Source organism: Aplidium turbinatum, chromosome 17 (assembly GCF_918807975.1).
Source record: "Aplidium turbinatum chromosome 17, kaAplTurb1.1, whole genome shotgun sequence".
Lineage (NCBI taxonomy): Eukaryota > Metazoa > Chordata > Ascidiacea > Aplousobranchia > Polyclinidae > Aplidium > Aplidium turbinatum.
The window spans coordinates 8786909-8931087 of NC_137488.1; the positions used below are offsets into that span (position 1 = coordinate 8786909).

Genomic DNA, 144179 nt, shown 5'->3' on the forward strand with positions numbered 1-144179 from the left:
GAAAAAATAATGTACAACAGAGTGTATAATTTTCTTGAAAACCATAACTTTTTTTACCCCCATCAATTTGGGTTCAGAGAAAATCATTCAACTAACCTCGCAGTTTTGCATCTTGTTAGTAAAATTTCAAATGCATTTGAAAAGAAAGAAGCCACGCTTGGTATATTTTTAGACCTGTCCAAAGCATTTGACACTATTGATCACCAAATTTTGTTAAACAAGCTTTACTATTATGGTATCAGGGGTGCAGCCCATGACTGGTTCCGCAGTTACCTACTAAACCGATTTCAAGTAGTAGAAATATCTCAATCAATGTCTACTAAACGCAAAGTATGTTTCGGAGTCCCGCAGGGTTCAATACTAGGACCTTTACTGTTTTTGATATATATAAATGATTTCTGTAACAGCTTACAACACTCTGAATCTGTAGGCTACTGTTTGCTGATGACTCCAATTTGTTTTTATGTGGTAACAATATTAGTGAGCTTTGTAGACTTGCCATTATGGAAATGTTAAAGGTAACCAACTGGCTGGCAGCAAATAGGCTGTCGTTAAATGTAAATAAATCTAAGCACATTTTATTTAGCAATAATAATAATACAAAGTGCTTTAAAGTGCCTCTGACAGGAAAATAAATTCGCTAAATTTACCTAAGATACCAAAAAGATTACACCAACAAACTTTTCTGACCAGCAAATCGTAAAAAATATCAACAGGCTACTAAGTTACACGCTTGCAAACTTTCGTTGACATCGGCGAATCTGGCACTCATTTAATTGCGAAAATAAAAACGGCAACACCGCTGTGACGTCACAGTAAGCGGGAAGGATACATTCTTTCTCTGTGATGACTTGGTAAAGTATGGTACGGCTACTGCAAAACGTGAATGTGTGGGGCTCTGTTGATCTAAAGCATGCGCAAATTAAGAATTACCGAAATGAAAAAGTGAACTTATTATTACTATCAGGTTTCGATCAAATAGGTTGAGTTTACTTTTATCAAACAGCATCTCAGTTCAATTGAAATTGCGGTTTCATAGAGCTACAATTTTCATACTTTTTTATTTGTCCTAATCTGGCTATAGCCATTTGCAGTGTAACAACAGTATTTCACAAACAGCACCTTTGATTTATGGTTGAGGCAATGCCTACAAATTGCTGTTTATGTGACATTGTCAGTGACAAAGACCGTGTGCTTTCTTTTCCCACTTTCCCACAAAACAAGGTACTGAGAAGAAAATGATCAAAGTTTTCTTCAAGTGTTCGAAAGTGGGATGGGCCGTACAAAACTAGTCGTATATGTTCACTTCACTGAAGATGATTTTGTTAATACCACCAAAGTAAAAATGCCTACAGGCATGTGTTGGAGTGTATACTACAAGGTGATGCTCTCGGAAGCAACAATCGAATTGTGATGCCGTCATGCATTGTTTGGCGAATCCGAAACAATTTTCCAGATCCAGATGGCCGTTACACAGGATTTCAATGGCCAACTGAAGGCACATTATGAGAGAGAGAGAGAGAACTTTTATTTATTTTTGAATAGTGATGATGAATTAAATATGAATGATGATTCGTACGATTTCTTCATTTTTCACTTAAAGTATATTTTAGGTTCTGTAGGAACGTATCCAGTACAGTTTTATTAAACTGCAAAAAACAATAAATCTTCGAAAAAAGCAACCGCTTGTACCAATTCCGACCAAACTGTGATCCACCAATTACATCTAGGAAGCGTTTGTTTCATCTGTTGCTAACGACGTCCACTTAGGATGACGTAATACCACCAAAGTCGTCCCAGAGCAGTGAAATATGGAGTTTCGCCTGTGGTGGCGCTGCGGAGCAGTCGTTTGATTAAATTACGCCCTAACCAGTCGAGCTACGAGGTTAAGATTAAAAAGTTCGCTAAGTGTAATTCTGCGCTAGGAAATGCTTTAAAAAGTTACTATACTTGGATCCCACCTGTCAGGGGCACTTTAACTTCACCCATACAGTATCTGTTTATAATCAACCCATTAAACGTCTTAACACTGTTAGTTTTCTAGGTATTTTACTGAATGAAAATTTGTCATGGAAATCTCATATGATTCACTTGCTACAAAACTTTCGACGAAATTTCGGAATAATCTGCAAGATTAAACCTTACTTAAACACCACGAACTTGATTTCTCTCTATCATTCACTTATTGAAAGCAATCTAAGATATTGCATTAGTGCTTGGAAACATGGTCATGTTACCATTGTAAATAAACTGCAAAAAATTTGCAACAAATTCATAAAAATGATCACCAAGCATGAACCTCAATACAATGTTGACAGTTTTTTCACAATTGATAACCTTTACACCATCGAAACTGGCAAATTCATGTTTAAACTGAAACATAATCAACTGCCAAAAAACTTTAACTCATTATTTCAACTTAACAGCAACTTGCATCACATATCAACCAGAAACAGCAATCGATTTTTTCTTCCCTATTACTCCAAAAAGTTAACCCAACAATCCATCCAATTCAGTGGAGTTAAAGTCTGGAACGATCTCCCCAAAAACATTACTGAAATCGAAACCTTTTTATTATTCTGCAGCAAACTGAAAGCCCATCTGCGAACTGAAATTCAAGCTGATTAGCATGCGTCAACTTTTGTATATTTAATCTTTCAAGTACTACTGTTTGACACCAAGTATCTGCTTAGCTTATTACAACAGTCACTGTCTTGCGTCTGCCACCACCACCTAAAATTATTCAATTTCAATAGGCTGCTATTAGATGCTAATATGTTACCAGTGGTCCGCAATACGCCTTTAGCCCTTAAATTAGCCGAACTACGTATGTTGTACTTGTTCAAAGAACCTTTTGACTCTCGTTACTTTGTTGTATAGATTTGTTTGTAAAGAATACGGTACTACAACCATGAAGCTGCATCACTCTCCAGCCGTTTGGTTGGAAATTCATTTGAAAAACGCCAAGAAACTCCATCCCTCTCCGATACCGAAGTCACCCACATGCCATCAAGATCATTTTCATTGATCATCACTATAATATAATGTTTAAATAATAATTAGTGTATATTCCTGAACGCATCAGTTATTGATTCCTGTTTTAAAACTACACCACTGTCGTTGCTGCGAACAGTTCATTTTATTTGCAAACGAAACACTGTAGCCTATATAGTTTTTTGCAGTGGCGGCTGGTGAGTCCTAAAAATGGGGGTGCTGCCGAAGGTAAATACAACAGTGGGAGGGGGGGTCTCCTTCAGAAAATTACATTTGATTTGGTGCATTCTGAGCATATTTTAGCTCTAAATTGTGATAAAAGTTTAATGTAAAACTTGGCTTATAAGTTTTGCAAATGTGTAATATTTTGAAGGGGACGATCAACAAACATAGGCTATGTGAATAACACGTTCTTAATGATTAAAAGAGAAAACGCTTGTTTTTTTATTAGGCTACCTACTCGACAAAAATTCTCCCGTGGCCTATGTCACTTTTCATTTTGGATGTAGCCTAGATACGTTGCTTGTTGTAAGACATATTAAACTTAAGCAGTTTTTCCAAGGATAGGAAGTAGACCTATCCTAAAAAGTATTAGTTTTTCTAGTGCCTCCGTATTTGGGTTCTTTAACTAAAGCTACCCTAATAATACTAATCAGCAAAAATGTAAACTACTAATTGGTTTATTGCGTAATATTTAACAATGCGTAATTTCACAGCGCAAAGGTGGATTTACACTGGTGTCGCTAATGCGTCTTAAACTACTTTTGACGTCACCACGAAGCCAGACACAGTGCATCGACTTTTCACTCTGTGCTTTTTTTTCCTTTTTTCTCGTTTTGCCGGTGTGCTGCTGCGAAGACAGCACATACCTTTGCTATTCGCTTGTACAGGCAATTCAATGAAACACGCGGCTCTACGACGTCACGATCGACGCCTCTACGACGTTCTGCTTGTGTGCTGTTTCAAAACAGCACACATTTCCTGGCACGCACAGTTTCCAAATGTAATTTACACATATAACAGTCAGCAATTCTGTGAACAGAGAACATAAAATACATTTTGGGCCGAAGAAAAGCTAAGATATTTGAGAAACTTTTTGCGAAAACTTTCATGGGAGTGCTGCAGCACCGCAGCACACACTAGCGAGCCGCCCCTGGTTTTTTGTATAATAGGCTCACCGTAGGCTACGTTTATTAAATGCTCGTGTTTGTGTTTTTCTTTTTTTGTATTGGTTGTGAGATTCAGTCGTCCCCGCATGGCTACATCAACTGTCACACCTCCAGTTGCTTTAGGTATGTGCAGAGATGTACGTATACGCCGCATACTTGCGGCGTAGACTTTTTGTTTACGCTAACGCTTGCGGCCACATTTTTTTGGATAGTTTGCGCTTGAGGCTACGCCATAAAGTTTTCGCGTTTTTTAGCGCATAGCGTCAACGCATACTTTTTAATGTATTTTTTTCGCTACAACACGCCAATACCTTCCAGCGCTGCAGTTGAAAGAATGTTTTCAATGGGCTAAGACATATTGGAACCAAAACACAACAAAATGTCAGATGAATGCTTTCAGATGCTTGTGTTTCTTCGTGGAATATCAAAATAAAACTTATTTGTTTCGAGTGGTTTATACCGTGTGAATGTTTGGCATCTAGCAAACAAAATTAGTTTACGCTAGTGTATGCGCTGACGCTGACGCCGCCAACTTTTTTTACAAGTTGCGTTGACGCATACGGCGTATGGTGTTTCGAACGTTTGCGTTAACGCTGACGGCGTCAATATTTTTTGTATGCGCGTACATCACTGGGTATGTGGAACCAACTGATTCTTTCAACTAATTCATTTATTTTAAACTGTTTGGTTTGGTGGCCGTGCTTAACTTTACTTTCATCGACGAATGCTTTAAATTTACGTCGCATGCACGTTTTAAACTTCTGTGGTTTTGCCGCCGTTTCCTTTTGTTGGTTTGTTTCCGTAAACTACTAGTAACTTTATCATTGCTGTTTTTTTTCCGACAAAGAAAAAAAAATTGAAAAAAAAAATTCTTAAATCTCACCTTTTTGCAATTTCCACATTAACACAAAAACCTAGTCCATCCATTAGATTCATCTATTTTAAACTGTTTGGTTTGGTGGCCGTGCTTAACTTTACTTTCATCGACGAATGCTTTAAATTTACATCGCATGCACGTTTTAAACTTCTGTGGTTTTGCCGCCGTTTCCTTTTGTTGGTTTGTTTCCGTAAACTATTAGTAACTTTATCATTGCTGTTTTTTTTCCGACAAAGAAAAAAAAAAAATGGAAAAAAAAAAATTCTTAAATCTCACCTTTTTGCAATTTCAACATTAACACAAAAACCTAGTTTATATTTTACGATTGGAAACGCTATTCTTGAAATGGGCATTGGATAGGGTTGCCAGATTGGGCGCTTTTACGCCCAATTGGGCTACTTTTGATTTCTCCAGGCGCCAAAAATTCGCGTTGGGCGCGCTTTTTTGGTTGGCGCCCAATTGGGCTACTTTTTTTACAAATATAATATAACTTTTTATGTAAAAATTGTATCATGTTTAAAATTTTTACCTAATTCATAATTATTTCATTGAGGAGTAGCGTTTTTGGAGGCCTCGGTCAGGCAGGGTTACCAATTTGGTACGTATAAAAATGCTAATTTTCAAAAATGTGCATGTTTAGGCTTTAATATCTGGCAATCCTGGCAACTTAAGTGATCCAGGTTTTCATGAAAATGCAGTGGACATCAGTTCAGCTTGTTTTTATTTTTGACGATCACAACGAAAAACAATATATTTCAAACATAGCAAGGGTCTAGAAAAAGGTAGAAGCAACAAAACACGGACGCTATAACGTGCATGACGCCAAAGCAGGACAATCAGTTATGGCATGGTCGCAACACCTTAATAAAGTTTTTACAAATGTAGAAAGATGAGAAAAGAAAGGCTAGTGAAATTTTTTTTAACAATTTATATGAGTAAAAAAAAGATAGTTTCTACGTTAATCGACCAAGGTGGGTTATCAAAACTGTTGATGGTCTTGAGGGGAACACTCTTGATGCGTTAGCTCATCACGAAAAGCAATTAAATCATTTTTTGTGTTGCTTGGTGTGGAACCGGTACTTGTTTGTAGTTATTTTAACAAACAGTTGAGTGAATGCATGGTTGCCAATCTGTCTGAAAGATGTGAAGAACTGGAAAAACACTTATAATTTGGGACTGATGATCAAGCGCTCTTGAAGAATTTTGTATAATAGCCTATTTCTTTACTTGGGCTCCAATTTGGGCTCTATTTTAGAACCCCAAAAAAAATTGGGCTACTTTTGGGCTACTTTTTGCATAAGCTTGGGCTCTTTTTTATATTAACCTCTGGCAACCCTAGCATTGGACATTTTGTGGTTTTGCTTTTGGACTTTGTCAATAGAGAATGGAATTTGGAGCGATGAATCGCTGTTTCTGTTCATCTTTCCAAGAGATAGATATAGACCCTTAATTTTGATGCTTATACAGACAGGACAATCAGGAATTTGAGAGATTGTTTTGCAGAGCTTCAAGTACATTAGAAAGTTGATGTGGTGACCTCATAAGGTTTTTCGTTCTCATCTCAGTTGGGCTACTGTACCAGTGATTGATGAAACTTTGAGAAAAATAAACCGGTAATTGATTAACATCATGTTATCATCCAGAATAACTGCATAGGCCTAAAATTTCAAATATTACATGTGTAGGTATTTACAACCACACTAAATACCGGTAGTACTGTACTGTGATGGTACAGGAACAAGCGACTTTAAATCGTATTATATAGAAAGATTAAGATACTCCAGGTCAAAATCACTAAAAAGTACTTAGATCTCTTTATTGCAGACCCTCAGAAACTGCTGTACAGGCCTTATCAGTCTGCAAACCTTATCGTAGTTTAGGAACCACTGCATTAATCTATTCATGGGTAATTGGGTACCGTATATACATCAAGGATGAGTTTTGATGCTATAGAACTTTTGTTTCTTGTTGATCAAACAGGCAATTCACAGATCATAGGCTAGCTAAAGAAAAAGACAACTTTAGAAGCATTATGCTTGAATGACTCAGGAAACATTGGTTCCAGGCATGGTTCCAGGCTATGATTTACTCGTATGGCAACTAAAGCCACTACTAAAGTTTCATGTAGCTCTGAAGTCCAATGTGATTTTATCTATTTCTACAGATGTTTCGTAAATGCGACACATTATTTTTGTTGTTTTAGATGCTGTTATTAATTACAAAGTATCTATTGAAACTAATAATACACAATGGGAAAAAAGAAGGACAAGAAAAAGCCGTAAGTGAAATAATGTCCTATTACTATGAGGTACCATATTCACTATTCAGGATGAATACTGTCGTTTAAAAAACTAACAGCACAAAACAAAGTTTAAATCTTTCTGATACATAGGCTAGGCCGCCAGTCCATGTGTGAACATTCAGACTTTTTTTCAAGGACCTAGACCTGAGAATCGTATTTGTAGCATGCAGCTTGAACATATAGGGTCTTTTTTAGGTGCTGGTGAAGCATCGGCCGCCTTGGTCAGTGACGTCATGAAAATGTGTGACGTCATGCAAAAAAACGCAACTACTTTTAGAAAGGGTGCAAAAACGCGGAATAAAAGAAAAAGCGGAATGGCTATTGATTTTTAAATACTTGTAGGGAATAGTGCCTCCAGCTTTCTCATTTCTGCTTAGATCGTTGGAAAGCACGATGCTTCATCTACCCGAATGAATTAATTGCCAAGGCGATTCGATCATTGTTCATCATAAGCCGCCATCCGTTTTCTGTGATCGATGAATACTGCCTCCACCAAATATGCTGTAGCCCTCTCATTTCTGCTCGGATTTTAACAATTTTCCTATCGTTGGAAAGCATGATGCCTCATCTACCCGAATGGATTAATTGCCGGTCTAAAGTATGCATTACATTTATGTAGCGCTAACTTAAACTTTACTATTTTGTACCAATTCTTAGCAATTCAATTTTTAAAATAAAAATACCAAACCAACACAAATTAAAAGAGTACCGTATGTCTTGCTTTATTAACCTAATAACTTTCACGTTTATATGTTATCTACAAAACGAGAAATCGTTGTTCAAACGTAACCGCTCGACGAAGCTTTTTACCAAAACAATGCAAACACAAAGCGATCAATTTCGAGTGTTCATTATACACCCACAGTTTGATGTGATCAGTGAATACTGCCTCCACCAAGTATGCTGTAGCTTTCTCATTTCTGCGCGGATTCTAACAATTTTACTATCGTTGGATGGCATTATGCTTCATCTACCCGAATGGACAGGCCTCGAAATTTGTACTTTTTTCCGGCGGTGAAGCATGTCCTACCAGACTGGCCCTTTCAGCGGACATTTAATATCTCAACCGGACATATTTTTTGCATGTAAATTTTGCACAAAATCACACCACAGTAGTCGTGTTTGTAGAAGAAGATTTTCTACAACAGAATAACTCTGCAATGGTTGATGGCTTAATTAACCGACCCTGAAGTATACTGGAGCAGATTGCTTGCAAATAAATCAGTGCGTTAATGACAGTCGTGTAATGACGCAATAAACACAATTGAAATCAGCGTAAATAAGGTCGCCACATTCGCCTAAGCACGTGCGGAACCCGGCTGAGACTTGCTTCTCTGTGACGTATCGTTTTAACAAACGATCAATGTAACGCCATAATCCGCATTGTTAAAATTAGAATACAATATATCCTGCCGAAAAGTTCAGACAACTTTATTTCAAGGCAACATTGCAAGGCATTGAAATGATGTAAAAATGGCTACTTTTGATTGATTGATTGAATCTTTATCCTCGGACTGGGAAAGCTTCTTGCAGAGCTTAATCCTGGCAGTTTCGCATACTTGTAGAGGCTTTGGATCACTGACGCAGGCCCGGTCACCGAGATTGACAGAGTAAAGTTTCCGATTGTTGAAGTCTTGTTGCCGGGGAACTATTCCATCCATTAGATGCCGCTGAATGGAGAGCAGTCCTTAACGTGCGTTGCTCAAGCGCACACCCCGAGAGTCGAACCAGCGCCGCTTGATCTTGAAGTTTCTTCGTTCCAGAAGTGACGCGCTAACCAATTGAGCTATCGGGGCGGATAGCTCAATGACATCAGCTCGTTAACCAGGCCACTTTAATGTGATCTTTAAAGCAATTGCCTGTACTATTATTTAAGGATGTGCCGATTAATCGAAAACGGCAGGTATCGGCAATTTTTGGAGAATCGGCATCGGAAAAAATTGCCAATTCTTTATCAAAGTTTCCTAATCAAAAGTAGCGCGAGCGCGTGGAAATACCGATCAAAGAACGGCTTCTTTGAACAACCGCATCAGCGTCAACTAGCATTCGGAGAGCGGTAGTCTAAAACTCTAAATTATGACGATTGTCCGCCATTTTGTAAACTCTTGTTTAGTAGGCACGAGATCAAAATACTTTCTTTCTTTGAAATGACAAAAAACGTTCAAAGAGAAAGTCAGACCAGATAAAATATAAAAGTTAAATGATTACACAACGGTTAGAAGTTAAAGGAGAAATGGATTATTACGTAATAGTAATTAGCTTGCAGTATGCGAGGTGCTAAAAGCAAGTTAAGAGAAAAAGCGAGGGGGTATAAACTGCAAAGAAAATGAGAACAACTGTCTGAAAGATTCAAAACGCTTTTAGAAAAAAAACAAAGGGCGTCAATGAAAAACAACGTGTGAAGTTGCAAGTTATCTCTTTTCAGACGCTGAATTGCAGTGAATTAATCTTGTCACTTAGTAAACACGTGAAAAAAGATTACCTCGTTTGCGCAATAATCACTTGATTGTTTGTTCAACCCATGAAACGGACTATGTTACAGCCAAATGCTGTCCCAGCTCTAGTCGGCATTCGGCAAAATTAGGGAGTTTTCTTTGATCTGTAGAATATACCTTAATGCAGACATTTTTAGCGCAGCAAGAAGAGAAATGATTTGGTGGAAACCAAATAATACTATGTTTCTTGAGCTGAGCAAAATTGCAAATAAATTGCTTTCGTCACCACCATCGTCGATCGAAAGCGAACAAATTTTTAGCACAGGTGGCAATATTTTTACGCCTCAACGGAACAGACTTACTCCAGCAACTGGAGAAAAGTTGATGATATTGCATTTTAACTTACGTGCCTTTAATTTTAAATATTAAAAAGCGGAAATGTTCTTTGTAATTATTGTTTAATCGTTGTAAAATTCGTAGTCACTGAAAGTTGCTTAATGTTAATTTACTAAGCAGAGAGAAGTAACTTCCAAGTATTGGCCTATTACGCTTAATGCGTTCAACAAACGATCGTGTGATTGCGCAAACGTAATCAAACCAGCTACCCGGTAATCTTCACGTGTTTGCTAAGCAACAAGATTGGCTGCAACTCTGCGTTCGAAAACAATACTAATTTCTTCACAAGATGTTTTTCTTTTTCGCCTATTGATGCACTTTGAATGCAAGGCTGGTGTGTTACTTTTTTAAAGGTTTTTGTATATTCAATACCGCTGCGTTCATTTTCTTTTACACTCTAGTCTTTTTATTTGTTTCAGGCACCTTCTTGAATTCTGCGAGAAAAATACTGCAAACCGCACAAGATAATATTTTGCACACTGCATTAAGCTACGTTTATTTTGCACTCTGTGAGCAATGGCGATTTTTCTCTTTTCACTGATTTCCGCAACAAATAAAACGCGTGTCTATCACCACTTTGTAGCGCGCAAGAAGCGAAGAACTACCGTAAAAAATCACACTGTCTAGAGTAGGCGACAAAGTGAACGCTTTTAGACATTTCAAAGGCAGCAACTTGTAACAAAATCGCAACCACTTGTAGAGCGCCAACTAAAAGCAGCTTTAATCATTTAACCAAAGAATCGGAATCGGCAAATATTTAAGAATCGGCATCGGCAAAAATTCTGTAATCGGCACATCCCTACTATTATTGCTTCAGCTCCGTATTTGTTCGCGTTAAACAAACAATTGTTACAATTCAAATTTAAAATATATTTTTGCTGCATTAGCTCTATTTTTGTCAAGAATTTTGCGGCGGTCATTTATGACCGACCAATGAGCCGGCTTCGGCAGACATTCGAGTTCATTCCGGAGGTCATGTCCGCCATGACCGCCGCATATTTCGAGGCCTGCGAATAGATTAATTGCCAATCCAAAGTATGTGACTTTGGCTACTTTTGTATGATGTTATTCCACTTTTTATCGTTTATTACAGGATATTAGTTGTGTTAGTGATCCATTTTCTTCAATTTTTGCTTGATGGAGTGCAGATTAATATTTCAAAAATTGACATGCCTATAGGAAATACAAACGGAAACCAGGTGCCAGGCCATATATTAGTGGTACATTTTCGTTCGATTAACTTGATATTTGATACATAATCACGAGTGCTGATTGTTGAAAGTATTTTAAAAACTCTAAAAGGGGCCAGTGACACCCGTTTTTGGGGTTGGCAATGAGTATGTCTTGAAAAAAGATTACTGCTTATAGTTTTTTTTAAAACACTGCAGTGAAAACCACTTATAGTTTTTTTTTTTTTTGATACTCTACGCATGGACCAAATGACTTCAAACTTGGTAATATGTAAGGGCTCTTGATAGCCCTCAATATCGGTCATAATTAAAGTTTTCTCCCAGAACCATTGTAAAATTAAAGTAAGAGGTGTCTCATAATTGGACCAAAGTCACCCCATTTTACTTCTCGTATTAAAATAGGCGATGTTAAACTGCTTCAAGACGTAAAATTTGATGCTGTTAAGACTACTGATTTCTGCATCATTAAAGGGTTTCTATTGTTTAATCTTGAAAACTGGTGTTGCTGCGTTTGGCTAAATGTGTAGCCTACTATTTTTGCTTGACCAACTGAATCTTGACTTCAAAAACTGCGTAGGCCAAGCACATTGATCCAACATGTCTGGAATAATTAAAAATGTTCAAGCAAGATTCAATTAAAGGGAATTAGTAAACACTTTTTGCCTATTGTCTGCTTATGGATATCATTGCTTAAGTCTGTTTGGAGTTCATGGTGTTGTCCAAATGTCATATCACTTTCGGAGTAATTGATGTTATAATAGTGAAGTTTAAGTTAGCACATAAATATACTGTATACCTTGGACATGCAACCAATTGATTCGGGTAGATGCAGTATCGTGCATTCCAACGTCAGTAAAATTGTCAAAAAAGCTTCATCGAGCGGTTACGTTTGAACAACGATTGCTCGTTTTGTGGATTAGATATAAACGTGAAAGTTGACAGATGAATAAAAGAAGACATTTGTGTTGGTTTGGTATTTTTATTGTAAAAAATGAATTGCTGAGAATTGGTACAAAATAGTAAAGTTTAAATTAGTGCTGCATAAATATAATGCCTACTTTAGACTGGCAATTAATCCATTCGGGTAGGTGAGGCATCATGCTTTCCAACGATAGGAATATTGTTAAACTCCGAGCAGAAATGAGAAAGCTACAGCATATTTGGTGGAGGCAGTATTCATCGATCACAGCAAACTGTGGACGGCTTATACTGAACCACGATCGAATCGCCTTGAAAATGCATTGGAAAAATCTTCGTCGAGCGGTTACGTTTGAACAACGATTGTTCGTTTTGTGGATTAGATATAAATGTGAAAGTTAACATATGAATAAACCAAGACATACTCTTTTAATTTGTGTTGGTTTGGTATTTTTATTGTAAAAATGAATTGCTGAGAATTGGTACAAAATAGTAAAGTTTAAGTTAGCGCTGCATAAATATAATGCCTACTTTAGACTGGCAATTAATCCATTCGGGTAGGTGAGGCATCATGCTTTCCAACGATAGGAATATTGCTAAACTCCGAGCAGAAATGAGAAAGCTACAGCATATTTGGTGGAGGCAGTTTGCAGTATTCATCGATCACAGCACACTGTGGGCGGCGTATACTGAACCACGATCGAATCGCCTTGAAAAATGCATTGGAAAAAAGCTTCGTCGAGCGGTTACGTTTGAACAACGATTGCTCGTTTTGTGGATTAGATATAAATTTAAAAGTTAACATATGAATAAACCAAGACATACTCTTTTAATTTGTGTTGGTTTGGTATTTTTATTGTAAAAATTGAATTGCTGAGAATTGGTACAAAATAGTAAAGTTTAAATTAGCGCTAGATCAATATAATGCATACTTTAAACTTGCAACCAATGAATTCGGATAGATGCAGTATCGTGCTTTCCAACGATGGTAAAATTTCTCAATTCCGCGCAGAAATGAGAAAGCTACAGCATATTTGGTGGAGGCAGTATTCACTGATCACATCAAACTGTGGGCGGCGTATAATGAACACTCGAAATTGATCGCTTTGTGTTTGCATTGTTTTGGTAAAAAGCTTCGTCGAGCGGTTACGTTTGAACAACGATTTCTCGTTTTGTGGATAACATATAAACGTGAAAGTTGTTAGGTTAATAAAGCAAGACATACTCTTTTAATTTGTGTTGGTTTGGTATTTTTATTTTAAAAATTGAATTGCTAAGAATTGGTACAAAATAGTAAAGTTCAAGTTAACGCTACATAAATATAATGCATACTTTAGATTGGCAATTAATCCATTCGGGTAGATGAAGCATAATGCCATCCAACGATAGTAAAATTGTTAGAATCCGAGCAGAAATGAGAAAGCTACAGCATACTTGGTGGAGGCAGTATTCACCGATCACAGCAAACTGTGGACGGCTTATACTGAACCACGATCGAATCGCCTTGAAAAATGCATTGGAAAAAAGCTTCGTCGAGCGGTTACGTTTGAACAACGATTGCTCGTTTTGTGGATTAGATATAAATGTAAAAGTTAACATATGAATAAACCAAGACATACTCTTTTAATTTGTGTTGGTTTGGTATTTTTATTGTAAAAATTGAATTGCTGAGAATTGGTACAAAATAGTAAAGTTTAAATTAGCGCTAGATCAATATAATGCATACTTTAAACTTGCAACCAATGAATTCGGATAGATGCAGTATCGTGCTTTCCAACGATGGTAAAATTTCTCAAATCCGCGCAGAAATGAGAAAGCTACAGCATATTTGGTGGAGGCAGTATTCACTGATCACATCAAACTGTGGGCGGCGTATAATGAACACTCGAAATTGATCGCTTTGTGTTTGCATTGTTTTGGTAAAAAGCTTCGTCGAGCGGTTACGTTTGAACAACGATTTCTCGTTTTGTAGATAACATATAAACGTGAAAGTTGTTAGGTTCACAAAGCAAGACATACTCTTTTAATTTGTGTTGGTTTGGTATTTTTATTTTAAAAATTGAATTGCTAAGAATTGGTACAAAATAGTAAAGTTTAAGTTAGCGCTACATAAATGTAATGCATACTTTAGACCGGCAATTAATCCATTCGGGTAGATGAGGCATCATGCTTTCCAACGATAGGAAAATTGTTAAAATCCGAGCAGAAATGAGAAAGCTACAGCATATTTGGTGGAGGCACTATCCACCGATCACAGAAAACGGGTGGCGGCTTATGATGAACAATGATCGAATCGCCTTGGCAATTAATTCATTCGGGTAGATGAAGCATCGTGCTTTCCAACGATCTAAGCAGAAATGAGAAAGCTGGAGGCACTATTCCCTACAAATATTGAAAAATCAATAGCCATTCCACTTTTTCTTCTAATCCGCGTTTTTGCACCCTTCCTAAAAGTAGTTGCGTTTTTTTGCATGACGTCACACATTTTCATGACGTCACTGACTAAGGCGGCCGATGCTTAACCAGCACCCTTTTTTATTAGAAAGATGTTTCCATACTCTAAAGCAGTGGTTCTCAACGGGGGCGGTACCGCCCCCCAAGGGTCGTTTTGATTTTTCAGGGGGGCGGTATGATTACCTCGGATTAAGGGGGATGTTTTGATTATTAGGGGGCATTCTGGTTTAACCTATCTACCGCACAGCGTAACGACTTTGTCAAAGAGCTCGTATCTTCGTGGTAGCATTTCCTACCTCATACCTGGTGGAAAAGGGATTCAGCTGTGTTGTTCTGCTATATACCAACCATAAGAGGTGATCTTCGAATGTTTCCCACTGGCTTTACACCAAATGTGAAGAAACTGGCACTTTCTCACCAAGCCCAAGGTTCACACTGAATCAGTAGGCCTATACTGTTTTCATGCTCGCAAATATATATTTGCTTTTCATCAAATATAGTTACTAGTCTCCAAAGCCCTTACAGCCTGTTTTGCCATAACAGGGGGATCATCATAATTAAGGTCCTTATATTCTAATAGAAATATAATTCTATTTGAATAAGGACCTTCTGATGATCCACCTTTTAGGGTAAAACAGGCTGTGAGGGTTTTAGAGACTGGTAATAGCCTATATTTGATGTAATTCGCTCTGCTTGGCATTGAGCACTTTTTGTAGTATTAATAGTACGGTATTTATTGTTTTATATTTGCTTTTCGTAATTAATCGTTATTGTTGGGGGGCGGTAAAATTTTTCCAGCACATAAAGGGGGCGTTGGGCCAAAAAAGGTTGAGAAACACTGCTCTAAAGTATGTAATGTGGTAGTATTGTTATGTGTCGGAATGGCCCGTTTCGGTGAGTCCGATTCGGTGAGTCCGATCCCTTAACGGGAATTTTTTCAATTTTTTTTTTAAATTATCGGGTACCATAGCATAATTATCATTGCCGTGTTAGGGTTAGAGGTTAGGAACTCACCGAATCGGACTTACCGAATCGGACTCACCGAATAGTAGCAGACCCGTTATGTGTAATAAAATCACAATTAGTCCTAGCCTATATTTTGTGATTATTATTTGAAGTCCAACTTCATGCAAATGGTTAAACTCGGACCGCAAAACAATAATGGAATTGTTATTTCTACTTTTTGCTTGTCAAAAATCAAAAAGTTCTCTTATTTAAATAATTTTTTCACTACAGACGAAATCCGTTAATTGAATCACCTATTTGCCAGATGTTTTAATACGATTATACGATTGATTCGTTTAACCAATTTACTAAAAAAAAAGGTTTATTGTGAATGGGCGACTGGGCGTAATTGTTGAGAAGACGTCTATGCTGACTAAGCTGCAATGAACATTACAACTGATACTTCTTACAACTGTTTACAATTTTGGTTAAACCTTAAAGAGTACTAGTTGTGTGTTACAGAACACAATGCTGTATATTCCAGCCAGCAAAACTGGTCCTTTTTACATTGATTTATTGTCTGCAGACGTTGAATCAATGTAAAAAAGACCAGCTTTGCTGACTGGGAGAGCATTGTACATTTGCACAATCAAAGCATTTTTCTGCAAACTGTGGCAATCGGACTTCTTTTAATCTCACCGATTTTTGTGACGTCACAACGCAAACTTTGACGTTGACGTTTTTGATTCAAGCGTGCTATTTTTAGCTCCGTACCAGCTGTGTAGTTTTGAGTATGGAACGTCGCCTACGAAAATAGTGGTACCGTATGATAGAAAAACACGGCTCACACTCATTGTTTTGAAATCGCAAAGGTTTTTTTTAAGTCTTCCGTGCTGTCTGTAAAATAATTAATTTGCAATGTTCTTTAACTCAACGTTACGGCACAAATGAAATTACGCACTGCATTTCACAACAATGAGCTACTTTTTTTCAGCAATTTAAAAAAAAATTCTCCAAAGTTTTCTGGTTTAAACTTTTGAACATGCTTTCCAACACTTCCCTCTCAAGCCAAAATAATTTGTCCGTGTACATTCCTTGGAAGGCCAGTCGCCGACGGATGACATCAAAAGCATTTAAACTTCTTTATTGGGAGGTGTGACTAACTGACTATTCCTTTTGTGTGCTCTTCTGTTTTAATGAAGCCCAGCTGTGCGAAAATTGGTTCTTTGTTGTGCGATGTCTAGCACATAAGATTATGGCCTGGGATTACAGACACTTGTCTTTGTTTTGATTACATGCGTCTGTCTCACCTTTGCTTCATTTCGCCTTTGTAGGCGAGTAAGAATTGACATAAAAATAGCCGGACCCGGACATTTTTGATAACAACCATTTTTTTTCATAAAAAGATAGGTTACCTGTTTGAGACTCCAAATCTAAAATTCGGCAAAATTCGGACATAAGGAAAGGCCTTTTTGAGGGGAGCAATTATTGAACGGCGCGCCGTCTAGCGGAAGAAAAACATAAGTATTTTCCGTCGTGCTAATTCGCGAATTTCAAGTGAAACAAGGATGATTAACATAGTGTCTAGAATTACCCTTCAGCAGAATTTGCTATTTTACGTTGATTCAACGTCTGGCGACGTTGAATCGACGTAAAATAACATATTTTGTTTACTGAGTGCCTCATGTAACAGAAACTAGGCTGCAATGATAGTGCAGTGGTTGTAAAATTATGCAAAATAGGACTAATTAACTAAGGTTGATTTCGGAAAACGTAGTTTCGTTTGTTACAACGTATTTGAAGAACATGAAAACTACGGGCACATAAAATTTGGTAATGATTTATACCTTGAACTTTTACAAAGAAAAGATAACAGAAAATGCTCCGAACAAATGTTCTTGCATAATTAAGGAGTTGGATAACAACTATAACATCAGACCAGCCAAGTCATTAAATCAATAACATCATTGCCAAAGCAACACAAAAGTGGTTATCTGAAAAAATAGATCGTTACATAGGTAGCCATTCTTACTTCGATGCAACGTCGCCAAACGTTAAGTTTAGGTAAAATGGAGCAATTTTCTCAGCAGGTTGTCAACTTGATTTCATATTGACACGTGGCCGGAGCTATGGGACAGTAAGTTACATGACCAATTCTTCAGTTCTAACTTCTAATACGCGTGCAAGCAAGTAGTTTAAAACGTTGAGTTTTTGAGCCAATATGGAAAGCAATGTATGTAAAATCTGCAAAATTTGTCAGAAAGTGGTTGTTTGTGGAAAAAATGGCAGAACGCTGGGTTCAAAAGCAGTATCAACACTAACCCAGTGGTCTGTTAAGTATCGTGATCAAATAAATGAGAATATTGGCGACCAACGGAAAATTGCAGTCCATAATATTTGCTACAGAAATTATACGAATCGAAAGCTTTCGCTCGAAACCAAGCAGATGCACACAAACCGCAATCTACAGCTTCGCGATTAAGGAGAACTACATTCGACTATAAAACCCATTGTTTGATTTGCGGTGAAGAAATAGATCTTGAAAAACTCAAACAGAATCCAAAGCAATTTTCCTCGATAGGAAATGTGGAAATTGTTGACAAAAAAAAAAAGAGAAGTTTGCTACAGGATACATTAATAGCGGAATGTGAAAAGAGAACAGATGACATTTCAATTCAAATTAAATCTAGGATACTTTGTGCAGGAGATAGACGAGCTGTAGAAGCTACATATCACAGAGATTGTCTTCAGCGATTTCTCAGTAGCTGTACTATAAAATCTGATCAGGTTGGTGGAAGCATGCTCAACTTCCGCAACTCAGATTTGTTGAAGGAAGAAGCATTCAAAAAACTCTGTTTGTGAATGAATGATATTAATCGAGTAGGTAGGCAATATACATTGCAAGAGCGATGCGATGTTATCTAGCGATGCGATGTTATCTAGCGATGTTCAAACTTACAGTAGCAAACATCTAAAATGGCGTTTGCTGGAGCACTTTGATGAGCAACTGAGCATCACTGAGCAGCAAGCTGGAAGTGTTATAAAGAAAGAAATTAAAAAAATTGATAAAGCTCAAACATCTTATCCTGTTCCTGAAGACATTAATCTGGAGTATCTTGCTTCCAAAATACCGAAGTCGCTTAAAGTCTTGAATGTCTGAAATAATGCCTCGATCGCGGAGTGAATCAGAAGAAGCTTCTACAAATCGGTGTCCCATGTATTTCTGCAGTCAGCAAGCAGGCTATTTTACATTTCCCCTCTTTTATTGTCAATTGGCATTTTATACATCAGGTCACAAGATCGCGTATTCTCTTGAATGTACTATCATCCCTTGGTTTTTGTGTAAGTTATGGTCAAGTAATAGCGTTTCAACGATCAGCTAGGCTACTGTAAGCCAAGCGAATAGCGATAATACGGATGAGACAATAGACTCTACAAGTCATCCCCGGTTCTTTCTGTCAGTGGGTAGCAGATAACTTCGATTTTAACAAAGATACTCTGACAGGTCATGAATCATGATACAACGCATGTGATGGGCATTATAAACTGTCAAACACCAAAAATGGCAACTCGGCCACTAGTTATTGAAAAACGACACGTCAGTGCAACTGAACTACTGGAATTAGGTAATTTTGGCAGTTTAGTCAAACCGTATACTGCTGCAAAGATGGGTAGCTTACTTGGAAAGCGTACGAATCAAGCAGCTGAATGCCTCTGCTGTGTTATTTGCGCACTATGAATTGCTTGACACTCTGTGGCTGTGTTCAAATATATTCAATTCTAAGCCAGTAAAATGGCAAGGGTTCATGGCCAATGTAGTTAAAGGTGAGTTTCAAGTTTCGTCAGTATCATTTAATCCTATGATACCGCTTAATCCCGCAACAGATGAAGCTGTTCACAGTACAATGATATTCCTTTAAGACCAAGCGAGGAAAATGAGCATATGTTGTGCACCACTAACGTTTGACCAACCCCTCTACTTCAGAGCATTCAAAATTAAACAGGACGATTTTCGCATTTTCAAAAATGTTTGCTTACGACTTGGTGGTTTTCATCAACTGATGTTTTTTCTCGGAGCAGCTTGCTTGCAGCAGCTTGCTCTCCGAGAAAATATGTGCCGAACGTTGCTATTTTGCCACGCGTTCTCTGGCTGCGATACAACATCCTGCTTTTACAGAATAGAAAAAGTAAAAGTTTTTAAAATCTTAAAAGGTCTGAACAAAGTGCAACGTAAATGTGCCGCCTTCGGAAACAAGGAAGCTTTAAAAGAAGACATTTCCAGAATTGAAAAAGAATTTGCCCAAAATTCTGTACAAGCAAGGGTTTTCCATGGATACTTTGAGTTTATTGCGCTACAATTACGCTTTTTCCCCAAATATATATCAGTTGAAAGAATGCCTCCAGCAAGTAGAGCATGCTACTTTCACAGCCTTCGTGTGCATCATCAAGTGTCAACATGGCGTCATTCAAAAACTGTGCTGAATCCTACTTTCTATGGATACAAGGAAACAACTTCTGGTCTGGTCCCAATAATGACAGATAATGAATGTGCACCCAAAACCTTTCTGAAAGAAATTAGGTGTAATTGCAGGAGCGCTAAACGTTTATGCACATCTTGTGGTTACTTTAATAAAAATAGTTGTATCTCTAGAACGGGAACTCAAATTGTTACTGTGGTAGTTTTTGCAAGTAAAATATTTTTTGCAATGAATGATTTGTTAATGAAAGTGAACGCATATATTAAATATTGCCTTTTCTCTTGAAGCATTAATCGCTCAAATTGCTAATGTTCATCGTTTTATTAGCCTATTATACGTTGATTCTACATCTTCCAACGTTGTATCACCATTTGTTTCAGTTGCTAATGTTGTTGCTGTGTCATATAGCCTACATTACAATCTAACGTAGGCGATTATAATTGCGTGAAAATCATTAAACTGTAATAAATGACCAAATACGTCACAAACATGGGTGTCGGCATAAAAAAATGCAGGGGTGGGGGAGAGGCGGGGGTTGCAAAGACACAATTTTTGAAGCCAAATTCGTCTTGTAAGCTGCAACATAGATAAGAAAAGTTCTCAATTTAAAGTAATATTTGAGTGTTGAGGTGCAAGAATTGTGAAAAAAAATACTGTTAACGTCTGGTGTAAGTGGTTGTTGAGCCTACGACGGAAAATTTTTTAGAGAAATCAAAAAAATAAAATAAGGTTGGTTGAAAACCTGATGGGAAAGTATTTGCCTGGAAGGCGAATCCGATTTTGGAAAATTGCACTCTTGCAAGCAAATTACTTGTAAAATCATAATCCGGGTGAGGGTTTAGTGCTCCTTTACTGTGACACCTATGATCACAACCTTTTTAAATAGTTTTAATACACTTATCTTTTTGTGATTGTTAATTACGTGAATATATGCGTCATATGTTGCATTTTATTTAGAGCAGATATTTACAACCGCTAGATGGCGCGCTATGCAAATTTAAAATGGGGTTTGGGGCAGTTCCTTAGGTCCGATTTTTGCCGAATTTTAGAATCGTCGGTTTGACAACCAGACAAGCCTCCTGTAACTAAAAAATGGTTGTTATCAAAAATGTCCGGGTCCAATGTCACTTCTTACTCGCCTATTGAACATTGCAGACAATTATGCGAAGCAAAAAAGAGACATTCTCTTTTTGCTAAGGAGTACAATTCAGGGTTGTCGGTATTTTACCCGACCCAAAAAAAAACAAAAAAACCCATAAAAAAACCCAGAGCATCATATTTGTCCAATTTTTATCAGAAAATTGAAAAATGAAAAAAAGTACTACAAGGTACTTAAAAAAACAAACTTCAAATTAGTGATTGTGAAGGAAATTTCCAAGGATAAATTAAAAACACAGTGGATATTTCTGTACACAAAAATCAAGTAATGCCACTTTGTACTACACTAAAACTCATTTACGCAAGAAGGCCTCATAGTTAAACAGCCCTAGTGCATTACTTTATTGAGTTATGCCAGCATGTACTGTGAGTGAGAGTCACTTCATTGGTAAAAAGTAGTATATTTGAGGTGAAATAAGCATGAATCTACCTTTTTTGCATCTTTTTTAAATAAAACCCAAAAAACCCGTTTTTTTTTAAAACCCATGCGGTTGGGCTTTTTTAAATAAACCCGGGTTTTTCTCAACACTGGTACAATTATACGATTAAATGAATGAAGTATAACTGTATACAAACTATAAGCAAATCCTGATGCTTTTATCCGACTTATTCTTTTAAGCGGTATACGCCCAACCGATGTTTTACTTAACATTAGATTGGATTTGGTTTGAGATTTCAGGTTTTGATTCAAATAAACGATTGATACGTTTAAGCAGTATGCATACTGGGTAAAAACAAATGAAATCAACACAGCACCAAAACCCGAATCTCTCAGATTTTAATAATAATAATAATAATGCTAGTTTTTATATAGCGCTGTATCCATCGCAGAATGCGTTGCTCTACAGCGCTTTACAAAGCAGACAGTGTCAATGCAGCCGTATAGAGGCGCAACTGAGTACATTATTACCCGAATCCACTTCATTGCTCGGTGCCAAGCAGAAATTAGATTCAGCACCATTTTTAAAAAGTCTTTGGTATGACCCGACAAGGTATCGAACCCATGCCTACCGCTTCAGAGGCGAGCGCACTAACCACTAAGCCACCGAGCCGGTAAGCCATTTTAATGAAAATTACATGATTTGAAGCCCTGTAACAAAAAATCATTTTCCCAAAATTTCGTCTTTCTACGTCGAGTACTTTTCGAGATAGAGTGATTTGAAATTTTAGTCATTTTCACCACTTGATGGCGCCATTTTTCACATTTTTACTCATATCTCGGCCAATTTTCATCGCAGACACACGGTTGATAGCTCATTTGAAAGATAATTTTAAGCTCTATCAATCTATTTAAAAATTATGAAACTTTTTTTAATAATGAAATAGGAATGTTGTGTTCTTGGTTGTAAACTTCCGACGAGCATAGCAAAAATATATATTTTCAAAATCAAATTTTTTTTTATTTTTTTTAAAATTTGATTCTTCTTCTACAGTAGGGTGTTGCAGGCGCCCCATGAAATTTAAATCTTAGTTTCACCATGCTTACCTTTTTTGTGGTACTGTGTTTAGATCAGTAGACCACAAATATGAAGTTTCATAAATTTTCATCGACGTTTACCTCCACCGCCGAGGCCATTTTGAGGCCCACTTTTTGAATTTTTTCAAGTTTTTTGCCACTAGAGGGTAGTATATAAGTTTTGCAATATTGAGGGTATATTTAAAAGATGCACTATGATGTTCTGAATTGTTAAAAAAAAATTGGAGAAATGGGATAAGTATATCCAAAAATATTCAAGTTTTGTCACCAATTTTTTGCACAATACTGCCCCTAGTGGTGAAAAGAAAAATTAAAATATCTTAAAAACTACTCATCATATTGTTATGGAACTTGCATGTACCCCCCCATTTTCGTGGGTAAGGAATTTGATTTTAGCAATATTTTTGCAAAGTATTACCACTAGAGGGCGGTAATTGTAATTTTGAACTATTTTTCTGTAAAAAGGCGATATTGTTGCATTTCTTGAGCTATGCTATCTGAAGAATACAATTTCATGGCTTATGCACAACAAAATTTATTCAATTGTAAAGAAACTGCATGCATGCATGTACTATATCAATACATCTAAACAGGCCATGTGAGTCTTAGTTTACACAATTTACGCAAAGGCAGTTGTAGTGTTGTACGTCTTCACTGTGTTGATAAATGACGTTTTCTAAGATTTGGTATCTTTCTTCGATCTTCCTCCACTGCTTGAATATAGTTGAATATACCCCTCTCTCTGCTGAATCATTGCAGACTCTGAGTGCACTTATGATACCATTAGCAGAAGCGGGTCTGCTACTATTCGGTGAGTCCGATTCGGTGAGTTTCTATGCTCTAACCCTAACCCTAAAACGGCAATGATAATTAGGCTACGGTACCCGATTTTAAAAAAAATGAAAAAATCCCCCGTTAAGGGATCGAATTCACCGAATCGGACTCACCGAAACGGGCCATTCCGAGCAGAAGCATAGCCATCACCTACTGTATTTCCCACTCTTTCGGGTGTTTGGCAAGAAAAGTTGTTTAAGTTTGCAAAAGTTCAAAAAACATTTTGCTGCTGGCATTTGCATAGGAGCACAATGACAATGAGTTATCATTAACAATGTCTGGCAGCTCTGGCTTTACCGTATCCATTACCAAACCTGTTTGTAACCTGGTCATGGAAACTTGCATTTAAATGCAGCAGAGTTCTAGCCAAAGCTTCCTTTTCATCCATAGTGACTTGTTCGTCCCATAGAGCTAAGCGGATCAGCTCCCCAGTTACATACCATGTGTGCCTATCTAAAGCTTTTAATTTTGTCTACTGCATCATAGCTTTAGATGTCACTTACCAGTTGCAAATCTTCTTGGGGTGCTGATGCAGCAATTGGACAGTTGAACCACCATCCATTAAATAAAAAAGTCAACAAATCGCTCTAATTTTTGTATTTGTGACTTGGAAATGATTCCTTGTGGTAGAAAGTCTTGCAGCATTACTATCTTATAGCAATAGAGCTGCTTTCCCATCCACCTTGCTCGATGGACTGCACCGCAGTTCATGAAGTTGTACTGTTCACTGTTGATTCCAATGTACATTGTACACCGCCATCAGGTCTAAAAGTTCTTAGTAGTCACCCCTCTGATAATTTTGCATATCTCTCAAAATTTATAAGTGCTTTCACTTTTCTGCTTTGGGTTGTTAGAAATTCTCCAAACTCTTGAGGATCTTTGGCATGCAGTACAGCTGCAGCATGTGGGGTTGCATTGAATCCTTTGTTCCGGAATCTTTTGAATAGTTCAATCCCTGGAGATCTTGACGTTTCGACTTTCAGGGCTTCCCACACATGAGAAAGTATAACTTCTCCAGTACGTTTTCTGCATGCTAGGCAGAGAAGTGGTTTGTCTAGCTTTATTTGAAGAAAAATGCATGCAGCAGAGAGATGGCTTGAAAAATGTTTTGGGTATTGTTTTAATTTTTTTTCTTTCTGGCCATCACTATGCTGCATGCACTTCTCTTCAAATAAAGCTAGACAAACCACTTCTCTGCCTAGCATGCAGAAAACATATTGGAAAATGTGGTGCAGTCCATCGAGCAAGGTGGGTGGGAAAGCAGCTCTATTGCTATAAGATAATAATGCTGCAAGACTTTCTACCACAAGGAATCATTTCCAAGTCACAAATACAAAAAATAGAGTGATTTGTTGACTTTTGCACTTTTGTATTAATTTAATGGATGGTGGTTTAACTGTCCAATTGCTGCATCAGCACCCCGAGAAGATTTGCAACTGGTAAGTGACATCAAAAGCTATGATGCAGTAGACAAAATTATCAGTGTTGCTGCTTTAAAAGCTTTAGGTAGGCACACATGGTATGTAACTGGGGAGCTGATCCCCTTAGTTCTATGGGACAAAAAAGTCACTATGGATGAAAACGAAGCTTTGGCTAGAACTCTGCTGCGTTTAAATGCAAGTTTCTATGACCAGGTTACAAACAGGTTTGGTAATGGATATGGTAAGTCAGAGCTGCCAGACATTGTTAATGATAACTCATTGTGCTCCTATGCAAATGCCAGCAGCAAAATGTTTTTTGAACTTTTGCACATTTCAACAACTTTTCTTGCCAAACACCCGAAAGAGTGGGAAATAGATGATGGCTATGCTTCTGCTAATGGTATCATAAGTGCACTCAGAGTCTGCAATGATTCAGCAGAGAGAGGGGTAAAACTAGTATCCGACTTTCTTCATCTAGCAAAGCAAGAAAAAAATCTGCAAAACCATATTCAAGTGGTGGAGGAAGATCGAAGAAAAATACCAAATCTTAGAAAACGTCATTTATCAACACAGTGAAGATGTACAACTGCCTTTGCGTAAATTGTGTTAACTAAGACTCACATGGCCTGTTTGGATGTATTGATATAGTACATGCATGCAGTTTCTTTACAATTGAATAAATTTTGTTGTGCATAAGGCATGAAATTGTATTCTTCAGATAGCATAGCTCAAGAAATGCAACAATATCGCCTTTTTACAGAAAAATAGTTCAAAATTAGAACTACCGCCCTCTAGTGGTAATATTTTGCAAAAATATTGCTAAAATCAAATTCCTTACCCACGAAAATGGGGGGGTGCATGCAAGTTCCATTACAATATGATGAGTAGTTTTTAAGATATTTTAATTTTTCTTTTCACCACTAGGGGCAGTATTGTGCAAAAAATTGGTGACAAAACTTGAATATTTTTGGATATGCTTATCCCATTTCTCCAATTTTTTTTAAACATTATTCAGAACATCATAGAGCATCTTTTAAATATACCCTCAATATTGCAAAACTTATACACTGCCCTCTAGTGGCAAAAAACATGAAAAAATTCAAAAAGTGGGCCTCAAAATGGCCTCGGCGGTGGAGGTAAACGTCGATGAAAATTTATGAAACTTCATATTTGTGGTCTACTGATCTAAACACAGTACCACAAAAAAGGTAAGCAAAATCCGAGAGGGTCGGGGCGCCTGCAACACCCTATTCTACAGCCATGCAAAATATTGTGTTGTGTTTTGACCATTCTGTGTGTTTTTTAATCAATTCATTTTCCTTGCTCTAACAATTCACCATAGTTGCTTTGCATGACATTGTAGCCTATTAGGATGCATTGTATAGCCTATCTTGTTTGTACTGTAGCTATCTTGAAAGGACACTAGGCTAGGTGCATGCATGGTATGTTGATTTCAGGTTGTCATATACAATGCAGTGTGCCTTCTAGAATCTTGATCTACTGAAACAATGTTTGCTTTCTACTACAAAACTATCAGTCAGATGTAAAAATATATTACCTATTGGCTATTGCATATTTTGCGCTGGTTAAGCCAGCATAAAATCGATAGCCATGATGTTTGGCAGCACATTAATACGGTTGTGTTCTTTCCATCGTGCAAACAATGCTTCAAAAGTTAATTTGAATCATTTCTTTACAATAGTTAGCTACAAACACCTACTTGCTGGCTTAGCTTGCAACCCTGCTCAGTGCTCAACCAAAATGTTTTCTTGAACTAGCCTATGCGATAAATGTAGTCATATCAATGACCTAAAACGTATGATCACGGAAATATTTGAAGAAAACCTGCTCGTTGATTCAATCACATACAAAGCATAGGTGTCTGTTGAAATAAATAAAAACAACTGAACTATTGACCGCACACATTTGGAAACCTTAATAGACCCCTAGACAAATTTGTAGAGAGCCTGTTGGAAAAACTATTGATCCTTCAAAGACATGATTTTATAGTTAAGCAACAATCTGCAAGTTTGAATCGAATCAAACAACAAATTGATGGCTCTGTTATAATTTTGGGTTTTTTTGCTGAAAATTACTCTTTTTTGTGCAAGATGCTGCTCAAAGTTATCATTGGACATGGACAAATATGCAGGCTACCATTCACCCATTGTAATTTACCACAATTTCCCTACTGCTGAAGATCCATCTACTTTTCTGAAACACATTTGTTTGGCCATAATTTCTGATACTCTTCAACACAATACTGTAACTATTCACACCTTTCAACGTCATCTATTCAAATATTTGCAATCTTTTAAGTTTCTTGTAAAAAGGCAATCTACTGTATTTTACCATCACATAGAAAAGGCCGCTGTGATGGAGTAGGAGGTACCATAAAACACTTGGCTGCCAAAGCCAGCTTACAAAGAGTGTCTGATGACCATATTCAAACACCAACGCAACTTTTTGTTTGGGCAGAAAAGAGCTTAACAATAAGTGAAATGTTTGTATAGTAATAATTTAAATCATCTGCCTCTGTATCACTCCCGGTCTCTTCTTGCTTAATTATATTAAAGACACACTGTATGAAGACCTCCTCTTTATCGAAGCTGTACTTATTTATAATTAAGTTATCTCAGCATTTAGCTTGTTACTAATTCCCATGTAAGCTATCCTGCAGATACGTATAAAAAATTTAGTAAGGATCAACAGAAAAAAAAAATTGACTAAGGAAAATAAAATTATTAAAAAACACACAGAATGGTCAAAACACAACACAATATTTTGCATGACTGTAGAAGAAGAATCAAATTAAAAAAAAAATAAAAAAAATTTTGATTTTGAAAATATATATTTTTACTATGCTCGTCGGAAGTTTACAACCAAGAACACAACATTCCTCTTTCATTATTTAATAAAGTTTCATTATTTTTAAATAGATTGATAGAGCTTAAAATTACCTTTCAAATGAGCTATCAACCGTGTGTCTGCGATGAAAATTGGCTGAGATATGGGTAAAAATGTGAAAAATGGCGCCATCAAGTGGTGAAAATGACTAAAATTTCAAATCACTCTATCTCGAAAAGTACTCAACGTAGAAAAACAAAATTTTGGGAAAATGATTTTTTCATACATTTTTACTAATGATGTGATTTTCATCACAATCGATGTCGTCGAGGTTTTAAAATGCAAAATTTTGTGTTGATTTCATTTGTTTTCACCCTACTATTAACCGATTTCGTCTGTATATGAAAATCAGAAAGTCTTTTTTTTTATAAAAAACATAGTTTTTCCTAAAAGTGATTTCAAAAGCAAAAACTTTTCAATTTTATCAATTGCAAAATATTGTAAATTTGTGAGGCGATCTGAATTTCCACCGGTTAGAATTTCACATAATAATGGACCTCGCATTGTTTCTCCCATTGAAATATAGATTACATCAGATGAAAACAATAACAACTGTATAATAATTGTTGGCCTTTTCATTGTCTAAATGATGTTGTTCAACCTGATAACTTTGCTGAACAATTATAATGTGTTTACGGGACAGTAGTGTTTTTTTCTTCTAAAGTTATATCCCTTGCCAAAGTATTGTCAGTGAACATAGAAAAATTTGTAATCTCCCAGATTTTCTGAAGTTTCCCATGAGGAATTGAATGAAGATGCTGATGAGTTTCAAGTCCCAGCTGATGCTGATCATGCTGCTTCAAAACAACAATCCAAGAAAGGGAATAAGAAGAAAGTTATAGACGATTGGTGTGTATGCATGAACTTATGTTGTGAGTTTATCTTAAATTAACTATTGAAGGTGTGCTGTGGCATTGTTATGGTGTCGGCAAACAGCTTGTACAATAGGGTGGGCCGTTTTTGACTTTTTATCGAAATTCAAAACGGCTAGTCATAAAAAGTGGCACATGCATGAAAAAATTACGTGTGCAAAATTTCATCAGTTTGTAGGTGCATCTTCTGCCCCCGCAGGGGGGTCAAACTTTCAATTTTTTGAAAAAAAATGGGAAATTTCACTTTCCGTTTTAACATAACTTTTTTTTATAATTTTTCTACTGGCTAGTTATAAATTGTAAGTGGGATGTACCCAGAACTTTCCTATGTAAAGGCATGTTTGAAGCTTAAGGTTTACTGCCCCTGCATCGACGACCAAAATGCTGCATTTTCGCCAATTTGAGATGCTATTTTGTCATTGCTCAATAAACAAACTTGTCGCAAAAGGGCGAGATAGTGTTAACGCTGTACGCTCATTTATGTTCTGTCCACTAACTTTGCAGGATGATACAAACTGACAAACTAATGTAGCAATGTAATGCAATGTAAATGTAATGTAAGCAAGACGTAGTCTTGCTTAAACTAAAAGCAATAGTAGCCTACGTTTGATCAGTTGCAGCTATAAAACGCAACCTATAATTTACTTCAGAATAGCCTAAAAGCAATATGATCTGCAGGTTCCATAAATGGAATGTACTGTACAGTTTCACGTGAATTGTTATCATGATTTTGTTTACACAAATTTGTCATTTACAAACATTTACAAATGTTTTCAGAATGGGCATAAAACGCATTCCTCTATATTACTTTGTTGAGGATATTGGGGGTTTATTCGATAGCTTCTGAGCAGAGTGTAGAATTTTAAAGAAATGTTTTTGGCCATTAGTGAAATTGCTTTCCTTTATAATGGCAAACCATACTGAAATATAAACATTCATAATATAGTCCACACGTTCCACCAATACAACTGACGCGTTAGATGCAACATATATACGTAGAATTCTATTGGCTGTGTTCAACCATCTTGAGTGGTTCATCATACCTGGACTCCAAGATGCGAATTGAATTGATATATCTCCAATTTTCACTGCTCTGTGCATGTGTAGAAGATATTTTTGGTCAGTGCTGAGGTCATTTTCATCAATTTCAATCTCTGGTGCAGGAACTGCTTTATATTTTACAACATCCAGTTGTGTGACGGTGGCTAGCTGCTTTATACGGGGCCCAGTGAAGCTATCAGGTCTGCTAGTATTGCCATATCTTTTATAAGATGCCAAAGAGGCAATTTATTACTATGGAGTAGGCATATTAACCATTGAAGTGGCTTTTGGAAATGATCTTCCAGGAGCTTTATCACGCCGCCTTTCGACCTATGTCTATTGCGGTTCCATCGCATCCAATTGCCATTACATTATCGCAGCTAATTTTATTGGATCCAAGATATTCAAGAATCCCGGTAGCTATTGACACATTAGATCAGTTGGCTGCAGTAAAATGACCAATGAAATGATAACTTGGCTCCTCAAGTAAAGTAATGTGTTGTTCAACTGCGAAATGTTTTCGAAGTCGTTCAGCAATTTCATTTTGTTTGATGGTTTAATCTTTTCGGCCATCAAAATATATGCTTTGCAAATTTATGCACATGATAGGCCTACTTTCCATTGGAGTTGTAAACCTCATTTTTTTTCTCGCTCTTCTCACTTTGCTTTTATCTATGACTGATTGAGATTCGCTTTCCGTTACAACTCCCGCATCTTGTAGAAATAATGAAGCAATAAGTGCTGCAGATCTATCTGAAATACCAGTACGATCGCATGATTCAGCAAATACTACTAAACTGGAAGTAACCTTGCTTTTTCTGGGGTTTTCCGAGGCAAAACTGGGTTGATAATCAAAATCTTCGCAGCTTTCTTCATTGGATGACAAAGTTTCTGAGCTTGAATAAGTTAAAGGTGTTTTAACCAAAGCGCTACTTGTGCCTGCTCCTGGGTCTTCACGTAAAGAACGGAATTGTTCTGATCTTGCGACTCTCCTCGGAAAACATTTAAAATTAGATTTTGTGGCCGATTTATCATGTTTATCAATCACCATTATGCGAGTTGTTCTTTGATCAAGAAGGAACTGTTGTTCTGTAACAGGGACACGATTTTCCTGCGGGCAAGTACATTGCAGAAAATTGCTACAACAACCGATTTCAAATATTTTTACTTTGCAGATTCTTTCATTTGGTCCGAATTTTACTGAAATTTAGGCCCACCTCTAGAATTTGATTTCATAAGGTTATTCATTTTTTTTGTAACTCTTTATCATAAATATGTACTGATGTTCGATTGTTCGTACCTCATTCGTATCATCCTGCAAAGTTAATGGACAGAACATAAATGAGCGTACAGCGTTAACACCATCTCGCCCTTTTGCGACAAGTTTGTTTATTGAGCAATGACAAAATAGCATCTCAAATTGGTGAAAATGCAGCATTTTGGTCGTCGATGCGGGGGCAGTAAACCTTAAGCTTCGAACATGCCTTTACATAGGAAAGTTCTGGGTACATCCCACTTACAATTTATAACTAGCCAGTAGAAAAATTATAAAAAAAAATTATGTTAAACGGAAAGTGAAATTTCCCATTTTTTTTCAAAAAATTGAAAGTTTGACCCCCTGCGGGGGCAGAAGATGCACCCCCAAACTGATGAAATTTTGCACACGTAACTTTTTCATGCATGTGCCACTTTTTATGACTAGCCGTTTTTGAATTTCGAAAAAAAGTCAAAAACGGCCCACCCTATTGTACAAACCCACAGCATAAAGTAGCCTCTATGTTAGAACTGTGATTTTCAGATAATTTTTTCACAAAAGTTTTCTTTATATATGACGAAAAGCTATTTAAGATTGTTACTTTGGCAGTTTACTTTCTTGAGTTTGTTAACAATAATGGGTTTGTTATCTTTTGCTGTGAATAAGAAACATGATGCCAACAAGAACCAATTAGAAAAAAATGACTGCCAATGTGCATCAATTCAACCAATGAAGGTTGAAATATGTTGAAACTGATGTTTAATTCTAAGACATCAAATCGGTATCAGTCAAGATTTGCCTAAACCCCCATGTAAACTCATGTCCATTCAGGGAGGACGAAATGGCTGCATTGAGTATCACTGATGAATCCAACCAGGCAGCTGGAGGGGCAGATGCAGATTCGAATATGTCACAGAAATCTAAAGGAAAAAAGGGAAAGAAGAAAAAAGAAGTCGACAACTGGTACTGAAACACAATATGTAAAAGATTTTACTATGTCATATACATTACACCAAGACTAATTGCTTAAATTAAAATTACATTCTTCTGTAAATAAGCTTGAAGAAATGCAAGGTTTGATATGTTAACGTTTTCTTCATTTTTTTGCTCATTTTTTTATGCAGTGTCATCTTGTCATAGTACAGTAAAACAAAGATTTTTATAACAATTATCTGATGGTTAATGTTGTTTTAGAAGCCGCTTTTCTTGGTTGTTAAGACATATAACCCATGAGTTAATGTAAGTTAATAATTAACATGTAGCACTGTAGCAGTTCACCTGTTGAAGTAAATTATATATCTTCAATTGCTCAACAAAATTGCAGAATACAGACATTAGTATTGGTAAAATTGCTTTGTAAAAGAAATGTTGTTATTTTTATCCATCACTTCATCATAATTCTGTTCACTGTTCAGGGAAGACGACGTTCAGGCAGAGCTTGATGCCCTGTCTGGTGGGGTGGAGACAAACGAAACTAATGACCAAAACACCACAAGTCAGGTCAATGCTCCTCAAACTGGCAAAACCAAAGGCAAAAAAGGAAAGAAAAAAAGAGATGATGACAATTGGTATTTTGCTATTTTATCTCTCTAAAAGCAATAAGGTTTTTATTTTATCATGTCAAACACTACGCCCCCAAATTGTAATGAGTGGAGACTGAGTATGTGGCTTGCCGGACCCCGTCCTACCTCAACTTCGAGAAATGAGATGTAAAACAGGAAGAAGATTTCTTTTTTCTTGGCATCAAAGTTTTTCTTTATCATGAGAGAATAAAAGAAGATGTTTACACTCTGTAAAATCTGCATACTATTTACTTTTTTATTGACCAGTTTGCCCCTTGTAGCTAAAGTACTAACGAGACATAATTACCGGTATGTATGTTGTCGCTCAAAGAAGGAATTTTTTGCTTTGTTTAGCTTTCTTCAGATGTTACTGGAGTATTAGCAGACAATATTGTGGTTAATTTGTATTTACAAAAAAGAATATTTTCAAGTTTTCCAATTTGAGTTCAGATTTTGTTAGCTCACTGGTAGGCGTTGTATTCACGCATGAAATGATGGTGTGTTGAAAATGTCGATATCTTATCTCTTCTCAGTGTTCTCAAGTGCAATCTTCATTTTCTTGAGCAGGGAAGATGACATCCAGAATGAGATTTCCATGCTGGAATCGGGAGAAACCAAACCCGAAAGCGAGTCAAAAGTTGACAGTGACAAACCAAGCAATGCTCCTCAGCAGAAAGTCAAGCCACAAACAAAAAAAGGAAAAAAGAAAAAGGAGTTGGATAACTGGTATGGACTTGAATCAGGGAGCGTGATCTAATCATTTTAACCAGGGCTGTGGAGTGTGGAGACTCTGGAGGCGAAAAATATACGACTCCGACTCCTCGGTTTATAACTGGCCAACTCCGGACACGCTAAAATCCCTCCGACTCCACAGCCCTGATAGAATTGTGGAGATTATGAAAATCACGTTTTCACTCAGAGTCAGACTGAATTTTCTAAATTTCTGATTTTCAACTGCATTTTTGATTAGGTTGTTATTTTTGAGTTAACTTTCTAACATTCTAGGTGTGGTTTCAATCATAAAAATTCACAGGGAGGACGACATACAAAATGAAATCTCCATGTTGGAGTCTAGCGGAAGTGCTGATCAACCTAAAGAAGAAGAAGAAGACGGAAAGAAGGCGAATCAACAGAAGCCAAAAGGAAAGAAGGGAAAGAAGAAAAACAAAGATGATAACTGGTGTGTGTAGTATAAGAAAAGGATAAATAAACTTATTTCAGTGTTATATTTTCTGTATTCCTATCTTTCCAACGGTCATAAACAAAATCTCTTGTTAAAGTTGTTGCAGGGATAAATCACTTGGAAAGCACCAACTTAGCCTTCTCGACAAGGTGGCTTTAAAGTCACCAACTTAGCCTGTACTATAATGAAAAGATAACGACACTCTGAAGAATTTGTTTGAGGTTCTACCTGTTTAGACTTGTCATCTCATATCACTTTCAAGCTATTTTTGTCAATTGGGATTGTACGCACAAGAACAATAACTGAAAGAATGAATTTTCTGTTCAAGGACTGCTTATCTGGTGGTTTATTGTGCAGGGAAGATGAAGTACAAAATGAAATTTCCAAGTTGGATGTTGGTGAAGGAGAGACCAGCAAGCCTGACATTGAAGCACCCAGCCAGCAACCCGTCCAACAAAAGTCAAAAGCGAAGAAAGGCAAAAAGAAAAAAGAGGCTGACAACTGGTATGACTCAAATTAAATCTCATATCAACGGGTTTGCAGTTGCTTGTTAGTTACAGTAGTTCAAACGTGTCTATGGTTCAAGTTTGTTTAGTGTGTTCAAAGATAGAAAAGATAATCAATTTTTCTTTTTCTTTACACTGCTTTTTACCTGCTGCATTCACTCAATTTGTTTCATGCCATGGTAGAGAGTGATGATTTTTCACCCAGACTTTCCTTACTCTGACGTCACGTAAGATTTCATAGCGAGATTGGGGGTTGGTGTGCCACGTAGCAATTGCGTAAATGGAATTTAGTGTCGTGTTGTTTAGAAGACCTTTGTTGTGCAGGGAAGATGATGTCTTGGACGAAATATCGAAGATTGAAAGTGGGGATGTCGATCTGAAAGGTGGTTGATGACATTGGCAGTATTTTATTTTGTTACGATTTGGTTTTACATCTATTTCTATACTCGTAGGTGTTGATAGGGAGGTGTTAGTGTGCTCCTTTTAATTTAGCTTTGCGGCTGCAATGTGCTGATATGTAACGTGTTGCAGTTACTACCTTCTTTTTTTTCTGAGTACGTCAAGACTAGCATGGAAAATAAATTTGACAACTAGCGTTTTTTGTTGCAGCTGAAGAAAAAGAGAAAGATAACGAAAAGAAACCGAAAAAGAAGAAAACTGCCCCGAAAAAAGAAGAAAAAGTTACCGAACCGAAACCTGCGAGTTCCACAAAACAGGAATCCACCGAAAAGCCATCTGATGATAAACCATCAGGTTAACCCCGCTCAATAAAATATACTTTTTAACCTTACCTGGTATTGTAAGCAAGTTATTTTTTCATGAATTGCCTTGTACTTTTGCATGACCATGATTACAATCATTGTTAACCAATTATACAGTAGCCCTATTCCTTGTCAATACACCCAGACAGCAAAGCAATCGGTTTTTACATTGATTCAAGGAGACGTTGAATCAATGTAAAAAATGTTTGCTTTGCTGTCTGGGCATCCTCCATCTTATACTTCAATTGCTCTTCCAGAAACTGACAAACCAGAAGTCACAACTAGTAAGAAGAAAAAAGGGAAGAAGAAAAATGAAGCTGACGAAGAAAAGGCCAAAAAGAAACCAAACAAAGCAATCAAGGTCAACTTGATTTGATTGAATTGGTTCAGTATTAAATCTGTTACACATAAGCTGTATGTACTCGCACACTTTACGATTAAACAGAAATGTGAATGCTTTTTTTTGCATAGTACATATATGGGCTTATTGTTTATCTCAATCAACAAACGTATCTGAAAAGTGATACTTTTTAAATGTGAAAGCTGTGTTTTAAAAAATTATTTAAAATTCCCTTTTCTACGTCACTCGTTCCGCTTTATTGGTTACGTTTTTTATATTTTTAGTAAGCAAGCTTTCAAAAAAAATTTTCATGTATCTTTTGCACGCTTGGAATTTTAAGGTTAACTTGATTCGGATTTTAGGCGATGCAAGAAGCTCTGCGAAAGAGGAAAGAAGAGGAAGAAAGGCTCCAGAAGGAAGAAGATGAGCGCATAAGAAAAGAGGAAGAAGCTTACCAAAGAAAACTGCAAGAAATTGAAGATGCAAGGCTCAGAAAGGAAAAGAAGAAACAAGATAAAAAAGACAAAATTCAGCGACAAAAGAAAGAAGGTTCTTTGAGTTGATTGTTTGTTCTTTATAAAGACTTTTTCCACTACAACTTGTATGAATTCTCTCTGAAATGTGTTGACCAAAACCTAGAGTTGTGCTAAGTTTTTTTTTCTTTTAAATCTCTTTAACGCTAAAAGTAGCATCTCAAGTAATTTCCGAATTAAATCGTTCCATTTACCAGATGAAACAAACTGTAAAACAATGATGTTTTCCATTTTATCATTTTTCATAAATTATTAGTTACCTCGTAGAGGAAGGCCTTCGCTCAGCAGTGGGCTACCACAGGCTGAAAATGACGATTAGTTACCTCCACAGTTCCTTTACCTTGAAAGACAAAGCACAGAGCGGTTATTCTTGGCAAAGACGCACTTTTCTTTGCGAATTTCATGTCACCGGTTTTGTAAATGTGTTATGTAAAGGTGAAAAGCAGTGCAGCATTTCTAACACGGTCTTGTCGTAGGAACTTACTTAACGCCGAAGCAAAAGGAGGAGATGAGAAAAAATGAAGCTTTTATCAAGAGCTTGAAAGAACAAGGAATTGAAATCCCACCCAGGGGAGAAGGCACTAAAAGGCCCAAGTAAGTGCACGTCCAACGTTAAACCCAGTTTCAGATCCTCTTGATGAAGTGTTTTTTGTTCTTAATGATTTTAATATGAGTTTAATGACTTTAATATGAGCTTGATTTTCCTGAAACAGTCTTTTTACATCACCTGTTACAACACTTGCCTAAATGCCTAAGTTAACGACTGGGTATTTTTGATTAATGGAAGGAAGAGAATTGCCGTGTCAAAGCTTACTCCCGGCAGTTGAGCAATGTCTTCGGCTGCATAGCCGAGTTGCGAGAGCCCTGGTACGACGCTCAAATGAGCGCCGGTGCGACACCGCTCAAGAGCATGCGGCTGTGTTTTAGACAGGACACTTGAAGACAGACCTCATGGCATACACGAAGATTGGCTTCCTTGCCTTGCCATCCACTTCATATAAATGATCTACTAAACGTCAAGTAATAAAATCATCACCAATAACAGAAGTTTCTGTATTAGATATGAACACAAAAAAAAGCAGCCTCCTCGACAACAAAAGCAAGAGAAGGTGGCGTCCTCCATTTCTCCTCCTCCTGCTGATGAAAAGCCGAAGAAACCAAAAGTAAAAGTGGAAGTAAAAGCTAAAAAGGTGCTCCATTTTCAAAATATAGTGTTGAGCACTAAAGCAACGTAATTCGTTTGTCAAAAAATAGTTGATTAACTTGATCAAGTGAATTGCTACGTTTTTATCGTGTATGTTCAATTCTCAAAGGAGTCAAGTGATGCAGATGATGATTGGGAGCAAATGGCGGATGAAGAGCATCCACGAAAAACAGCCAAGCAAGTCCAGGAGCGACCTTCCTCAGGTGATGACAGTTTTCACACTTGGCACATGAAGACATTCTGTGGCGTCCCGCTTGAATTAACATGTCATCTTATACCGACACCTGGTTATCATGTCTTTGGTATAGCCAGCATTCGGAGAGCGACTTGTTCGATTCTCGAGCGAGTCACTTACAAAGCCAGGTTTTACTTTCTGGGATTACTCACTTTGGCTTAGTTGCTACCACATCTCTGAAAAATCTGTACTAATATATTGTAGCTGCATGTACTTGAATTTATAGCATATTGTGTAAGAGTGGAAATGGAAGGAAGGTTTGCATATCGTCGATGTATCATTTCATATTGACTTTTTTTTGCGCAGAATCTTCTGAGAAGAAAGAGGTCGAGGTGGAAGAGTCATCAAGTTCCGAAGAAGAGGAGAGCGAAGATGAAGATTTGTCTCCACGCGAACAGATTCTAAGAAGGATGGAGGTTTGTGTGTTCAGTTCAAGATACGTTTTGTTGGTTATGTTATCATCATCATCATGTTCCTTCCTCCTTTTAACGGTTAAATACAATGCGCTATTGTTCTCGACCATGAGCTGTTCGTACTGCACTTTCAGAACTTAATTGTGTCCATTTAATGACGTTTGTTGTCCAATGGTGAAATAGGGGTTGTATATGGGGGTTTGTGTGAAAGGTAGCTCCTCTATTTCTCAATTTCCTCATATGAAGGTAATGGTAACATTGATCCTTCATATAAACCCCAAGTCTCATTTATGGCTCCACAAAGTTGGTAATGCACACCAACGGCCACACCATGGTAACGGCATAATGCTGGCTAAACTAAATGAGGAGCATGTTAGAACAGCTTTAACATGGTAGGAAAGTCAATCCCTTTAAGTGCACAAAGTCTAGAATGGCTGAAAAGGCAGAAGAACCATAAATAGTAGGATGTTTCATTTTTTCACGATTTTTGAAATTGAAAATGCTTGGGGTCTAATCAGATCGGATTTTGGCCACATACAGCCGATCCAAAATATTTTTTCGATCGGACGACTTTTAGAGGGTGCGCGACCCCCCCAAAGTTTGAAAATTTGAAGCGTGGGAAAATTTGCAGGAAGTATGCGATATCTCGGTAACGGAAGGAGATAGGAAGACGGGCAAGGTGTCAACTTGTTCGGAATGGCCAACTTCCTATCTGCGCTTAATACATTTTACTACCCTATCTACAACAGAAAAAAAGTTAATTGCGAAAAACTGTTTTTTTCATATTTTTGATGTTTTCTTCCCAGTTCTACAGAAGCAAAACCCTTCCAGTAACTGCAGTGATGACAAATGACATTTTTTACGAACAAAAGGTTTTGTTAAATGCACTTTGATCTAACAATGCAGGTGGACGACTTGTAGAATATTATACTGTGCTTTTTAAGTTTTCAGAACTACATTCTTGTTCGAGTTTGTAGTAAGAAGATTTGTTAGTTATAATGTATCTAGGGTTGTTTTGAGAAGCTCCCGTTGCAGATTGAGTCGATGTCATTCGCCATCTGCTGGTATAATTTACCATGGATTGTCATTGCAGGTGTTAAGATTTAAGTATTGGCTATTTGTACCCAGAAGTAGTTAGTTCAATTGCTATTATGCCAGAAACAAGACTTGACGCCAGTGAGACATTGCAGAAATTTGAAAAGTTGCCAGGGAATGTACTACCCACAAACATAAGCGTTCTTCACCCCTACATTTTTTTATGCAAGCAATGCAGTGAAACGAATCCCAAGTTCTTTAAGAAGCCTCCATGTTTTGCTGATGTCAAGGGACAGTTGATAAATGATATAGTTCATGTTTGGGTTAGTGCCAGCCTTCCGGTGATAAGCATCATTCGAGTAGAGACCAGGTTAAAACTGCTCATAAACAAATTTAAGGCAATCAAGAAAAGAAAACAGCCACAGACGGGAGCGACAGAAGGTATATTCCATGAGCTGTTTGATATCTGCAAGTGTAAATGTGCCATTCCATCACAGGTGAAGTTTTACAACGGCAGACTTTCTTGTAGCTGTCAATGGATGCACCGTATCCCAGAAGAGGAGGTTGAGTTTTTGCAAGATCAAAGTTCTGCTAGAAAGATGTTTATTACTGCATCTCGCGACAGATCTTTTACTTTAAGGGTAAAAAAATAGATTGAGTCATCAGAGTTCTTACCAGCAAAAGTTACCAAGTGAAGATGAACCATCTTGCTCTTATTCAACCAGCTCAGAAACTTCCAGCCTGGTAGCACAGGAGAGGCTAAGGCGAAGACCTGCATATATGATTACACCTGATATAACCGTTTCCAGCAGTGAGTCTTCGAAAGATGAGACACGAGGCTTAATTCTTGATCCTGATTTCGCCAAGACAGCAGTAACAGGTCGCAAGATGTACACAAAAAAAACGAAAAATTGCCGTAAGTTCTTTAAGCTGTATGTTAGCTGACCGGCGAAACACTTCTACTCGCCAACAATCTGACCAGTTGCTTGCATGTGCTGGTGACGATATTGCTGCCTCACCGACTACCATGTATAGATGTAGGGAGAAAACAAGAAAGCTGTGTTTAGAAAAATGTGATGATGACATCTCTGCTTCCGATTTCCTGCAGCTTCATTATGGTATGGATCGTTATGTGTTTTTGGTTCAAACGCATGATCGAGCAAAGAACAAAACTATGGAAAGAGTTATCGGAGTAAAGTCTTTTCTCAAGGAAATTTCTGTTAATAGTGAAGCTGTCTTTAATGCGATTATTGGTGCATGTGGTGCATTTAAGCAATGCTGAAGAATAATCATTAAGTGTTACATGCCGGCAGTAATTTTTATTCTTGGGTAACATGCCCGAATTTTTGTTCTACATGATGTTGCTTATTTGTTTTGCTTTCACTGGTCATGACTGGGGGATCCCTGTTCCTGCGTTTGAGTACCTCTAGTCCGCAAGTATTGTACATACTGTTGAATTTATGATTTTCTTCGCGTTCACATGGTGTATGACTCTTGATTTGCACAGCCACGTCGATGTCAACTGTTTTGTTTAATTACTCTGTGTTGGTAGCTTATGCTGAAACGTTTACATGTGAGAGACACTGTGCGATAGGAGATGACGGTATTCTAAGCCAATCGTAAAAGGAAGTCCATTGTTGTGTAACATTCGATGCACACTTATACCCTATGCCATAGCACATGTTTGTTGCTCTCTATAACTTGTAATCACTGTAGTTACTGGTTCCAATTCCAAGGGTTTTGCTTCTGTAGAACAAAACATCGAAAATATGAAAAAAACAGTTTTTTGCAATTAACTTTTATTTCGTTGCAGATAGGGTAGCAAAATGTATTAAACGCAGATAGGAAGTTGGCCATTCCGCACAAGTTGACACCTTACACGTCTTCCTATCACTTTCCGTTACCGAGATATCGCATATTTCCTGCAAATTTTCCCACGCTTCAAATTTTCAAACTTTGGGGGGGCCGCGCACCCTCTAAAAGTCGTCCGATCGAAAAAATATTTTGGATCGGTTGTTTGTGGCCAAAATCCGATCTGATTAGACCCCAAGCATTTTTGATTTCAAAAATCGTAAAAAAATGAAACATCCTAATAAATAGTCAATGGCTTGGAAGGCATGATAGCAAAACGATGTGACCCGTTCAGTCACACTTTTGACGGTTAGAGTACAGTGGCTGGTCACCTTGGAAAAAATTGGAGACTTACCAAGTATATATTCCGTAGTAAACAATGCTAGTTATTGATACGTTATGTTATATTGGTTGGTTTTACTAACAAGTATTAAACAGATTAGACAAAAGTAGTTTTATCCTTTTGCGTTTCCAAATTAATCCACACTTCTATTTTGAATATCATTTCTCTTTCTATGACGGCTTATGAAGCGACTGAATCTATCTAACTATCAAAAAATATTCATCTGTTTAATACTTCGTGACGACCTTCTAACATCAATGGTTTGTCACAGCAAACAAAGGCTGCCCACTTTACATCACTTCACCGGCGCCAGACGTTGAAATGATGCCAAATGGCAGCCTTTGTTAGTCGGGATATTCTTGTGTAGAAACTGCGTGAAAAGAACGAACGGGGACGTTCCACAGATCACCTTCGCTCCCCTGTCATCTGCGTGATGGGCCACGTCGACACAGGCAAGACGAAGATACTCGACAAGGTGGCTTGAATAAGATAGCTATTTGACAGAAATTTTCCTGAATCATTCAATGAAATTGTAGTCGTGCAAGATGTCCATTACATGGCACAAAATAATTTCTTATGATATCTGTTTGCTTGAAGGTTTTTAAATAAATCGTCAAACAACGCTTATCATATCACTCATAAGTCATAACATATTAGTGGAGGATTTTCCTGAAACTTTTTTAATGGCCATGACGCAAACCCAGACAGTAAATCTGGCGTTTTTTACATTTCTAATGTAGAAAATGACTGATTTGCTGGGATTGATTTCTGAGAACGTACAGAGATCAGGAAAAAGCGTTTTGGTTTCTGTAGATCCGACATAGCAACGTGCAAGACGGGGAAGCGGGAGGCATCACCCAGCAGATCGGTGCCACCAATATCCCAGTGTCTGTCATTCAGGAACAGACGAAAATGGTCAAAAATGTGAGTCCAGTGTGAGCTTTGATCCTTGTTTTGGTTCCGCAAAAAATCCTTTTAACAAAATTTTAATGAATGATTACCCAGACAACAAATTAACCGTTTTTTTTACATTGATTCGACGTCTGCAAACTTTGGATCAAAGTGATTTGCTGTCTGAAAATGCATTTATTTACCCTGCTTTCAGTAGACGTTTAAAGAACGTTAATGGACTTTTAAACAACCCAAATTTCAGGTACCAGAAGTTAGAGTTCCGGGTCTGCTGGTCATTGACACCCCGGGTCACGAATCGTTCAGTAACTTACGTTCCCGGGGTTCCTCCAACTGCGACATGGCCATCCTGGTGGTGGACATTATGCACGGGCTCGAACCGCAGACCATTGAGTCCATCAACATGTTGCGAAAGAAGAAAACACCTTATGTCGTTGCACTTAATAAAGTAAGTCCATGTCTTATTCTTTCCATGTAATGTTTTTGGAGTTCTTGTTTCATTTAACTTCTATAATATATAGAATCTATATCAAGGCCAGAATTTTTATCCTTGTAACCTGCTATGTCTGGATAGCTTCAGCTCAATGCAGTCTCTTTTCAAAGCTGGTACGACATCGTGTTATTGCATCCACTGTGGTTTGCTTTTCTGTAGCATCAAAACCTGGGGGGTTTTTTTCGGTCATTTATCGGTCATTGACCGATTTTTTAGCAAAATGTTCGAAAAAAATATAGTCAATTCGGTCAAAATGTACGAAAAAATATATAGTCAATGCGGTCAAAATGACACGACAACGCTGTTTCAAAGTTTCGCCGAGAAACACTGTATCAGCTACTTGAAAGGAAATATTTTCATCAGAAAAAATGACCGAAATAAATAAAGAATGACCGAATTTTTTCAAGTCAATTCGGACAAATGACCGAAAAGTCTCAGCGAAAATAAAAAACCCAGAATTTCAAAACTACTTTGTGTGGTGGGATGAAAGCTTACTAGGCTTACCTTGTCGGGAAAAGTTGCCGTTTTTTTTACATTATTCAACGTTGAAACGATACAAAAAGGGTAACTTTTCTTGACGTGGAAAGAGGTTAGAGATTAGCTGTAGTAGTGGTTTTCGTTTTGAAGACAAAAGCATTATTCAAAGTGGTTTTGTGTTGCAGATAGATCGTTTGTATGAATGGAAATCAAGTCCGAAAACCGACGTAATAACAACGATAAAAAATCAAAAACAATTCACCAAAGACGAGTTCCGAGAAAGGGTCAACGAAACCATTGTGCAAGTACGTCTGCCGAGTATCCATCCCAGACAGCAAAGTCCGTCATTTTTGCATTGTAATGTAAAAATGACGTTTTTTTTTGTCTGGGATGTGGTCGTTCAATCGCATTGAACATCACACTCGCAATTGCAGTTCACTGACAATGTGCACCATGCACATACGCGCAATCTCATAAGAATTTCTAGCTTTGAAGTGTCATGATTTTCTTTGAGTGGTATGAACCCATCAACAGTTTGTTGCACTCGAAATTGCATCTGTTCTTCTAGCTTGTCACTTCTCCATATTTACGCTTTTGCGTTACGATAAAAATAACAATAACACAGTATAACCGGCCTTCACTAACTAATATTTTTTACAGCAAAAATTCGATGAATGGTTATTACAGTATTTTTTCATGTCGTGATCACTAATCATGTTATAGAAGCGTTATAAATTGTTCTTCTACCGCTGTCGGAAGTGGTTCAAACCTTAGTATAGTTTTCAATAACTGAATAAAATACATTTCTTTACCGTTCTGCAGTTCGCTGAGCAAGGTTTGAACGCCAAGCTCTTCTACGAGAACGACGACCCTGATACGTGGATATCCATGGTGCCAACATCCGCACACTCCGGAGACGGGATGGGAAACTTAATGGCATACGTGGTTCAGCATTGTCAGACCAATTTGGCAAAGAGACTCTCCTACTCTGAGAACTTGCAGTGTACTGTGCTGGAGGTGCGACCTGTGATGTCACTTTGTCTTTGACCTTCTATGTTAGCTGAAATGCAGGTTGTGTTGAAAAATTAATAGAAATTAAACAGTGAGTTAACTCTAGAATATGCAGCAGCTAAATTGACCAAAGGTTTTCGCAAAATGCACAGGTACAGTATTGCCCTGTTTCGCTTCTAAACAGTTCATTCATTTATTTTTAATGTTTGCTTTTATGGTTTCTGTGTGAAAATGACGTTTGCTGTCAATGAAACATATGTGAATTTAGTCCAACACGTTTTCCTGATACGCTTACCTCTTCTATATATTTAAACAAATTGTAATAAATTTACTTTTATCCGGTGTCAGTGATGCCTGTTTTGTGTGAATACTGCCATCAATGTCTTCGTGCATTTAGGTGAAAGCCATACAAGGGTTAGGAACAACAGTTGATGTTATTCTCACCAACGGGCGTTTGAAATACGGCGATACCATTGTGCTGCCCGGGGTAGAAGGGCCCATCGTCACCCATATCAAAGCTCTTCTGATGCCTCAGCCCTTGAAAGAGCTCCGTGTAAAAGTAAGACCAATATTGATAATCCTGTTGTATTTTGCGTTCATTACGGCAACATGCAGTACAATGCGGTCATAGATACACAACAACATACAACTGAAAAGCCAATGGACATGCGCAGAGTTTTTTTTTAAAGGTGGTTTGGGGGACCGAAACGGTCTCCCAAATTTCTCCAGCAGTTTCCCAAAATTTGGACTTGCAACTACAGTAGAAAAGTAATGGCTGGTTCTCGCTATGTCTTGTCGATAATACGAATATATCCTACGATCAATAGTTCACGTCCGGAAAAAAGAATAAGTGGAGGTACAGCTAACAGCTGAATCAAAGAGTTATTCACAAAAGAAGTGCACCTTCGATACTCGTCAATGTTTATTTCTGATTTATGGCGCATAATGATCAGTTTTTACGTGTGGAAACATAACAAGCAGAAGCCAACAAGCACACTTTGTTTGATTGTGCAGCAAACTTGTTTGGCGGCCGTGTTGGGCAGGCTGTTTGGTCGCTGTCACAATCATTTAAGCTGTACCTTGTCGAATAATTCATTTTATGTTGCGTTGATTGTATGTAGTTATGGCTATTTTTTGGTATTTAAATGAAACACTTGCGGTCTCTTAAAACTACTTAGCAGTCACCCAAACCAAACCTTAAAAAAAAACCTGGACAGGCAGTCATTGATAGCTTTCAGCTATATTCATGCGATTACGTGTCTCGCACTCTAGCACTTTTATACTTGTCCATGTCCACAAAATCGGCATTAGAATAAAATGGTTGTAAGCCCTTGGAAGACTATTAACATTGGTACGGTACTAGGTTGCTTTTGATTGAACTTGATTGGTTAAAGAGTCATTGACCTTACTAGAGCTGACCAATCGATGCCGTTTTGTTACAGAATCCTTATGACAAGTTTTCGGAAATCAAAGCCGCTCAAGGTGTAAAGGTCTTGGCGAAGGAATTGGACAAAGCATTGGCCGGAACCTCTTTGCTCATAGCGAGACGCGATGACGAAATAGACATCTTAAAGGTAACGTTGATAATTTGCAACATTTTAAAGGTAACGTTGATTATTTGCAACATTTTAAAGGTAACGTTGATTATTTGCAACACTTTAAAGGTATCGTTGATTTGCAACATTTAAATTTTTTAGTCTTTTTGTTTTTTCATACGTTAACTTGAAATTTGATTTTTGTCACAGGAAGAAGTACAGGCTGAGGTGGATCAGGCTTTGCGTAGCATAAAACTGCAAGAACATGGCGTTTTTGTACAAGCGTCTACTTTGGGTTCGTTGGAGGCTCTACTGGAGTTCCTCAAACAATCAAAAATTCCTTATGCTGGTAAGAAAGTGCATGCAATACCTACATTTTAAGGGAAAGGAAGTGTACACTGAAATAGGGTTTCAATTACTGCATACCAAAAGCAGTGTTGAAGTAAATGGAAAAGTTCACCATACTTACATCTGTTGAAGCATATTATAAAAAATCGTTGCAACTTAAACTGTTGTTTTCAGGTATCAGCATTGGTCCCGTTCACAAGAGAGACGTCATGAAGGCATCCGCCATGTTGGATAAAGGCCAGACGGACCAATGGGCGGTTATACTTGCTTTCGATGTCAAGGTTAGCACTGGAATTTCAACCTTTCCTCGTTTGTCATATTTGCAATTTAGTATGTAATCACACTCGCTCTGAACAAACCAAATCGATTTATCCTCTTTTTCCATTATTGCTTTAAAGAAGCATGATCTTCATCTTGATACAGCAGAGATCGACCACTTTGTGCAGTGGCTCCTCCATTTCTCTCTAATGCTGGGATTTTCAATTTGTAAGTTTCTAAAAAAATTATAAACTAAAAACGTAGACTTACATCATAATTTTAAAACTTTTTCTTCTTGTGCTCTTGGATCTCACCGTTGCGTATAAATAGGTTGAGCGGGAGGCACAAGAACTTGCCGACAATCTCGGTGTAAGGATCTTCACAGCTGACATCATCTACCATTTGTTTGACGCCTTCATGCAACACCGGGAAGACTTGAAACGGGCAAAGCAAGACGAATATCGTCATTTAGCGGTCAGTTTATCTCTATAAGAAGTTGACATTGCAGCTAAACACTGTATGTTCGGTGTCATGTGTGTAATATTCACAAAGTTATTCTTCTGTTTATTTTTAAATAATTTCAAACGATGTATTCACCATGCTGTCAATCTTCAGTTAAATCTCTACAGCCAATGTGTGTTGGTTTCATTCAAGCTGATAAAATCCGTTGTTCTTCATTAATTACCACGCCTGCCTGCGTTGAATCGGATTTTTTTGGCTTTGATATGGAACTGTATGCTGCATTGGTTTTATCTGCTCTTTCTGTGATTAAAACCCGTGTAATTTTTTTAAAATCATATCAAAGTTTATTGGCTGCTGAAATACTGGTTCTACTCATGATAGGTGGTCCCATACTTGATTCAAATGTTGGGTATGAGAAGATAAGGTTCTCATTGTACTAAGCCTTTAACACCAAGGAGAGTAGGGTAGCCAGTTCCTTTCTTTCGGCCGCCTTTTCTGCAACAATTATGCCCACCCAATTTATTACACCCTAGATCGAGGTGAGCGGTGTTTTTAACAATCAGCTGAAGCCGGGAGTCGAACCAGGTTTGCATAATTGGAAAGCCAACGCCTTATCCGTTGCGCCATCCTACCGCCATTTAGTAAATATCTTCATTAAATTTAGATTCTAAACTTTTGTCAGGTGTTTCCATGTAAGTTCAAGATCGTTCCGAACTGTGTGTTTAAGTCACGTGACCCCATAGTGATTGGGGTAGCCATCGAATCGGGCCAGTTGCGCGTGGGGACCCCGGTTTGTGTGCCCAGCAAAGGCGTAAGTCAAGTTTGGCGTGTGAACTTTTTGCTATTGATGTATTATTTTATTATTTTGTATTTTTGTAGCTAAACACATAGTAGTGAGAGTAATAATTGCAACTGTTGTTAAGCCTAATTGTTTCTTAAATTTGAAAGTTTGCTTTGAGAAATGTTGATTTCGGTTTATATTAAGTGTACATTGAGCTATTTTAAAGATTTTGCAAATGTCGGTGTATTTTGTCGCTTTGCCCGTTTTAATTGATAGTTTTGTGCAGTTTTTAAACGTCGGCATAGTTGCAAGTATGGAATTCAATCATAAAGCTGTTGATATTGCACGAAAACCCCAAGAGGTTTGCATAAAGATAGACGGAACTCCAGGCGAAGCCCCCAAAATGGTGGGGCGACATTTTGAAGAAACCGATATTTTAACGAGTAAAGTAAGTCCTATCGTCATTCACTTGTTATATCGCCAAAGGACGAGCCGCAACGCACTTCTGTTCGGTCGCAACTTGGATTCAGTTTATAGTTACAGTATTTCAATGAAGACCGATCGATGCAGTACAAATTGAAGCCTGTTAATGCAAGCCTTCTAGTAGTGTCTTTGATGTTTTGTTCTAATAACTGGTGTTTCTTTTCAGATGTTTGTTAATTTTTACTCGAAATTGAAAGCCTTAGAGTTGGCATATTGTTTAGTGTTTATAGGTATCCCAGGCCCACCGAGTAATTGTCATCTTGTATTACAGTTACAGCTTTTTTAAAAATTAATAATTGATTTCTTGTTCCTCTTTCAGATAAGTCGAGAATCAATAGACTTGCTTAAGGATTGGTTTCGGGATGAAATGCAAAAAAATGATTGGCAGCTGGTGATTGAACTCAAGAAATTGTTTGAAATCATATGACAATGCGTGCAGTGCTTCTACCCCTTTCACCGGCTGTTGGGCACAGAGCGAGGTCACCTAAGGATTCCAATCGGGAGGGATTTTCGATTCTGAACAGCGCCCGCCAGTTTTAGCGATTTCATATTATTTCTGGAATGAACGGTTGGTTCCACTCTACGATTGAATGATATCAAATAACCAAATTTTTTCCAACATGCACCGTATATTCGATTATGCAGTTTTATAAAGTCATTTCCGTTTGTATCTTTTTATGTGAATAGCAACAATATTGTGAAAAGGTTCTGAGCACGTAAGCTTTTGTAGACTTGTCATTTGCTTTTGGTTATTGCGACAAATCTTCTGATTCTGCTGGTGTTCATGTGAGCTGATTTTTTTGACTTGTGGATTGGTGTTGCTGCTGGAGAAGTGTGATTACAAAAGTCAGCTTCAATAAATGTGGTCATTAAAATGTCAGTGGTTACAGACGTTCCAGGAGCTGAGCTGGCTTTGGTGAAAACTGTCTCGTCAGATATTCACGGAATAGATAGAATTTAACTAACTTACGTAGAGTCAAATATCTGTTCAAGTTCAAATACCCTTCAATCAACGCGATTTAAATTTATTGAGCTTCTGTTCCATATGACGACTGTCTCCAACTGATGTGCGGAAGTAGCTTTGAAAGTAGCGCGCAATCACTGTCGCTACAATATGCCAAAAGAGCGGCGCGACTGTAGTAGGCTTACCTTGTGAAAGCAAAGTGACCATGGAAACGAGTATCACCTATCAGCAGGCTAAGTAGTAAGTAAGGTAGTAACACATTCCTTTACACTGCCGTTTCACAGTCGTTATGGAAAACAAGTTCTGGGTGAAATTGTATTCTTATGCTCATTGCTCATGCATTTTCATCAAAAATCACTAAAAACTATTTCTTTCAACTTTAAATTGAAAAGTAGGCTACTACGACCGAAGCAAATGTAGCGCCTCAGCACTACCGCTACATTGGGAAAAAAAGTAGCCGCACTACTGCTGTCAATATTCTAAAAAAATGTAGCTCCGTTATCGTTACCAAAAAAGTAACACTCTACTGTCTACTAGGCTACTGATATGCCGCATCAAACAACTCCTTCCCTCAACAGCATCATGATACTTGGAAAACTCCTTCAATAGCCTACACCTGCATTGCGATATCAATATAGGCTAGTCTGGCCTATTTGTAAGCTAGCAAACGTTTTTCGAAACATTGCTGTTCATTGACTTAGCCACTCCAACGGTCCAGTCCAGGGCTCTGCCTTTTATAAGCTCGGTTGGTGAGTGCGTGTCTTTGTGAACGAAGAAGCTTCAAGATTAAGTGGCGCTGGTTCGACTCTCGGGGTGTGAGCTTGAGCAACGCATTCTAAGGACTGCTCTCCATTCTGCGGTAGCCTACCGTATCTAATGGATGGAATAATTGCCGGCAACAACACTTCAACAATTGGAAAACTTCACTCAGTCAATCTCGGTAACCGGCCTTCGTCAGTATGATCATGTCAAGAGCTTAACATGATCATACTGAGGATGCTGATGTTACACTGTGATGGCGAAATCGATTTATGATTAAAAAATGAAACTGGTAAACTGTTTACAAGGCTTATATTATATAGTCAAGTCAATTTATTTTGTTTTAACAGCGCCATATATTAACAAATAATCAGAGTAAAATGTAATTGTCTAAACAATGCATTGTACAACTGTTGGTTAGATTATGGCGCAATCAGGATGGTAGCGAAAGACCATAAGCAGTCATCTAGTCAGCCACCACACCATCACAGTAAATCTAACTACACATTCATACACACTAGCAGGGGCTCCGGACACTTCCTGAGAGTGGGGGGGTAATTTAAGCAGGGGCGGGAACGATCTTTTGACATCGACGCGGGCTTATTGGATTACCGGTATCACATACACTTCCGTAAGGTCGCTCCTCAGACCCCGTTCGCATTACTGAAAGCTTCAGTTTCTTATACAGCGCGTTTAGGCTGCATGTTTCGCGCCGAAGGCGCAAAATTTTTGCCTTTCAGCACGATTTAAAATCGAAAAATTCTTTGAACGAATCTGAAATCACGAGCAAAAGCTTTTTAACATTTGCCACATTTTTTAAGGTTTTGAGACAATTTTGACTGGAAGAGGGGACGTAAGCAAAATCCCTCTTTGTATTCTTCCTTGGCTCAAGTCCTCCAAATTTTGCACTTCAGACGCTAAAAGGTTAGATTTAAAAGGCCAAAAGCATTAAGGTCAAAGCTATATTCTATAAAACTTAATTTACAATTACATGAATACAGCACGACAACCTGTGCCATAACACCCACAGTGAAATGAAGCGTTTCAGCATCTAGCTTCTGCAGAAGAAGGGCCATTGACCAATAGCAATTTTTTCCACACTGGCATAAAACTCTTTGACAAGAATTAATAAGCTTAAATTTTTTTGTTTGTTTGTTTATCTTTATCCTGCATTGCGGGAAAGCGGACTTGAGCGCTATGCATCGGTGTACGCCTTTCGACATACACCTGACCCACGCTGCAGCCGACGGCAATGTCAGTTTCCGGTTGTCTACTCTACTTATGACTTAAATTTGGTACTACCCATTACTCGAAATCGATCACTAGGTAGAGGCAATTATCGTTAAGTTTCTTGCCCAGAGAAACAACAGCAAGTGCGGGTGGCTGGAGTCGAACATGCAGGCTCTCGACTGCGAGCCCAACGCGCTAACCACTCGGCCACGGCTGCCGACAAGAATCCAATTAACTTGTTTCGAACATCGCACACATACTTGATCGGCCCAAATTTCTGATGGAAGTGGCTTACATCTTGGCCCAAAATTTTCACGTCGAAGCCATTATCATTCCAACGCTGTAACAGCACTGTCGTTGACTGTGCCAGATACTAAAACTTCAAGCATTTGGTGAGGTTTAATTTCTTCGCCATTGAAGCGGTGGGTGAGGCCTTGCACTATGCTGTCAATAGATGCATAGAACTGCCTTCTGTAATGAGAAGCCAGGTCATGGGAAGCACTTTGCTCACAGCGCTTTCTTGAAATTTGAACTTTAGCTAAGCCTAAACTATATACTTGCTGCTGAAATTCCTTGTATAACTGCATAAATTGTTCTTCATTTCTAAGACTCTGGTAATTAACTTTTGAGTTTTTAACCAGCTCCATCATATCGCTGATGGTGTAACGCTTCTGAGTTGATGAGATGACGCTGCTGAGTTTGAAGTAGAGCTTCTGAGTTGGGGAGTAACGCTGCTGAGTTTGAAGTAAAGCTTCTGGGTTGGGGAGTAACGTGTTGATCGAAAAAGGAAAGACTCATACCTAGTCTCTTAATTTATATGCGAAACAATATTCATCCGCGGGTTGCAAGGCGCAAAGCTAATTAAATAATAATTGAAACTTGAAAGGGCTAAACAGTAGAATTATGATAACTGCACTGCAGATATGGCTGATGACGAATACGAGACAGCAGTCGGTACAATGGTAGGTTATAAGACTTGGTCTGCAACAGGCCAGTTATCTTTTCAAGTGGTTTGAATCAAACTTGGCAAAACTGCAACGCAAAGTATGTGTTGCCTTGCGATAATTGGAAATAAAGGCCTAATCATTTCGCATTGTTGAAATTTTAAAGTGTGTTTAGCAAAGCTTCGTAGTTTGACAAAACTGAAGAAATGGCCGGTATACGTGTCACCCATCTTGTTTGGCACAAAGTGTGCAAGCCATGGTGGGATTCTTCCTGCAGGGCGATTTTGAACTTGCCAGACTGATTTTGCAAACTACTTAGCTCCTGAACAATTCCCATAGCATTATGCAGGTCTCTATTGCACATTTGCGTTGTCTTGCGAGTCAGAGTTTCCAAGCAAACAACTAAAAAGTTGTGCAACAAAATAAAAAAAATGAAAATAAAACACAAAAGTAGAAGAAATATAAAAATTAAATTTTTATCTTTACATTAGTGGGGGGGTAATTTTGCATTAGTTACCCCCCCACTCCAATTGGTGGGGGGTAATCACCCCCGCGGCCCCCCTCTAACGGAGCCCATGCACACTAGTGTGCAGAGGCAGGCACACTACTTCATTGAATAAAAAGGGTTCGCCACTGAGATTGAAAAACAACTAATGTTGGTTTGAATCTGCATTCTCAGACTGAGTAAGCCGAGGATGAAGATTCAAACCAACGACCAAGAATTGACCAACCACCAATAATTAGTGATTGTGTGCTATAATAGGCTACAGCACTTGCGAAAGTTTTCCTGAAATAACGAAGAAAAACGTGGATACCACCACCGAATTGCAACAATTTTTATGTGAAGCATACAAAAACAGGGCAATTTGATACTAATAACTGTAGAGAACAAAGATTAATGAGTACGATATGATGATATAGGCCTACTGTAAAGGTAAGTTATCCTTTGTATTGAGCACTTAAGGTACGCATGTATATTCATGTAACAGTTGGTTTTTGAGATTTTTTTTAAAGCAATGGAACGGTAAATCTTTTATATCGTGTGAAATTTCACTCCACACTTGCACACACAAGAAATGGAATGTTTTTTTGCCAAAGTTTGTTTCAAACCTGGGAAGAAAAAATCTGGTTTTAGCCTTATGTCTTGTATCATGTTGATGTATGTCGTCTAATTTAACAAAGTAGCCAGAGAAACATGCTGGCAAAAAATTATTTTCGTACTTGAACATGAACTGTGCATATGCCAGCTTTGCAAGGTCACTCACTTTTAATACCTGAAATTTGCTGTACATGTAGGTCGTCGAAGTTTTCCTGTCACCAAACAAACACGCTCTAATAAATTTGTTCTGAATCACTTCCACCTTGTGTACTAACGTTTTGTTGGCCCTACCCCAATTAATTATCGAATATTGAAGATTTGATTTAAATAATGAAAAGTAAATTAATCGTAATGTGGATAGAGAGAGAGAGAAAACTTTTATTTCGTCTGTTGCAAGAATAGTAGCCTACGGTGCAATTACAAACAATACGAATAAAGTAGTATCATAACAAACTAGATTCCACAGGAAACAACAGCGAAAGACTGTAGTGGCTACAGTCATCAAGTCAGTCGGTCTATTGTAGCACAAAAGCAAATGTTCCCATTTGAACTAATTTTGCAACTTTGCACTGCGACTACAACATTCAAATTAGCAGACTTTCACAGCATTCCACACTTGACAGTTTAGGAAGTTCTGCTTCACATCATGAAGCTTTTTGCATTTTTTTTGTGTTCAATTCAACCGCTTCAAAATGTCTCAAGAAAACTGGTCTGTTCTGCTTGAATGGGTAATCACGTGATTTTCGACACACCCTACCAAAACCTTATATACCGGTCGTTCATGCTCCACTGAAGAGTTGAATTTATTATGATTCTTTAGGTAGTGTCTTCTGACGGGTTGGTGTAATGCTCATTGCGTGTTTAGGAAGCAATTCTCTTAGTAAATGCTCTAAGCGATATCTTATTAAGTCTTTGATTGACAAGTAAAACAGTTGTCATATTATATACAACCAGGGAGATGGGGAGGCTGATTGCCCCCTAAAACACAGAAGAGTACAGTACTGTAAGTTTAGTCATAGTGTGTTTACAAGGTCGGATAAATGTAGACACATCAACGTGTTTTGCTGAAATTCCCCTTCTCTCCTTTCTAAAACTACTCCTGGATCCGCTTATGTGTACAACTGCTCAAGCAAAGTGGACAAACAGATAGAGCAGGCCTACTGATTCTTGGAGCTGGTTAACCAAAGGGGGAGCTTGTAAACCAGCTCCTGATTCTTTGCTAAGGTCTACAAACAAACACATTTTATCTTGAACAGATGTTAGGAATTAGCCAAGAAGAAAAATAACTGCTAAGCACTGAGATTTCCTTAAATAGTTTTTGAGAGCTTTACATTGGGACCCCTTCTTTTCTTACTGTATATAAATGACTTACCAAATTCAACAAACATGAATGTTAAACTATTTGCTGACGACACCAATCTTACGATGAGCGACAAATGTGAAATAAATTTGCAGAACAATGTGAATGCCGAAATGCAAAAAGTTTACAACTGGTTGAAGCTTAATAGATTATCGTTAAATTTCTCAAAAACTGAATACATGCTAATAACAAATAAAAAACACATAAAAAATTTTAACATTAACATTGGTAACACAAGCATTCAACAAAAAGATCAAATAAAATACCTTGGTGTTTACATAGATAACAAATTAACATGGAAATATCACATAGATAAAATTTGCGGAAAAGTAGCAAAAGGTTCATGGGCGTTGCTTAAACTCAGAAATTATGTCAACACAGACACTTTAAAAGATGTGTATCACGCTTTGATTTACTGTCATTTGCAATATTGTATTTCAAGCTGGGGAAAGGCCTGTGACAGTGCACTGGATCCTTTAATAAAATTACAAAAAAAAGGTTATAAGAATAATTACAAAACAAAATTACTATGCTCACACTAATTTTTTATTTTTCAAAATGAACATCTTGAAACTAAAAGACATACATAACATTGAAATAAAAAACATATGTACAAAGTTCATATGAATGAGTATCCGTCTACGTAATGTGATTTATTTACAAATGCTTCATCTATTCATCAGCATAACACAAGATATCAAACAAACAACAACTATTTTATAAATAGATCAAACACAGAATTTGGCAAGAAGTCCATGCAGGTTTTGGGACCAATGCTCTGGTCAGAGGTTCCAAGTAGGCTAAAAAACTTATCATTTCATTGTTTCAAAAAAGAAATCAAAACGTTAATTTTACAAAGCTACAGTGCATCGTAAGTGATATGTTATGGAAACCAACTTGTCAGTTTCTTCGGAAGCTTGATTATTTTCTGCTTGCTTTATGGAATTTTGTGTTTTGGCTACGTTATCATCAATATGTTTTTTTTGTGCGTATGCTGTTGTTGAAGCGCGGGAACGTTTCAATTATTATTTTTTCTCTTGTAAGCTTATTTTAAATGGCAAAATCGTAATTTCCGTAGGGTGGCAATTGACTAGTAGACCGTATGGTTGTCTCGTTGTCTCCCTGTCGGTATGGGAATTTGTGTAACTTTTGTACTGTGTATATTGCATATTTCAAACATGTACCTATGTTCCTGTTACTGACAAATAAAACATTGATTCTTCTTCTTCTTTACTACATCGATTTTGCAGCCTAAGTTAGTAAAACTGGTTCCTACTTTTGTAAAAGAATATCTAATTATTTATTGCTTGAATTTGTTGTTTATCAAACAATACATCACTTCTTGTGGCATGTGCTAAAACATTGCATCACCATTAATTTACCATGTTAAATTTACATCTCTAATTGCATGACTCTTCATAAGTTTCAAAACTTTATTTCACCAAAATTGCTTCTTGCGTCAGTATCTTTTATTGAATTCATCTTTAATCATCATACAATAGCAAACCAATGGCATTGCTATAGGCTCCTTCTTGGAGGGGTGCAACCTAATTCGTACCCTGAACAATTTGTACCCTCATTTCGTACCCTGAAAAGATTGAGAGAAAAAATAGCACAAAGCCGAAATCGCTAATCGGAGTTTCAGCAAAAATTTTAAAGTTTGGGATAGGGTTAGGGTTAAGCGGAAACTCTGATTTGTGTGCTATTTTGGCTTTTTTAATTTTTTTTCTGATTTTTTCAGGGTACGATTGGTTCAGGGTACGAATTAGGTTGCATCCCTCTTAAAGCAATAAGCCCTAACGAATGGTTTTATGAAAGAAGTGTTGATGAACCAAACCCTTAGGCTGCTATTGGTGCGTTGATACCTTTACCGTTTTCGACAACAGGGCACAGCTGGCAATCTTTTCTTGAATCGTTTGCACTCTGTCGATTGTACATTAAATTTAATGTAATTTGTAAAAGGAAAAAATCGGACATCATCCTTTGATGTTTCTGTGTAAAGCTTTTCCCATTGTTTTTCTTTCATCTGTATGCTGAAAGCCGATCTTTACTGGCCAATTTATATTTCAAAACTTCTTAGCTTGTAACATAGAAAATTAACCTTAAGTTTCAAATTGGCATAGCCTAGTTGTAAGATTAACAGAATTTAATTCATTACGGAACAAGATGCTTTCCAACATTGTATCTTTTTTAAATTCTTTGCTAGTACAGTAATTCTTTTCAATCAGGTCTGAAATTTGTTTTATTTCTAAATTCCTGTTATCGTTTTGCTTAGTCTGGAATTTCTCCACTTTGATTGGTCTTAAATTTTCTAATCTGACCACAATTAGTCAACTTCATTTTGCAAAGCACTCCAAACAATGAATCGTTTCCTCCTCATGATCTTTGTGTTCAGCTTTCGAATACGGTGTTAAAGTTTTTGTTTGATTCTTTGTTTAGGATCAAGACAACGCTATATTACTTGTAAGCTGATAAATTCATATATATTCAAATATTAAAGTTAGGTTATATTATTTACAACATGGAAGCAATTAAGAAAAAGATTACATCTCTAAAAAAGGAAATAGAGAATAGAGAAGATAAAATTGAAGACCTAAATGGAAAATGCAAGGAGAAATCTGCTGAAAAACTAGATGTAAGTTGGAGTTTTTGTTGAAATACCATATTGTAACAAAGCAAGTCTTTATGATGCGATCTGTACGTAACTGTACTTAAATGATGCAAGACACGAATGATGCGATACTTTGTTATTTCTTAAGCTTGCAAAATCTATATAGACTTTCATTTATTTGCTTAATTATTGAATAGTCAGACACACATGTTTCTTTCTGTTTGTTTCTCTATTGACCATCCACTTTGCAAAATACTGTTTACTCATATGATATCGCTACCTGCAATAAACAGTCTTGTAAAAAAGTAAAGTAACGCCCAAGTTGCCTGGTGACCAACTGAAACGACAATCTGACTTATGCTGTGCAAGTGACCTGTGTAAAAGACATGTTTTGTTGTTTTTCGCATAAACTTTTGACAGGTGGCCCCACACACAGGTGACAACACAGGCAATAAATTCTGTCATTTTTACAGTGATTCAATGTCTGCAGATGTTGAATCAATGTAAAAATGATGGATTTTGCTGTCTGGGAATCTTCAAAGTGTTGTATGTCAAACATGGCCGATTGCCTTGTAGGTCGTTATTTAATCTTTCCAATGTATTTTAAAGTTGGCAGAGGAAAACAAAATATTGCACCAGAAGCTTGGTGCAATAGAAGAAGAGATTGATGCTGCTGAGGACCAGTTACGTAAATATAAAAAAGACCTTGAAGAAGTTGAAAAACAAAGAGATGACAATGATAGGTAAGTTTATATATAAATGCAAATTTTACTTTAACAACACATGATGTGGATTTTGTTAATTCATGATTAAAATGTATGAGGCATTCCATTGTAAATCAACAAATTTCAGAAAGAAATGTAACCACTAGGTTTCAAAAGGTGTTGGTTTTGATATATTTTGTTGTTTTAAAAATTTGAAGTTGGGCAAAAAAAAATTTTGAAAATCGGACAAGCGGTTTTTGAGATATCGCGTTTTGAAATTTTGTCGTTGTCACCAGGTGGCGATGTTGATGTTCCCAATGTTTTTTGATTTTAGGGTTATATTTGGGGTAGAAAGTTGGTTGAAGTGTCTATTCCACCATTTTTCATGATGCAGATTTCAAAAATGGTCTCAATTTTAGTCTAAAAGCATTAGCTAAGGAGTTATGGAGCATTTCAAAAAATTTGGGGGACCAAATGCCAACCCTCAAATTGTCATATGGGCAACGAGATATCCCAAAAAAATTTTCTGTTCTTTAAAGTTTCTTGCATATACTTCATGATAGTATAACATTTCTTTATGAGACTTTTGTCCTTTTTGCACAATGCAACCTTATATCAAAGATTTATTAATGCAATATTTGAATGATGCTTGCTTATGATGTCATAATAACAAATTACAGATTTCCCCAAAAAAATTTTTTTCATTGTGAAAATTGCCCGGGAGAACTAAATTTGACTGCAATTTTGAAACAAGGGCTGGTTTTCCTGGGCAATTTTCACAACAAAAAAAGTTTTTTGGGGAAATCTGTAATTTGTTATTGTGACATCATAAGCATGCATCATTCAAATATTGCATTAATAGATCATATAACGTCTCATGCATGTCTTTGATAAAAGGTTGTATTGTGAAAAAAGGACAAAAGTCTCATAAATAAACAGTATATTATCATGAAGTATACGCAAGAAACTTTAAAGAACAAAACATTTTTTTGGGATATCTTGTTGCCCACATGGAAATTTGGAGGTTGGCATTTGGTCCCCCAATTTTTTTAAATGCCACACAACTCCCTATCTAATTCTTGTAGATTAAAATTGACATCATTTTTGAATTCTGCATTATGAAAAATGGTGTAATAGACACTTCAACCGACATTCTACCTCAAATATATTCCTAAAATCAAAAAACATTTGGCACATCAACAGTGTCACCTAGTGACAACCACAAAACTTCAGAACGCGATATCTCGAAAACCGCTTGTCCAATTTTCAAAAAAATTTTTTGCCGAGATGCATTTTTCACATAGTAGCCTATAACATATGCTTTAGTCATCAAAATTGAAGACTTAGTGGTTATTTGGATTTGTTGAATTATAATGAAATGCCTCGTATGTTAACGATGTGGATACTGCAAGCAATGAAAAAAACGATTGTTTACAGACATGTGACATATTATTATGTCTTTTTCAGAAACTTAAAAACTCTTACTGAAAATAAGAACTCAGCTGCATATAAGGTAAGCTAAAGATTTACATGAATATTAATTTCTTTGCCCGCAAGGGACTGATACCATCCCATAGCACAGTGTTGTCTATTCTGCAGTAAATCTCAGTCATTTGCATCAGCAACAGTTGAGTTTGGTGTGATCACTGATCATATTCGTCCAATATTTCGTCCCAAGTTTTCTAAGTTCTTTCCCTTGTTGCTTCCTAACAGATAGATTTAGACATGCGATATTTCAAATTCTAGGAAGATAGCTCTTATTGTTGATACAAACTAAAAGAACAGATTGTTTTCGCGATAAATCGAAGGTCGTTCTGTATTGGACTTTATAAACAATCTTGTGAATTTTGCATGCATCAAGGCAACTATCATTGTACCATATTTATTATATATACTGTATATACAGTTGGAGACCCAAATAGGCGGTCTGAAAGAAGCAAAGGCAAATGCTGAAGAAGCAGAAACCAAGTATGAGGACGTAAGTATCTGTTGTTTAAAAAGTACTTCAATGGTTTTTGAACAGCGTTACACTTTGTGTGGCATTGCATGACTCCAGAATCGCTTTCTAAATGTTTAGCGAGTGCGTTCATAATTTTCCAGGCCGTTAACAAATTAAAGACGCTGGAGGAAGATCTGGATAGATGTGAGGAGAGAGCCGAGCTTGCAGAAGCGTAAGTTGAACTTTATTCTATGGATCGGTCGTGGTTCAATGTATTTTTGATTTTGATATGTTTTGACGGCTAGATCTGCCGACGTTTTTATCATTTTGCCATTAAACTACGCAATAGAGCAGCTGTTTATAACAACAGCGCCAGATTGGGATTGTTTACGCAGTGGAAGTGATATGATATGCTTCATTGCTGCTTCTATACTGAGCCAATTTAAGGTTGTATAATATATATGGGTCTGCTACTATTCGGTGAGTCCGATTCGGTGAGAGCCTTTTCGGTGAGAGCCTTTTTTCGAAGAGTTCCTTATTCGGTGATTTTTTTTGAAAATTATCGTGTACCGTAGCCTAATTGTCATTGCCGCTTTTACATCGTTTTAACGTCGCTAAACGTTGAAATAATACCCTTACCCTAACCCTAAAACGGCAATGATAATTAGGCTACGGTACCCGATAATTTAAAAAAAAAATCACCGAATAGGGCTCTCACCGAATAGGGAACTCACCGAATCGGACTCACCAAAACGGGCCATTCCGTGTATATATAATATATAAAAACGTTCAAATGAAAAAAATCATAGGTTTCCTCTTCGTTGAATTATTTTGCTTCATACAGAGCTTGTCTTTTTTCAATAATCGTGTTGTTTTAGTTTTTATAATGTCCGCCACATTAAAGTTTAATAGCTACACCTGGAGTTTCTATTGTTCGGTTTATAGCACTCCATGGCCAGTCACCTTGTAAGTGCGTTAATCACACAAATAGGCTAACATCATTTTACTTTCCTGCTCAACATTACGTTGTATATCACAGTCGGAACAAAGAGTTGTGCGCAGAGTGCCAGTCACTAACTGGAGATATTTCTTCCTACAAAGCATCTGAATCTTCGGTGAGGATCGCTGAGTGTTAAGTTTGTTTTTTGTTTTTTTCAGCACGTTTGTACTGTTCACATCTCAAATAGATCAGGGTTACTCAACTAATCTTAACAAAGGTCCAGTTTGACAAGTTGAATATTTTTAGCGGTCCGGTGAATAAGTTATTTCGCTAGCAACCACGAAAGTTAAACTATCTGCACCAAACCACTTTTTTAGGTAAAATTAGAGATATACCGATATATCGGTATCGGTGATATCGGCCATTTTTTAAGTATCGGCATCGGTATCGGCAAAATTTGGCCGATACTGTGGCCGATACTATACACGTAAAAAAAGGCGTTTGCTGCGGATTTTTTGCAGAAGCAAATATATAGATTTTTTTAAAGTGGTAACTAACGTCACATTGAAGTAGAAAAATAACCTTTTCAAATTTTTGATACCTCACACTCCCATGACTTCATGCGCGCAGTGCCGCGCACCTTTTGGCATTGTTTGCTTACAGTGATTCTTTCACTCAAACAAAACGTTTTGTTTCAGCAGTTTTGCGTTGTTCGATTCTTAAGTTGTGAAGGAGGCTCAATTTCTCCAATATTTATCATTTGTGTTTCTTTTTTCTCTCAACAGAGGATAAAACCAGGCCAAGACTACCCAGGTGGCGGGAATTTGTAGTTTTGCATCGTTTTTGCGTTGCTGGACGTTTGAGGGACCCGTGTGGCTTGGTTGTTTTTGGTGGGCTGGTTCTGTCAGTTTATGATTTGGTTTCCGCCTTTCGTTGTGGTGGACTCACCAGGCTTGAACAAAGTCGTGGCGGAGTGGGTGGGCTCGGCGTGGGGGCGGTGGGACTGCGAATCTTCACTGAACTAATCAATAAGTGGTCTTGTTGCACCTGGGATGGGGCCTCATTGTAAGGGGGGAGTGTCCTTCCCTGCTGTCGGCATGGGGTTGGCGCTCACTGGTGCGGCGGGCTGTTGCGATTCGCTGGCCATAACGGTGTAGCTTCCACGCTAGCCATTTAGATCATCCAATCAACTATATGTTTCTCGGCAGCCGTTTTGTAGCAAGAATTGACATCGACAAGAATTGAAATGGCTAGTGTGGAAGCTGCACCGTTGTGGTTGGTGGGTCACGGCAGCTCGCTGTGCTGGTGAGTGCTCAGCCTTGTGCTGGTGGCCGGGGGGGACGCTCCTTTCTTCGCAATGAGGTTGTCATCTTGGGCGCAACGGGACCATTTTGATTGGTTTGGTGAGGATTCGTGGTCCCATTGCTTTCTTTTTGGGCCTACTTATTCTGCCGTGACATTGTTTGGGCTTGGTGAGTTTGTTGCGGCTAAGGGTGGAAGTTAATTCGCCGACTGGTGGAGCCGGCTTGCTGGGGGCAGCCGAGTTGCATGGGTTTTGAGCGTTTGTCGGGGTGGGAGCGATGCAGAATTGTGCATTTTTGCTACCTGGGTAGTCTTGGCCTGGCAAAAGCTTTTCAACCAAACGAAAAGCGCCCTTAGGTTGCACATTACTTGTCGAATAGTTTTTGTACGACTACACAAATCACTTGGTTTACATTTTACATCTTATTATCAATTATTATGATAGCCTATTTGGAGAGTTTGCGCAAACACTTTTTTTCAGAAACCCCAATTATGATGTAGGCTACGGTAATGTTTCTTCCCTTATACCCCAATCCTCAATTACGGTGGCCTTTCATTACTAAAACCTACTATTATGACACAGCAATGCGGTTGAGATTGGATTCTTGAATCTTTAATAAATTATGCCAATTGAAAGCTTTTTTTAAGAGTTTTATGCAAATAAGGTAAAACTTAACATTTGATATAATTCCTTGCAAATACCAAAATTGCTTCTTTTTGTAACACCAAAGTATCGGCCAAAATATCGGTATCAGTATCGGTATCGGCCTAAAAAAAGTGATATCGGTATCGGCCAAAATATTGGTATCGGTACATCTCTAGGTAAAATGTAACTCAAATTGGATTTCTGAAAAAATGTAGGGGAGTCTGGGAGTCGAAGCCTCCCAGCAACTAGGATAATCACATTAAAAATTGCTTCCTCCCAGTAGAAATCTGTTTAAAGAAGCCCTGAAACGTGACAATGAGGTTATTCTTCCAAAAGCTCAAGGGCCATCATCAACACCCAGAAGGTCCGGATTCGGACCGCGTTCCGCCAGTTGAGTAGCCCTGGTCTAGATGTTAGTGCAGGTCTCGCTCTCGATGTTGAAAAGGAAAAACCGTGAAAAATTTGTTGATGCCACATCTTAGTTCAATTTTGTTTTTCTCGTTACTGCTGTTTTAATGTTTCGGTAAATATATATACATGAAGGCATTTGTGTTGACGATTGTGTTGACAACTAATCAGGCCGTCAGTATTCGCGAGGCAGCGTTTATGCAAAATTATCACACACTCAGCATTTTCAATAACCATCCAGTAAATCATGTAAAAAAAAGATGACTTTTTTCAAATTTAAATTACACCCCAACCAGCAAAATCTGAAAACGTTGAATCAATGTAAAAATGATGGATTTTTCTGTCTGAGACATTTATGGTTGCGAAGAAAATGTTATTCCAGTCATAAACAGCTACCATCTCGGTCATATTATAAGAACCACCTACCAACTGTCTTGAAGAAACTGCGGCGTGAAATGCAGGAATATTATGTTGAAGCACACCTGGAGATGCGGCCTGATTTGTCACATTTTGCGGATTTTGATTACAGCTACTGCTAGTGCTTAACCGACATTTTTTGAAATGTTTTCACTTTTTGCGGTTTCCTAATGTCAAAAAACTTTTTTGTTGCCTTGGGGAAGCAGTAGCAAATGAGAAAAAGTAAGTTGAAAAACGCAAAATCAGACTGTTATTGAAAATTAACAGTCTGACTAAAATCTACAAAATCAAATTTTCTTTGTTTTTCAACATGTGAGGATGTTAAAACCTATTGTGTCATCTGGGGAAAAGAATAAAGAAAGCGTAAAAATCTAATTTTTTCGAAAAAATTATTTAAACGTTCGCCCAAAGTTAGAAAAACCTGGAAATTTCTGCAAAATGTGACAAATCAGGCCGTATCTTTAGGTGGCCATGGTTGAAGAGAAATTAAACCTCTCAATAGAATTAATCAATTAGTGCTCTTGTTTTTTATTCTGGACATTTTCTCCTTAAGTGCCCTAAAAATTTCAAGTTTGTTTGTTTACCATAAAATGTGTTGCTTGCAGATGAAAGACAAACAAGGGAATGCTGAGAGCAAAATACAGGAACTCCGGATGCAACTTGAAGAGGTGCCAATGATTTTAACTGTATTTTTTTTCTGAACTTGTTGTCTTGCCAGAGTAGCATGTTATAGCGGACCGAGTGCCGTTTTAGAATTAATTGCATTGAAAAAAATGTTAGTTCAAGAATAACTCTCCTGCGCCTTTGTCGTGTTTGTGCGAGAACATCAGACAGATCTTATGGGTTCTTAAACTTTAAAAACTTGTGCTCACTCAACTAAAAACTCAACGGTCATGATTCGTGTTTTACCCTCAAACGAATCTTCAAGTCCCACAGAACGGCATGTCATCTGTTCATTTATTGCTTGCAGTTAGCAGTTGAATGGGATAATTGCACCTGGCTGGCTGTTTTACCTTTTCCATTGATTTTTTTATTGCACAACTCTGCTGTCATACCATGAGTCCAATTCGACCTGCATTTGAATTTAATCACCGTATAAAGCGAGTAGGGAAGAATTGATACTACGACTAAGCTTTCAGAGTTCAAAATGGCAACTTTTACTATTTGGAACGTTTCAAGCGTTAACGTTACCGTAGGGAAACCACTTGTAAGCATTGGTATTTACGGACACATGAAATTGGAGGCTTACCATCTAAGTATTTTATTATAGGTCCTGCGCTTCTGCACAATCCCAAACAGCACAGCAAGCGTATTTTTTACATTGCTTCAAGGTCAATATAAAAACAACGATTGATTTGATGTCTGGGATATCTATTTATACGATTTAACCTCTCTTGTTCCCTGAATCCCCGTATATGCACAAAATAAAGTGATTGCAGTGGTATCCTTCATTCGCATTCGTCCTGACATACCCCAAGACAGTGTTGAATGCAAATACGCTTTTGATAAGAGTCACCGGAGCAGAGCATTACGTTGAATGGTCACCAGCATTATGTTCACTTGGGGATCCGTCTGTTTGGCAGTGATTGCAAAGGGATCTTCATTATAAAAATGTAAGAGACCACTGTCGGACGTAATATGCACAACCACTTAAATCGTTTTCGTGTTTTTTTAGAGCATAGACGAGAGAGACTCTGCCGAAAAGGAATGCATTCGACTCGAAAAAGACATTGAACAGCAAGAAGGTGCCTACTTTTCCAAGTTGCTTTGTAAACTAAAACGTTTGAATATTTCAATCTTTACGTACCCTTGAAAAATCGAGTTGGAAATCGAACCCACGTCATCGAAATGACTACTTCCCTGAGCCTTTAAACGGATAGGCTACGCTACCGACGGCGATTCGAGAAGACTCGCGCTCACTATACCACGTGCATGAGTCACATGACTGCAATCAATCGATTTAAATCCTACCTTCTGATTGGTTAATAAACCTCGTCTGCTGCAGCGACCTGCAGATTTAGAATACGCGTACTGTGCAATATTGCATTTTTTAACTTTAGCACTGTGCGCGTGTCCATTTTTAGCATGTTGAAACTTCGTCGTTTTATGGTGATTATTCCATTTTCAGATGAGCTCGAAAAGATTAAACAGGAAAGTGACACAGCGAAAGCAGAACTTGATGCCGTCATGCAGGAATTGAATGACTTGTAAATTACGTGTGCGGCTGTCGTCTGGTGACAATAAGATTTCAAGTACGACACTTTTAACGAAAAAAAGCGACTGCTGCTGTCAACCTACTTATGATTTGTGTCTTACATGCTCTAGGGAAGCCTTCAAAGAAACAAAAGTGATGCTGATTTTTTTTGCGTTTTAATAAGCCTACTTTGTAATGCTGTCGTGTCCATCAACTATCTTATCTCGCAAAATAATCCATTTTTTAGTATTTTTGCTCGTTTAAAGTTTTATTGCAGAGCTTTCAGCTATTTTTAACAGAAACTGCTAGAAGCGAAGCTTTAAAAATTCACATATCGTGTATCTATCGCTCTAACCGTATTTCTTTTCCTAACTCAGAGATGGAAGTCGGGCTGTGGTTCCTAAAAATTAAGCTAACAAGACTAAGGGCCTCGTGTTCAGACAGCTCGTTTCCGTCTCCATTCTAACCATGTTGGTTCTTTTTGTAGTTTTTTCCGCACCGTAGTTTTTTCGTGTATTTTCCACAATCTCAAGCGTGCCTTCGCAAAAGTGCTTCCTTTTTTAGCAGATATGACTAAAAACCGGCGTTATTCAAAATATAATCTGAGCCAGTCATTGTGAGAGGCTGTTTAATGTTTAAATGTCATTGGCGCCTTTGCTTGTCAGAACCGCCATATTGGGAGTAAAAACCCAAGCAAGCAAATCGTGCTTTTGGAAACTTGAACAGGCCCTAATTTAAAGCCGGGTTTTTATGTTACTGTACACATCATGTTAAAGATGCACTCATTTAACTGTTTACAAATGATTCCATTGCACTAACTGAGTATTTTTAAATGAGGTTTTGAAAATGATATTTTATTTTTGCATGAAACGAATACCGGCGAAGTTATGACGTCGGTGTTGTGTTCAATCGGCTGTGCATAGACCAAACGTTTTGTTTTGTAAATAGGCTTAGTGTAATGCAAATGGCGAAACTGCTGTACCGAAGTAGGATTGTTCGAACTAATAACATTTGAAATTCTGTTTCAAGAGCGGTCCCAGACAGCAAAGTCCGTCATTTTTACATTTTTTACAATTGAGAAAACGCATTTCAAATTATTGTTTTGAACATTCCTAACTTGAAACTACTGTAGCCTGTATTGCTCTCGTACGCTTTTGGTGCACTATATTTAGATAGGTTCATCCATCAGTGATTTCGTTGTTGAAAACGAACCTGCTTGGAACCTTGCAACTGCATTGCAATTATAACACTTATGGAACTGACGGGTGATTGACTTCTCAACGTTGGTGTTTATCAGAGTGTCAAAATAACAGCAGCGGTTCGGTGTTTCACTGAAACAAAATCGCCAAACGATTTATTTCGTTAGTTAAAACTAATAATTACCAAACGTAAAAAGTGAAGTTGCTGAACGAAGAAATTTGAAATGTTAGCACACAACCATATAAACTTTACATCGCTTGTGGGTTCCCCCTATAGGAATAACAGTTTCTCAAGCCAACATTCCAACAGCAAGTTTACACCATATCGTGTGCAGGTCTTAACTTGTAGTTGGAATGCCAGATATTGGCATGAGGAACTGGAATTGCTATAGTGGCAAGGTTGCAGCGACAAAAAGTCTTACATGCCAGAAAATACTTTTCTACTTTAGCGCACTACCGTTGCACTGAGATACACAATATGCAAAATCCGTCATTTTTACATCGATTCAACGTTTGCAGACGTGGCAAAATCGGATTTTGTTACCGAGCCATTTAAACTACCGGCAACTATAACACTAAAAATATCTCTAAAACTAAGTTTTAAAAGACTTAAATAGCTTCATTTGACATTAAAAAAATCAGGACTCGCTGCATAAAACATTACAAGTAGTTTGAACACACTAGAAACAAGCTAAACATCTCGACCTGACATACATCCAAATACTACTACTCGATGAAGAATTCGTCATGAGCACAATCATAAGCCAAAGAAAACTTGTCTTATTGCACAGTTATACGATACCAAAGTGGCTTAAACAGGTACACAAAATGGATCTGTAATAAAACGATTACCTCGTTGTTCGTTTGAAAAGCGAGCATTAGGTATAGAATGATTTGAATAGAATAAAATTAGAAAACATCAGATTGCTGATGAGTAAATGAAACGAAAAACAAGGTTTGATATTGCTATGACGTTAGCAGCAACGTATGTTCGTCTAGCTCTAAAGGGTTGTTTTTACTAAGTTTCACATAACCAATTAATTCGGTTTGCAGTAGAAATTCAAAAGAGCAGACTATAAATTTGGGAAATACCATGAACGGATGATTCACAACAAAGCAAGAAGGTTTAAGACAATTATTCAAATTGCAACAAGAGCCAACACCACAAATCCAGACAACAATTGATGAAAAAATTACACCAAGCAGCTTACTAAAAATTATAGGGTTTGATATACTGTATTTGTAACGTCTTTTCTTCATATGTAACTACTTTTCCGTGGTGAAAAAACAGTGCTGCGCTTAATTTTTTGGTTTGGTTTAAATAATGTTCTTCAACCTAATGATAGTAGAATTTGTCAGCTCAAGAAAATTAGAAAAAAAAGTGACAAATAAAGTGAACTGACGAATTACGCAAACAGGTCAAAACTATAACGACTTCTGCTGGGATCGACTAGAACAGTGGTTCTCAACCTTTTTGACCTTGCGGCACCCTATCAAAGAGATAAATAGTTTGCGGCACCCTGGTAAAACTGGATCAATTTTATGAGGTTTCTGCATTTCAAATAACTGTATGAAATAACAGAATGAGTTGTACAGTAGCCTATAGCGCGGGTAAATAAAGGTATTTATTCAAAAGTTAGTGTGAAATTTGGGCATGACTTCTTGCACAAAGGCCCTTAATATTTGGAGGCACATTCGATAAAGCCACTCGCATTTCTTCCTCGACTATAAGCAGTCGTTCTCGTTTTTTAGTTTTTATGTTCGTTAATACAGAAAATCCACTTTCACATAGGTATGACGTGGAAAACTGCAGCAAAAGCACAATAGCTTTCTTCCAAACGCAAGGTTATATATTCATTTTGAATTTTTATCCAGAACTCGTCGAGAGGCATCTGCTTGTGCATAAGCTTAAAATTTCCATTGTTACGAATGTCAATTAATTCTTCTTCTTCTTCTTTAAGATTCAAAACAATATGAGAGTCCAGTAAAAATGGATTTCTCGGTATCTTCGCAAAATAAAATCATGAAACCTTGCAATAATGATGCGTTTTAAACGTTTTTATGGAAAGAACAACAACGAGTTAAAATCTCTTTCACACTGTTTTTCCTGGTTGAGAAAACAAAGGCTTACCGCGGATTATCAACCTACCGCCAGCGACTTCCCCACTAAGCGACTCTCCAGAAAGGAGCAGGGAATAACTGGGAGACGCCAAACTTAATACGCACTGAAACCCGGTTAGAAATAAATAAATTTCGCTCTTAACGGGTTAAAGTTAAAATAAAGAATGAGCCGCAGTATTGCAATATCTCAATATCTCGCGGCACCCTTGAGCATTGCAATTGGCACCCCAGGGTGCCGCGGCACCCCGGTTGAGAACCACTGGACTAGAATAAGACGATCTGACGAATTCTACTGTTGTAAGTGATTTGTAATTCAACAAAAAATAATAAAGCGGTGGTAGAAAAAAATAGCACAAGTAAAAAATAAAACAGTATTTGGAATAGAAATTGCACACCACATGTAAGTATTATTTGCTAGCAGACAAGCTCGCAAAAGAAAACAAGCCGATTATAAATTTAGTCGCAAATACTACCTTCTGCTGTTGATCACGTGAAACAAAACTAATGATACCTCTACCCGGGTACAACTACCCACCAATCAAAGTTCGCTATCTAAAATTCTATAGTGTTCCATGTTGGACTTGCTTATGGCCGTTCAGTAGTGTACGTGGTCAAATTGTGTGTCACCTTAGACAACAAAATCCGTCATTTTGGAAGCAACGTTTGCAGACGTTGAATCAATGTAAAAGTGACGGATTTTTCTGTCTGGGATGTGTTCAGGGGATCTCGTCAGACACGTCAAATCGAAGAAAAATAAATACAGGAAGCAGTTGACTGGAGTGCAAGAACATCAATATTTTAAGCTTGAGGCTCAATCACATAAGATTGAAACCGTGTTCAGAGGATGATTTGGATGGCGGTGCAGACGCATCGGATGATTGCTTTGAAGGGACGCTTAAAACTGGTTTGGTGGCTTTATTGGAAGCTTTAGACTTTTTCGAGCTTGTATGTCGATCTTTAATCTTCAATGGTGTCATTGAAAGGTTCTGAACTTTAGCTAAACGAAAATAAATTGTGTTCGGATTTGCAACTGAATAGAGATTGTGAGCACTTTTAGCGTTTTGAAGAGAAAAATTTGGGGAAAATGCAAGATTTAAAACCAGTGATAGAAACATCTGCTTTGCAAACATAAAAAGGCAGCTACAAGTTAAATTGCTGACCATCGAACATGAAAAATCAAGTTGCACAGATAAAGCAAAATAATAATCAGAAAAATATATCACGAAGCTGGAACCGTAGCTACAACAAAAAGCAACACTAATGGCGTTGAAAATAATGGGACAGTCAACTAATACTAAACTGCTACAAGCTTTTACAAACAACAACTTACCATCGTTTCTTCCTATAAGCAAGTGGTTCACCATGGCAGGGACTTGCACCTTTGGAGAAATGTCTCGTCGCTCAAGTTTTTTTGAGTTGTTTGTAGGCACTAAATATATATGTGAATGTAGTCAATGCTTTAGTAAAAAAACATAAGTGTTAACTCGCAGAGGATGCGTTTATTCAACAGCAAAATAAGCGCCAGTGACGCAATTATCTTAAACATATGAACTCTGGGAGGGGGCAGGTGGATGCGAACACATCCTTGTTCAACATACAGATATATTGCTAGCTTTCACACTGTATGTTATTGAAGCAAAGTCATGCAATTACATTTACAAAAGACATACTACTTTTCATAACCGTAGTAGAAGGGAGTGCAGGAGGAACGGTTACTCATCCGTTACAAAAAAAACGTCGCAAATTTGGGCAAAAATGTCCAGTTATTTCGGAAAATCAATATCAGCATGATGTTACGACATCTGATCAGTTTAAAAGCTTTGCATATTTGTTATAATTTATGAAATACATTAACAGTTTCCCATTAGCGCGTGACTTCGTGAACGAAGAAGCTTCAAGATTAAGCGGCGCTGTTTTGGTCTCGGGGTGTGCGCTTGAGCAACGCACGTTAAGGACTGCTCTCCATTTAGCGGCATTTAATGGATGGAGTAATTCCCTGGCAACACTTCAACAATCGGTAACTTCACTCTGTAAATCTCGGTGGCCGCGCCTGCGTCAGTGGTTCAAAGCCTTTACAAGTATGCGAAACTGCCAAGCTTTTCCGGTCCGAGGATAAAGATTCAATTAATCATTAATGTAAAACGCATTATCATCGATTTTGGAAACTATTGCCTGTGGTAATTGAGTTTGGGCAGAATGCTAAACTTCGAATCAGTACCTGCAGGAAATTGCAAAAATGCAGCGTTTTTACTGTTTTATGCTTGCAAAGACACAATATGAGCAAACTTTGTTCGCACCCTCAACATTTTTTATTCTACGGCTATGCTACTTTTATAGTCCAATTTGGTTAACCACCACTTTTCGGTACAACTGGCAAGGCTTTACCTGGCTTAGTATACACGAGGTGAGCTTTCAGCTGTCTTGTTCGTATGGACATGTACTGGTTCTTTAAGGCCGCTATGTCTGTCGACATCCTCTCTGCCATCATGCTGCTGCCACGTTGGACCTGGAAGCTGGCGGCCAACTGATCGCGGCTGCTTGCATGCTCGAGACTTTGCTTGTTCGATTCTGAGAAAAAATAGGAGCGAGGGTCAGATGGCAACTTTATGATAGAGACTGATTAAAACGCCTCAGCTGCTCACTTTTCTTGTCATGCGTTGAGGCGGGAGTTGGGACGTTGGACACAAACCCAGTGAAGCAGAAAAAGGGAGGTTCATCGTCGTGGCCACCCAAAGCTTGACTGTGGACTCCGTCGTTCGTGCCATGACTCGGACTGTGAGATAATGTAAGTTAGTTAGTGACGTCAGAAAAGTAAAAGGACCACAATGCTCTTGATTGCATACTGAAAATCGACAGAGATACTCCATTGAGTTAATTCTCCAAATTCGTTAGTTTATGTTGCATCACAAAAGCGTATAGATTTCTATTTTAAACGGAAAAAACCTCCCTGTTTATTCTCATCTCTGTTCCAAGCCATAACGCACAAACACAACCAAATGCCAATAGACATTGTAATGTTTCAATTTCAAACCTAAGTTCTTCGTCTTTTAGATCCTCGCCACTCTCAGCAGCAAACGGGGTGATGTTGTACGTGTATTTTTCACGGAGTTCTTTCAAATGCGGAAAAGGAAACGAAGCAACCCTGTAGGATAAGCGGACCAACTCATCGGTATTTATCAGTTTTCCGTTCAGTGCTTTTTGCATCAGCGTTGACATGCTGCAATAGAACTCGTCCGCAGAATGAGTTTCTCCGATTTTTCTGAAACCAAAACGTACTTCTAAAGTTTTCCACCACTCGAGTAGATTTAGAAAGTTATTGTAGAACGATTTTACTCTGTACCTTGACGGGAATAAATTTTACAATAAAACATTTTTCTTCAGTTTACATTGGAACCGCGTTTGCAACTGCGCATTGTATAAAACACGCTAAAGTCTTCGGTTTTTTAACTGCCAAGGTCTGAACGCTTCCTAATGTGCTTAGTTTACATAAAAACTAACTAGATGTGACGTCAGGGATGTAGCACGAGCGTAATATTTACACAACGACGATTAAAAGTTACCAGCAGAAGACCGGTGTGGGTCACAAAACATTACTCAGCATTATTTTCAGAAAGGTCTATCCTATTCAGATATCATGTGAGATATCCATGTGACGTCTATTCTACGTTTATCGCCATATGTGACGTAATATGATGGTTTTGACAACCATTCTAGCAGTCATTGAATAATGCTCAATGAGCATGGTGTATCTACAATGCAACAAAGGAATCGTTCATTAAGATTATAAGCTCAACGTAAGCGCAAACAAATTATCGATTTCTTACTCTCCCAGTTTTGCCCAAATAGCGAGAGCAACCCGCAGCAATATTTCGTTGCCATCCAATAGCACACTATCCCATATCCTCAACACGGCATTGAAAGGCAAGCAAGTCGCAAACAGCGTCAAGAACCACTGCATTGTGAACACGTTGGTCAGCGGGGGCTCATAGTTCGAACCTGAGTGACAAAAAATGTTGTTTGTCCAGCTTTAAATCTAGAGACTGTTTCCAGAGAGTAACACCTGTCATTTTTACATCGATTCAACGACTTCAGACGTTCTTCAGACTCAATTATATTTTGCAGTCGGGGTGCTTGCTTGGGCGACAAAATCTGTCTATTTTACAATAATAGGCGTTGATTCAGGGAAAAAATAGAGGAACTTTCCTACCCGAGGTGGTATGAAACGGTAACACCTTTACAACTTTTATGTTGTGGTAACAGCACTAGAAGACACCAACACAGTGGCTCTGAGGTTAATGCTCTTGCCACTGCTTCTAATGGCAAGGGTTTGATTTCTGGTTGGAAAATCTTCAACAATGTCTTTTTCTAACTAACCAACTGGTGGTGGAAGTGCCAATCAAAACAAACATTTAATGATATCGTTGACAATTTGCTCACCGATCAATACAGAGCCGGCAAACGTATGGCGACGTTGAAACGATGTACAAATGGACATTTTTGCTAACCTGACTAGCACTAATTTCCAGTGAATTATTCAACAGCTTGTTTCCAAAAATACCTTTTGATGCTTCGTTAGCTTCCTTTTGTAAGATATCCAAGTGCTTTGATAGCTGAGGCAATCGTGCTTTCAAAAGGTCACGAAAGACAGCCATGTCGACCGAAAGAGCCTGAAGGTTGTTTGCAAAGTAATTCTCAGGCAACACTCCGTCAACGAGAAACACCATAATCTGAACAAGAAATCACAATTTTATTACAAACTTGAAGTAAAGTAATAGTGAAAAAACGCAAAAAGCAGTTGATTTGTTAAACGCAAAGGTGAATGGCTGGTTGGATGCATTGTTCTATTTTCCGCTACGTTGAGTACGTAATACACGTTTAGAGTATGTCTGCAGTTATACTGAAGGATCAGTAAAGGTAGCTTTAGTCGTCTCTCTAACCACTTTCAAACGAAAGCAAATGACAACACCACTCTCAACCAAGACAGTGAATCAATGTAAAAAACAGTTGATTTACTGTCTGGAAAGCATCATATATAGTGAAGTTTTACGAAAGCTTGTGTATGTCAAGCTTGGTGTTGTCAAGAAAACTCACTTTGAAAGCGGCTTCCTCATTTCCTTCCGTGACTTGCAGTATGAGAGCAGCAAGAACGTTGAAGCCTTGACAATATCCCACTGCCTGGTTCCAACGGGCGTAAGCAAGCAAGACTCTCTTCAACACCAAACGATCCTCTATGCTACTTTCTTCTGACAGAGAAACATTCGTGTAACCGGTTCGATGCAAATCCTGTTCACATAAAGTAGTTTTTTTTTTAAAGTAGAGATGAAATTTGAATTATCAGATGTACAAAAAAAAGTACAAACATAATTTGTGTAAAAATACAGCACAAGCACCACTACACACTGTGCAAAGACTCATCAAAAATATTTATTTAAGATAAACTTCAACAAATGAGAACATAGAAAGTTGAAGGCATCCCATTAATCTGTGTGTTAATGCGATGTTATATCGCTAAAACGAAGTAAATTTAAAACACAAACCTTGACTATTTGGTTTCCTAAACTTTCATCTGCGGGGCATATGCGGTCACTGAAAACGCGGTTTACAATTTCAGATGTGATTGTATGCTTCGTATTCATGTAGTGATCGGCCAAACACATCCAAATTCGTTTCCTCCAACAGGTTGGCATTCCACCAGGCAACCGCACAATGGCACGTAATGCGTCACACCACTTGAAAGTATAACAATTGCTTTAGATATGATATGGCTTTTCGGTCAAGCAAACCGATTTTATTGATTTTTTTGTCGTATCCAGGTTTACGCCGGTGGTTGAAGATTTAGATTAAGTGGATGGAAAAGCAAAGAAGCTAATCTTCGCGTCGACCTTTAGGCGTGCCTGTAAGTGCCGCATGCTGTTGAGCGGTGTCGAACCGGCGCCCTTTCGAGTACCGCACCAGGGCTCTCACCACTCAGCAAACCAGCCGATCTTAACACTGATCACTTTAGTTTTAAATTCGGTCGTGTGACTGATCAAGCTATCTTGATTTTGAGTTTCGCCATGGACTATTGCCTCTCAACACGGCAAAAAATCCAATCTTAGACAAGTTTGCAAGCACTTTGATGAAAGAGAACAGGCCTTAAAACTCGTGTTTTTTTCCGAGAGCTCCTTCTCGGCGGCCAAATCTGCGTGCTTGGAGGCCAAAATACTAATAACGACAGCACAAGTAAATAGAATTAAACTTGCAACAATGCCAAAATGATCACGTAGTGTTGTTGAAGTCTGGGCGACGTCCTGCTATAGAATCGTTGTACCATGCAATAACTGCTTTATCGGGACTGTAATCCGGTATTGCGGAACCAACTAACGACACTAAATTGTTTCAACTGCATACCGCTTTTCACAAAAACCTGGTCATTTACGAGTATACCGTTATGATGTCACCATTGAGGGTGTGAAGTCACTAACCCACAACGGAAACATTTCTCAACTCTGAAGACACGTGTTTTCCTCTTGGATGTCAACTAACCCACCCAGACAACAAAATCCATCATTTTTACATTGATTTTACGTTTGCAGTTGTTAAATCAGCAGGCCTCGAAATTCGTTTTTGTTGACGGCGTACAAACGTGTCCGGTCTGAGCAGCTATCTCGGCGGACAAATTAAGTCTCACGGCGTACATACCAGTTTTAGCATCGATCGTCATGCTTAATTGCTTAATCACTTTATCTTGATAATTCTTCGCCATTTGAGAACTATAGCTACGGATTAGAAGGCTGTTTAAAATTTCAGCGAAGTCACTGACTCTAAAAAGCTTTCATCAGAACAACGACGTGCGCTTGAAGAATCAAAGCGCCGTGTAGCTGTTCAATACGCCGCATAACTAATTAACTTCCACCGAACGAGGTCGTGTGGCTTCTTGCGTCACAATGCTCTGGGCACTAGTCGGAAAACTTCTACACTGAAACGCTACTATTTTCTGTTGTGCAAAGTTTCACTAGGCTATTTTTCTTTAGGTTTATTTTTGCGCGTCATGTGAGCGAAAGTGAATTTTCCCTGGGCCTTTTCTTTCTTACTGTAATACCAAAACTACCGTAAATAAATTTTGCTGCATCTTGCTGTAATAGCCGACTCGTATAATCTAATTTTGTAACCAACCTTGCCTTATCAATATTACTCGGAGATCAAAGCCAGACATTGTGACGTATGACTTGAACTAAGTTGCGCGTGATTAGTGTAAAAGTACCGGTACTCCCATCGGCGAAGAATTCACCTTTGTTACGCTGATTCAACGTCACCAATCGTAAATATCGAATGTTTTCCTGCTTGAATGGAAGCTAAGGGATACAGTATTCACATTTTCTAGATGCGCGCTAGAATGCACGGGAAATTATATATTCGCATCAATTGTTCGTGCTATGCAATGACGATTTTTATCAATATTTCTCGGCGGACAAATATGACCGATCTAGATCGTACTTCCCGCGGACATCACATGCTGTGACGGCGGACATGACCGCCGTGTCCGCCGTGAATTTCGAGGCCTGAATCAGGGTAAAAATGACGAATCTTGTTGTCTGGGTAGTTCTCCTTTTTAATAACGATTCAATGTCCGACAACATTGAATCGACATAAAAACGACAATATTGGCAGCCGATGTAAATTAGTACTTCGGATTAACACTTTGTTAAAATAAACATGACTTGGGTGATCACAGCTGGATATTTTCCATGCAATTGCAAATGTTTCCGCATAATACAACAGTGGTGATTATGACGCGCTGACCTAATTCTGCGTCACTCTTTGATAATACATATTTTCGACAGTTAATCCACGATCATTCTATTGCGAAATTAAATAATTAGCTAGAAGAAACCGGCGGCCGAATTGGCCGACTGAGGAGGTAGCACCGGCGGTCATTCAAGCACTACTTAGCGGCCATGGCCGCCGGCTGCTTTAAGGCTTGAGAGAATTACCTGATTAAATCCTTCTCCACCTTCAGGGGGTTCCATATTGAACTGCAATTTCGCATCTACCTCTAACACAAAATAAGAAAATGCAATTACGGTATGTTATTGTTCAGCTGTAAATTGTTCTATACCTACAGGCTACAAGCAACTTTCACGACAAGACAGATTAATGCTCACAACTTTGGAGATTTTTTAGATTAAACATACTAGAAATGAAGGCAAACCTACATATTTTTGATAATATCAGCACTGCAAGAAAACCACAGATTAATTTAATAACTTACTTCGTTTTTTGGATACAGCTTGCAAGACGGCAGTCACAGTATCACAATATCTTTTATTTTTGTCTCTGAGACGATTTCTTTGCTTTAGCTGACGAACTAACTTTGTAGACATTACAGATATACGCTTGTCGATATCTTGCTTGATTGCTTTTAGTTCATCGATTTCTGAAATAAATTTATGGCGATAGCAAAGAAAATAGAAACTACACACAATTGCTCAATAAGTATATGATATATATATGTTCAATTATGGTTGATTGGCAAACATAGCCCAAGAATCTGTTGCAGCTTGTCAGAAAGTGTTCCAAAATCTGAAAGTAACTGATATTTGTGTAAGCATGCAAAATATGACCAGTGGCCCAGTGCGCTACTCACACTTCTGGTTTATGCACCTCTGTTTATGAAAAAAAAATTATATAATAAAAAAACAGATATATATATTAAGGCGATGTGAAAATCAAAAAATTTAAAAAAATCAAAAATCGAATTATCACACAGGGTGACTATTGCTATGTAGAATATTTCTGTAAAATTTCACGCAAAAATATTCAGTAACCTTAAACATGTAGTCGATTTTGTCCTTGGCATTTCTTGCCAGCACAGAGTTGCCAGGTACAAATTTTTTTGAAGAAAAAACTTTGTTTATCTTTTTTAAATTGTAAAAATTTCCAACTTTAACAACCACAACAACAATTACATATGATGCGACTGCTAGTTGCCCTTTTAGGTAAAGGCTGGTGGTGTACGGTAAAATATTAAACAATCACCTGGCAACCCTATTTTTGCTTGGTCAGCAAAAACTGATGATATTAAAGCCTTTTTCACTTCCATGGCAAGAGTAGGAACGCACTGTGCATAAGATGACACTTTGGTTTTGTTGTAGTAATATGTATTACATAATCACACAACGCACTGCATTAATATTCGATTGTTTTCGCCGATTTACATTTGTTTTTTGACAGATATAGTAACTGCAACTCTCCAATGGTAGCTTACACATCAACCAACCAACTTTATATGTGCTTGTAAAACGTGCACAAACGAATGAAGAATAAAGACAATGAACAAGAAACAGTGGTGAATATCAAAACATTATACTGCAGCCAATGAAAGAAAGTCAGATTTCGTGTCTGCTTTCGGCAAGACCCTACGCGAAGCAATTCTCGCCCGAATGAAACCATCCCGTTGTTGATGGCCAGCAATACTTCCACAGTCGTTAGTGACTTCCCAAATGAGACGCCGCACTGCCCGCACAGCCTGAGTATGGGCAGGAAAATGAGGGTATTCAAACTTTGTGTTTATCAAACCCTTTAGTTCATCCATGGTCAAGTGTGAAGTAAGGATAGACTCAGTAAGCGTGGCATGGTCCCAATCAAAGAGAACAGTGAGTTGGCATCCAAATTTAATTTTGGTTTGGAAAAAGTGCGGACAGAAACATCACAAGAGTTACTGCCTTTGCGAATATTTTCTAACATGTTCACAGAAAAAGATCGCAGAGCAGGATCATCACTGAATACCGGGCATTGTCACATTCAGATGTACCAAGTGCAGCTGGTTCGAAAGGAGAGTCAATTTCTTCATCAATTGCTGCAGAAAACTGCTGTTTTTTCCAGTTCTCTTCCTCTATCACTTGTGACTTCTTTTGCTGCAGCGAAATCATCTCCTCGCTGTTGTTTGAGGCTCTTGAAAAACAAGTTTTTTGTGTGATTGATAAATGTAAAGAACACAAAATAATCCATGTAAATCAGTTCAGTTTGTTTTTATTTCTGACTGTCACAACGAAAAACAATATATGCCAAACATAACAATTAATTCTCTCTCGGACAAATGGCAGTAAAAATCAGTGATAGTCAAGAAAAATCTTCTCGCCATAGCACGACTAGCTTTAGTGAAAGCACAAGCCTGCCTTTACAGACATAGAAATCAGAACATCTGAATCACTTTCCCACGAGGAAATGCTTTAGGAAATTGAAAAATCCTTAAACCACCTACTATCTAGAGTTGGTTGAACTACATCTGCAATGGTGAAGTGGGGTTGTAGAATTGGCAGTAACCCATTCTCCTTCTCATATGGCTCCATTCAACAAATATAACAACAAACCAACCCTAGTACACAACATGGGACATGTCTATGCATGACCCTGTTATCAAAGAATATACTTATAAAAGCCTTACATTTCATAGAAAATTACTAGACAAAAAAGTTTGAAAAGATACCGTATGTAAGAACTTACCTTTTTGTTAACTCTCTTTTGAAGCGTTTTCGTTGTCCTTTTGTCAAGAGTCCCAATTTGGTATAACGGTGCTTCTACTCTACGATAACGTTGGGAGAGGAGAAACCTCAATTGTTTTAGGAATGCGATCTTCATTTGAAAAGAGAATAGTTAGCTTTTTTCCAGCTTCCTGAAAAATTAATTCCTTATGAGTGCTCTGTCTCTGTAAACGTGCATTAATTATTTCAACACATTAAGGTTTTGAAAAGTGTCTTCTAGTTGGTTATTGTAGCCTACGTGTACTGTTCATTCATGCAAGCTATATGTTAGTATTTTTAACAACTACCCTTCATCCATACGAAGATATACGAGTTGGTCTATGTTTTATGTCACTACCAAGCTTAATTAAAACCAGTCAGAGAAAAACTTGCAGTAATAAAGTACTTGAGTAATGAGTATCACCTTTAACAAAGTACAGAATGCAAGAACATATCGTAGTGTTGGTAAATCAGCAGTGGGAACTTCCTTGGAGGGTCCAATGACAGAAGAGCTTTCCATGCTTCTTACTCTCTTTTTAGAACTTTTAGGCATGATTAAACAGTTAACAATGCTACCCACAACAAGGTCAGCTTTATGAACTAAAGATAATATGTGAAGAGATTAATGTATTTTTTTGAAGAAAAAAAACATAGCCCACTTACAGTACGGTACACAGAACTAAGAATTTAAGTGCTGAAAACTTAGTTGTCTGAGCCTTCCGTAATACTATGAACTTTATTAGTGTCATTCTCAAAGCTACGTATAAAAAATACACAACCACAAACACCAACTTCACCTGAATAAGCAGTTCTTATTCCAGAAGACCTGATAATTACAGACACTGCCTCTTAGGCCTACTTTACACAATTTGGAAAACCTAGCCTAAACTAACTTTGAACCGAAGCCTGAATGATTATTTAACAACCAAGCATAAAATCATAGCAAACATTTCGGCTGAACACAACTTCTTATCTGAATTTTGCAGCCTTATCTTCAATAATAATCAGCAATTCAGCATCTCAAGGTATAAATCTCTCAGCAGCAGACAGCAATCGCTCGCGCGCGCGTGTGTGCGGCACACAACGCGTTTTCCCTAACTAGCCATTCAGAGCGCGCTATCTGGATCACGTGGATTGATGCGTTGTGATAGTATTTTTTGTGGAATCACCTTGCAAGAATTAGAAAATACTAACCTTAAAACGCTTACATGTTTACGGATACTGGATTTTATTGCATAAAACTTCACAAAAATACTCTACACAACAGTAGTCACCCTGTGTGATAATTCGATTTTGTCCATTCAAATTTCACATCGCCTTAATATATATATACAATGTTGACCTCATTTCATAACAATGAAACACACAAACATACAGCTTAAGTACATACATCCACTGGCGCCGACTTACGGGGTTACGGGGTGGTAGCCACCCCGTTTAGGTTACATTACTTACTGCAAATAAATGTAATTTGAACGGACGTTTAAATCTTTTTTTGATCATTGGTTTTCGCTTCAAGTCAACGTAAAGCAAGAGGTGAACCAACACAGTATTGCGAAGAAAATGATTGTTTTTGTCACAAGCATGATACTCGCGTAACATCAAGCAAGCTACATGAAGATTACGCAACACGTGGCTAAGAGTTTTTTCCTTGTTGTTGTTGCGATCGGTTTATTTGTTACTTGTCATAAGTCATTGTTACATTTGTTAGGTTTACAATGGGATATATTAATCAATAAAATACGATCTTTCCTTTGCCTCCCTCAAAAATCTTGTTTTGAAAAATTTTAAACTGCTCATAATATCGACATGGAAACAGTTCTGCTTGCCAAGGATCTAGCATCGGAAGAGAACAGAGCTGCTTTTGAAAATGTCGCTGCCACATATAAAGATGACATAAACCCAACGCTTCTGCGCCTGGAATTGTAACAGCTGGAAAGTTTTCAACAGCAAAAATAGATTTTTGTTTCAACTATGTCGCAACTGCTTGATCTATTTGCAAGCAATGAAACAATTTCATTAATGCTTCCAAACGTGGTCTGCATTGTGAAAATATACTTATCGTTGCCTTCCACCACCTGCGAGGCGGAGCGATCGCTTAGTGCGCTCAGGCGCATAAAAACCTACTTGCGATCTACCATGACGCAACAGCGATTGAACCACGTCCTAATTTTAAATGTTTATCAAGCTGAAGCTTCACGGTTGCAACTTGATAGAGCTCGACCGATATCACTTTTTCAGGCCGATACCGATATTTATGAAATTTGTAGGCCGATACCGATATATATCGGCCGATATATATCAACTACGAAAAATTTGTTACCAACAAAGTTATTAAGCAACAAACCAGTCCAAAAAAGTTTATGCATTGGTTGCTGTAATGGAAAAACCATTCTTACTACTAATCACAAAAAAACACCAAACAAAAAAGAAACAACCAAATGCAATACTGTTTTGTTTTCAATTCAATATTCAAAGTAGAGGGCTTTTTAAAATTTCAGCGAAGTCACTCTGAAAGGCTTTCAGCGGACCAACGACGTGCGCTTGAAGAGTCACAGCGCCGTGTAGCTGCTTAATACGCCGCATAACTGATTAACTTCCACCGAACGAGGTCGTGCGGAAATTCACAATGCTCCGGGCACGAATCGGAAAACTTCTACAATGACGCTACTATTTTCTTCTGTGCAAAGTTTCACTAGGTTTTTTTCTTTGGGTTTATTTTTGCATGTCATGTGAGCAAAAGTTAATTTTCCCTGGGCCTTTTCTTTCTTACTGTAATACCAAAACTTGACAAATTTTGCTGCATCTTGCTGTGATAGCCTACTTGTATAATCTAATTTTGTAACGAATCTTGCCTTATCAATATCACTCGGAAATCAAAGCCAGACATTGTGACGTAAGACTTGAAATAAGTTGCGCGTGTTTAGTGTAGAAGTACACCAGTACTCCCATCGGGTCTGCTACTATTCGGCGAGTCCAATTCGGCTAGTCCGATTCGGCGAGTGCCCTATTCGGCGATTTTTCAATTTCTTTTTTTTAATTATCGGGTACTACAGTAGCCTAATTATCATTGCCGCTTTTACATCGTTTTAACGTTGCTAAACGTTCAAATAACCCCCTAACTCTTAACCCCCTAATCCTTGACCTCCTAACCCTTGACCTCCTAACCCTTGACCTCCTAACCCTTAACCCCTAACTCCAACCCTAACCTCTAACCCCAACCCCTAAAACGGCAATGATAATTAGGCTACGGTACCTAATAATTAAAAAAAAAAATTAAAAAAATCGCCGAATAAGGAACTCGCCGAAAAGGGCTCTCGCCGAATAGGGCACTCGCCGAATCGGACTAGCCGAATTGAACTCGTCCGAATCGGACTCGCCGAATCGGACTCGCCGAAACGGGCCATTCCGCTCCCGTCGATTCTTAGCGAAAAATTTACCTTTGCTACACTGATTCAATGTCATCAATCGTTGAAGAAACGTAAAACTCTAAGGTTTTCCTGCTTGAATGGAAGCTAAGGGATACAGTATTAACATTTTCTAGATGCGCGCACTAGAATGGGCGGGAAATTATATTCTCGCAACAATTGTTCGTGCTATGCAAGCTTGACAAAGAGGGAAACAGAAAACAAGATGGCGAGACGAACTCTACCAATTCGACAAACACTGGACACAAACGTGCAAAGACAGACAAAAGTATAAACATATGGGGAAGGCCTTCATCCTGCAGTGGAACAACAATGGCTGACAATGATGATGGTGCAAGCACGTTTGAGCAACTTGCGTTTCTTCTAAAATTTGATTTTGCGGGGGCGATATGATTACCTCGGCTTAAGGGGGGCGTTTTGATTATCAGGGGGCATTCTGGTTTAACCCATCTACCGCCCAGCGTAACGATTTCGTCAAAGAGCTCGTATCTTTGTGGTAGCATTTCCTACCTCATACCTGGTGGAAAGGGGATTCAGCTGTGTTGTTCTGCTACATACCGAACAGCAAAACCCACTTGACATATTCATAAGAGGTGGTCTTCGAATGTTTCTCAAGCTTACTTCGAATGTTTTACACCAGATGTGAAGAAACTGGCACTTTCTCACCAAGCCCAAGGTTCACACTGACTACCAGTAGGCCTATACTGTTTTCATGCTCGCAAGTATTATATATATTTGCTTTTCATCAAACATAGTTAGGCTACTATAGTCTCTAAAACCCTTACAGCCTGTTTCACCCTAAAAGGGGGATCATCAGAAGGTCCTTATTCAAATAGAATTATATTTCTACATTTAGAAATTGAAAAATAGAATTCTATTTCTATTGGAATAAGGACCTTTTGATGATCCCACTTTTAGGGTAAAACAAGCTGTAAGGGTTTTAAAGACTGGTAACTAGCCTATATTTGATGTAATTCGCTCTGCTTGGCTTTTTGCTTGGCATTGAGCACTTTAATATTTACTGTTTTATGTTCGCTTTTCGTAATTAATCGTTTTTGTTGGGGGGCGGTAAAATTTTGCTAGTTTATGAAGGGGGCGTTGGGCCCAAAAAGGTTGAGAAACACTGTTCTAAAGGCATGTATGGCTGGTTTTGAGTGTGCTTTTGCTGGCCGATGTTTGTCGGCGAAAAATAGCCGACACAATATATCGGCTACACCTGATATCGGCCGATACATATCGGCTAACCGATATATCGGTCGAGCTCTACAACTTGACCAGTTGATTAACAGTTGGATTGACAGAGCTGCTGTTCGCAAAAATACTTTTGCCAAATGTTAAGTGTCAGAGCAGCAACGTAACAATAAAATTCACGACATATATACCTCCTGCGCTTTGTTTTAAAGATGCTTTATAAATTATCGAACTACAAATCAGGTGTGAAAAGACAATTGCATCTACGAAAACGCTTAGTAAAAATCAAATAAAAACATACAGTTTGAAAGTTTTTAGGTTGCCATATTGTGCTATCCGCCACCCCTTGCAAAAATAAAAGTCGGCGCCTATGCATACATCATATTAAACATCTTATCTGCAATAAAACCAACAAATTGTAAATTGAAATGTAACATTCCATATTAGTATTTTATAAGCCAATAGGCCTTACCAAAACTGGTGCAGTGGTGCAATAAGGCACATGATAATAAATACCGTGGCTCTACAGTCCACTGCCACATAGTTACTGTTCGCAAACACTAGTGCTAGAAGTTAAGTTTCATACCTCTTGCTTTCAAAAATGAAACTTGCAAATTTTTATTCTGTTCTTGCTTAAGTAGTGAACCAGCATCGATGGCTACACCATGAATGCCATCAGATAAACAGGATGTTTCCGTTGAGCTGTCAAGCTGTTTTTGCGAGTGATATCTGAAAAGAGATAATGAAAAAATACCATAAGATCTTCTACAACTATGTTGCAGATTGAGTAGCCTAGTATATTTTGATTTTTACCATCAACACAGCAACCACACACAATGATACCTCATTAGCTCAATGGTTAAGTGCCTGACTCCATGCTGGTTCGGTTCTCGAGGTGTGCGCTTGAGCAATGTTCTCTATTTAGTGGCACCTAGTGGATGGAATAATTTCCTGGCAATAACACTAACAACTATCAGAAACTTCACTCTGTCAATTTCAGTAACCGGCCCTAGGTCTGTGGTTCAAGGCCTCCACAAGTATGCGAAATTGCCAGGAAACACCTATCGAGGCTTTGCCAGTTCGAGAATAAAAATTTAAAACCAACATATTCTGTTTGTAATGTTTGTTTTTTGTCCAAATCGGATAATAGATTAACTAAAATGTGTCACATTTGATGGGATATATACAGGAAGTAACTTACGTAGAATACAATAACAGTCTGAAGATGTCACTGATGGTAATACTGTAGTACAGGCCATTATTGTTATTTCAATGACAGTGATTCATTTACAATACACTGATAAAGTACCTGCTATATATTTCACTCAGTAAACGTTGTACCATGACACGCTTCTGCATATTTTCTCGATGGTTTTCCATAACGAAGTCCCAAGACAGAAAACTACTTGGTGGATGGATGGCAAACAAATGAATGCAAAGAAACCATTTAAACTTTTCTCTTTAAACTAAAGACTTAATCCTGCAGCAATTTAAACCAATTGACAAGCAGAATTGAAGAAAACTATACAAAAATAGAAGAGAAATAAATAAACTAGAGCAGGGGTCACCAACTGGCGGCCCGCCACGCTGTATCGCTGCGGCCCGCGGAAGGTATCAGCGTACAAGTATTACCAAAAATACTTTTCTTGAGGAGTTAAAGAGCACGAAGGCAAAAAATACTTTCCGGGAAGCATATTTTCGCTTTGCATGCGATTCCACCGACCGACCAATCAGATTATAGTTCTAGGTGGGGGTTGCTTAAAGTTATTCCAACGCGATGTCCAGCCACACCGTCCCAGTGGTTGATTAAAACGTCTGTTTTCGAAATTGCCTGTGAGCATAGGGTTGCTTATTGTTTGCAAATGTCATGTAAACACTAGTGTGCGTTTCACCGTTATTGTGTTTCTCGAGCAGTGTTCTCTTTATGCAAGTTTTTGTTGGAAAAATAGGTCGGTGTGCCAACTCAATTTATAATAAATTGGCAAAATATTATATATAAATTTGAAGACTTTTTCTGATTGTATAATGAAAATATTTAGCTTTGTACTGCAAAATGTTTTTTGTTTTTAAAGAAATATGGAACGCTTCACGATTTTGCGTGTCATCCTTGTGCAGGGGCCGTACTAATCTTCTCTGTATCGCTCCAATTTTAGCATATGTACTGCTGACAAACAAACTGCTCTTACAAACAGTCAAAAGAAGAAAATTGAAGTATTTCGGACACATAATAAGGCAAAATTCATTACAAAGATCATTAATAGAAGGGAAGATAAACCGTAAAAGAAGTAAAGGCAGACCAAGAATGATTTGGACAACAAACATCACAAAATGGACAAAATTAACTTATGAATGTGCAGTACGCACAGCTCATGGTCGAGAACAATGGCGCATTGTATCCAACCCTCCATACGAGGAAGGAACAAAATGATGATGACTGCTGAAGCAAGTACTGCAAAATGTTGTTAATCAACAAATTCTTGCCACGCTGATAAGCACCGCAAGCGACAGTTGTCTATAATCAAAGAAAGACGGTTTTATAGACTCTCACAAAAGGATGAAAAACCAACTCATTACTTTTTTTAGAGGGAAGACTGTTCATGAATTACGATAGAATTACGATTTTTCGATGATTTTCACAAGCGTTTGTTTCATGGTGCCTGGTTTCTTTTTCCCTGTTATTGGAGCCTATTTTTCGCTGATACGTTTGCAGATCACTATTGTTGCCTGTATTGCGATGTGTCAAACATTTCCTTGTTTACTGAAATTGTTAATTGCAAGATATCTTTTGTGAAGCGAAGTGACAACACCACTCTTGCTTGGCGATGAATATTCTGATGAAACCGCTCGCCTCGCTATAAGTGCACAAAACAAGTGGCCTCGTTTATTAGGTATTGTTAAAAAAGTCAAAAGTGTTGTAAAAGGAGCTTGGCCTGGCAGTAGCGTTGTTCGATTAATTTTGTTGTTGCGGTATTGTAACATAAATATGAACAACATGTAACGCTGGATACTGGGTACAAAATGCGTTCTTTTCTAGCATAATAGTCAACCTACCTAAAATTTTATTAATGCGGCCCGCCACAGCTCTCCTTAGTGCCAAAATGGCCCGCATGCAAAAAAGGTTGGTGACCCCTGAACTAGAGTGTTCTTTAACCTGATTTAAGGCATACTCATGTATATAACGGATGATTGATAATGGATATTACTGGGAAAGGGTTATACAAAGCCTACAAAGGACAAACACCCTAGGTTTAAAATTAAAAAACAAAAAACTTTCATGACTACAAAAAATTTGCTGTCGGCATCATCGTCCGATGTCCAGACATGAGTTTTGTCTTCAAGATGGGCATTGATGTCAGATGTGATATTGGAAACCCAGTCGATGGTGGAATAAATGTGGGCAAATTTTACGTTGTTCAGAGGATAGGGGACATGGCAATTTTTCTTTTCAGGTCTTCCGTTTCTCCTGAGCATTTTGTTTCCTGCTTTTATTTTCTTACGATAAACTACATGTCATCCCAACTATCCTTCTTCAGATTGATCTGTTTCTGGCTAATTGTTCCCAACTAATAAAGCATAAACACTAGGAATGTTTATATGTGGCTCCCAAAAAATTAGAAATTTTTTTACAGCAGTAAATTTATCATAAACTTTACCCTTCATTATGTTTTACTGTTCCCAGTTACCTGATGATGCAACAAACGTTTAACAAGTTCTCAGCAAAATCATGCTTTCAAAAACATTTTTAATCAGATAGATACACACATGAAACTGTGATGTGGTTTACAGTTATGTTGTTATCTTATCTCACCTACTCACACAAAAACATGCAGCTAATTGCCTTTATAAATCAATAAAGTAATGCTTTCTCAAGGAACTTCGATGACTTTCATTCAGTATATAATTCAATACATGAAGGAATGTGGATGGGAGTTTGAGGACTTTTTTATTAAAAATAACAAGTCTTCAATATCCATTTGTCCCTTCTTTACTATTTAAGATCTGGCGTTTATCCCAGCTAGCAGGAGTCTGTCAGTTTTTGCAACCCTTGTTTTGACATGTCAAAAATAGTTGGTTTGATTGATTAAATCTTTATCCTTAGACTGGGAAAGCTTCTTGCAGAGGTTAATCCTGGCAGTTTCGCATACTTGTAGAGGTTTTGAATCACACATGCAGGCCCAGGGATGCAACCTAGTTCGTATCCTGAACAAATCGTACCCTCAGTTTGTATCCTGAAAAGATCGAGAGAATTTTTTTTAAAAAAGCCGAAGTCGCTGATCGCAGTTTCCGCAAACACTTTAAAATTGTTTTAACAAACAAAAACTCTCAGGATCATTACTGGAAATTTTAAAATGTTTGCGGAAACTCCGATCTCAACCCTAACCCTTTTAAAATGTTTGCGAAACTGCAATCAGCGACTTCGGCAAACTCTTAGGATCATTACCAGAAATTTTTAAATGTTTGCGGAAACTGCGGAAAAACAGAAACTGCGATCAGCGACTTAGGCTTTGTTCTATTTTTTTCTGTCGATCTTTTCAGTTTGTTTGTTTGTGGAAACTCCGATCAGCAACTTCATTTTTTTTTAATTTTTTCTCTCGATTTTTTCCTAACCCTAGTAAAATGTTTGCGGAAACTGCGTTCAGCAACTTCGGCTTTTTTTAATTTTTTCTCTCTATCTTTTCCTAACCCTAAACCTTAACCCTTCTAAAATGTTTGCGGAAACTGCGATCAGCGATTCCGGCAAACTCTTAGGATCATTACCGGAAAATTTAAAATGTTAGCGAAAACTGCGGAAAAACAGAAACTGCAACCAGCGATTTCGGATTTGTTCTATTTTTTCTCTATTGATCTTTTCAGTTCAGTTCTACGGAAAATTTTTAAATGTTTGCGGAAACTGCGATCAGCGACTTCGGCTTTTTTTAATTTTTTTCTCTTGATCTTTTCAGGGTACGAACTGTTCAGGGTACGAACTAGGTTGCACCCCAGGCCCAGTCACTGAGATTGACAGAGTGAAGTTTCCGATTGTTGAAGTCTTGTTGCCGAGGAATTATTCCATTCATTACCGGTAAATGCCACTGAATGGAGAGCAGTCCTTAGAATGCGTTGCTCAAGTGCACACCCCAAGAGTCGAACCAGCGCCGCTTGATCTTGAAGCTTATTTCTTCCAGAAGTCATACGCTAATCAACTAAGCTATCGGGGCGGACTGGTAGGTTGGTTTAAGTCAGAAAGTTTCAAACTTTTTAGCTATGCCTTGGCTATATTAACCAAGAGCGATGTATTGCGGTACAACAAACACCTGTCATACTTTTTATGGAGCTGGACATTTGTACAAGTCTCCGCCCTGGTAAAAAAGTATCATAATGTCATAGATAGGAATTGAATAGGAATAGAGTGAAATTACTTTACCTTTGTTTTACTGTAGCCTAGCCTACTGTTCACACACTTTAATCCATGTGTCTTGGTCGATTCCTGTCTATGACGTTATGGTTTTTTTACCAGAACGAAGACTTGTACACCAGCTCCCTTTTTACAAATAATGGTTGAATACAATGTCACTAATTGAAAAGAAAAATGATAAAGACCGTTGATGTTGATATCATATTTGTGACAATTTGTTTGGACTTTCAGTTATCTCTGTTAAATAAAACATAAGATTTTATTAAAGCCGCAAATCAATTTCAAAAAGTAATCCAAAAGGAATAATTAGTTTTCGAGTAGCCTAATCCAAAAATTGTTACTGCCTTTTTTTTCCTCAAAAATGCTTCTAAAGTAGCCAACTTGGTCTGAAAGTAGCCCACTTGCAGCCTTACTTTTTCGGTAGCCACTTTAACAAGTCGAAATTCTGCCACTGAAATTGATTAGAATGAAACCGCCAACCAATCATAAGCTACGGTTTAAGTGACGTAAAAAATGGCGAAAAGAAGATGATAGAAAGCAAATTAAGTGATGGATTTTTTGTCAGCTGGTTGGCTTAAGGGTTAGGGTTAAGGCTAGAAAGTAGTCATTTCATTGACGCGAGTTCGATTCCCACTACTGCTATTGCTCTTTTTCTTCTTTAATCACCAAATAAAGTTCAAAACAAGCATTAACGCTCTGGATGAGTGCTAGGAGGTTCACAATTGGACAGCAGCCTCTTATAACATGTTCTGATTGGTTGGCGGTTGCATTCTAGTCAATTTCAGTGGCAGAATTTCGACTTGTTAAAGTGGCTACCTACTTTTTCACTTGAATTGAACTTCAACAATACCAGTGTTGCCAGACAACGTAAAATAAACGAATTTCTTCTCAGAATTTCCTTCCAACCCAACTTCACTTCTATGCTTCACCAGCACTTTTCAGTTTTCACTGCATGTCAACTGCAAGATTGAACCAAAAGCTCGCCTGTTTAGAGGCAGTTTATGCCTCGACTTTTCACCTGTTTTTTGCTGCCAACTAAAATTCTTCATCGGTGGTTCATAAAAACACCCCAATTTGTCCACATTGCGAAGAAAGTAAGGAAAATGTTGATCATTTGATCCAATTTGTCCAAATTGCGAAAAAAGTAGGGAAAATGTTGATCATTTGATTTTAGATTGTCTATGAACTGCACTACTCGGAAGTTGTCGTCGTCGGAAGTTGTAGTCGTCGTCTGGGGCCGAGGGTCTATCCTTTTACCACTCCAGATATAGGCTACGATGTTCCAGGACTAAACTGAAAGGCTACTAGAGAGCAGCCGGTCTTCAGTTTCATCAGGGCAGATCTTATCCGGCCCTAGAGACTTGTGTGGTTTCACGAGGCGAAGGGCGGTGGTGAACTCCTCTGGGGTGAAATCTTCGGATTTTGTTTCTTCTGGTGGTGTTTCCACTCGTCACAGGGATGACACAACTCGAAGGTTAGGCTACAACACACTTTAGGAATGAGAAAATAAGCTAAATTTAAAAACTGGCTAACAACGAGTTTCACGTCACGTGTGAAAGTTGAGGTCACCAAACTATGGCCTTATAGACTCAAGAGCCACATCCAGTCCACAAGTTTTGTCCACCCAGCATCTCTCCAACTTGTGGAAAGAATGAGATGTGTAGCCTACATTGTATAACTTACCATTTTATCAAAAGTAAACGTTGTGTAAAGTGTTTGATGAAACTACAATACAAAACTACTGCCAGTGGGGGAAAATATTGTGGAAGAAACGTTTCGGTTAGGCTAATGTTTATCGAACTTAGAAAAAACTTGAATTAGAATTCAATCTTGATCCGAAAAGATCATCAATTTTGGGAGAATTCGATTCCAGGAATGACAAAACCCTAAACCTAGCTTAGGCCTATGTGCTTCTTGCGTTGTGCAGATTGGAAATTTGATGATACGATTAATGTGACATTTTTTGCAAGACCCGTAGCCTACTATTGTCAGATATAACAGATCCTATCATCAAAACTACATTGGCAAGCTGTTTTACCTTTTACTATGTTTAGATTTTTCGAAAACGATGCACTGTTTAGATCTGAAAGCGCATCTGTATTTTCTATCAAAAGGTGATATAAAATGGGAAACCGATGGACTAAAAATCTAAAATATTAATAATTGACCGCAACAACCAGTGGAAACTTCACCCTGTCGATCGGGCCTGAGTCATTGGGTATAGAGGCTTTCTCAGTAACTTAGTCCTTAAGGATAACTTGGGGCCTTATCCAAGGCAGGATTTTTTCGAGGTCTCAATATTCTCTCGCAGTTTACAAACAACAAAACGTTTAGCTTGATATTTGTATGCTAAGTATAAATAGAAACATGGTTTTATTTTAACTGAATATTTATAAAAGCATAGTTTCTGCAATAAGTTGGTAGTTTTTTTTCGCTTACATGGTAGCCAATGTGGTCTTCATGCCTCTCAGTGGCTGCATGCATTGCATAGTGCATAGTCTACAACGTCGTTCAGAATGACTCGTATAGAATCATGTATAATCTTGTCTACTGGGTCACGTGAGCGCACGTTAGCACTAAACTAATTTCAAAACAGTACTATCAGTTTAGATCGCTGATTGAAAAATATTTCTTTTATAAGTTAGTGTTGTAGTCTATTCAATCGAGCAACAGTCCAGATGGTGTCCTTGATGACATGGGGCTTTTTTACTGGTCTGATTATATCATAATTGCGACATTACAATATCATTGTTTGAAGATAACAAGACAACACAGCAAACATAGGCTATCAATTAAATTTTGATTTTATTAAATTCATGCATATACATTAACATAAAGTTCGATATGTTTTTAAAAGCCGTTTACAGGCGTCACTATATTAACAACAACGTAATGATTACCCTACAATAACATTTATGCGATCAAGATCACCATTGCGCATCAAAAGGTTGTGAAACGTCTACGTTTCACCTTGAAGCATATCTTCGAATTTGTTGCAAATGTCGCACGCACCACAACAGACCCAGTCCTTTGTAAGTCAAAACCCAACATTGAAGACAAAATATATTTTCTCTCCAACTTAGCATTGTAAAGACTGGATGATTAATTCAGAATATGGACGTATTTTTAGTCTTCAAATGGATAAAAAAAAATGGTGCATTCATCAACGCTAATAAAACTTCGACATAATTGGTAAAACGTTAACGTCAATACAATATTGACAATCATTACAGAGATCTTTTGTCTACAAATGCAACTTAGTAAAACATCAACGTACAGAGGTGACATCCAACTTTGGCAGTGGGATGGACAATACAGCACACAGAAAATTTACAAAGCAGGTGCAACGAATTTATGATTTACAAAGAGGAATTCGGAACGTGTCCAACAGTCAGATAAATTTCAACAAAAAGCGCGTGCTGGGCATTGTGGGACATACCACTTACCTAGCAGTAGAGATGTAATTGAATATTAAAAATTGGTTGTAAATTGACATAAAAATTAAATGCAAACTTCTAAATTCAGCTAATAAAGCACAATATTTCCTTTCCAACGTGTAACTAAGTGACAGTGGGTAATTTCTCCACTTGCTATTGCGACATAGTTCATCAAAAAACAGTTTATCGAATAACAATACAAAGCTGTTGGAACAAAATATTAGTGAAAATGGTATACGTTTTGAAATGAGTCTTCACGAAAAAAAATCATAACAAACAACGCTACGCTGAAAGATATAGCCCGACGTTTTTGTTTCAAATATCCCAAGGACAATCGATGGAGCGACAATTTATCGACCAGGCCTACGATAGGGGAAACTTCGTTATCTCGGGGGGGGGGGGGGGGGGGTTGCGCGCTAAGGAACATGAACTAAACAACCCAACTATCTGCAGCTTGAATCCAAAATCCAAAACAGGCAGCACCATTTCTTTTCTTTTTCCAGAGGGGGTTATTATAATTTTGGGGTCTACAAAGCTATTGGACTAGGTATTCTACGTGGTCCCGTAAAAACTACAGATAAATTTTGAGGCGGCCTTGGTGGCAATGTAGCGCATATGGCCTTGCATTTTTTATTACATTTTGTTACAGGCTACTCCGGTTTGAGCTTATTAGAGTATCAGCGATTTTTAACTTTTATTAGCAGCCATCCTGGATCGACTTGACAACTCAAAGCTTTAAAACGCTGATTGTGCAGAAAATAGCAATTAAAGATGTGAAAGCTGCAAAAATCCGACGAGCGTTCGATACACTGTGGTTTCGATAAACTATTGGTTCGAGGTCTGTTCGGTGTTAGTTTTTTTTTTATCACCAAAAACTTGAGGAACCTGTAGTCGCTTTCAGTAGCGTTGATAGGGGTGGGGGTCTAAGGGTTACATTAGAACCAGGGTCCGGTAACCTTTACAAGGAGCCCAGGAAGAAGGCATAGTGTATTTTTTGGCGCTTTTCTTAAAATTGTTATGATTTGGGGCCTGGAGATCTCATTGGTACAGGGCCCAAATTGTAATTTCAACGGCCCTGGGCGCTTTCGTTAAGGTAATAGGACCAAAAACAACACTGTGTAATAATACACAGTGGCCTGCACGAAAATTGAAAAATACATCAAACAAAATTGTAACTAGCAACTGTGTAGCAATGAAATGCTGAGTAATTTGGGCGTGCGCTATTTGAAAAACAACATCGAAAACGTAAGAGCTTACCGGTGGTCGTGCTCCTAACCTGGGCATTGTTTTTATAAGTGGTTAAACCCAGACAGTAAAATCTGTCATTTTTTGTAAAAAGATGGAATTTGCGTCTGGAAATCTTTTATCATGACGTTTTGGAGTGGACAACATACTTAGGAAGGTTTTAGGTGCAGCAAATTCGAGCATGTTTTTTCTTAACCTTGCACAACGATGCTGACAATAAAACAGGATTTCTTTTTGAAAAAAAATCATGTTTATAGAATTTCTGTCTCTTTAATTGGTTTTTGGATCAGTAAAAAGTTGAATTCACTGTCAAGCTGCTGGCATAGTGATACACATCATGTTAAATTGAAAAAAGTGCAAACAGCTAAGGTGAAAGCTTGACAATGGCCATTAGACTCAGTTTTACCTTCATCGTTACATTAAAAAGATGCAAAAGCAATAAAATTAACGCTCGTGATATAAAGTAGCATCTTCCCGGTGGTGACACAGCGCAGAGCCGTGTTCGCATTGCAACGTGGATCATGCATGGAGTGCTGCTAAAGGGAAGCTCAGAACGAAAGTGGCAGAAAGGCATAAATATTTCATGCCCATTACTGCAGCGCGTCGTCGGGTTTCAAAAAACTAAATTTCGTGATAGAAATCCTTTTAACGCTACTAGATAGAAATTGCAACAATGTTAAAAAGAGAAAAAAAAGGTGGAACATGATTTCATCACAAAGAAGACAGTAGCTTTTGCTTCGATGAAGCTCTCCAAAACGCCGAGCGGCAATGCGGCGTTTGGCAAAAAGACCTAGGGGTCAACACGTCGATAAATCTGATTAGAAGATTTTTTACAAATCGCACAAAAAAGAAGCTGAATTAATTTTATAAGAGCAATTGAAATACGCTAACTGCTGGAGTGTTCAAAAAGCTGCACATGCATCCTCCGTACGACAACTACAAATTGTTGAACTCTTTTTTCGTCTGATACGTCGGACGACAAGAAATCAATTAGTCTAATAGCCTGTGGGGTGCTCAGTGCAAAGGCTTCATTCAGGTCATCTTCCTCTGAGAGCATTCTATTTTTGACAAGACGATACAGTGCTTTCGGAACTGTGAGTATGGGTGTTCTTCCAACTCCCGTCCACTCGACGCCAGACACGTGTTTCTTCGGTTTTCGTCGAACAAGGATTGCCAGCGCTGAGGACATAAATAGAATTGAAGCGTTTTTGGAAATTGATGAGTTTTTCTGTTGAAATGTGACATTCAAATTTAAATTGCATACACATAACAGACTACTACTATTCACCTAACCACAAATTTACATTTTATGAACGTGATCTTTTGCAGTATGTATGTAACTTTTGTTGGAATGCAATCTTTACGATTTGATTTGCACTCGTTGAAAGCAAAGTACCTGTCAATGAACTGGGTCAAGCATATGTATGCAATGTACCCTGAGTCGGGACTCAGCAATACAATGTGCGGATACAACATGGTGGTCTTCTTTAGCTGAGTATTTTTCGGTTCTGAAAAGAAGTTTTATTTTTTATATACAAACAGCGAACATCAAAAACTAAACAAAACAGGATTCAATATTTTTTTAATTTACAGATAAAAACAAACATGGAGGAGAGAGAACATAAAAGTCCTTTGTAGTTCGTTGTCTCGCTGTGCTGTTCAGTTTGTGCATTTTTTATGTTTGTTTTTCATGTGTCTAAATGTCCAAACGACCTTCACGTTCATTTTCCAAAACCTTGCTCTCGGTAAGCAGAGGAAAATGCAGGGAAAGTGAGTTTAAACGTGGACTCGAATGTAAAACTATGGAAAATTCACCAGAAGGATATTTTCAAGTTGACACTGACTGGTTAACAGAAACAGCAAATCATTACTTTGCGACGCTTCGTGGTCGTTTAGTCGGACGTACGTCTTCACTAAAATTTTGTACCTACGATAACACATCCAGCATAATGAAATTCTAAGCATCAAGATTAACTCTTAAGCTTGGTTTTTACCCTTTGAAAGCAAGCATGCATGTTTTTGTAATCAATTTCACGGATTTAATACTGCATCGTGACATGCTCAGGTTATATTTAGCGCATACTTGCTTCAAGACAGCCAACCTCGTCGCGGAATAGAAATCGCACGATCTCTTCACGATCTTAACAACTAAGAAATCTCAGCATCAAAAAATCAATGACCATGCAAAAAAAAAACCGTCGAACTCAGAGTTCAAATCTATTGGTCGTAAATCACAAACCACAGGTAAAGATTTTCTTTCAAACCGATAGATTTTTCTCTAGATGGATAAGACCGGGTGATTGCAGCAATGTGCAAGCTGTCAAGCCAGAGCGGCAATGCAAAGTATGGAATTTTCAGATTGGATAAACGTCCAGCAAAGTTAAAACTACAATGCTGCAAACACAAAAAATTGCATCCCACCACGGAAAGTAGAAGCTGGCGTTTTTACAACATTTCAACGTAGCCACACATTGAAGCAATGTGAAAAGAACAACCTATGCTGCATTTGCAAATGTATCACTGATGACAAGAACTCAGAAAACCGACTACGGCGTTGAATCAACGCCAATTTTCCTCATCTAAACATACTCACGGGCATAAAGGAATTTGTGGTGGTCGTGACCACGGAGCAGATTTCCCATCGACATGGTGTGGAAGCAAGTGTGGTCTGCGGTGCAGAGCTTCGAGTAGGCCTCGAAGTCGTTGCTGTTGATCGAATGGATCAGTTGTTCGGTGGCCCGTTGGATTTCTAACTTTTTAGCTGAAAAGAAAATAGCTGTGCAGGAAGTGTTTGAGTCACGTGTGAACTTCGGTCAGCTGCTGATGACACCCAGCTAGCAAATCAGTCCTATTTTGCATTGATTCAACGTCTAAAAACTAATTTACATTGATTCAAAGTCTGAACGTTGAATCGATTGATTTGGTGGCTGCGCAATACGCGAATTACAATGGAATGAAGATCATTCCAGAAGAAAGAATGTCAACATTTTTCAACTAAACAAACGCTATGCATGAAACCAGACTAGAAAAATGTGAATAGCAGCAACAGAGTGGATGCTGATCTAACGTATATTGTACAGAAAATTGAGGCTGACGCTTTTCTGCTGCAGTGACACTGTCGGCGGATGTGATCATGAAATGAGTCAATTTTGTGCAAGCATCTACTGTAAAGTGAAAGCAGTTGCAGTCGTCAACAGCTTGAGCACATCTCGACTTCTGAGCTGCGATCCCAGACAACAAAATCCGCCATTTTACATTGATTCAACGTCTGCAGAAGTTGAATCAATGTAAAAATGACGGATCTTGCGGTCAGGGGACGTACCACTGCAGTAACGTTGCTGAAGTGTCTCACGGTAAAACGGAAATCATTGTGTCGATTTAAATGCAATGCTTAATGTTTGCTTCCATACCTTTTGTTTCTTCGTCATCCCCAAAAAATCCATTTTCGCCAGAAGTCTGTGTTGTACACAATAAAAACAAAACATAAGTAAGCAATAAGCATATTAATTATCGTGAGGTTGTCACTAAAGGGACTTCAAGACACAGGCACTTCTTTCAGTGCCGCTATTGTGCAACACCCCAGTCAGCAAATCAGTCCTTTTTAACATTGATTCAACGTCTGTAGACTGATTTGCTGACACTGACTAATCAAATAACATGCTAATAAAGTAATTAATGACACCAGATTCATTTCGACGCGTAAAAGCATTTCGTTCGAAATGGTGAAAGTCACCGGCAAACATCTTTCACATCACCGTACAGGCGTACACGTGGCAACAAAATAAAGTAATTAGTCCTGATGTACAACCAAACCAAGCCAATTTTTCGGTCGGATTAGTTTAAACACCGCTCCAGAATTTCTGAGGTTATCATGAAATCTAAATCAAGCAATTTTCAAGAAGCTGTCGTTCATTTGTTTTTAATTATTCTGTGACGTATTTCAATACAATAATTTCGTTGTGAAAAAACATAGATTATTTTAAGCTTGAAGTAATTGACGTATGCGGGTGATGGGTGATATTATTAGTTTCGGCAGGAAAAATGTTTTGCAAATCGATTTTATGACAGAAAACAAGATTGAAAATGAACTACAATGGCTAACAAGTTACCAAAATCTAACTTATTTACACCGATTTGATGTAGCCAAGCGTAAAATAAACCGTGCATTTTGCCAGACCAATGCTAATTTTCATGCTTCCTCGACTACGCGTCAAACACGTCACAAACACCGATGCCTGTTACATGCAAATTAAAAATCATACAAATAATTACGTATCGACAGTCGACTGTGGAAAGAAGGAAGCTGCTTCGCTCTCCGAACGGTCTTCACAGGTTCATTCTTTCTACGGTCAACTGCCAGGCTCGTAGTTTGGTGCATTGTCTTTGCGACGAGCGTTGAAGCTCATTGGTGTGATGGTTTGTTTTTATCGTATCCAGGCTTACGCCCCATGGATGAAGATTAAGTGGACAGGAAGGCAAAGAGGCCAATCTTTGTGTCCTCCCAAATACACTGTCAATGCGACGTGCTATTTGTGAGCGGCGTATCAGGACGTTCGCCACTCGGCTATGCAACGGACAAGTTCCACGTGCAGGCGACGATTGCTATGATGAGTATCACGCCACGCTCGTTGTTTTCTGATGAGTAACCAGCCTTCTTGTGTCAGCTAAAAAGAGCGCCACACAACTCAATGGCAAAATTTATGAAGTAAACGGCATAATGCAGGAGTGAATAACTTTCGGTATTCGGGATTGTATGTGACCCATTTAAACGTACCATGTGGGCAACGGTTTTTAACTTTTCTTGGGCGTTGAACAATTATTTTTATTATTTAATGTTACAAAATTCATACGGCACGCTAAAAAAGTAGACTACCCTAGGCTCACACCTCTAACTTTATCTACACCATTGACAAGAACTAATCAAGCAAAAACGAAGTGAAAATGTGATAATTTTCATTTAAGACTAAAAACTTTAAAATTTTGTTACGCTGACAGAGTGTCGAAATGAACTTTGAGTTTCAGACCGTTTCTCGATGTTTTGCATAATTGCTTTGATTTAATCACACAGATGCAGCTATAAAAAGCACAAAATAAATTGAATGGAAAGGAAACAGTGTTTTCACTTCCAAATCGATTTCTTCAGCAGAAGCTTGTTTTAAAAAAAAAGGGCAAGACAGACAACAATCAACATGCAAAATCAAATTGTCAAGGTGAAAGTGATGTTTGATTAATTAATGCAAAACCAAATAAACAAACACCAAAATGGCAGGGCAAAAACTTCCTTCGCAAGTGCAACATTCTCAGACGAAGAATCGACGTCAAAAGTGATCAGACTGCAGGCAAACATTGAGACCAACCTTTCGAATAGAAGTGTTTGCACGAACAACTGTAGATTGAGATTGGGGTTCCTTTGAAACAAGTCGATTTAATTAAAGCTACAAGTAGTGGGCAAGTGCACAAAGTATATTGCAGACTAACAGTAACAACCAACAAAAGTTGCGATTTCTACATCGTTTTGTCGTGTAACGTTTAGCAGCAACGCCGTTACACGTTAAAACGATGTAAAATGGCAAACCTGCTGGCTAGGCAGAGTGTATTTTTCTCAAAATAGCCTCAACGTTAAACTTGCAGTCAGAGTGGATGCACCCATCAGATCTTTTATATATTGTACAAAACAATGGAATCGCTGATGGAGTGTGATTTCCACTCAACCTCTACGCAAATATCGCTTTTAAAAACTGAACTGCAGACGGAAGAAACATGATGAGCTTAGAAAATCTAAACTTAACTGATTATGTAGCTCAAAAAGTTTTAGATATTATTCCTAAACAATGATATTTTGTAACCAGCTATTTAGGGTATAAAGAATAACTCGTGGGTAACATTGTAGAGTTGCCGTTACATCATTATTTAAGTTTTGTGACCTAATATATGAAATACAGGTTATGCAGAAACATGCTATAAAGCTGTAGTCTGCACGTTGTAAAACCGTCAAGATTTTTAAATACAAAAAAGCTTGATACACAGCAGGTCAGCAGGTATTGATCTGAGACCAACAGAAAAGTTTTTAAGAAAATTGAAAATCCACCAGGAAAATGAAACTGCACGAATAACAGATGGCATCGTTTGTGGTGGAATACCTTACGTCAGAAACATTGATGTATAGTTTGAAAAGAACGTTTACCGTATTAACTTCATGTCAGATCGATGCAATATACATATCAAAATATTCTCCAAAGGTAAAAATCGTAAAAAGAAAGGTGACACGGTTTATGTTTTTCTAACTAATAGCAATGTAAAGCCTTTTGCATGATTTACATAAAGTGTCAGACGATCTAAAAAAGCTGTATGTTTTTTTTTAACAAGGGTAGACTTCGAAAAAGTGGTAACAACCAAACATTATAAAATTGGGTTGTTTTATTCAAACGCGACGTATACTAGACACCGGTGTCAAATAAAAATCTACTGGGTAGTGGATACTTTTCAAAGAAAAGTTAAAAATGGTCAAAAAACACATCTAAATTTTGCCTGCATTTCAACTTGATAAATGGCCACGAATGAAGACTCTTCATGCAAACCAACAAACATCGATGAAAGTTTATACAAAAAAATTAAATCCGCAATTCATTCGCAAACGCTATGGGACGTTTTTCATTTAGCAATCAATAGGGAAGCTTAAAAAAATGTGGATTCCAACAAATTTGAAATGTCGATCAAGCCAAACCGTACAACGCTCACAAGAGTGAGATTTTAATAGGAATGGGCCATTTTTCAAGCTGCGTACATAGAGAAAGGCACAAAGGATAAAGTCAATATTTAACTGACAGTATGATGTTTCCTAAAGACGACACAACGCGCCTTAATAATTTAAACAAAACTTAAACAAAGCTGAATGCTGTGTTTTAAACAAGGTAGACTCCTGCATTGATACCACCTTCGACATAGATTCAACACAAGATACCAGAGAAAGAGACGGATTTTAAGTGAACTTCGCTGAAAAAAGACGAAATGGCTTCGTGAATCAAACATTTGAGGTGTTGCGACCGTGCCATATTGTAAACTGATTGTTCTGCTTTGGTATCATGCACGATTGCACGTTACAACGACCGCGTTTTGTCGCTTCTACCTTTTTTAGACCTCTGCTATGTTTGGCATATATTGTTTTTCGGTGTGATGGTTAGAAATAAAAACAAACTAAACTGAACATAACCCGACCATCAAATCAGTTTTTTTACATTAATTCAACGTCTGCAGACGTTGAATTAATGTAAGAAAAAACTGATTTTTTGGCCGTGCTTGCAGTTGTATCATCGCCGTGGCGTGTCAAACCCAACCGCTAATGAAGGTCATGAGTTGACAGACAGTTTGTCACAGTCACTTCCACTGAGTGATTGAAGGAATACGCGGTAAGTAGGCCTATATCATTAACAATACGTACCGTAGGTCAAACTCCACCTGAACGCCAAAGCAGAAACAAATCAGCCATGTACTTTATTTGAATCAGCCCACAATAACGCACACGCTCTCGTATACAGACTCACGATATGTCTTATCTCAGACAGCAAATCAACCGCTTTTTACATTGATTCAACGTCTGCAGATGGTTGAATCAATTAAACAAACGGTTGATTTGCAGTCTGGGATTCTACATTCTTGTTATTTCGTTCGATTCAACAGTGTTTGGTGAAATCGATGGTGCAAAAGGCATCAACTTAACAGAAGAAAGCAACGCACGATGAGTGAGGATCAGATCAAAACGAAAAAAAATTGGTAAAGAAATACGTTTCGAGTTATCCTTTCCATCAACTGCCATCTGAACTAACGCAGCACCTTATACCAGGCTAGTTGAGTGTGTTCAGCGTCGGAATGGCGCGATTCGGTGAGTCCGATTCGGTGAGTCCGATCCCTTAACGGGGGATTTTTTCAATTTTTTTTTTAAATTATTGGGTACCGTGGCCTAATTATCATTGCCGTTTTAGGGTTGGGGGATAGGGGTTAAGGTTAGGGGTTAGAAGTTAGGAACTCACCAAATCGGACTCACCGAATAGTAGCAGACCCGTTCAGCGTATGCAGCTGTACTGCACAACAACAACATGATAGAAAAGAATATTTTTTAGCAAATACTTTCATGTATAAATATTAGAGATTTGTATGTGAGAAATATTCAAGTTTCACAATAGGGATGAAAACAGAATCTAGTCGAGCTTTTACATTAAAGAAATTCATGTTTGGTTGTTCATCAGGACTATTTGTTTTTATGCCTATCTAGCAATGTAAAATCACAAGCAACTAAACTACGCCCAATTTTTTAATGCTTGTAACGTTTCGTGCGCTATCTTTTTGCGCATCCTCACATAAAAGTAGTTCCAAGAGCTCATGGGGTTAATTTATAACTTTCACCATGGAATGCTAGATTGTCCGCAATTGCCACACAAATAATGGTTTGCGTTGGCAAACCAACTGACCAATGGCTCACAGTATGAATTAAGTGATCACAAGTCCTGTAAGTGATTGAAAAAGAAGACGCTCTTGTAAAGAAACTAAAGCTAATAAAAGAATTGCCATTTTTTGGTAACATGCGAATGTAAAATGCTACATTTTAAAAAACAAACAAAAAGAGCTCACCGAATCGGGTGAATGCTCCCTTTTCCGCTTTGCCGGTAGCTAGGTTAATTAATGTCAGTGGCGCGCACATACAATGCAAAATAAACAAAGGACGAATGTTACAATCCGGAATAGTACCAGTCTTACGTTTCAGTACAGGAAAAGTTAACTTAACAATAACTTAGGTGGTTCGCATAGTCATCATATTCTTTCTGCTTGAAGCTAAATTTAGGTCACATGTTTTGCATTGTAGTTACAAATAGTATTCACCAGTGTAAAGAAACTGGCTGTCCACCTAAATCTGTACAAGAATTTGTCAGGGAGACCACTACAATTGACCGTTTCTTTAACACAAATGAAACATTGCGTTTCAAATTTAGTCTAGTTTTTTGCATGTACTCCTGGTACCGATCCTGCCAGAAAATCAGTTTTCATTTGACTCTGCAGATGTTAAATCAATGTAAAAAAAAGAACTAATCTGCTGACAGGTTGCAGTCTAACATCCCACGATCAGTTTCAACGCTGGTTTTCTCAAAATATTGAAATGCATGAGTACAGTACACGACTTGAGAACAGATTTTATTGAAAGCAAAAACTGCTTTCAAATCTTATGGAGGCGGTGATGCTAGTTCGGAGTAAGTCCATGAGTGTGTGTTATTCCACAACTGGTGAATAAGTGTTGATGAATACAACAGTAAATAAAGCATGTAGTATAAACAACGCGGTAACTTGTTAACGAAGTAACCTCAGTTTCATTTTATCCGTGAGGGACTGGGTAAAAGTCTTTTCTGTTCCTTATAGTAAATCATACATTGAACATAGACAGAGAATGACTTTACCTAATTGACGAATGACCGAAAACAATAACTGTTGTGTCAAACGTAAAAGGAACTTGGAAAACATTGGAACGCTGCGTGAAGATTTTTTTAACAAACTGACTCAATTACCCTAGCCTGCTGGCTTTGCTAGAGATATCTTGGTAAATCCTGACAACACATGCTGAAAATCATCTGATATCGAATTCAGGCAATAATATTGCAAGTGTTGTGTAAAGGGATAAAAACGTTAACTAACTAAGAACAAACAATTAAAAAATTGCCACAAAATGTGTTACATAGAAAAAGCAAATTGAGAATGGAAAGTTATTAAGCTAACCAAAAGCCAAGTCAAAAGTGCTTAAAATAGATTCCTTGCAATTGACACTTGCTCGATGCTTAGGCAGCATATCAGTCTTCTTAGCATTGATTTAACGTCTATAGACGATTAGACGCTAAATCAATACAAAACAGGTCTGATTTGCTGGCTGGGTGCTGATGGTAAGGGTTAAATGAATGTCACAGGGAGTTGGAGAACATAAATGAAATCGTAATTGATAAGTCCATAGCAAGCTTATCGATTAATTTAAAATAACTTAAACTAAATCGTCAGAATTTCCAACACGTTGTTGGAATTTAAGAAATTTTACCAAGATCAACATTGTGACAACCTTGTTTCAAGTGAACTAAAAACCATGTTCTTTCTTATGTTGATTCAAGATTATAAAGGTTGAATAAGCGAAAAAGGTCTAGTTTGGCAGATGAGTAACGTAAACTACATCAATCATTTTATTTTTCTCTCGGATCAAGTATTGCGATGCCAGGCATCTCCACTAGAACACTTCACGACGGTTGGCAAAAAGCGTCAGTGTTTCTCTTGCGTCGAGGTGGCCAAACTTAATTGCGTTGTGACAGCTTCAAACCAGACACAACTGACCACAATTCTATCAACACTTCTTGCTGACAAGAAACCGAACTACAGTACGCAGAAAAGTCAAAGCAACCAGCAGCTGTGATGAGTGGATGGAAATAGCAATGACATAGGGATCAGACTTGCACATTTTGTACAAAGGACCAAGACTTGGCTTTTGTAGCAATTTTTACTGAAAGGATTTGACTTAACCCAGCCAGCAAATCACTCCTTTTTTGCATGGATTCAACGTCTGCAGACGTTGAATCGATGCAAAAAGAAACGATTTGCCGGCTCGGGATAAGCTTAATACAAGGCATGTAAGGAGCTGAGCGCACAGTCACGTTCTTATCAGGAATATATTAAAAGAAAATCAATTACTGTCCAAGAACAAAAACTTTCATATGACATCCAATTCCGAAATAAACTAGCTATCCCAGCAACCAGTGGATTTTCCACAGTAAAATAAACACAAGCAACCAGTTATTTTCATATAATAAACTTAACCATGACTTAACCTTGGTTTCGATTGTAAACACGACAAAATATGATTAAATATAACTACCTCGGCTGTGTTTTAGCATTAGGATATCGGAAAATTTGAGCACTTTTCTTTATTAAGATTATAGGTCTAGATTATATGCACATTTAGAGACAGTCCTTAATAGATTCTAATTTTCTATTTTTTGGTTCAGTTTTTTTTACTATAAAGAGACTTTTTTGTAATTCACACATTGGGCAACCAACTAATCCCAAAGCATTCACGAGAAAAACAATCAAAATTAAAATAGAGAGTATGACCACAACGCCTTCGCTGATATGCTGTCACATACTGCAATGTCCGATCGCTCAAACTTATGACGCTGGGGGAACAATGGTACGTGCTTTGTAAAGGGAATAAGCAGTATGGACAGGAATTAGGAAAATTTAAACTGTATGTACTTAAAAACAGTTTTTTCAAACAGGTTAAAACATAATCTCGTATGCTTGTGGCACATTCTAACTAGCAAGATCAATCTTTAAAGCATTGATTTTATTAACTTGGTAAGGTTTGGTTTAAAAAGTTAAAGACGGCTATTTGCTTTGAAAACGCAATTGAAGTTGTACACAAATTAATCCCATAAAAAAGGAGATAGCTTCAAATTTTTAACCTTGAATGTGACTCACCTTAGCAGATTCTCTATTTTTGGAAATGGAACTTCGCGCTGCAAGCGATAAAAACATTGATTTATGTTAATTCAATGTCTCTATCCGATCAATTCACGTCAAAATCAGCGATTTGCATGTCGATTGAAATTTCTTGAAACAGCCCTTACAGCTTATACACATCAAGAATCCAGACATCAGTTGTTGTTTACATTGATTCAACGTCTGCCGAATCAATGTGAAAAACGATTGATTTGCTGTCTCGGATCTTTTTCCAAGATTAAACAAAGATCGGACAATGCTAGCAAAAAAACGACACTTTTTACATTAATTCAACGTCTATAGACGTTAAAGAAATGTAAAAATGTCTGGGATTAGAAACGTACTTCTTGTTGCAAGTATGGTCGTGAGAATTGCACCCTGAAATAAAATTTGTTGCATAAATGTCATTGAAACGATGTTGTCTCATAAACAGAACTATAAAACATTAATCTGGAAAGACAAATAAATCAGTGAGATTATTCGACCGGATAGAAATAAGAAATCTTTTTGAGATGGAAAATTGAAACTAGTGGTAGAAACACAGTATTTCGAAAAGTATTTTGTTCTGAGTACCATCACGAATCTATTGTTTATGGAGAATTTGGTTTTGTTTGAAAGCTCAATTAAGAATGTTTCGTTATGTGGCAGAAAAAAGAAAAGAAATTTACAAGTATCCCAAAACACTAAAAATCGGACTGCGTCTCCTCAAAAGTTCACAAATCAGGACATAAACATTTTTCAAAAAATTTTAAAACGAAATTTGTTTTGACGCAAAACTCTCTTGGTTGACGTTGTTTCAAATGAAGTTTCCCGGTAAAGATTTTGATTTTATTTCTAATAACTTTTCATCAAAGAAAAAAAAAGTATCATCCAAAGAAAACCCGTTTCTAACAGAAACACATCTTTTGTTGTGGAAGTAAAATTTATGTCAAATCAGCAGAATATGTCACGGAAATACCTTTAGTTTTCTTCTTGCGTTGAAAGTCTTTAAGCAGTCGACTGTGTCTTGTCTGTGAATGTGTGAGGCGATCCTTTCGCATTGCTGTAAGAAAAAGTAATCAACATTCAACGACCAACGTGGTAACATCCTGATGTGTTATCACCACTCAGCAAAGTTGATTTTTACATCGTTTCTACGCCTCGCGACGTGAAATGAGCAACTTTTGCCTAATCTCAATCGCGCACCGGAACAACACATCAGGGGTTGAATACTGAAAAGCTTGGGTGTTCATCAGGATAATAATCGTTTCTAGCACTAGTTGCAACGTTCATCTGATGAAAGTGACAACAACAAACAGGTTGATTTATTGTTTCACTGACGTTTCGCGCACCATGACAATGCGCATCCTCAGAGCGAATAACATGCAAAATAAAATTTACAAAGGTACATACTGATGACTTTGTTACTAAAATAACTCAGCCAGTATTTAACTTTGTAAATTTTATTTTGTATGGTATTCGCTCTGAGGATGCGCATTGTTATGGTGCGCGAAACGTCAGTGAAGCAATAAATCAACCTGTTTGTTGTTGCTCTTACTTTCACCCGATGAGCGTTGCAACTAGTGCTATAAACGACATCAGAGGTTACTAGATCAGTCACAAGCATCTACGTCAGTTTCGAGATGATTGCAAATTACAAAATAGATTCCGTTTATTCATCCATCAAAAATGTTAAAGTGCAACGAATGCCGTTTCAACATGGCTTTCATAATCTATTTGAATAGGCACTGCAGGTTTTTCACAAACGAAAAATGTAGGGCAATAACAAGGCAATAAAATGTTGCAGCCCAGAACTGTTTACTGCACCTTTCCTTGAGACACTAGTTTGCAGGCAGTTTGATAGATTTACGACCACACTTGGGTGATTGCTGTTGGCAAATAAAACCCATAAAGCTTCTGTGTGCTACATAAACATGCTCTGTTTTCAGTCAAGCAACTTAAAACCACGTTGAGATCGCGTGATCATAATTTAAAATTTGTACGGCGATTGCTTGGTGGTTTGTAACTCAACCGCGGTCGTTTCAAGAAGCCATTAAAATTGTTGGAGTAGATAAGTTTCGAATGTTTCGATAAATGGACATCCACAACCAAGGCACCGTATTTTTCGTTGTGTTTAAACGTCGCTATGCTTGCACTTAGCAACACTTATACTATACTTCATCAATAATTCACGAAAAACAAGAAGGGTGTATTTAAGAATGTTGATAAATTATTATTTCTATCATAATAACCTTGAGTGTATTGCCTTAGCATGCAATGAATAATACATAGTCTCCAGCAAAAAGGTTTCACGTCGAGGCAAACTATGCAACCGTGTGTAGAAACCGGAACATTGTTGATCCGCATAACGTTTAAAAAGCATCAAATCGCAGTAAAACAACGTGATTTCTAGATTGGAATCAAGAGTGAGACAAGCGAAGTTATCTGCTATCTCATATCATTATCGGCACTGACAGTGAAAAGCTAAATTAGAACGGCGAGTTGTTTAACGCATGAACATGCGTACCAAAAGCAAGCCATCACCACTTGCATGAAGAGACATAAATTATAGATGATATGCACTCAGCGTCATCCTTAGTTGAAAGAATAACTCGAATTTTCGGCATAAAATTGTACTGGATTCAGATTCTCCACCAATAATCTGCAAAGCATATTAAAAATGTACACAAGCGACAAACCTAATAATAAAAAAAGCATTTTATAGAAAAGAGGCTGCAAGTTTTAACATTTAACAAGCCGGTACGTACACTTATCCAAGGATGCTTCAATGCTTGAAGAGCGGTAATCCTTCTGGACGTGTCGATAGTTAGCAATTTGCGAATTAAGTCTTTCGCTTCCTCAGTCACCGTGTCCCATTCTGGTGAGGGGAACTGAAAGTTACAATTGAAATAGTTTGAAACTGCATCGCAAAGAGTAGCAACTAAAGAGTGATACACATATCAGAGCTGCAGCCAAAAATCCGTCATTTTTACGTCTGCAGACGTTGAATCAATGTAAAAACGACGGATTTGCTGTCCGGTGTAGCAGTCCAAGAGTTACTGCAGGCCAGAAGTTACAAGGGTTGCCAAATATTTCATTTAAATTTTATTTAATTTCGTTTTGAGAAATACAGTAATTACATTTTTAACCTCTCGAAAGGTCAGATTAATAATTATAAGTATTTTGTAATGTTAACTGAAAAGCTTGCATTAGTTTGAGAGCAATGAATTCATTACACTTAGTTAAAACAATTTTCGCTTTTCTATCGATTGTGAAAACGCCGGGCACCCCTGGTAACTTTTGGACTGACAGGAACTTCCAGACTGCAACGCCGCAGAAGCAGTCCAAAAGTTACTGCTATTGTAAGTGGGTGTGCTATTTCGAAATTCGTTTGGGAAAACTTGTAAATGGACTGAAAATTTTGAAAAAAAGTTTAAACTTCACTTGGTCAGTAGATTAAACCCTCTACAAGTATGCGAAAGATGAATCCCAAGGATAAATATTCTCACCACAAAACCATTATTCTTGACTTTAAGTTTCGTTCCACGTGTTTTCGATGGGAGTCCAACGGAAATTCATTGGAATCTCAAAGTGTTCAACACTTTCGTAAAAGTTAAAGCCTTCCTGCGTGTGAGACTGTGATAGCCTACTCACTGAAGGTTAATGGCGTTTTGACTACCGGTTGGCCGACATGTAGCCTAAGTTACTTTATATTTCTTCAAAACGGTAGTTATGAAAAACCAGACCAAAAATAGGCTCAGTGCTTCATTTACTAGAAAACTTTAGTTTTAACTTTCATGAAATACATAAAATATAGTCAAAGACTATGTTCGTCAACTACAACTCAAGACAACCGGCTAACAAGTCAGCCTTCACCACGATTCAAACTTTGAAATGTTTGGAGCGATGATCAATTAAATTGTTTGTTTCAACAGCGCCATATAGCCTACAACGAGTCAATAAAACACTCATAACACTAGACATTGTGAATCGTAGGTTGCATCATAGCACAATCAGGATGAAAGCAAAAGACTATAGGCTAAGTGGTCATCTAGTCAATCACCTCCCCATGCAAATTTATTTTCCAACGCACGTAAGGCACGGACACAACTTCAAAATGGTATAATACGAACAAATCAGGTTAAAATGATAGCCTACGTAAATTGTTAGGTTACAAATTAAAATTTCATTCCAATACAGCAACAATTTCTGGTACAAAACTCATCTTTTAACTTTCATCTTATTTTCGCTTCATTCCCAATTACGTTTCTGCGTTAAACCATGTTGTTAAGATGCAATGGTGGATAAGTCTTCAAGTTCAACATGTTTCCAATGTTGAAATCATTTATACAAATCTGCTGCAAGCGTCAAATCTGACAACCCTGTTTTAGTAACTTCTGGACTGGCAGTAACTTTCAGACCTCGTATACGCGGTCCAGAAGTTACGGTAAGTTTCAGACCGCAGTAACTCCTGGACCGTTACACCGGGTAGAGTGAACTTGTTGTTTACGTCGACTGAATTATTGTGTAAGCTTTGATGGTAACCGTTTCATTAAAGCGGTTAATTGAAGGCAAAGGTTACTTGACTCGCCTTAGCACATAACGGCTTCCATATTTTGTTCACGCTTTGCTGACATCATTCATTTGTTTATAAGGCTCCATTATTGGATTACTTACACAGTCTGAAGTTTCGCCTGCAGCTAATCTGCGATCAGCACATGCCAATAGCAATGAGTTGCTAAAATTACACGCAACGTATGACGGCATCAATATAAAAGCGACTTCATTGAAGCTATCTGACAAACTTAATTGAATCCAGTATGTATGTATATAAAACCTTATTTAAATTACAGAATGGATCCTTGGAGAATTATATCAATCAATCTATAGTATTTTCTTAAAACGTTTTACGCTAACAACGCGGGTGAAATATTTTGCCTACATGGATCTAACCTTGAATTACAGTAGCCTAGGCTACATAATAATAAGAACTTAAACTTTCAAACAGTGAAGAACGGTCGATGTTTTGAATACAGTAAACAGGATAAAGCATAACGTGCAGAAATACAACAGCAAATGCTTGGTAGTCTGTACTATCTTTAATTTCAGCATTAGAGTTCAATAATATTGTACTTTCAAAACTTAAATTTGATTCCACATTGAAGAGCAAGAAAATGGATTAAAAAACGACTGATTTTCTGACTGAGTACTCGGCTTTTTGGGACCGACTTTAACTACACTAAAATTCATCCGCCTCAAACTTTGCATCTTTCATGAAAAGTTCCAGTTGTGTAAAATATAAAGCAAAACAACTTACATCGTACGCCCCTTCTTTGATTTGGGCATATAAACGGTGTTGGTCGTCATCCCAGAAAGGAGGATACCCAACTAATAATATGTACAAAATGACGCCTGAAATAATAAATTGCCGTTGAAAAAATGAGCTATTGTTTCCTTAATTCAACTTCAGTGTTTTTTGAATTTCACGTATGAAAAATATTCTTATTTTTATGGAAAAGATTTTTGATGAGTTAATGGCGCACTGACGCGGTTGGTTGATTGAAAATCAGGACAAAGGATATTTCTGCTTTGAAAGCCAGGATCATGCAAAGTGAGATAATATGGATCGAAATTAGGAAAAAAAATCGATGGTTTTTCCTTTTCAATGACTTTAATCAAAAGAAACCAAATACCTTCATGGGGTTTGTATTCACAGGTTTATGATCACATCAAATAAATGACATATTAACACAAGGGCAATGATCAATAATAATAATCGTTGCACCATTTGCTAACACAGAGACAACCTAGTTTTTTTTTTAAGTTCTTCACTATAAAAGAAACAGCTACTCCAATTTATCAAAAGAAAAAGCTCTTTTGAGTCAGTTTTATTAAACATCAAAACGCTTTAGCAATACAAAACTACACATCTTCAAATAGGGAACGGAATGATGTGATTGAATCAATGGAGTTATGACGTCACGTGCCGGTCATTGATTGGCTGCTTCTTAATGTATGACACAATGATAAAAAGTAAACAATGCAATAAGCACAAACAAAACGAGCACAATTTTATATAATAAGACCTTCGCCACTTAAATGTGGTTTCGTAAAAAGTGAATTTATCAACCGCGAACCAAGTTTTTCCAGCTGTTTAAGCAGCAGTGGATTGTGGTCTTTTTCAAATAAAAAAAAACATAACATTTAAACAACGTTTTCTTACCACATGCCCATAGATCAACTGGCATTGAGTATGGGTCCTTCCTTAAAACTTCAGGAGAGAGATAACCAGGCGTACCAGCGAAACCTAAGCAAACATGTTTCGTAAGTGCAGTCACTCAACCTACAAATCAATCGTTTGTAAAAGGACTGATTTTGCGGCAAGAAAACCATAAAGAGCTCACACGGGAAAACACGTTTCACAGGACACAGGACTTTATTAAATCTTGTTGTTGAAACTAAAAACGTTAGCTTAAGTAAACAACAATTAATTACTTCCTTTTTGGAAGCAAAAGTAAACTTTAAACACAAATCACAGGAACTAGACACTAGCAATTCAACTGATCGTTTTATATTTAAACGTTGCAGTTTGCAAGCCAAAAATGAAAGTTTGAAGAAATTACGCTGAGAGTTTTTCAATGATTCACGCTACGTCTTCAGTAATACTTAAAGGACGTAAAAAATAGATAAGATGAATAATATAGATTATTATCAGTAATGAATTTATAACATCCAGGCCAAAAGTAATATCTTTTCTTTACGTCAAAGCCTTTAAATCACGTAAAACCATTCTTTTAATGACTACAATGCGTATTGCGTATAGGCACAACACACAACAACATTCCATCAACTCAATTGAAACGTAAGTGAGTAATACCACTGAAAGCTGACTACTAAATTGATTGTAATTGCCAATGCTATATTTAATGCATGATTCCTTGGCACAATTATAGACAAGAGCGACGATGAACGACAAATGAACTGATTCGACTGGTGAAGCTGCAAATTGTCCACAGAAATAAAGAGAACAAGAACCTTAACCGAAGCTCATAACAAAGGAGATCAGATTCGGTCACAAGTTACAAAATAGCAATCTTCTGAGTAAATATAATCTGTAAATAAATATCTGTGCGGCGTAACCTCAGTCAGATGTCATTTTTATAAATTGATTCAACAACTGTAAACGTTGAAACAACGTAGAAAGAACTGGTTTGCAGGCTGGGAAGTGGAAGTATGCGACGCAATAAACATCTAAGTCAGCTAATCACATCGTTTTTTGCATTGATTCAATGTCTGTAAACGTTGAATCAGTGTCACAAAATGAATTGTTGACTGGGATAAAACTTAGAGTTGGTGGAATGGATTACCGCAATCCAACAAACTGAGTCAAAACTTATTTTGGATAACATTTTCGTGGCATTTCGAAACATGAAAACAACCAGCTTGTACGAGATTAAGAAAATGTACTTGCTATCCGCATAAGTTTTCGTCTTAGTTTAGCTGTTAGCACAACCCAGACAGCAAAACCCGTCATTTTTACATTTCAATATAATGCAATTTGCAAAAGTAACGGATTTTGCTGTCTGGGAAAAGACCTCATGTTCAACTTGTATCATTCGATTTTGTAACTCGAACCAAATAGATGTGCAATATCCGAAACGAACTCGGCATTAGAAGTAATGATAGATCTCATGTTGCTAGCCAAGGCAGAGTGAAAGATGGCATTAAGAAGATTGATTTACAACGACATCAAATAACTTTTCAAGAAAGAAAAGTAGCGGAAAGATTGTAAAATGAAAAATTACAAACTGAACAGCACATGATGAAAACAGCGCTCAAAAACTGTCTACGGTAGTTGATAACATGAAGCGATGAAAAAACGAAAACTTTTGTCGGCTAGAATATCATCCACACCCAAACAAACAGGTCTTTGACTCTGGAACTTACCATACCACTGTACTTGGGTTTCAGGAACTTCAATTGCCAAACCGAAATCGGCAAGTTTAACTACTGCCCCCTTCTCCTTGCTTGCGAGAAGTAAGTTCTCAGGCTGTAAAACATATCGGAAAACATATAAAAACATATACGTTAACCTTATCCCGCTGAGCCTGCCTTGTTAAATTTTTCACATTACCATGGTACTGCTATTTTGCGTTCATCAAATGCTGGCATTTGCACAACAATCTAACTTCTTAGTGTAATTTATGAAGAATCGATTTCGCTATAGTAATACATCTTCAGCTAGCACATGTAAATGAGAGAATTTGAAAAACACGTAAAACGAACAAATAAAAAGCAAACTTCGATATTATCAACACGCATAAAAATTCTATATTAAATAGATGATTACTTAAAATTAAAATCAAAAGCTGCAAACCTAAATCTTAAACTAGTGTTCTGCCAAGATTTCCAACAATACACCATGACAGGTAAAACATAATTGTAAAACATATATAGTATGACATGCTTTTCAAGTCAATTTCGAATGGCAGTTGGTTTTGTTCGCATTAAGTGCTTCGTTAAAATCAGTGAATTCAGAAAACTGAAATACCTTTAAATCTCTGTGTATAATTTTCGATTGGTGACAATGTGAAACCGCCTCCAAAACTTGTTGAATGCAGTGACTGAAAAATATGTGCACAACGCGTAACGACGGGTAGTTGAAACAACTTTAACAACAAATAATTCAAAATTACAATTACACATGGAATAAGGAAATATGGTGTAAAAACACAGCTGCGGCTTGACCAGCGCATGGTGATGTACTTGTTCTTATATTCAAATTATTTGTATGTGTGCACTTTCAAAAAACTATTTCGATCTTCTTCGTATGGGAAGGCATCATCTGGCTACAGTTGAATTTGGAAGGCTCAATCAAGTCTAAAATCGACACCTTTCGATAATAATAATAGACAGCTTAAGGACAAGCTAACCTGGCATCAGCTTCACTGTAATATTCCCGAGCTACGATATCTTCAAAGAGCTCGCCACCGGTGACCCTGCAATGCAAGAGCACAGCCGATCCCAGATGAACGTGTGAGAAATAAAATTAAATCGGTACTCCGCAGCCTACGTTGAAACTATTGGATGGCATTTCATTGGCGTGGCTATTGGCTTTTAATATGAAAACTATGTAACATTTGCGTTGGTACGCGTCTATGTGATGACTTACTTGAAAAAAAAAAGATAAGACAGGTATTCGCAATTGGTATTTGACATTTTCAGTCAAGAACATCGCCACGTTACTTTATGTTGATACAACGCTTAGTAAAGTTGAACAAGACTACTACATTATTTCATAAGTGTAGCAATTCACACAGATGCGGATACCGAGAGACGGCAAACTTCAACAAAAATGAACAAGAAGAATGCTGTTTCTGTGGGCGATGTGTACTGCACTGCAGCCGAAGTTCAATACCTTTGTAGCTTGCTGAATGCTGATGAATGCATTCAAACATCGTTTATCAATATTGGGCACTTAATTATGATAATCAATAAGTAAATCATACATAAAAATGAACTCTATTGTACTGAAATTGTTAGGACACGATTTACCATTGTGGCTTAGGTAGTAGGTACATTTACTGACCCATGATCTTTCGGTTGAAGTCAAGCAGTATCTTATCAAAAATTAAATTTCTAAACACACTAAACAATTATACATTCTATGTACAAAGTGAAACTACTTACAAATCGAATACGAGAAAATGAAACCCGTCTTCAGGAATGCTCGCATGAAGCCTGACTGAAAACACATATTCATTTATAATTTAATAGGACTTTTCCAACAGATTTAAATAATTTTTAAAGTGCTCTTGGTTCATTTTACCGATTAATCAAATTTTAGGTTTTCATTTGCTTATGCTTTTCCAGATACTACAGAAGCCGGCCTCATGGTGGCGAAAGCTTTATCAATAAATTATGTAAGTTACCGAAGCTGGCTGATTTATTTACTTGTTGAAAATGCAGAACGTTGTTAAACTGTATGAAAAGTGATTAGTGTAACACCTCACCAATATTGGGATGCTTCAGAAGACGACAAATCCTTGCTTCTCTGTCAAGTTTCTGAAGATCTGACGACACAACATGTCATAAACTTTAAACCTTTGTCTATAACAAGCGGCAGTTTACTCTGACAGCTTGCATAGCTGAGCAGACCCTCTGGACAGAGAACAAGGGTATGCCATAATCTTTGCGGCTAGTGTTAAAACACAGTTGACAACCGAGTTGTTGGGCGTCAACCAACTCAGAAAAAATGGTCTCATGCATAAAACCTGCCCCTGGTGCTTGACATGAACGTGTGCTGCTTAATTTCCATTAGATTGGTAATAATTGACACTTGAAAGTGCAATTGAACTATGAAATAAGATAACCATCATTCAATATTTGACAACGGTTCTAACATAGACTTAATGTGTGGGAAATTTCGTGCTCGTGCACTAAAAGTGATGGACATTTTAGTGTTAAAATGAAAAAGTCCACAAATTAACAAGTCGAGAAGCTTCATAGTTCGATAAAATGAATTTTCTTTTGACAAATATGCCAAAAAATTTGTGTACTATAAAATTATAATATAACCACACTGAGCATTCATGAAAAAGTCATGCCGCTACCAAAAATAAAAACATGTCTTTCCTGTTTACTTGAAATGTCTATGTGAATCAGCTTTGTCCTTTAACACAAACGTACTAATGACTTTATTCCAAAGGGCAAACCAATACAGCGGTTTACAAATGACGTGGGTGCTCTTTCAAACTTGATTTAATCTTACACAATTTAATCTTAATTGGTAACTAGAGCATTTCTCACTAGAAAACCTAAACATGTTGTGACGAAAACTAAAACGGTCCACAAAAGCTTCCAGGCAAATGCAGGTTGGACAGCAGTGACAGTTGAACACTTTAACAGTTCACATGAAAACAAACGCACAAGAAAATTTCCATGTTCGGTATGTTTGTATTTGTAATATGAAACATATTTGCTAAAACTGACTACCTGTCTAGCATGGCAAAACACAGGACCATGTTACTGTAAAGTGCAAACCAACCAAATATGCAAAATGAAATTCAACTTCCAAAAATTATTGCGTGCAAATTTTGAAACTAGACAAAGAGTTAAAATGTTATTAATCAACAAGTTATTAATTACCTGATATTATATATATACAACTCTAATGACACAAAGCCGTGAGAAAATTTCATTGCAGTCTTAGGCTACTTTTCAAAATAAACATATTTCTTCATTTTTTAGTTTTATCAAAATTAGTTGCAGTTTTACATAAAGATAATAATAGAAAAACAAAAATATTATTTTTGTACTGTGATGGTAAATACAAATTTAGAATTATCACTTTACTAGAAATAAAAATCACCAGCCCTTTTGAAAAGACATTTCAAAATATTGCAGGCTTATAATTAGCACCCAGTAATTACAATTAATGTTTTTTTGTAAAAACAACATTTTACATTGTTTCTCTTCTGGTCTCATTGACAGGAAGCCCTTAAACAATACTGGTATACAAGCAAAAAATGACACACCTCTTCCAGAAAGTTTCCGTGTGTTGATTATTTTAGCTGCATACTCTTGCTTTGACTGTTTGTGTACGCATTTCTTCACAATGCTGAAAGCACCCCTGCAAAGAGAACAAGTCATTTAGTTTTCTATGAAGTAACGAAAACTGTACTTTTGATGAAGTAAAGGAAAAGTATATATAAATTTAAAATGAAACTTGATTTTTTTAAAGAATACTCAGAAGCAAGATGAAACTTAAAATTACGATCAAGCTTTATTTTTGATAAGCACTTAAAATCAATAAGAAAAGTGATGGACATTTTAGTGTTAAAACCATGGCTTAAAACCAAACAAGCCCACAATTTAACAAGTCGAGAGACTTTACAGTTTAATAACAAGGACTACACAATAAAATTGCAATTCCTTTTAACAAAAACTTCAACAAGCATGGACATACTTTCCAAGTTCTTCTGCCAGCAAATAAGTGTCTGAAAATCCATGTGTCCAATTTGCATTCTCAGCATTAGTAGTCATAATTATTTGACAATTCTATTCCTTAACTAAACATGAAAAGGTACAATACGTAATTGTGTTACCTACTGATAGGTAGTAAAATCATTGAATTATTGCTTGGATATGTTATTTATTTAAGGGTAATATAACCTACTAAATTGGGCTAATCCATGCATCAATGATACTGGGATCAGGACACTCTGTTGTGGTCGACTGGCTAGAGACAATTGACCACACCGGCCTGTCCTAATCAAAGAAAGCAAATTAATATGTTATTGACTGGACATTTCTATTCAAAATATTTTGCTTCTAAACTGTCCCAACACACAAAACACAAATATACTCTGATTTCAATATTGATTTGTAACATAATTTTTTGCACACTTACAAACTTTTAACAAGCTTGGCTACCGTACCCTATACAAAACAATAAAATTGCCGTACTGTAAATTTAAAGTACAATCAAGCTACAGTAGAATGTGCTCATGGTGTACCCTTTTTTGTGTGCATAGTTTGTATTTTCTTGTTTTAAATGCATGTTGAATAACTTTTTCACTATAGCAGGTGTCTAGTGAAAAACGTTCGATGGGCACCAAACACTGGTAAGCAAAGCATCCGAAGGCTGCATATGCTCAATGGATAAAGTGGAATGCGAGGTCTCTCCAACAGGTCTGGCCACATCATAATGTTATGATTGTACTGGTTAGTAGCATTTTTGTCTTCATTATAAATTAGTATAACTTTTCGGGGTAATCCAAGAAATCAACAACAATCCAGAGAGGTAAAATAATCGATCTTCAGCTCTAAAAGCTCATGCTATGATGACAAAACAGATTAGCTTTTAAAACTGCGAATGTGGTTCTGTGGAAAGAAGCATTCCTCCTGGCAGTCAGCACAAGGCTGAGTACTCACTGGGAACAGTTATAAAGATATGAATAACATATGAAAAGATGATCCAACCATCTTTCAGTAAAGAAACTAGGCTGATCGTTTGTTGATGGGGCAGTAGATTCTCAGTCTTTCTTTAGAAAGTTGATCTCCTGTTAAGCCTTCCAAGCTTAGATTCAAACTTCTGCCAGTTTCATTAGCTGAGAGTAAATTTTAGGAATCTTTAACGTAACCCAACTCACAAGGTCAACATTTATTTTTTTGGCAAGCAACATAGCCTACTGTTCTTTGCAGATGACGTTGAAATAATGGATTTTGGTATGACAGAAATTTACTTCTATCTGCATATAAAAAAAATTGCAAAAAGAGTTAATGATGTATGTGTTGCCAACTTTGATGTCTTGCTATTGAAAATAATCTAATGAATACTAATGACATGTTTTTTAGCTCATGTATCAATTTGCTGCAACTAGCTTTATCCCTCCTCTGTTGAAAATGGTAGGTCTACTGATGTATAGCAACAAATCTATGTTGAGCACATCAAAATTAATTTCCAGTTGAATAATGTGTGAGTGTTTGATAGGCCAGTCTAATGTGTTTTAATTAAGTTGCAAGTTTATTAAACAAACATTTAAACATTGTTGGCGGAAAACCACTTACTGGCCACAAGCTCACATCTAAACTAAATACATATACACTAAAGTACAAATAGACCAATTTATGCCAGTTTGAAACTTTTGACAATTTTACCAGCAAATTATTCAGCTACATAGCAAAGTGGTAAGAGCCATTGCACAGTACTGAAAAGGGCATCAGTTTGAAACCGCTCAAAGGCATTGTTCGTCTTTGTCAGGACACTAAATGGCATATATATATGAAAGTGGACGTGATGACTGACTTCTGTACAATGTACATTCCCGTCTACTTATTCAGTGTTTGGTGTACTAACTTTGCACCTTGCATCGCTTCTTAAGCTACAATTTAGGACCACTATACCAAAGGTAGTAACTAGTAATGTTGTTGAAATCAGTTATTACATCAGAAAGCAAATTATATACAACAAGTTGTATCATTCTGTTGCCATGCTATGGCGGGTCTGCTACTATTCGGTGAGTCCAATTCGGTGAGTTCCTAACCTCTAACCCCTAACCCTAAAACGGCAATGATAATTAGGCTACGGTACCCGATAATTAAAAAAAAAAAAAAATTGAAAAAATCCCCCGTTAAGGGATCGGACTCACCGAAACGGGCCATTCCGTGCTATGGCAGTCACTATGAAAGTGTGCATCAAGCAGTAAACACAATCATGTTTATAATTGAATTTGTCTTTTTTTTAATGTTTAAACTCCGAGAAAATTGGTCAAAAATCTTCTCTTTCTGATGTTGAGCGTGTTAAAATTGTGATTCTTCACAAGTAAGGATATTTTGAATGGCAATTTGTGAAAGAGTAAGGTGTAGCAAGAATGTAGTTCATAATGCAGTAACAAAATTAAAACAAACAAACTTTTTCGAATGCTATAAGGTCTGGGCAAACACACAAAAAAAAACATGCTAACGCAGGCCTTAAAACTCGTGTTTTTGTCCGGCAGCCATCGTGGCCTACCGAGAGCTCTTTCTCGGCAGCCAAATCTGCGTGCTTGGAGGCCAAAATACAAAACAACGATAGCACAATTAAATAGAATTAAACTTGCAACCTGGGTTTTTTTTTTCGCTGAGACTTTTCGGTCATTTGTCCGAAATGACTTGAAAAAATTCGGTCAATTTATTTATTTCGGTCATTTTTAGTCATTTTTGGTCATATATAGTCAATTGACTATATATTTTTTCGGACATTTTGACCGAATTGACTATATTTTTTTCTGACATTTTGCTATAAAATCGGTCAATGACCGATAAATGACCGAAAAAAAAAAACCCAGCTTGCAACAATGCCAAAATGATCACTTAGTGTTATTGAAGTCTCGGCGTCCTGCTATAGAATCGTTGTACCACGCAATAACTGCTTTATCGGGATTGTAATCCGGTATTGTGGGACCATCTAACGACCCTAAATTGTTTCAACTGCACACCGCCTTTCGTAAAACCTGACCATTTATACCGTTGTGATGTCACCATTTAGGGTGTGAACTGTGAAGTCACTATCCCACAGCGGAAACATTTCTCAACTCTGAAGACACGTGTTTTCCCCTCGGATGTCAATTAACCTTTCCAGACAACAAAATCCGTCATTTTGGCATTGATTCTACGTTTGCAGTGGTTAAATTAGGGTAAAAATGACAAATTTTGTTGTCTGGGTAGTTCTCCCTTTTAACAACGATTCAATGTCCGACAACATTGAATCAACATAAAAAAGACAACATTGCCAGCCAATGTAAATTAGCACTTCGAATTAACACTTTGTTAAAATAAACGTCGGGAATTACAAACAAGACTTATAGCCGGTGATCGCAGCTGGACATTTTCCATATAATAGCAAATGTTTCCGCACGATATAACAGTGGTGATTATGATGTGCTGACCTAGTTTTGCAACACTTTTTGATACTAGATATTTTCGACAGTTAATCCACGATCTTTCTATTGCAAAATTAAATAATTAGCTGAAGAAACCGGCGGCCAAATTGGCCGACTGAGGAGGCAGCACCGGCGGTCATTCAAGCACTACTTAGCGGCCATGTCCGCGATGGCCGCCGGCTGCTTTAAGGCTTGTAACGGATGACCTTTTCATGGGGAGGATAGCAGTTCAATCACCAATGAGTTCCACAAGTAAAATACGGTCACTGCTGCTTGCTAAAGATGTTGATATCAGCCCGAACTGCCAGTTGACGTTAGGTGGATGATTTTGATTAGAAAGTCCATACTCCATATACCAGCAAAAAACAACTTATGTCATTGTCAACCATGAAAATATTTGGCCTTTACCAAGACACACAAAAAATAGACAATTTAACAATGGCAACAGATGCTTTTTTGGATGAATTACACTACAGCAGTTCACTACACGAGTACACGTACATCATGCAAACTATGAAACACCCCCTAGGCCTAGTATCATGAGTTTGGGAAAATATTGTCGAACAGAACAGCTGGATTGTTTTCCCAACATCAGTAAACTAATAACCATAAATGCATTGATTTGTTCAGACAAGTTGCAAATTATTATTATTTATAATTACTAGGGCCTGCAAAAGTCAAAATTTTTTAAGGACCTCGTTTATTCACAAATCTATGAATAAAGTTGTTTTCAGCACCTAAGGGACTGTTTCTAAGCGGTCCCACGAATTACCCATAAGTACCCATAAGCCCCATAAGTCGCGTCGAATTACCCATAGGTACCCATAAGTCGCGTCGAATTACCCATAAGCCCCGTAAGTCGCGTCGAATTACCCATAAGCCCCATAAGTCGCGTCGAATTACCCATAGGCACCATAAGTAGCATTGAATTACCTAGAAGTAACGTCGAATTACCCATAAGCCTGTATAGTGTAGAGTGTAGTCTATAGCGGTCTAGCAGCCTAGTAGTCGGCTGCATAGCCGAGTGGTGAGGAGCACTGGCTGGGCGTTCCAAAATATAGTTCGACACCGCTCAAGAGCAGGACACTTGAAGGCATGCCTAAAGGTGGACACAAAGATTGGCGTTGTTGCCTTCCCGTCCGCTTATGCGTAATCTGCAGTTTGCTGCAGCAGATGGAGTGTTTTGTCCAATAAAACACCTTAACATTGGACAATTTTCCCTATGAACCAGGTGAGTGCAGCTTAGCAATCGTTCTCGCACTCAGCCAGAGACTTAATTCTTGCCTTAAACTTGATAATTAAAGAAAAAAAGAACAATGGCAAGGGTGGGAATCAAACCCGTGTCATCAAATTCAATAGCCTTTGGCTTAACCACTCAGCCACGCAAGCGCTCGTGAAATCTTCGCTTAATTTGGTTTATATCGGTAATGTTTCGAGAACGCTCACAATATTATCAGTTTAGTTTGTTTTTATTTCTGACCATCACAACGAAAAAACAATATACGACAAACTTAGCACAGATCTATAAAAGGTAGAAGCGACAAAACGCGGACGTTATAACGTGCACGATACCAAAGCAGGACAATCAGTTTAACATGACACGGTCGCAAGTCGCAATAGCAACCTGCAGATTACATATACGCTGACATGAGGCGTAAGTAATTCCACGTTGCTTATGGGTGATTCGACGCGACTTATGGGGCATTTGGGTAATTCGACGCGACTTATGGAGCTTATGAGTAATTCGACGCGACTTATGGGGCTTATTATAAGTCGCGTCGAATTACCCATAAGCAACGTGGAATTACTTACGCCTTCATGTCAGCGTATAGGCTATGTAATCTGCAAGTCGCTGTTGCGGCTTTCGATCGTGTCACTTAAACTGATTGTCCTGCTTTGGTATCGTGCACGTTATAACGTCCGCGTTTTGTCGCTTCTACCTTTTATAGACCTCTGCTAAGTTTGTCGTATATTGTTTTTTCGTTGTGATGGTCAGAAATAAAAACAAACTAAACTGATAATATTGTGAGCGTTCTCGAAACACTACCCATATAAACCAAATTAAGCGAAGATTTCGCGAGCGCTTACGAGGCTGAGTGGTTAAGCTAAAGGCTATTGAATTTGATGACACGGGTTTGATTCCCACCCTTGCCATTACTCTTTTTTTCTTTAATTATCAAGTTTAAGGCAAGAATTAAGTCTCTGGCTGAGTGCGAGAACGATTGCTATGCTGCAGTCACCTGGTTCATAGGGAAAATTGTCCAATGTTGAGATGTTTTATTTAAGATGTTTTTAAAACACTCCATCTGCTGCAGCAAACTGCAGATTACACATAAGCGGACGGGAAGGCAACGAAACCAATCTTCGTGTCCACCTTTAGGCATGCCTTCAAGTGTCCTGCTCTTGAGCGGTGTCGAACTATATTTTGGAACGCCCAGCCAGTGCTCCTCACCACTCGGCTATGCAGCCGACTACTAGGCTTCTAGACGGCTAAGACTACACTCTACACTATACAGGCTTATGGGTAATTCGACGTTACTTCTAGGTAATTCAATGCTACTTATGGTGCCTATGGGTAATTCGACGCCACTTATGGGGCTTATGGGTAATTTGACACGACTTACGGGGCTTATGGGTAATTCGACGCAACTTATGGGGCTTATGGGTAATTCGACGCGACTTATGGGGCTTATGGGTAATTCGACGCAACTTATGGGTAATTCGACGTGACTTATGGTGCTTATGGGGCTTATGGGTAATTCGTGGGACCCGCTAACCATAAACTAATCTATGCTCTAACCCTAACCTTCGCTGATCGCAGTTTCCACAAACATTTTTCCGTAGTTTCCGCTAACCCTAGCCATAAACTAATCGATGCTCTAACCCTAACCTTCGCTGATCGCAGTTTCCGCAAACATTTTTCCGTAGTTTCCGCTAACCTTTACCCTAACCCTAGAGTAATCTATGCTCTAACCCTCGTTGATCGCAGTTTCCGCAAGCATTTTTTCGCAGTTTCCGCTTACCCTAACTCGGCCTTAACTCTAACAATCGAGTAATCTATTATGCTCTCTAACCCTAACCCTCGCTGATCGCAGTTTCCGCAAACATTTTTCTGCAGTTTCCGCTAACCGCAGTTTCCGCTAACCTTTACCCTAACCATAGAGTAATCTATGCTTTAACCCTAACACTCGCTAAACATTTTTCCGCAGATTTCGCTAACCCTAACCATCGAGTTTGTTTGCGGAAACTCTGATCAGCGAGTTCGGCTTTGTGCTATTGAACTGCGATCAGCGACTTTGGCTTTTTTTAATTTTTTCTTTCGATCTTTTCAGGGTACGAACTAGGTTGCACCCGGGTATCGGAGTATGGGTGCAACCTAGTTCGTACCCTGAACAGTTCGTACCCTCAGTTCGTACCCTGAAAAGATCAAGAGAAAAAATTAAAAAAAGCCAAAGTCGCTGATCGCAGCTTCCACAAACATTTTAAAATTTTCCCCCTGAAAAGATCGAGAGAAAGATAGCACAAAGCCGAAGTCGCTGATCGCAGTTTCCGCAAACATTTTTCCGCAGTTTCCGCTAACCCTAACCATAGACTAATCTATGCTCTAACCCTAACCTTCGCTGATCGCAGTTTCCGCAAACATTTTTCCGTAGTTTCCGCTAACCTTTACCCTAACTCTAACCATAAAGTAATCTATGCTCTAACCCTAACCCTCGCTGATCGCAGTTTTCGCAAACATTTTTCCGCAGTTTCCGCTAAAAAAAAATTTTCGCAGTTTTCGTTTCCGATTTGACGCGACTTATGGGGCATTTGAGTAATTCGACGCGACTTATGGAGCTTATGGGTAATTCGACGCGACTTATGGGGCTTATGGGTAATTCGACTCGCGTCGAATTACCCATAAGTCGCGTCGAATCACCCATAAGCAACGTGGAACTACTTACGCCTTCATGTCAGCGTATATGTAATCTGCAGGTTGCTGTTGCGACCGTGTCATGTTAAACTGATTGTCCTGCTTTGGTATCGTGCACGTTATAACGTCCGCGTTTTGTCGCTTCTACCTTTTATAGATCTGTGCTAAGTTTGTCGTATATTGTTTTTTCGTTGTGATAGTCAGAAATAAAAACAAACTAAACTGATAATATTGTGAGCGTTCTCGAAACATTACCGATATAAACCAAATTAAGCGAAGATTTCATGAGCGCTTGCGTGGCTGAGTGGTTAAGCCAAAGGCTATTGAATTTGATGACACGGGTTTGATTCCCACCCTTGCCATTGTTCTTTTTTTTCTTTAATTATCAAGTTTAAGGCAAGAATTAAGTCTCTGGCTGAGTGCGAGAACGATTGCTAAGCTGCACTCACCTGGTTCATAGGGAAAATTGTCCAATGTTAAGGTGTTTTATTGGACAAAACACTCCATCTGCTGCAGTAAACTGCAGATTACACATAAGCGGACGGGATGGCAACAAAGCCAATCTTTGTGTCCACCTTTAGGCATGCCTTCAAGTGTCCTGCTCTTGAGCGGTGTCGAACTATATTTTGGAACGCCCAGCCAGTGCTCCTCACCACTCGGCTATGCAGCCGACTACTAGGCTGCTAGACCGCTATAGACTACACTCTACAGGCTTATGGGTAATTCGACGTTGCTTCTAGGTAATTCAATGCTACTTATGGTGCCTATGGGTAATTCGACGCGACTTATGGGGCTTATGGGTAATTCGACGCGACTTACGGGGCTTATGGGTAATTTGACGCGACTTATGGGGCTTATGGGTAATTCGACACGACTTATGGGGCTTATGGGTAATTCGACGCAACTTATGGGTAATTTGACGCGACTTATGGTGCTTATGGGTACCTATGGGTACTTATGGGTAATTCGTGGGACCCTTTCTAAGAAGTTTATAGGTCAAAATAAAGTCAAAATTTGTCAAATTGTGGCTTTTGACAAACTTTTTGTGTTTGAGAGTAATTTTTGTCAAAATCTTCGTGGAAGCATTGTAAATCAGGAACTGTAACACAATTAAACCATATTAACCCATAAAAGTCAGGAAATATGTCACAATGCCCACTTAGATCAGCAGTAACTTTTATCGCAAATTGTTTCTTGTTTATTCATTGTTACGCATTTAAATAATTTTTATAAAACTCTTCAGTTCACAAACGTGGTCTTTTCGAAGATCAACAGTTTGGATGTTAGGAATAGCCTACTGACATTCTGTAATACAAAAATGCCTAAGAAAGCTAAATCGTCTTCAGCAAAAGTTAGACAGATTGGCGAGATTTTCTCATCGGCAAAAACACGACGCACTTTTTATAATCCATAAAATATCTTGACTATTCAAAAAATATTATATTTGGGTCTGAAATCGAGAAAATATTATGTTTGAGTAACTGGTATCAATTCAAGGAAGAACTGTGCCTTCTACAAATAAGCAATTTAGTTAGGAATTTGATAAAAAAATTAAGCCTTTGAAAAAAAATTTTTTTTAGGTCAAAATAAAAATGGCCATAATAATTACACAATTTTCATGCTCGATTGATCATCATGACCTCGCCCCAAGATTGTAACTCAATTTTTTAAGTAGAAGAGACAAAATTTCAGAGAAACAGCCAAGTTGAGCTAAAAAAATTGGAAAAGCAATCAAAAAAGTTTGGGTGCACCGGTGCACGTAAGTCAACTGAATACTGCTGAAGCCTTGTGGAGAGCAAAATGTTTGCAGAATGTAATCAAATCTAATGTAGGACCGACAAAATATGAACGTTTTAGAAAGTTCTAGTTCAAACAATCATGTTTTCTATATAAAAAGCTTTATGTTTATATAATACGCCAAGTTTTGTTGTCTAAATCACAGCTTTTTTAGGGGTGGTCCTAAACGTTTTACCTCAGCCGCATACTAAATTGAACTTGATTGATACTTACGAAAATCTAAACCTTTAACCAGATGTCACAAAAAGAAAACAACTAGCCTACCGGTACCACACAGTACACCTTGCTCCTTTGTGCAAGAAACTTGTGTACTGTATTCCTTATTGCATTTTTGTATTATAGATACCATATTATTTTGAATAGAAACCGCAGCTACTATGCTTCCTTTTCATTAATGTCATTGGGTGACAATAAAAGCCTGCACTCTCTTTTGTCAAAAAAGTTTTTATTCTATTATATACCGGTACCGTACTATCCGATCACTTGTGTAATGCGACAACTGCTGTTTTTTGCATGTGCAAGCTCTTGCTTGTCAGTAGATATGTTTACTTTGTTTTCTTTTATCAGTAAAGAAGCAATTTCATCATTGTCTTCTGCATATTTTATTGTTTATTTTTAATAAAATCGTGCAGTTTTTATTTGCCAACAAAACAATAAACTGAACTCTATTTAAGGGCGATTTCTATTCGATAAACTACGGTACTACATCAAAACTTTCACATTCAAGCTAGGATTACTTTCGCTTTTACACCATGAGCTTTGATATGACTGTAGGGTAGCCCACAATTATCCAGTAATCAAGATTATCAAGTCTAGGGTTGCCAGAGGTTAATACAAAAAAGAGCCCAAGCTTATGCAAAAAGTAGCCCAAAAGTAGCCCAATTTTTTGGGAGGTTCTAAAATGGAGCCCAAAACGGAGCCCATGCAAAGAGATAGGCTATTATACAAAATTCTTCCAGAGCGCTTAATCATCAGTCCCAAAGCATAAGTGTTTTTCAGTTCACATCTTTCAGACAGATTGGCAACCATGCATTCACTCAACTGTTTGTTAAAATAACTTCAAACAAGTACTTAAACCAGTGGTTCCCAACCTGGGGTTCGCGGACCCCTTGTGGGTCCGTAAGAAAGCATTTGGGGGTCCGTAATTACCTTGACGAATTTGGAAAAAAAAGTTTGTTCTATATGCATGGATGGAGGCTGGAGCACCAGCTATGCTTGGGAACAAATCCGGATTTGCTGCTTTAGTAACAAACAAAGCTCCTCGCGTGGTTGTTACCCATTGCTTCTTGCACACGTACGCCTTAGCAGCAAAACTTTACCAGCAAGTCCCAAAGAAATTCTGACGAATTGCGTGAAAGTCGTTAATTTCATCAAAAGCAGAGCTGTAAACCACCGTACTTTTAAAGACCACCGTCATTCTGGCAGAATAGTTTTTCCGCTTTCCGCCTAAAAAAGTTATCCGTGAATAAGTGCGAGGCATACACTGCGACATGACATACTTTCGCAAAATCTTAAATAAAATTTTATTCCGCAACACGTGCCACTTAAATTTTGCATGCATCGGATTGAGTATTAAATTACCTTTCCAGGGATGTGCATCAATAGGTGGGCATTTGGGAGGAACGTCCAGCAGAACGGTTCAAAAATGAAAGATATATTTACGACATTCAAGAAAATAATACGATTTTTGCATAAAAAACACATCTCCAAACATCTTCGAATAAAACTATATTCCGCAACACGTGCCACTTAAATTTTGCATGCATCGGATTCAGTATTAAATTACCTTTCCAGGGATGTGCATCAATAGGTGGGCATTTGGGAGGAACGTCCAGCAGAACGGTTCAAAAATGGAAGATATCTTTACGATATTCAAGAAAATAATACGATTTTGCAAAAAAAACACATCTCCAAACATCTTCGAATAAAACTATATTCCGCAACACGTGCCACTTAAATTTTGCATGCATCGGATTCAGTATTAAATTACCTTTCCAGGGATGTGCATCAATAGGTGGGCATTTGGGAGGAACGTCCAGCAGAACGGTTCAAAAATGGAGGATATATTTACGATATTCAAGAAAATAATACGATTTTGCATAAAAAACACATCTCCAAACATCTTCGAATAAAACTAAATAAATTCAGCAAAAGAAATTGGCATGTACTTAGCCAAACACAATTTGCCATCCTTGAAAAACAAATCAAACCTTGCAGATTTTTTGCTTTTCTCTAGTTTTCGTGCAAAAAGTATTGCCTCCAAACGAAAAAAATTTTTGTCTGCTTTCTGTCGGAAAAACGAAGACTTAATAAATCGTTTTAAAACAACTTCCGTTTCTACATCAAAACCTACCCCTTCAAAATTACCTTATGACTTAGCAAATTCCATCAGTAAACATTTGAAAAACTTTCCTCGTGGTAAACACCTTCCTCCTTCTTGCGTCACAGCAATGTTAAAGTCAAACCGTCGCTTATCTTCGTCCTCTGTTCATTCTAAAGTGAGAAAAATTACCAATAGGTGGCGCCTTGATTTTTTCTTTAGAAAATCTGTGAAACTCTCATATCTTGCGCTTAAACAACAAAAAATGGAAGGTGACTTGACATATCAACCCAGCAGGCCTACATTAACTTCAGAAAATGAAAAATCATGCAAGGCTATTCAATACAACAACACTGATATTGAAAATGAAACAAATGATGTGTTCAACTGCCATAGTGAAAAGTTATTATCAACAGAAAATCACGAAGAGACTTCAATGTACTGTGTGTGTAATAAACCTAACGATAGATCGTTCTATGTTTGCTGTGAAACTTGCTTAAAGTGGTTTCACCCTCGCTGCATATTTTCCCCAAACAATCTGGTATTAGCGCTCACAGAAAAACAATGGGGCCGCGTTGGCAGTCGCCTTGTATGTGAGGGTGTAAACGTAGTGATGCAATCGTTAAACTCTGTATTTTGTCACAAAACTCTTCAGGTAAACAGTAAGTCCATTGAGGCTGTAAACATTTCACCTTCACCATTTCAGCAGAAATCAAGATTCATTAATAATGATGCAAAATATCTTTCTCTTACTCGTCTTGATGATTTATCATTGTCTGATAATATGATTGGCCTAGATATAAACATATCTCGCTGTGACAAAAGTTTGGGAAAAGCCGCAACTCACAACGGAAAAGCTGAAATAGCCTTTTTCAAAACAAAAATTGACGACACAAAAGTTGATGTGTACAAGGCGACAACAAATAAAACGTATCAGCCAAAAGCCGAAGTTTATGACAAAAAAAACAAAGTTTGTGAACTAAAAATCAAAATTGATGATAAAAAAACAGAACTCGTGGTGCAAAAACTGACATTGATCATGCAAAGAATGAAACTGAACTAACAAAAAACAACGGTATTGACGCAAAAACAGACACTGATGACGTAAAAACTGACATTGATGACGCAAGAAGCGAAATGGAGGGAGCAAAAACCGAAACTGAAGGGACAAAAAACGACATTGATGACGCAAAAACCGACACTGATGACGTAAAAACTGACATTGATGACGCAAGAAGCGAAATGGAGGGAGCAAAAACCGAACTGAAGGAACAAAAAACGACATTGATGACGCAAAAACCGACACTGATGACGCAAAAACTGACATTGATGACGCAAGAAGCAAAATAGAGGGAGCAAAAACCGAAACTGAAGGAACAAAAAACGACATTGATGACGCAAAAACCGACACTGATGACACAAAAAACTGACATTGGTGACGCAGAAACTAAAAATGACGAAACAGATGGTGTTCATAGACGCTATGACAACCGGATACCTTCAATTTCAGTTGAAACATTGAATGAGTTAGGAAACTTCACAGAACCAATATCACAAAAGCGTGAACGACGTTGTGAATGGGTTGATGTGACTAATAAGTCATTTTTCCTTACGTTAGATGAATGGAAAGAGATGACCCTCAATCGCACCAAGCATCGATTTTCCTCCAGTCTGTATCGCGATGTTATATGCAAACAACTTAGAAAAATTTATGACATACAAAAATTTATGACAGTTGCGTTTTTTGTTTTAGAAATAATTATTTGGTAGAACCAGCAGCGGTTGAATCCTTAAGTAACGGTGATTCAAAATTTTATATAATATAGGTACCACAAATGGGAAAATGTCACATGGAGGTAAATATGTCTCCATGGCCATTATTCCAGTGTAACTACACTGATGAGACCGGGAGGTCGAAACGGTGTGCACTGTCTGCAGTTATGGACGCTCTTGGCTTATGCCGATTGAGCACTTTACTGGAGGCACCTTGCTATGCATTGCGCAAAGCTCACTGCTTGCAGTTTGAGCACTTTGGCAAGGTTGGCAGTAGTACCATTTTTGGTTACTGTTTAGGTACCACAAATGGGAAAATGTCACATGGAGGTAAATATGTCTCCATGGCCATTATTCCAGTGTAACTACTGCACTGATGAGACTGGGAGGTCGAAACGGTGTGCACTGTCTGCAGTTATAATATATTTATATATTTATATTAATATTATAATATATTTTGATGCGACAGGAAGCATAGTTAAAAGGCAGGAAGGTGAAAAAGATTTTCAAATTTATTCGCTTTTAGTCAGAAGCCCTTACGTAGGAGGTCCGGCGCTCCCAGTGGCAACAAACATTGCAACGAATCACGATTCTGAAAGCATACGAAGTTTTTTAGGTAAATTTCTAATGGACACTGTGAAAATTTGTGGAAAAGTAAAAAAACCAGCGTTAATGATGATTGACGGATCGATGGCTATGTGGAATGCTGTGCTGAGTGCGATGTGTAATGAAACAAGGTTAGGTTATTACAACAGATGCTGGCGTGTAGTTTCAGGAGAGGCGACAAAATACGACTTGGAAAAAACTTTCGTTCATAATTGTTTAAGTCATGCCATGCGTGCAGCTAAAATAATGGTTAAAAAATATTACAAACCTAAGAAACACACATTAACAGTTATGCATTGGATTTCTTTGTTATTCGCATGTACAACCCTGGCAGAACTAGATGAAATAATGGAAAGTATTATTTGGGTAACCAACTGCGAGAGAACGTCTTCCAAAGTTGACTATCATTTTAACAGATTGCATGAAGGCTTTAAATTTTCAGAAATTTTGACAAACGTAACAAACGAAATAGAGGAAAACGAAAAAGACGAACTCAACGACTATTTTCATATGAGTATGCGTGACGACCAAAAACAAGAATTAAATTCCCCATTTTACTTACGCTACCACAACCGACTTATGGCGTTTCTAAATTCTGGTGACTTTTTAGATCACCTCAATGATCCTTCTCATTCAAAGTTACAGCACAAAAATGTTTACATGGATAAGAACTTTTGTTTAAAACTTATTCCAATTATTCTGAGTAGAATTTGTACCACTTCGCAGCTACTTCTTGGAAATTTGTCCAGGCATTTGTCACGTGAACGGCCAAATGATCAAGCTTACTCCCAGTATTCCTTTTGGTTTAAGCAAGTCATCTCATCTAAACTTAAAAATATTTCTCGGGATAATTTAACACAAGGTAGCCTATCATCGAGCAGCATTTTTGGGATTTGAAACAAATTTATTTAAAAGGAAAACGTGTTGTAAGTATTGATCATTTTGTAGAACAGTACGAAAACCAAATGAGAATAAGTGAAAAAATATTTTCTGCTCATTATATTCACCAGGGTTACGGAAAAAGTTACATTTCGGCCAAACCGTATGCTGACCAAACTTCAAGTGAACATTCGAAACATCGCACTAACTTGGTAGTTTCAAAATTTAGAAAGCCAAAAAAACGACGTTCAGATGGATTTTATAAGTTACTACAAATGAATCTAAAAAACATATTCGATATGTCAATATGCTGTTAGCGAGTCCGCACCCACCGTTTCTATGTGCAATGCGACTGCTTTTGCCGACTCGAAATGCAATTATACAAAGATTCGTGACTTTTGGACAGCAACAGCCAAAGATTTTGAATATATGGCTGAATTTTCAACTTGGGTATGGAACGGTTTGGCAATAAATCGTAAATGTTTATCAGATACCGCCGTTGTAATCGATAAAAACCACGAAGTATCTTGGCTAGGTTTACTCACAGCATGTAACAATCCTTGCAGTAAAATTATGAACGAACTTGCTAAGCATTACCAAAATTCTTCTGCAGTTGGTTTGTTAAGCAAACGTCTCGTAGACGCCTACTTTTTACTAAAAGCCAGTGAACCAAAAAATCGAAACGCCATAGGGGTTTTAGATTGCGACTCCACGGGGAAGATTTTGCAAAAATCACCAATAAAGTCCGTGGAATTTTTCAAAACAGCAATGACAAAAACTGAGGAAAAATTGCTACCGGTCGTTCTTCTTCCTTTCTTGTGCAATGGCCACTTTCGTTTGTTACACTTTTCCATCCAAAATAAATTCATACATTGTTACGATTCTTTGAATAAAGAAATGAGTACAGCCTTTTCAAAGTTTCTACATGATGGTGCAGATTTCCTAGTAGATTTCTTGGTAAATAATGAGTTATACACAGGGAATTACAGTGTAAGTTCTAAACATATCGTGATGCAACCGGACAGTAATACTTGTGGGGTGGCAGTTTGTATAACTGCTGATATTCTTTGCAGCGACAGGGATCTGAAATCTCAACATTCAAAAATGGATCTTAATTGTTTCACATCTTATCGACATTGGATGATTTATTATATTGTTTCAAATGCTATAAAGGTTCATTCTGACTTGCTAAATGCATTCAAATGTAATGCCAATTTACCACTGGGCTTGATGAACGTAGGAAATTCTTGCTGGTTTAATGCTGTATTGCAAGCACTTAAATGTGTAATAGCAGCATGTGATGTGCCAATGTTGCATTATGAAAGCGACAAACATATTGAAGCACTGGACAAAAATATGTTTCTGTTATTACATAATCTTGTTGGTACCGTAATGCGACAATAGAGGAAAAACAAATTAAAAACGCTTTGAATGACATTAAAAATAAATTTCCGTTGGGACGTCAACATGATCCAGCAGAGTTTTTTGCAGAGTCATCATTACCATTGTTATTGAAGCACTGTGACGTAACATCGATATCGAAATACGTCACATTTTATCAGTGCATTTCTTGTGGCACAAAAAGTAGGCTTGATGAGAAAAGAAGCGAAGAAGTCTTACTAATGTTACCAATGTATGATACTATTCAGGAGAATAATTTGTTATCGCTTTATATAAAAAGGTTTCTCGATAGTAAAGAACTCTCACTTTGTTATAATTGCAAAATGGTGATTCATACCACAAATACAATGGTGAAACCGACCGTATCCCTGTGGGGCGGGGAGTCCGTCAGGGCTGCCCGTTGTCTGGGCTGCTATTCAATTTGGTCATCGAGGTGCTCCTCAGGGGCGTCCGTGACAAAACGGATTGCGGCTACAACCTTCCTGCTAAAGAAGACATCAAAGTACGTTGTATGGCATATGCGGACGACATCTGTCTCGTTTCTTCCGATCGCGAGCAGATGATCTCCCTCTTATCTACTACTGATCCCTTCTCTTCCTGGTCCGGGCTACGGTTCAACCCACGCAAGTGTGGCACCTTATCCTATAGGAAAGCGTCGGCGTCCCGTCTGCGGGTCGACCCGGAACCTTTCTCCCTAGCTGGGGAGGAAATCCGAGTCATCCCCAAAGGCGAAACGTACAAATATCTTGGCGCTCGAACCGGTTACGCCTCGGATGCGTCCCTTACCCAACTTTTCATCTCCACCCTGGAGAAACACATTTCCTCTTTAATGAAATCTTTCCTTACTCCAAGCCAGAAACTTCTGGCACTTAATTCTATCATTCTTCCGTCCGCGTCATACCATCTGCGAGTGCGGCGCTTCAGACAGTATGAGCTTCTGAAGCTCGATCGACTGGTATTGCAGTGTTTGAAGGTGGCGTGGCGTCTTCCCAGGTGGGCGTGCAGCGCTTTCTTTTACTGTAAGCCTGCATTGGGGGGCTTTGGTGTGTCGAATCTGTGTCGCGAAAGCGACACGCTTTCGATAGCCCAGGCCTTCAAGATGCTGACGTCTCCTGACGACCGTGTCTCTGCCATCGCTTTCGGGCAGCTTAGGCGTTGTGCCAGTCTGAGGTTCGGCACTCCAGATCCTACCCCGTGCCAGCTAGCCAGTTACTTGAATAAGGACTCCCCCCCTGAAGGTGCCCGTTCTCGACCGTGCCCAACAGGCGAAAGCTTGTGGGGCCGCGTCCGGCGGCTACCCGTCGTCTAAATGTACTTTGGTCTGCACGCCCGGATGGCGGTCTCGAGTTGACCGCGGGGAGCTCCAAAATCACCCATCCCCTAAGAAAAAAAGTGGTTCCGACCCTCCACCAACACAATGACTTGTGGTGGAAGAGACAGTGGGAATCCAAACCTGACCAAGGCAAGACGGTCAGTGCCCACTGTCTGTCCGGATTTTCGAACTCTTGGACTCGGCGACCGGAGCTCCTGGATCACGCGAACCGTGCATTTGCTTATAAAGCCCGCCTAAACCTACTTCCCTTGAAATCAAAACCAAGCCATGGCCACCCATATAAACCTGCCATATGTCGCGCGTGTGGGAAAGCGGAAGAGACTCTCCCTCATATATTGAACCACTGCCCTACCGTGATGCCTGTTGTCACGGAACGACACAATTCAGTATTGTGGGAGATCGTGAAGCATGTACCTGCCGAATGGCAACCCTTGCTTACCATAGATAGTACGGTTCCACAACACGTGGAAGCGGGCGGTGCTGATCTGCGCCCTGACATTGTCCTGCAACGCCCTGACGGTGTCACGGTTGTATGTGACGTCACTTGCCCGTTCGATTACGGCGCGGATTCCCTTCGAATAGCCGCCGACAGGAAACACGACAAGTACGGCGAGTTATGTGTAAACATATTGGAAGACAGGAAGCGCCCTTGCAGGGACGTCCTGTCACTTCCGTTCGTCGTAGGCTCCCTCGGGAGCTATGCTCCGTTGAGCTCTCGGGCTTTGGCGGCCTTGGGTGTTCCTGCTCGTGGGGTAGCAGAGGTGGCTAGAAAAGTGGCCTCCCTCTCAATCGAAGGTTCCCTCCGTGTCTGGAAAGCTTGGAACGCCGGGCTCACTCGTGGAGGGGCTACGTCATAGAAAAGACGATTCCAGCGATCAGAAGCTCAATTCCCCAACAACAGAAGCTCTGCAGTAAGCATCCGAGCGCGCAAGACAGCAAACCTCAAAACCCGCCAGTAATTGTGTGACGTCATAGTATGTTAAATCCATTGTTTCATTATCAATTTACCTGTAAACAATTGTTGTTTCATCAGCATGCTGCAGCTCAATGAAGAATACAATCATCATCAATAAAATAAAATAGCAATATATGAATTAAGTATATATTGCATATCGTGAATGGACTCATATCATCTATCAATGACGTAATATCATTAACAACACTGGATCTGTATTTTCATATTTCAATATTTTAGATTATCACACACTACCTTCTCCCGATATGCTGCTCTTTTCCGCTCGGATCAACCTCGCGTTGCTTTTAACTCATCGATAAACATGATTTTCTGATCAACTCGATGCAACCTCCAAAGTTTCATCCCACTATTCTATATTTTTCCTGGTAACGTAGCTTAATCATATCTACGCTTCGATCGCTAGTCCCCCCGACCCATCTGGGCGAACCTGCCTCAACGTCTGGCCAGTGCACATCCGTGCTCGTTAGTTCAACGTCAACACTTTTTCGGTAGATAAAGCATACAATATATTCCCACTTACCATCTTTTTTTTACACCAATTAATTGAGCCTTTGCTTTAGACTTTATATAATTTTCGTCTCCCACGAGTATTCAAATCGTCCTTGTAGCTAAGCTTCTCTTCCTCGTGGGAGACCCCAAAGTTTATCCGCTCTGCCTACGGGCAGACCGGGTATAGGAGTTAAACGTACCTGTGTTACGGTCACGTGATGGAGACGTGGGCGCTGCCTGGCTTTATAAAACTTCTGTCGCCCGCCCGTCGTGAGCTGACCTTTTTGCGTTTGCAGAAAGCAAAGCCCGTCTCCCTGGCCCGTTCCGCCATTCTAACTTTTGCGGACGAGTCGCACAAAATTCTCGATCCACACTTTCCTTCCACAGGTACCTAGACTCCCCAGCCTGGCCCCCGCGACCTAAGCTGGTGGACTTCCCTTCCAGGTGCATCGCCACCCCATAATCACGCCGCTCCCCGCCTCCACGGGGCGTGGCAGGCCGGTTCTTTAAAGTCTTATACCTGGCTATGTTTATTGCGTTCTTCTCGCCGTGTCAATTATTTTGTACTCGTGCGTCGTTGATCAAAATAAAACAGTTCATCACCATCATCACCTTATATCATCAACTTATGTCTATAAACCAGTGTCATCTTTTTTATAATACTCCAGTCTCATCAAACCCAAGCATTCAAAAATAAACAAAGGAAAGGAATAAAATGTCTAATGTACATTGTGAATCGAGACTGGTTTAACAGCAATTAAGTAACTTTAATCATCACTATATCTCTATGTATTAATCAATCAATTGTTTCGAATTATCTTACGCTGCCTTCGCCTTGTAACGCTGTTCTTGCCCGCTCGGATCAACCTCGCTCTGCTTTCAACGCATTGATCAACACGATCCCCTGATCAACTCGATGCAGCCTCAAAATTTCCACCCCAATTTTCTACTTTTTCCTGGTAATGTAGCCTATCAGTGCCTCTGGTTTCGATCGCTAGCCTCCCCGACCCAGCTGGGCGGTAACAACGTCTGGCCAGTACACATCCGTGCTCGCCGAATCAAAGCTTACTCTTCTCCAGTGAGTATGTATTACATTCCCACCTATATTTTTTGTTTCTATTGATTAATCGAGCCTCTGCTCCACATTTTTATTTGAATTTTGTCTGCCACGAGAGCCAAATTATCCTTAAATAGTTGACTCTCTTCCTCGTGGTAGACCCCAATTTTATCCGCTCTGCCTACCGGCAGACCGGGTATAATAGTCAAGTACCTGCGCCGAGGTCGCGTGAGGGAGACGTGGGCGCCGTCCGGCGGTCAATTACTGCCGGTTCCAGCGTCCACACGCGACGGGTCGCCCGGCCCGTCGCAGGCCATCTTCTGGGCAATGCAGAAAGAGCCTGTCTCCCTGGCCCGCTCCGCCATTCTAAATTTGCGGACGGGTCATGTAACGTTTTCGATCCACACTCTCCCTCCACAGGTACCTCGACTCCCCAGCCTGGCCCCCGCGACCTAAGCTGGTGGACTTACCCCTCCGGGTGCATCGTCACCCCTAAATCACGCCGCTCCCCGCCGCCGCGGGGTGTGGCAGGCCGGTTTCTGAAAGTCTTCGACCTGGCTATGTTTGTTTGTGCTCTCTCGCCGTGTCAATTATTTGTACCCGTGCGCTGTTGATGCGAATAAAACAGTTTAACACCTACTGGCCTGGGCAAATCCAAAAGACAAGTCAAAGCAGACAAAAATTTAACTCTTGAAGATGCACACGGACTTGAATTTAACTATAAACTCGTAAGTGTCATTGCACATTTAGGTGAGGAAAAGGAGAATGGCCATTATATATGCTATTGCATCGAAAAATGCATGCGGTTTGGAAATTTGATGACAAATTAGTTCGATCCATTTCATACAGTGACATGGTAAAAACAATACAAGATTGCGGATACATGTATTTTTACGTACAAACTAAAAGCGTAAACGATACAAAGCGTGAATAGACACAAACAGATTTATAGAAATTTCAAACAAGAGTGGTGAGGGACTATTTATGACATTGAGTTAAAAACATTTACTTTTTTTGCATTGAACTGATGTCAATGATAATAATTCAGTGAACTAAACATTACATAACTTATGTCAAATTATGATTTGAGTAACCTACAGATTGAAACTAAGTTAGATTCTTTTTGTGTTGAATTGCTGAGATTTCTTTCGCTTTCTTGTTTTCGATGAATAAAGTTTCTTTTTGGATACTTTTTCGCAAAATTAAAGTTATCTTTTTGAGTTTTTTAGGTTACAAAAAAATCTCCCCACCCATTACAATACTCTTTGGAACAATAATAGTTGAATTCGAAATTATGACGCAATATCGATTTTAATCGTTCTCCTATGCATTTTATTGTCTGTGAAAAAACGTTGTCTTAATTTTTTTAGTCGTGCAAGGTGAATTGGTATGATTAATGTGGGTCTGCGGCCAATTATTTTTCTGAATATCGTAAATATATCCTCCATCTTTGAACCGTTCTGCTGGACGTTCCTCCCAAATGCCCACCTATTGATGCACATCCCTGGAAAAGTAATTTAATACTGAATTCGATGCATGCAAAATTTAAGTGGCACGTGTTGCGGAATATAGTTTTATTCGAAGATGTTTGGAGATGTGTTTTTTATGCAAAATCGTATTATTTTCTTGAATATCGTAAATATATCTTTCATTTTTGAACCGTTCTGCTGGACGTTCCTCCCAAATGCCCACCTATTGATGCACATCCCTGGAAAGGTAATTTAATACTGAATCCGATGCATGCAAAATTTAAGTGGCACGTGTTGCGGAATAAAGTTTTATTTAAGCTTTTGAAAAAGTATGTCATGTCGCAGTGTATGCCTCGCACTTATTCACGGATAACTTTTTTAGGCGAAAAGCGGAAAAACTATTCTGCCAGAATGACGGTGGTCTTTTAAAGCGCTATGTCAAGAAGTAGGGTCAGATTACGAAGTACTTTTGTATCATTCTGAGGTACGTTGGTTATCTAGAGAAGTTTTAAAACGACTGCAGCAGCTAAAAAATTAGGTATCAACTCTTTTGAAAGCAAAAGGAAGTCCCCTCTCAAAGTTGTTTGAGAATAAAAGTTTTCTATACGGCATGGCCTACTTAGCCGATATTTTCGGTCATATTAACAATGTTAATCGTGGCATTCAAGGACCAGGTGTGACAATAATTGATGCAGCTGAAAAACTGAAAGCGTTTTTAGCCAAATTGCCGGTTTGGGAACGCAGATGGGAAGCAGGTACTTACGCTAACTTTCCAATGTTAGAAGATCATCTTGATGGATAAAACTCAAAGAGAATGTACTCTTTTGATCTCTATGAAAGAAAAATTTTGCGCACACTTTGAAACCTTCCAAATCTCATTTCAACGTTATTTTAATTTAGAACACCTGCCGAACGAAGTTGAAACAGGGATTCGAAATCCTTTTCTTTTTAACTTGAACAATGTTAGCGATGACGATCTCAGTAAAGATGACCTAATTGATTTGAGATCAAAGGAGTTATTACGCATTGAATTTCATTCAAAAACTGTGGAAGAATTTTTGTGCTCACAACTGCAAACCTAGCCATTCTTGACAAAGCAAGCGATTATTGTTTTTTTACCATTCATAACCACTTACCTTTGCGAGGCAAGATTCTCAGATCTTGTTACAATAAAAACTAAACATCGAAATCGCCTGGACGTTGAAGATGACATGGGTGTTGCATTGTCAAAAACTCAACCACAGTTCAGTCGTTTAGTTCAGGAAAGATAACAACAGCCCTCTCATTAAATTTTCTTACGTTGAAAAAGTTTCGGCATGGCACTTTGGGTCACCTTAATATTCAAATACTACAGACATTTCTTGAACAATTCATTCATTTTCTTATTTGAGAAACTGTTTAACTTGATATTTGCCGCAGTAGTCATAGCGGCTTCTTCTTTCGTATGAGAAGTTGGTTTTTTGGACTACATTTCATTGGGGTCAAATGTCCGGGCATTCTTCGAGCAGCCACTTGATTGTAGAGTCCTCCAGCGTTGACAGGCCAACTGCCCTTGGAGGAGTAAACGTCGGGCAGTGGTAGAGGATGTGATCTGCTGTCTGTTCCTCTGCACCACAGTTGCATGCCGCTTACCTTTGCGAGACAGGATTCTCAGTCATAGCGGCAATGCAATATGACACAGTACCGGTACAGTAGTTGAGTAGCATAATTATTACAATAGTCAATAGTATGTTAATTGAGTTTCAGGCAAAATTTAGGTAGGGGTCCGCAGAATTAATAATTTGTCTAAAGGGGTCCGTGACAACAAAAAGGTTGGGAACCACTGACTTAAACATAAAAATGGTTTAATTGCTTTTCGTGATGAGCTAACGCATCAAGAGTGTTTCCCTCAACAAGACCATCAACAGCTTTGTTTTTGTTTATCGTATCCAGACTTACACCCGGTGGTCGAAGATTTAGATTAAATGGACGGGACGGCAAGGAAGCCAATCTTCGTGTCCACCTTCCGGCATGCCTTTAAGTGTCCTGCCAAAGACACAGCCACATGCTCTTGAACGGCGCCCTTTCGATTGCCGTTCCAGCGCTCTCACCACTCGGATATGCAGCTGGCATCAACTGATGCTTGGAAAACCCACCAAGGTTGATCAACATAGCCACTATCATTTTGTCTTGTTTTTTTTACTCATATTAAATGTCAAAAAAAATTCACTAACCTTTTTTTTCTCATCTTTCTAAATTTGTAAAAAAATTTAGGTGCTGCGACCATGCCATATAGCCTATTATCAATCAATCAATCATTTTATTTTTCGTCATTAACGCGTCCGGGACGAAAAAGATACTAACTACAAAAATCGATATAAACCTACCAGCACGTTAACGAACGGGAAAAGGTGGCAAAACCTTGAAAGGTTTAAAACGTGCCTGAATGAAAAATTATGTAGTAGGCTATACAGTATATCAGTAGTTAGCACGGCCACAAAACCCAAAAAAACAAATAGCAAAAAATAAAACAAAAACAGAGAGAAGCACACATGTAGTAATAAATGACAGCCTAATGAAAAGTGTTGTGGATTGAATTTGCCAGTTCCAATATTGATGTGGATGAGCAGTCATAATAATAGGATGGAGAAAGAAAACCGGACATAAAAGAAACCCATCCTCAGGCAAAAGCCCGTTAAAATTAAAGTGATTGTCCTGCTTTGGCATCGTGCACGTTATAGCATCCGTGTTTTGTCGCTTGTACCTTTTTCTGGACCCCTGCTATGTTTGACACATATTGTTTTTCATTGTGAAGGTCAATTCAGAAATAAAAATAAACTGAACTGATAGTGATGTCGACTGCATTTTCATGGAAACCTGGATCACTTACGTTGCCAGATGTTAAAAGTTAAACATTCACATTTTTTGAAAACTGGCATCTTTATACCAAATTGGTAACCCTGCCTGACGGAGGCCTCCTAAAACGCTGCTATTCAACGAAATAACTACCAATCAGGTAAATATCCTAAACATGATACAATTTTTACATAAAAAATTATGTTGTATTTTTTTTTTTAAAAGTAGCCCAATTAGGCGCCAGCCAAAAAAGCGCGCCCAACGCGAATTTTTGGCGCCTGGAAAAATCAAAAGTAGCCCAATTGTGCGTAAAAGCGCCTAATCTGGCAACCCTAATTAATAAGCTAATGAGAATTGAGCTAATTTAGATATCTTTAAAGGCATACTAAATGAAAATTTCAAACGGGAATTAAGCATTAAAATGAGTAAACTAAACATTCAAGAATACATTTAAAAAAAAATTACCGAAAAAAATTTGTTTTTTTTTCGGTAATTTTTGCGCCTCAAGCAACGAAGGTGAAAGCTTTCAAGGCGGTTTTCTTGTCTGACATAAATGGTCCAGGACTCACTACCGTACAGCAGAGTACTAAAAACACACGCACGGTACACTTTGAGTTTTGTGTTAAGTGTCAAAAGATTATTGTTCCACACTCTCGCCCCGAGTTGAGTCATCACTCCTGCAGCCCTGGCTATCCGTCTGTCGATTTCCTTATCTAAGGACTGGTTGCTGGTGACCGTTGAACCAAGGTAGGTGAAGTGGTCTGTCACTTCGAGCACTTCTGGTCCTATGGTGATGACAGGTGGCTTGGCGACATCTTGGCCCATGACTACTGTTTTCTTGATACTGATGGTCAGTGCGAATTCCCTACAGGCGTGTGCAAACTGGTTGAGCAACTGCTGCAGCTCGTGCTCGACGTGTGCTGACAGTGCTGCGTGGTCGGCAAACAACAGTTCTCTGATCAGCACTGCACGAACCTTTGTCTTGGCTCTCAGTCGGGCCAGGTTGAACAGTTTCCCATCACTGCGGGTGTGTAAGTGGACTCCTTGTGTGGAGTGGCCGAATGCAAAGTTCAGCAACAGAGAGAAGAAAATCCCAAACAAAGTCGGCGCAAGGACACATCCTTGTTTCACACCAGACAGAATTGCGAAGGGTTCAGAGGTCTCCCGTCGTAGCTGACCACACCCTGCATGTCCTTGTGGAAGAGATTATGATGCTAAGCAGCTGTGGGGGACAGCCAATCTTCTGCAGTAGCTGAAACAGGCCTCTCCTGCTGACAAGGTCAAAAGCCTTCGTCAGGTCAATAAAGGCGATGTATAACGACCTCTGCTGCTCACGGCACTTCTCTTGAAGCTGTCGTACGGAGAAAATCATGTCTGTTGTGGACCTCTGGGCGCGGAACCCGCACTGAGATTCAGGGTAGACCCTGTCTGCCAATACCTGAAGGCGCCTAAGGACAACTTTGGCAAAGACTTTTCCCACGATGCTAAGCAGAGAGATGCCTCTGTAGCTGTTGCAATCAGTGCGATCCCCTTGTTATTGTACAGAGTAATGATCTTGGAGTTGCGCATGGACTGCTGTAGGCTACTTGGCCCTCTTTCCAACAAAGACGCAGTAGGAGAGATGTGGGACCTAGGAACAGGGTGGGACCTATGAACCATGGCGATATTTGGCCACCGAGTGGATAAAAAATTTTGTAATTGCAGTGGTGAAATCGAGATTTGATTTTTTGCTGCCATGGGCGTTTTGGTCAGATTTGGTTCACTGTTTTGTCTTTCGTGCTCAAAAGTTACTTTTCAAGAAAAAAAATAAAATTTTTCATTTAAAGTTTTTTTAAAGTTTCAAAAAGCAGGTATATTTTTCGAAAGAGTTTGTTGGTTACGCTATAGCCAGAGATGGACAAGATCACCAGTAGGCTATTGGTGATCTTGAAGATCAAGATCACCAAGAATAGGTGATCTTGAAGATCAAGATCAAGATCACCAAACTATGTGATCTTGAAGATCAAGATCAAGATCGTGATCTTGAAGATCAAGATCACTTTCAAGATCACTTTTTGTGTACTTGAAAAAAAATGAAGTTTTTGATCAATGATGTTGCAAAAAATAATTGCTATAAGCAACCTGGGTAAAGGTATAACTTATAGTTAGTATTGCTAACTTTTACTTTTAACTACTGGCCTAAGAATTGTAATAAGTTAGTGACTGTTGCTATTAGGCCTATAAATTGTTGACGTAGTTTGCGTAGAATCGCAACGTCACACCCAAGGCCGAGGTTAATTACAGTAGTTCTGAAAAAGTCGCAAAATTTGCAATTAGTTTTATAATTTTTTTTATAATAAACAAATAAAAATAAAGTTTGAACTACATCAATTTTTACCAAATTTTTGTCTGGTTCATGTGGGAGTTTTTATTCGTGTTACTAAGTAGTTTTAACTTTCACTGTATTATGTCAATGTTTATTGCACCATTTACCCATCTGGCAACATTGATACTGTTGTCTGCTATCAAAAAAGTTCAGAGGTTTGCGGT

At 38.1% G+C, this 144179-nt stretch overlaps 4 protein-coding genes and 1 non-coding gene across 5 annotated transcripts; 2 read left to right on the top strand and 3 right to left on the bottom strand.

Moving 5' to 3' along the window:
• Positions 1–7202: 7202 nt before the first annotated feature.
• On the top strand, positions 7203–48715 carry LOC145786125 (uncharacterized). The gene is made up of 28 exons (XM_082597776.1): positions 7203–7318; positions 28676–28804; positions 31955–32086; positions 32539–32691; positions 33253–33411; positions 33719–33865; positions 34226–34372; positions 34699–34757; positions 34984–35127; positions 35393–35496; positions 35838–36024; positions 36485–36602; positions 37069–37198; positions 37322–37415; positions 37754–37863; positions 41457–41564; positions 41903–42013; positions 42243–42446; positions 43154–43273; positions 43791–43985; positions 44377–44538; positions 45422–45553; positions 45725–45863; positions 46037–46143; positions 46451–46594; positions 47265–47393; positions 47650–47811; positions 48166–48715. Exons 1-28 carry the CDS (start codon positions 7290–7292, stop codon positions 48271–48273), a joined length of 3663 nt encoding a protein of 1220 aa, XP_082453902.1. The 5' UTR covers positions 7203–7289; the 3' UTR covers positions 48274–48715.
• Positions 48716–56645: 7930 nt separating this feature from the next.
• On the top strand, positions 56646–66625 carry LOC145786135 (uncharacterized). The gene is made up of 9 exons (XM_082597789.1): positions 56646–56837; positions 57423–57556; positions 58985–59030; positions 59424–59495; positions 59618–59688; positions 60496–60571; positions 63775–63837; positions 64845–64914; positions 65298–66625. The coding sequence occupies exons 1-9, from the start codon at positions 56724–56726 to the stop codon at positions 65378–65380; spliced, it is 729 nt and encodes a 242-aa protein (XP_082453915.1). The 5' UTR covers positions 56646–56723; the 3' UTR covers positions 65381–66625.
• Positions 66626–66722: 97 nt separating this feature from the next.
• On the bottom strand, positions 66723–85279 carry LOC145786134 (TBC1 domain family member 30-like). The gene is made up of 13 exons (XM_082597788.1): positions 85114–85279; positions 84391–84533; positions 76935–77099; positions 76657–76718; positions 74221–74412; positions 73775–73966; positions 73242–73410; positions 72508–72679; positions 71715–71942; positions 71326–71456; positions 71069–71251; positions 70014–70112; positions 66723–69680 (listed from the first exon to the last, which is right to left on the bottom strand). Exons 1-13 carry the CDS (start codon positions 85182–85184, stop codon positions 69499–69501), a joined length of 1989 nt encoding a protein of 662 aa, XP_082453914.1. The 5' UTR covers positions 85185–85279; the 3' UTR covers positions 66723–69498.
• Positions 85280–85874: 595 nt separating this feature from the next.
• On the bottom strand, positions 85875–85977 carry LOC145787019 (U6 spliceosomal RNA). The gene has a single exon (XR_014291346.1). It is a non-coding gene; the product is annotated as a U6 spliceosomal RNA (small nuclear RNA).
• Positions 85978–91991: 6014 nt separating this feature from the next.
• LOC145786077 (calcium/calmodulin-dependent protein kinase type II delta chain-like) lies at positions 91992–117432 on the bottom strand. Its single transcript, XM_082597721.1, has 18 exons — positions 117346–117432; positions 116915–117009; positions 115391–115450; positions 115068–115122; positions 114311–114376; positions 113929–114001; positions 113325–113427; positions 111601–111684; positions 110695–110789; positions 108146–108268; positions 106357–106440; positions 105743–105776; positions 105378–105415; positions 99239–99289; positions 97292–97337; positions 96475–96642; positions 95278–95389; positions 91992–95060 (listed from the first exon to the last, which is right to left on the bottom strand). Exons 1-18 carry the CDS (start codon positions 117420–117422, stop codon positions 94940–94942), a joined length of 1485 nt encoding a protein of 494 aa, XP_082453847.1. The 5' UTR covers positions 117423–117432; the 3' UTR covers positions 91992–94939.
• Between the last annotated feature and the right edge of the window lie 26747 nt (positions 117433–144179).

Bases quoted from the DNA above. Each gene is read 5' to 3' on its own strand.
- LOC145786125 (XM_082597776.1), top strand. From the start codon at position 7,290: ATGGGAAAAAAGAAGGACAAGAAAAAGCC. The intron at 32,087-32,538 runs GTACTGAAACAC...TTCACTGTTCAG, and splicing joins AAAAAAGAAGTCGACAACTG to GGAAGACGACGTTCAGGCAG. The intron at 47,394-47,649 runs GTAAGTCAAGTT...AGTTTTGTGCAG, and splicing joins TTTGTGTGCCCAGCAAAGGC to TTTTTAAACGTCGGCATAGT.
- LOC145786135 (XM_082597789.1), top strand. From the start codon at position 56,724: ATGGAAGCAATTAAGAAAAAGATTACATCTCTAAAAAAGGAAATAGAG. The intron at 59,031-59,423 runs GTAAGCTAAAGA...CTGTATATACAG, and splicing joins AGAACTCAGCTGCATATAAG to TTGGAGACCCAAATAGGCGG. The intron at 64,915-65,297 runs GTGCCTACTTTT...TTCCATTTTCAG, and splicing joins AGACATTGAACAGCAAGAAG to ATGAGCTCGAAAAGATTAAA.
- LOC145786134 (XM_082597788.1), bottom strand. From the start codon at position 85,184: ATGGAAAACCATCGAGAAAATATGCAGAAGCGTGTCATGGTACAACGT. The intron at 71,943-72,507 runs GTAAGAAATCGA...TTTTGGTTTCAG, and splicing joins ATTTGGGCAAAACTGGGAGA to AAAAATCGGAGAAACTCATT. The intron at 71,457-71,714 runs GTTTGAAATTGA...ATTATCTCACAG, and splicing joins CTAAAAGACGAAGAACTTAG to TCCGAGTCATGGCACGAACG.
- LOC145786077 (XM_082597721.1), bottom strand. From the start codon at position 117,422: ATGACTACTAATGCTGAGAATGCAAATTGGACACATGGATTTTCAGAC. The intron at 111,685-113,324 runs GTAAGTTCCAGA...ATGTTTGCTTAG, and splicing joins AACCCAAGTACAGTGGTATG to GTTTCGCTGGTACGCCTGGT. The intron at 105,777-106,356 runs GTATTTCCGTGA...ATTTTATTTCAG, and splicing joins ACGCAAGAAGAAAACTAAAG to GGTGCAATTCTCACGACCAT.